The 129322-nt window shown below is 41.3% G+C and overlaps 1 protein-coding gene across 3 annotated transcripts; it reads left to right on the top strand.

Annotated features, from left to right (window-relative positions):
• The first annotated feature begins 31350 nt into the window (after nt 1-31350).
• Nucleotides 31351-128985, top strand: SYT14 (synaptotagmin 14). 3 transcript variants are annotated; one of them, XM_038761322.1, is made up of 10 exons: nt 31351-31371; nt 41398-41445; nt 50991-51155; nt 59114-59326; nt 101327-101598; nt 104034-104480; nt 124036-124222; nt 126137-126193; nt 127415-127695; nt 128517-128985. In XM_038761322.1, exons 1-10 carry the CDS (start codon nt 31359-31361, stop codon nt 128553-128555), a joined length of 1722 nt encoding a protein of 573 aa, XP_038617250.1. In that variant the 5' UTR covers nt 31351-31358; the 3' UTR covers nt 128556-128985. The 3 variants fall into 3 exon arrangements, with proteins under 3 accessions (XP_038617250.1, XP_038617251.1, XP_038617252.1); XM_038761323.1 differs by lacking the exon at nt 126137-126193; XM_038761324.1 differs by lacking the exons at nt 126137-126193; nt 128517-128985 and having other exon boundaries at nt 127415-128481.
• The last annotated feature ends 337 nt before the right edge of the window (nt 128986-129322 follow it).

The following is a 129322-nucleotide window of genomic DNA, read 5'->3' as shown; positions in this document are numbered from 1 at the left end:
TTCCATTCCTTCCTCCATTCAGGTGTTCTTTATTATTCAGAAGTATATCTAAATGTTGCAGGAGTGGTTCAGTAAGGACCAATTTCAAACATTTGGTTGCCCAGAGGTCGGGAAGAATTCGTTGCTTTCTCCCATTCCCTGTGACATCATGTGCTACATTTTATGGAAGTATTAATAATGATGATATTTATTAAGCACTTACTATTGCCTAAGCCGTGTGGTAAATATAAGACAATCAGATCAGACATCGTCCTGTCCCACCCACCTCACAGTCTATCCCTATTTCACAGGTGGGGAAAAGGAGGACGGGAGAGGTTAAGTGGTTTGCCGAAGGTCACACAGCTGGCTGGGGCACAGCTGGGATTAGAACTCAGGTCTCTATATGTTGCCAATTGGTACTTCCCAAGCGCTTAGTACAGTGCTCTGCACATAGTAAGAGCTCAATAAATACGATTGATGATGATGATGGGCCGCCACTACCCCTATGGCCGCTCTTTGAGCGGGCACTGTGAGCAGCTTGACTGATACTCTTGAGTTTTCCCCCAGCATCGTATCACTCTCTCAGTCCTGCTGCCACCGTCTTAGAGAGGGGCAGAGGCCCTCGATGAAGCCAACTCTGGACTTGAGGTCGTTTCTCCACCAAAAGGGTAGAAAATGGACTGAAATGATAGTATGTGTTGGTATGATGGCCAGGCTGGCAGATTTGCAACCTTATACGTTACACTGAATAAGCGCTTGGCCACAGTGAGATGGCTAACATTATAGTTTATATTAGTTATCTAAGATTTTATGTTGAAACAAATGAAAGAGGAGCCTTGGTGATCAGAAAATTGGCAGATTTGCAACCTTATACGTTACACTGAATAAGCGCTTGGCCACAGTGAGCTGGCTAACATTATAGTTTATATTAGTTATCTAAGATTTTATGTTGAAACAAATGAAAGAGGAGCCTTGGTGATCAGAAAATTGGCAGATTTGCAACCTGATACGTTACACTGAATAAGTGCTTGGCCACAGTGAGCTGGCTAACATAGTTCATATTAGTTATCTGAGATTTTATGTTGAAACAAATGAAAGAGGAGCCTTGGTGATCAGAAAATTGGCCCCCACCCTAGAGGAGAAGAGCACTTTTGATCCAATTTAAGTAGGGCGATCTGAGCTGGGTGATTGTGCCTCTTGCGAGTTCATTAAGGATGTTAATTCAGACGCCAGCCCAGGAGGAAGGTGGGATTTTCCACTACAGTTTGAGGACAAACTGGAAAGTGATGGGATATACCTGAAGGTTTCTTAGAGGGTGTGTCAACTGGAGTCGCAATATTAAGTCTCGTGGGTTTCATGGAAACCCACTAGCTTAAGCCGTGTATTTTTTCCAGGTTGGGGAACCCCCACTAACCTGTTTCACTCAATGTAGCCACTCTGGATTATTGTGGTCCTTTTCTTTGAGCTGCTTAAAGCTAGCATCTGGCCAACCCCTGCCTCTCCCTTTGCTTTGGTCTTCCTGGGTAATGCCGGGTGGCGAAGCACAGAAGCTGATGTCTCAGCACACTGAGCGTCGCGGGTTATTCCTCCTCGCCGGATGCGCTCGCTGATCACTGATGGAAAGCGAATACCTCCGAGTCCCATAAAGTAGGATAGCTGTTCGGGGAGCTGAAATGACGCAGTGCAGCGCCTGGGTAAGCCACTTTAAAGGGACTGAAGGAGCATTTCCTCTCCCGAATTATACATGCCTTTGCCTGGGGCCCCAACAAACCCCTTTGTTTTTCAATCCTTATTTTTGAGGGGTTCACTTAGTCGGGACTTGGCCCTGAACGGCTGAGAGAAGGGCGAATGATGGAGAACTACTACCTGCACCCTTAGAGAGAGCCCCAGCCACCTTTATAAGCTACCCTTTTCCCCTTAAAGACATTAATATTCACCCCTTCCCCAGCCCCACAGCACTTAAGTGCATATCTGTCTGCAGTTTATTTTAATGTCTCCCCCTCTAGTCAGTAAGCTCCTTGTGGGCGGAGTTCATCTGTACCCAGTCTTTTGTATTGTACTCTCCCATGTGCTTAGTGCAGTGCTCTGCAATCAATCAGTCGTATTTATTGAGCACTTACTAGGTGCAGATGACTGTACTAAGCGCTTGTGAGAATACACATAGCACTCGATATATACCATTGACTGAAATGCTACTACTAGAGAAGCAGCATGGCTCAGTGGAAAGAGCACAGGCTTGGGAGTGAGAGGTCATGGGTTCGAATTCTGACTCTGCCAATTGTCAGCTATGTGACCTTGGGCAAGTCACTTCTCTGAGCCTCACTTACCTCGTCTATAAAATGGGGATTAAGACTGTGAGCCCCACATGGGACAACCTGATCACCTTATATTCTCCCCAGCACTTAGTAAGTGCTTAACAAATGCCGTCATTATTATTACTAGTAATAAACTGTGGTATTCATTAAGCACTTACTATGTGCCAAGCCCTGTATTAAGCACTGGAATAGATACAATCAGGTCAGACACAGTCCCTGTTCCACATGGGGCTCACAGTCTACTGCTCCTACTACTATTACTGAACTGTACATCACCCTACCCTCTAGGCAGTAGCACATTCAACATGTGGCATCTGGGAACTGCTGATCACCATAATTCCTTGGCATTGCTGGGAAAACTACACTGCTGACTTGTTCCGTGCAGGTAAGCAAAATGGGTAAGAGAACCTGAACATTAGAGATCATTATCGGCAAGTAGCCACAGGGTACCCAGTGCTGTCCTTAGCTCTTATTCCTGTTGCAAATTCAGAGGCAAAGTCATTTTGCAGTGAGCGTGAAAGGAAATAATTTTGAGAGACTCTATCGTTATTTTTTTTTTTTTCAGCATGTCTGTCTCCTTTAGCAGCCCAAGGTCTGCTGGGTTTTCAGGATGGAACAATAGGAACAGCTTGGACATCTTTATCCCTGGAAACTTGATTCAAGTAAATGATGTGCCAAGGGGGCAGGGGTAATAAAGTACAGAGACATCCTCAGTTACACTCAGCTTTTCCGCCTCTTTGGAACTATACCAAGGAGCAGCAGCCTGCAAAAGTTAGAACAGCTGTGGCTGAAAACGCCAGGAGTCGGCTAACGTTGGGAATGTCACTTTGGGAGAGGGAAGAGTCATGTTCACCAGCCTTTTTCATCATCGTCAAAGGTATTTATTTAGTGCTTACTGTGTGCAGAGCACTGTACTAAGACCTTCAGGAGAGTACAGCAGAGTTGGTGGACACGTTCCCTGCCCACATCGAACTTAGTCTAGAGGGGGTCCTCTCCTGCTCCCACCTCTTGCCCGACTCTATTAGTAGGTCAACCATTAATTGGAAGTCTACTTGGAAAAGAGAACAATGGCTTTATAAAGCCACCTCTAAAATGATGGAATGTCAGTCAGTTAACTCAAGACAAGGATTGCTTTCAAGACAGCTCACCTGTCATGATACCCTCATTTGGTCCCCATTAAGTTGGATCCACTGTTAGTCTTGGCACTAGTGAGAAGCCAGGTGGCCCACGGAAGTCAGGACAGGGAGCAGCAGAAGGACTGGATAAACCACAGACTGTTTAATCCGTTTCTGAATAAATAGCTGAGTGAATGCCAATGATAGCATTATTGTCTTTCAGAGAAAGGGAAAGTAGCATGGGAACACAGTCCTGGGAACAAGGAGACATCGCTCCATTCCTCAAATCCCTTTGCTTTCCTTCTCAAAGTCTTGGATGGTAAACTCCAGTCACAACTGGCTGCACCTTAGGCAACACTCAAAACAAAGCGAAGCCTTAGGAACTAAAGCCTATGGTCCGGAAACAATGTCTAATTTAATGCAGATCTCCTGGCCTATGTGACAGAGGAGGCCTGGGTCTGCTGTTGTGTTAGCCTGGAGGGGAAGAGGTTAAAAAAAAACAGCGTTTCCAGGCTTAATTGCCACCTGAGGGGAGCTACAGTTGGAGCCTAGAGTGGCATCGTTGGCCACAGCTGAGTGGATTTCAGGGTTGATTGAAGTTCCCGGGAGACTTTCTCAGAGATTGCGAGTGGGGCAGGTGTTGATGTCTCTGTCTGAAGTTGCTCCTAATGCAGCCGAAACCTTGGGAAGGCCTGTAATCTGAGTTGCTTCTCTATGACTGGGTTAGGCTGAGAAGCAGGAAAGGAAATTCAAATGCAGAGTCCTCTAGCTTTGGAAACTTTGGGTTTCTGTAACCCCTCTACTGAGAAAAGGGATTGGTAAACCCCAGGCACTTGTGTCTGATTTTAGTAGTGAACAGATATTCTCATTTGCTTCCTGTTCTCCCTCCCCCTTAGAGTTTGAACCCCTGTGGGATGGGTATTCTGCCCAACCTGATTGCATTATATCTACTTCAGCACTTAGTACAGTGCTTGGCACCTAGTAAGCATTAAGCAAATACCACAATTATTACCTCAGGAAGGTTTGTGAAGAAAATGTGTTTCCAGAGAAGCTGCATAGCCTAGTAGAAAGAGCACAGGACAAGAAGGCAGGAGACCCGGATTTTAACTCTGGCTCCGTGACTTGCCTGCTTTGTGACCTTGGGCAAGTCACTGACCTCTTTCCCTCAGTTTCCTTATCTGTGAAATGGGGATTAAATAGCTCTTTCTCCCTCCCCTCTAGACCGAGCTCCATGTGGGACAAGGACTAGGTCTGACCTGATTGTATTGCATCTATCGTCGATGCTCGGCACATAGTAAGGGCTTGATACATGCCATTATTATTATTCCAGGGCTGGCTACAGACTGGGGCTTTCCAGCAGCTTCTCGCATCTCCATTAAAGACTGCTGCCTGTGGTTGTGGGAGAAAATCATGGTCTGAATAACTGGAATGCACAGATTCGTTGTTGCCCTGAAGTTTCTCCTGCAGCCTACCCTCCTGCCCCCAGAGATGCTTTCAGGGAGCAGTTACACAGAGGGGCTCAAGTTCTCCCTTCTCCCTGTCCCCAGTGTAGGAGCCAGTGTGGTCCTGCGGGAGAGGGGAGCAGCCCAGAGCGTAGCCAGGCCCTGAGCATTTGAAAGTGGGCTGTCCAATTGTTTAAGCTATTGTCTTCCCTGCTACACCCAACCTCTTTCCTCCTCAATACACTTGTCCCCTGGGCTTGTATTGAGTCTGTTTCCAAAATGAATATATGACTAAATATTCAACTTCCTGGAGAACTCAGGAGGAAGGCTCTCTGGAGGCATCTGGGAAAAATTGACATTTTTCTCCTCCAACATTTGGAGCCCCATAGAGGGTTTGGGGCTTTTTTTTTTTTTTTTTGCATTAGAAGGCTAGTTTGCAAAATTACCATTTCACTCTCTAATGAGTTTAGTTTTTGGACAGATCAGCTGCCCTTAATTCACTGGCAGAGAGTAAAATGTGAGGTCCCTAGACAGTTTCCATGTTCCTATTTCCTTTGGCTTTCTAGCCTGGGGTCCAAGCTGTTGGTGACATGTCAGGGTATGATACTCTTAGTATTCCTAACTGACCTCACAGGGTTGCGAGGCTATTCCTCTCTGAGCCTCCCAGCTGTGCCCATGCCCAGCGTTCTGTCCTGGGTTCACACTGTGAGGTAATTAGTGCTGTTTGGCTGAGTTGGAGCTTGAAATGAAGTGTTGAGCCATCTGTGTACCCAGCTGATAAAGAGCCTGTCAGAAGCTGCATTCTGCTTGTTCCAGGGAGGATCATCACTGTACAACCTTTGGGAAGTCTCAGGGAGCCCTGAGCCGTTTTGGCCTCCAGCTGCGAACCAAACTCACAGCGAAAAAGCATCGGGTGCCCACCTAGATTTCCACTATTCCAGGTTCCTTTTTGGCAGAGGGAACTAAACCTTGAGGTTGTTTTGGGGGATTTCTGTGGATTTCCGTGTGAGCGCATTTGATCATTTACTTTGGTTTCACTGTTTGTGCATATCTTTCTATCTGTCTCCCTCTTAGCATGTATCTTTTTGGGATGGGAAACACGCTTCCTGCTTCTGTTTCACCTTCCCAAGTGCTTAGTGTAATGCAGTGCATTCAGTGGGTGCTAAGAAATAAGTGGATGCTCAAATTACTACTACTAGTCCTATTACTATTCCATGGCACTTTTCTCTTGGAGATCAAAGCCCTTTCCTCACTGTTGTTCCACTGAATCCTCACCCTCTCCCTAGGATGGTTGGAGGGGCAGGAATGAACTTCCTTATGGTACGGATGGAGAGTTTTGGTCCGGAGAGGTCAAGGTCCCATGGCAAGTGAGTGACACAACCCAGATAAGGGATGATGACCAACAAAACCAAATTCTCCCCTTATCCAGTGCCTCCATTCCAGTCGGGCTTCCTGAATGGCCACACTCTTGGTATGAATGAGGGAAGTAGGAAGACAAAGGCTGAAAGTTTTCACAGGATTCCTCCCAACCCCTTCTCTTTCTAATAGTTCCTTAGCACTGATCAGAATGAGTGTGCAACCTTAAAGGTTTGGCTTGAGCTGTAGAGGGGGAGCATGGCGGGACAAGAGAAGAAGACTACAAAGTAACTGAACAGTGACCTGTAAGTCTTGGAAGGTTTTGTATCGGGCAGGGTGTTGGGGAAGAGGGAGGTTTGCTCAATTGTTCTCCAAGACAAAAAGAGGAAATAAGTTAGAGTTGCAGCAAGAGAAAGTTCAGTTATCATGCAGTTGTTCAGTAGAAAGTGTGCTATTTATTAAGAGAGGAATAATGGTGGTAGTAGGTGATAAAGTGAAATAGTAATATTATTAGTAATAGAAATATTTATTGAGGAATACTGCAGTAGCAGTAATCACATGTAATATGTTATTTTTTTTAATGGTATTTGTTAAGCACTTACTATGTGCCAGGCACAGCACTGAGCGCTGGAGTAGATATGAAGCAACGTGGCTCCATGGAAAGATGATGGGCTTGGGAGTCAGGTCACGGGTTCAAATCCTGCCTCCACCAATTGTCAGCTGTGTGACTTTGGGCAAGTCACTTAACTTCTCTGGGCCTCAGTTACCTCATCTGTAAAATGGGGATTAAGACTGTGAGCCCCACTTGGGGCAACCTGATCACCTTGTATCCTCCCCAGCGCTTAGAACAGTGCTTTGTACATAATAAGCGCTTAACAAATGCCATCATCATCATAAGGAAGAACTTCCTCATGGAGAGGAGCATTGCACTGGAACTGGAACTAAGAGATTGTATTTAAAAATATGGCTATCAGCCAACCTCCTTTAGGTGCCTTGGGTATTCAACCTACAATCGAGGCGGCACCAGATTTTGTTTGAGAACCTTCTTGACAGTGGTATTCTAGGGAGCCTAGCAAGTAGGAATGCTGTTTGGATTCTGTCTTTATAAAGGAGCTCAGAGTGGGCTTTGGGGCCACTTGCTTAATTAACCGCACATAGAACGAGTATACACGCCTGCCTCTGTTTAGGTACCTAAATGATTGATAATCTAGTCTATTCTCTAAATAGTCCTTTCCAGGGGGTTTGCCTTAAACCAGATCTATAGGAAGGGAAGGCTCTTTTAAACTGAAGCTGAAATTGAACTTGTGAAGTCTGTGCTGCCTTTCCCATGTGTTTTCTGCGTAACAGCTTAACTGCTGATTGGAACTATCCACGGTGTTTCAGAAGAAAAAGGCTTTCAAAACCACTCAAGACGGTGGCCAATCACAACAATAATGATGAATGTACTGATGAAAGCTACTTCTCCAGCATACTAATAAGCTTGAGGGCAAGGAATATAGGTAAGCAATTGCCGTTAGGCTAAGGGCACCAGTAATAATATTAACAATAGTATTTGTTAAGCACTTACTATGTGAGAAGCATTGTATTAAGCACTAAAGTAGTTCATCATCATCAATCATATTTATTGAGCGCTTACTGTGTGCAGAGCACTGTACTAAGCGCTTGGGAAGTACAAGTTGGCAACATATAGAGACAGTCCCTACCCAACAGTGGGCTCACAGTCTAAAAGGTAGTTACAAGATAATGTCAGACACAGCCCCCATTTCACATGGGGATCCTAGTTTAAATAGGAGGGAGAACAGCTATTTAATTCCCGTTTTACAGATGAGGAAACTGAGGCAGAGAAAAGTTAAGTAACTTGGCCAGGGTCCCTCACCTGGTAAGTAGCATGTAGCAAGTAGCAGAGAAGCAGCATGGCAGAGTGGATAGAGCATTGGCCTGGGAATCAGAAGATTATGGGTTCTAATCCTGGTTCTGCTACTTGTCTGCTGTGTGACCTTGGGGAAGTCACTTCACTTCTCTGGGCCTCAGTTACCTCATGTGTAAAATGGGGACTGAGACTGAGCCCCACGTGGGACAGGGACTGTGTCCAACCCCACTTGCTTGCATCCACCCCAGAGCTTGGAATAGTGCCTGTCACATAGTAAGCACTTAACAAATACCATTATTATTAGGTAGCAGAGTCATGGTTCAAATTCCTTCTACGTTCCTTTCTTTTGCTGTGGGAGCTGAAATAATAGTCACATCCCCCCAAATGGTGGAGGTCTTAGCTTTTCCGAGGTAGGGGGATGGGAAGTACTATGGAATAAATGTTTCCCTCCTGATAACCATTAACAGGAGTGGGGGAGTTCATTACTTTGTTCTGCCTATTAAGGAATTTAAGGCAGAAACTAAATTTGGCTGAATGGATTCAGGTGTCCTGGCAACAAGGTGGGGGGAGAAGTCTTGATTGGCACAGGATAAATTGAAACTGAACAATGTCCTGCAAGAGACTCAATCACGGAGCAGAGTGGCCGTGGATCGTGTGACTCAGAACAGGCTGGGAATTTTGGGTTCTCATGTTTTGGCCTGGAGGTGATGGTTGGAGTACCTGACCTCCGTGCCCCAAGGAGATGTGGGATCCCAGCTGTCCATGGGAGTGTTCACCCCAGTAAACCATCCCCTGCATCACCACCCTTGCCATTTTGCTTCTAGGGGTGCTTTGGGGAGAGGAAAGGGGTCATGGATATGTGTATGTGAGATGGTGCTAAACCATCACCATCACTCCCCACATCTGCTGCTCGACTGAGAGCTGCGGAGGTCTGTTGGTGAGGGGAGTGGAGCATGTGCCCAAGGGAAATAGTCACTGGAAAAGTACAAGTTGCCACTCCAATAGGCAACATCCTCTTTTTCAGCAACCCACCATTCCTCAAATGGCCAAAGGAGGCAAGGAATCTGAAGGGGGCTGGAGGTGTGGGGCAAGGAAATTGGTTGCCTGGGGTATATTTGGTAGGAAAAGCTGCTGCCACAGCATGAGCTTTTTCATGGTCTGTCCCGCTTCTGCAGGTCCTGACCCCTCCAACATGCAAGAGTTGGGACCAGGTGTCGAACGTTTCCCTTTCCTGTTCCAAGTGATGTGGCAGAACATAAATTGGGTGGAGAGAGGAGGCCCCTATTTAGGGAGTTTTCTTATGTCTTCTGCCTCCTGACATCTGTCTTTTGAATTGAGAGGGTAAAAGATGGTTTGCTGAAGATGTAAGATCCTTCAAGGGGCTATGGCCAGAAACTCAATGAACAGGGATGCTGAACAAGATGTGGACTTGATTGTAAATTGATCTATAAACTGGATTTGTATGGGTGATTTCCAAGGGAGGATTAAGGCAGTGGGATATGCAGCATTTTCTTTTTTTTCCTTTTCTCTCTCACTTTCTCTCTTGCTCTCTTATATTCAGGATTGAAAAAAAGGGATCAGCACTTCTCTCCATATGCCCAGGGAGCAGACTAAGGAAGGCAATAGGAAACATCAACTGAAGTCATTTCTCATGTCAGAGTCTCAAGTCTTTCTGATCCATTTATAAAAGGCAGCATCAAGACTGCTTCCATATTAACATGCCCTGGAGGTGTATTTAAAATCCAGGTAATCTATCAATTCTGTTGAAGGGAAATATAAAACAATCATCTCCAAATGTTCTGTGGGATTCTCCTGGATTCAAGGGATTCAAGATAGACCTATGGAAGAACTTCCTGGAAGTGAGGACTGTTAGATGTTAGAAGGGGGGGGTTGTGGATCTATGCCTTTCATGGCTTTTAATGTCAATAGGGATGCTCATCTTTTTGGGATGGAGGCATAGGGATGGAGTAGGTAACCAAATGCATTAGTTCATTCATTCAATTGTATTTATTGAGCGCTTATTGTGTGCAGGGCACTGTACTAAGCGCTTGGGAAGTACAAGTTGGCAACATATAGAGACGGTCCCTACCCAACAGTGGGTTCATAGTCTAGAAGGGGGAGACAGACAACAAAACAAAACATATTAACAAAATAAAATAAATAGAATAAATATGTACAAGTAAAATAAGTAGAGTAATGAATATGTAGAAACATATACATATATAGAGGTGCTGTGGGGAGGGGAAGGAGGGGGCTCAGTCTGGGAAGGCCTCCTGGAGGAGGTGAGTTCTCAGTAGGGCTTTGAAGGGAGGAAGAGAGCTAGCTTGGCGGATGTGCAGGGGGAGGGCATTCCAGGCCAGGGAGAGGACGTGGGCCGGGGGTTGACAGCGGGACAGGCGAGAACGAGGCACAGTGAGGAGGTTAGCGGCTGAGGAGCAGAGGGTGCAGGCTGGGCTGGAGAAGGAAAGAAGGGAGGTGAGGTAGGAGGGGGCGAGGGGATGGACAGCCTTGAAGCCGAGAGTGAGGAGTTTTTGCCTGATGCGTAGGTTGATTGGTAGCCACTGGAGATTTTTGAGGAGGGGAGTAACATGCTCAGAGCGTTTCTGCACAAAGATGATCTGGGCAGCAGCGTGAGGTATAGATTGAAGTGGGAAGAGACAGGAGGATGGGAGAGCAGAGATTAGTACCAAGGGCTGTGATCTTCCAGAGCAGAGAGGCCAGATGTCAAAATCCCTGCTTAGTTTCCACAAAGCTCCAACCTGGTTCCTTTCCCAGGTCCTAACCCCATACCCTCCCTCCAATCCCTTGGGCTGTCAGAGCCCCTCTGCTCCCTGGCAGTGTGAGGCTGGTGGGGCAGAAATGGGGCAGGATTTCCCGATCACATCCTGCCTCCCTAGAACTGCCAGGGAGGGAATGGGACAACATCGGGTGTCTGGGGAGGGAAGAGGATCCAGTATTCTTCTTGATCCCTGGCATTATTAAGGAGGGACAGGCTATGAGGTGCCAGGTCTGGGAGCTGGAGGGGTGAGGAGCAAGAAAATGGGCCAGTTACGGGGAGCCCCAACCCCAGCCATTTCCCAGATGCTGATCCCCAACCATCCCCGACTCATTCCCTTCCCCCACCTCAGCAAGCCCCAGCCTGGGAGCAGGAAGGAGGATTGGGGGTGGGAAAAGGGATGCGAAGGTTGGGACAGAGTTAGGGAGCTCTGGGGTGCAGGGGAAGAGGGGCACCCTCTGCTCCCTCCTCTCCCCAGTGCCCCTTGGACCAAACCCATTTCACTGCCTCTCCCAGCCCCACATACTGCTGGGGTTCTGTATACTGGCACTTCATCCCTTTTTACAACAGTCTGAACCCGAAGGGGGACTCCATCCCATCTACTCATTCATCAGTCATGGACTGCATGATTTATAAGCCCTGATGGCATGCTTCTGGGCCACTAGCTCCTGGAGCCCAGTGGGCTGGGAAGGATCCCATTTTAAAGATTACAAAATGATCTACGTTCCTCAGGGGCAAGTGCTAAGTACAGGATTGATCATTTAATGAACCAAAACAGGGAGCAGTTGTGGGCTGGATTTGTAATGATTCGTGCCCCAATTTGTAGACACTGCCTCCCTCATCATTCTTCCTTTATTATTCTGTTAAATCTAGAGAAGGTACAGCAAGATCTAGGTAGCCTGAGGCACCATGGCTAACTACATTTTGAAACATGGAGAAGATTTACAGAAAGGAAGAAAGCATTTCCTAGTTGGCAAAATTTGGAGTTAGATTATCCAGTGTGTGGCCCTCTGCTAGTCCTCCCCTCTCCTGGGGTCAGCCATTAGCTAATCCAGTCAGAGAGCAGAGGGAAATAGGAAAACTACTGGATGAAGCCCAGACAAAGCTCAGGGGTAAGAAAGGAGAGGCAGTATACCCAGCGTTACTTTATTTGTCCCGCTGCCTTATTTCCTTTAGCCCACACTCATTTCTTGTAGACTCTGAGCATGTGAACTCAATCTATGGTATTTATTGAGCACTTACTGTATGCAGAGTACTATGCTGAGTACTTGGGAGAGTACAATACACCAGAGTTGAGAGACATCATCCCTTCCCTCAAGTTTAGAGGCTGCTTGCCTAAAGCAATTAATTACTTCCCATAATGCTCAGCTTCAAATCGACTGAATCCCTCATCCCAGGTGCATCGACTGGCATGCTGTGTTGACAATAGACCGGGAACGGACAGCACCATGAATTCCTTTTTGCATAAATTGAAGCGTGTCTCTGCATTATTGAATCCACATAAATAAGCTCTCCTTTAGGAACAGAGAATTTGGAAGGATTTGCTATTCATCAAGGGGAGTAGCACTTGGAATAAGCTCACATGGACTCAGACACCAGAGGGTAAACAGGTTCTGCGATGTGACACACAAGATGGTAGATGGGGCGGCCCGCAGAGCCTACTTGATACCCAGTGAGGTAATCTGTCATTAACACCACCATTCCCGGTCTCGAAACCCACAACCTTGGTGTCATCCTCGACTCCTCACAACTTTTCCACTTGCTTATTCGATCTACTGCTAAATCCTACCAGTTCTTCCTATCTGATATTTCCTGACTATGGACATTGCTCTCTGCCTCAACTTCTACCACCTTGGTCCAAGTTCTGATCGTATTCTGACTGAACTATTGTATCCGCCTCTTCATCATCATCAATCGTATTTATTGAGCGCTTACTATGTGCAGAGCACTGTACTAAGCGCTTGGGAAGTACAAATTGGCAACATATAGAGACAGTCCCTACCCAACAGTGGGCTCACAGTCTCTTCACTGCCTCCAGTGCGATGAACTCTAAGCTCTCTTGAGAGAGACCTATAAACATTAAGGAAAAGGTGGCCCAACATGAACTGGCTGCAGTAATTGCTTTCAAATCGTAACCTATAAACACACTGAAATAGAGAACATGAGTTTCAACTACTTAAACCAGTTTGAATAAATCCAGGCCATTGGGCTACTTTATCTGAGACTTTACTTGTGTTGTGAGGGCTTTCAGGAAGTTAGTGTTTCATTGTGCATTGACAGTTGAACAGAGAAAACACAAATAGGGTCTCTACAGGCTCGGATGCTTCATGTTGGTATTTGCAGTAAATGTGGAAGAGTGGGGTTGTCAAAAAAACCTTTTTTTGCAAAATCTGGGCTGCTTCCTCCCAAACTGGAAGATAATGAAGGAAAGAGGGCATGCACTCAGAGGCCTCAGCACTGGGAATTGCAGGCCCCAGGAAGATTTCAGAATGTAGGCAGGGTTCTTCCACTATTACTTCCCACAGCATTTAGTCTAGTGTTTTGCATACCACAGTTGTTGATTACCAGCAGGGCCCGTGATTCAACCAGATTAAGTTCCTTGAAAATGCAGGAGTTTTGGGAATACTGATATTACGGTGCACGTTTTCCCAAAGCCTGTCTGTTCTAAATTAGACTCTGTTCCAGAACCGCTGGAAAAGTAATATGAAATTCATTTACATGCCCTACTCAGGACTGATACATGCCATTAAACTATTATTTAATCTTTGTTAGAGTAATTCAAAGCATTCCATCACAATATTAACTAAATGAGGACTTGAACTTGATTACGAGTCTGTGCAGGAGGCTGCAGAAGCATGTTCTGCTCACTACGGTAAGGGTTTTTCAGCTTTAGTGAAAATTGTTTAACTGAGGTTGAACTGGGTTCTTCATTTCTTTCCTCCGCCCTTCCCGCTTTTGTACTAGACTATACAATGCCCAGAATTTGATTTCAGCCTGGCTGCACCTGGAAGCCTCTCTTGCTTCCCCACCCCTTCCTACCATCTCTATTCTTACTGGCAGAGCCCTTATAGGAAGATAATCAGCCCTACTGCCACAGGCCCATTCACTCAGCCGAGGAAAGTAATCCCTGGGTAGTGGCAACACCAACTTTCTGCAGTCCTGGGCTAAAAGAGCTTGGCTGACTTCGTCACAGCCCCAAGCCAGAACAAACCAGACCAACATGGCACTGAGGGCCATGGGCCAAACAAGCCACGGCTCCAGGCAGGGATGGGGGAGACACACTTAGCCCGTGGGGATTAGAAGAGGGAGCAATCAGAGCCTGCTCTAGATCATCATCAATCGTATTTATTGAGCACTTACTGTGTGCAGAGCACTGTACTAAGCGCTTGGGAAGTACAAGCTGGCAACATATAGAGACAGTCCCTACCCAGGATGAGTGGAAGCTGAGCTAAATGAAGCTCTGGCAGAGGACACGATAAGCTCTTGCAGAGATTTGGGGGCTGGGTTGATACGTTTCAGCTGTGGATGCTATCACTGTCATCATCATCATCTATCGTATTTATTGAGCGCTTACTATGTTGCCTGGCCCACGGGAGGAAAGCCCCATTCCCATAGGGGTGGAAGTTGGGAGGAATCTGGGTCCCGTGAGGCCAAGTTTCTTTCCCAGTGGATGCTCCAGGGTCCTTGAGGAGTGGTTCACTGGCTGGAGCTGCTTCTTCCCTTTCTGCCTGACCCTGCGGCAGTGGAGCTTGGAACAAATGGTAGAACGCTGGGGAGGATGTCCTGGTTCCCCAGGGAGGACCTCGAGCACTGCCTTCCCCAAGCACTATTTTAGCTTCTTATTTTAATATTGCTAATTTGGATTGTTTAATGTTTAATTTGCTTTCATTGTTGTTTGCGGTCTACGTGTCTATCTTTCCCTATTCAGACTAGGACAACTCTATGGGGTAGAAACTGTTGGGCCTGATTATCCTGTATCTACTGTAGCGCTTAGCCCTGTACTTGGTGCATAATCATAACACGATATTATTACCGTTGTTGTATTTTTAAGTGTTTACTGTGTGCCAAGCCCTATACTGAGGGCTGGAGTAGATACAAGATAAACAGACTGGAAATAGTCCCTGTTCTACATGGGGCTCACAGTCTAAAGGATAAGAAGAACCGGGATTGAATCTCCATTTTACAGATGAGAAACTGAGGCACAGAGGAGTGAAGTGACTTGCCCAGAAAGTGGCAAAGCCCAGGATAGAACCCAGGTCCCCTGACTCTCTGCCTGGGATCTTTCCACTAGGCCATGCTGCCGTACAGTAAGCACTTACTACAGTAAATGATTATGATTAAATTAATGAATACCTCAGATAACTTTCAAAATGGCCTCCAAGACTCACCCATCCAGGTTCAAAGCTTGGGGAAGCCATTTCCTCAGAACTGGATACACTTTTTTTCTCTTCGCTGAGAGGCGGCAGCAGGAAGAAAGCACAAAGCAGCACACCCAGAAATTCTATTTCAAAAACTGCCTGAGCATCTGTCCTGACAGAGCTGATGGGAAAATTGCTCCTAATTAAATCACTTTATGAAAAAGGGAACGCTTTCCATTTGCGTACACTCTGCAGTCCTTGTGTTTGATCTTTTGTTATTTTAATAAGCTAGAGGGGGTGAATTCCAAGGTTGTCGCTGTCTTTGACAGAAAGGAAAGTATCATATTTGAAGTTGGTAAGAGCCGTGGCCACTTTGGCCACAAATGGGTCCTTCACCTGAGGAGAGAACCCAGGCAGAAATAGCAGGGAAGCTGTCAAAAGAATAGTGCACTGCGAGGGGTGAGGACTGACCTTGATTAGAAAGAAAGGAGATTTTCATATATTAAAGAATCAGCAATATTGGGTACAGTAAGAAGGCTGTGCTGAGGAGAAAACCAAAGAAACTTTTGTTAATTAGTCAGAAGTATTTATTAAATGTCTACTGTGTGCAGAGCACTGTAATAAATGCTTGGAAGAATACAGTAGAGGGAAAAGACAAAATCCTGCTCAAAGAGCTTACAATTCTAAAATGAGCCTGGGATGAAAAAGTGAAGATGTTTCATGACTTGTAATGAATGGAAAGTATAAAACTCAGAAGTTACATAGACAAAACATACCCAAGGATGGGGTGGGGGGTGAGGAGAACAAAACAAAAGAACATTTAATAACCAGGATGCCAAGTGGTAAAAGACAAGACAAGTGGACAATGTGGGTGAAAGAATTGGGGGTTCATAATTTATAAAGGAAGGCTATGATTTTTAAACACCAGTCCTGGGAACAGGAAAGAACAATTTCTACTAGCAATACGATTTTATAGAAAGTATTAATGTTTTTTAGGAGTTGCTTTCAGAAGACTGGAGAATAGGCTAAGTGGCCCTAGAGAAGGGTAAGAAGAAAGTAAGCATCTGAACCGTGGGGATATGGTGTGTCTGAATTTTAAAAGTTACATAAGTATGGAGTTTTACATGACCTAATTTTACAGGACTTTTGGTAATACCCACATAAAGAAGAGCTTTATTTGGGCCCCTCCTGGGGCTGGCCCTTCTGCTAATTTTTGGCTGCCTGTTGTTGTCCTCTGGTCTGCTTGTTGACTCTCTGGTTTTGCCTACCACCTGTCCTCTCTGTTGGACCAGCTAACTTGGGCGACAGACCAGTAGATCCCATAGGCCCTGACCTAGAGTAGTAAAGTTGCAGGGAGAAGGACAAGAGTCTACAGTTTTTCAGGAAAAATAATTGAAATTCAAAACTTTTATGTTACCAAAACAAAGTGTCCATACGCAGTTTTTCTATTGCAGTTTGTGCCTGACATTCTATGAGCACATTGCAGCGTAGTACCCAGTGGGGTGGGACACCTTATTCCACTGATTTGGAAGTGTTTGCCTCAGGATCAGTGTGTTCATAAGATGAGATCTTTAAAAAAAAATCCCAGCTTTTATTTAAACTGAAGGCCAGCAATAAGGTTAGTGCTTATGCACAGCAAAATGTCAAATCCACCATTGGTGCATCCTGTCCAGAACTTTTCCCGCCTGACCATATCAGTCTCTTCTTAGTCTGGGTGGCTTCCTGGATGGCTCTATTCTCCACCCTGGGTTCTGGGTTCCACCAAGCCTCACAGGCATCTCTGGAGTCAGGGCAGACAAGTTTCTTCCCAGGCCTACTTCCGACATCCTCATCATTTTTTGCTCCCTTTCTTCGACTCCTTTTTAATATGACAGTGACTACCGTGTGGCCTACAGAAGAGAGCACAGCCTGGAAGTCTGAGGACCTAAGTTCTGATGCCAACCCTGGCATTGTCTGCTGTGTGATCTTGGGCAAGTCGCTTAACTTCTCCATGCTGGTTGCCTCATTTGTAAAATGGGGATTAAATACTTGTTCTCCCTCCTACTCAGACTGAGCCCTCTGTGGGACAGGGACACTGTCTGACCTGAATATCTTGTATCTAATCCAGGGCTTTGCATACAGTAAGCTCTTAACAAATACTATTATTAGTATTATTAACAATACTTATAATTCCAGTCAATTCTATTCTCAAGATTGCAACATCACCCACCCTCTCCAATAACGCTGGATCTAATATAGGAGACAGCGCTTTACATGAATGAATCAATTTAAATTTGATAATGAGACAAAAGGCTCCCTAATGGCCTGGTTCATTAAAATTAATAACATATTTAACATTGTTAATTTCATCATCTAGGAAAACAAGCGGCACTATAGCATCAGGTTTAAATATATCCTGCCTGGAGGTCTGTAGGACAAGGATCTACCTAGACCAAAATGTAGAACGAAATGTACTACTAAAATTACCTCTCTGTAATGGACAGCTGGAAAGCACAAGGGAGGCTTCAAAGAAAGCACAGTTAGGATGTTTGGAAACCTGTTTAGGACATCTGAATGGAAGGTGAACAGATGGAAATATTCTTAAGGACTTCTACTGCCTCTGGCCCTCTAATTGCAGGTATCTTTCAAGGCTAATTTCTGGGTTCCCTTCTCTCCTCACTTTACCCTCTCTTCTTTGTGGGCACTCATTTATTCTCATGGCTTCAACTATTTACATTTGATGGAGCCTGTGTTCAACCATAGGGATGGAGTCCCCAGGTAGAAGATGCTCCACAGGGTGAGAGGCCGGGAACGCCATCGGCAATGGAATGCCATCGGCAAATCATAAACTCTTAGTCCAATGCCATCAGTTCAAATTCAGGCTCTGGAAAGGTCCTCACAAGGGCAATGGATATACTGATGTTGAGTCATCAGAAAGTCAGGATGTATGTGCCGGGGCTTCTGACGATGAACTAACATCCTTGTCATAGTAATATAGCAGATTGGTAATCACCTCGATTGACAGGAAATATGCCCAGTTTTTGATAACTAAAGCTGGGAACAGTGCTCAGAAAAATTAGCTCAGGAAGGATGAAATGATAACAGAAAAACTTATGGTCATTAGTTTTTCATTTGTGATAGCTAGAGATCCTTAGCTGCTCCCATTTTTCTTGAGTATTAGGAGTATCCTGGCTTCTTGCCCTCTCTGGGTATGAAACAAGACCTTGTTCTTTGCCAAAATTCTGAGCCACCCTGTAACAAGAGGTAGCCATTATATTGTTTCAGAATATTTTTATTTCTCTTTCTCTCTTCCTCTTTCCCCTCTCTTCTCCCATTTTTCTCCCTTTCTCTCCGCAACCATGAGGGACCCCGTTTAGCTATGCTCTGCACTCAGTAAGTGCTCAATAAATACGGCTGAATGAATGCTTCCTCAAATTTATGGAAGCTGGAATCGGGCAACAGCAGCGCTCTCCAGACTCATTTATCCAGGACCACCTCCCCTGTCATTCAGGCTCCAGGGCCTCCATCCACCCCACACTGCCCAGCTGGGGCCTTAATCACATGATAGGCCACTCTAATTGTATTTGTGCCTCTTTTCTTCTGCCTGATCAAGGATGATCAAATGTTGGACTGTTAAGCATTTTAAAATAGAAGCAGGTTCCCAATCTAAAGTTCTGTGAGATTCTGCCTGATATGCCCCAGGGTTCTGGCATTTTCTGTTCCTTAACCATGAAATTTCTGGAATCAGGAACAGGGCCTGGGCTCCTACTGGGGGCCTGAGCTGAAGCCAGTTACAGGGAGGGCAGGGGCAGAAATACCAGCACCCACTCCCATCCTCCAGCCTTCAGTTCCCTTCCTATACCAATGCCAGGAGCCTCTCAGATTTTTTTCCCCCTCTTTTTAGATCAGGGTGAGATTGGCCCTGGATCTATGGAGAGTTGAAATCCCCAAATAATTCAAGCCCTCATTTTTGTCCACTTTCTACCTTCTTTGACTTCAAACCTTTGACCAGGCTACCCACAAGTAACAATATTGATTACTCACAAGGAACAACACTGGCTGACTCAAATTATCTTTCCACTGCCAGCTCCTGACCACTTACAGTTGGAGTCGCTAATAAGCAATGAAACAGCCAAAAGGTCTGGAGCAGGGGGGAGAACAAGAAAATGCCTGGATAGTCCACTGTTGGGTAATCAAGATTTGCCTGTAATTACACTGATAAGTTGGGGCTTGGTTTTGATTGAGGTTGAGGGTAAGGAAGAATTTACAGGGGGTGTTGTGATATGCTGGAATGGGTTGCCATCTCAGAGGGGTGGTAGAATTTCCTTCCTTGGAGGCAATTAAACTTACGGGAGTAGGTGCTCCTTAGTGCAGCCTGTACAGTCGCAACAAGACTCAGAACATGGGGATTCACTTAGGATGGGTCTCTCAAAGAGTCACTTATTCTTTTTACACAGTGATGAAACCACTGAGCTTAGATTCTGGCTGCCAAGCTCACATTAGAGGCCTCACATAGGAAGGGATGGAGAACTCTGAAACCCAAGGTCTCCAGAACTCTGCCCTCATCCTCCTTCATCCCAATAATGAATCCAGAAAGACAGGAGGGAGGGAACCTAAACTGTCCGCTGGGCCAAGAGAGATTATCTGTTGCTCTGGGATGAATGAGGGGAGTCTTACCTGGAGTTTGGATAATGCTAGAGAGAGAAAACCATTTTCTTCCCTAATAGTTTGATGATTTTCGTTTGCTATGGTCTGGGCAATGCTGATCCTTTTTCTAATTCCTCATGATTTGCTTCTGATTGTCTGATTGCCAGTAAATGTGGTTCCGAAGAACAGCCTCTTAGTTACACTTTCCTTACCAAACCCAACCCAAGAATTAACTTTTGTTTTTTTTGGCATCTGAAATAACAAGACTCAATGGAGCTGCCATCCATCACTCTGTCAGGACACGGGTGATGCCCTGTTTAGTTGAAGACCAGAGCCCTGCAAATGGCCATTTCAATATTGGTTGTCTAGACTGGGCCAAATTTGTCCTCTCTAAGAGAACGCTGCTCTGTCTGTGTCAAAAAAGATCTCTCTCTCTCTCTCTATTACTCATGTAACTGGATATAATGAATTCTACTATTTGCTTTTGGCAGCAAATGGTTTTGCCAGCAATGCTGAGTAATAGAATTTGTCTATACCACATCAATGTCCGTGTATGAGTTTTTGAGGGCTTTTAAAAATATTTCTGCTAAAGCAACCTTAAGCCAAGGACTATTCCAGAGCGGGCTCCACTTTCCAGGAAGTTTTTTTCTAAGGGAATAAAAAATCCCCCAGTCTCAGTTTCCAAAGTACATTCCCTCAGTTGAAATTTCTTTGGGGAAAACTACTTAAAGGTAAGTGGAAGCCACAGCTTTATTTGAACCAAAGAACATTCCTGTAGGAAACCATCTTTTTTCAGAATGGCAAGTTATCCTGAGAGATTCGGTGGATTTTTTAAAATGACATACCTGGATAATTGATGGAAAATAATGTTTTTAGGATCTAAGCAGTGTGGCCTACCGGACAGAATATAGGCCTAGGTGTCAGAGGCCCTGGATTCAAATCCTGGCTCCATCTCTTGCTTGCTGTGTGACCTCAGACAAGTCACTTAGCCTCTCTGTGCTTCAATTTCCTCAACTGTAAAACTTGTTCTCCCTCCTGTTTAAACTGTGACTCTCATGTGGGACAAGGACTGTGCTCTATCCACTACACCATGCTTCTTCTCGACATGTTGTGCTATGTAATCATCATAATAAAAATTATATTTATTAAGCATATACCTTGTGCCAAGCACTGGTGTAGATACTGGATAATCAGATTGCTTAACAGATAGGAAGCACTTAAATGCCTTAAAAAATATCCAGGGACTATATGTATATAGCCTTATGTTCTGCGTGGAACAAAAGTTTCCCTCGTGTTGTAAACCTGGAATGGATGGAGAGATCTTCCCTCATCAGCAGCCTGGAAGGCTTTTCCACCACAGGCTGGATAGTTTTTTTGGATTCCTGGATAACACAATTCAGTGAGGAGGCAGGTACTGGCTCCAGGCACAAGATCAGGGAAATGTGTAGATGCCTTGAGGATGCTTTCCCCATCCCCTACAATATCATGGACCAACTGGTGTTTTAAGGATTGCCTAGGGGTGGACCCAGAGGAAAAGGAACCAAGATGTACTGAAAGCCAACCTCAGGGCGTGCTCCACTGAGCCTGGGGTTTGTGGGCTTGTGGCCCAGGACAGATCCTCTAGCCTTCATACCTGCCATCCGGTTATTCAGTCCTAATAATTGATAATTATTGATAAGGTAATTGATAATTGATAATTATTGATAAGACTGAGCCCCTTCCTTCCTCTCCTCCTCGTCCCCCTCTCCATCCTCCCCATCTTACTTCCTTCCCTTCCCCACAGCACCTGTATATATGTATATATGTTTGTACATATTTATTACTCTATTTTATTTGTGCATATCTATTCTATTTATTTTGTTAGTATGTTTGGTTTTTTTTTCCCTGTCTCCCCCTTTCAGACTGTGAGCCCACTGTTGGGTAGGGACTGTCTCTATATGTTGCCAACTTGTACTTCCCAAGCGCTTAGTACAGTGCTCTGCACACAGTAAGCGCTCAATAAATACGATTGACTGACTGATAATAATGACGGTATTCGTTAAGTGATTACAATGTGTCAAGCATTGTTCTAAACTCGGGATAGATAAAAATTAATCAGATTGGACACAGTCCCGCATGGGGCTCGCTGTCTAAGTCAGAGGGAGAACAGGTACTGAATCCTCATTTTACAGATGAGGAAGCTGAAGCAAAGAGAAGTGACCTACCCGAGGTCACAAAGCAGGCAAGTGATGGAGCCGGAATTAGAACTCAGGCCTGTGCTTTTTCTACTGGGCCATGCTGCTCCTCAACGAGTTTATCCTTTGAGATTAAACTTCTTGCTGCAGGGAGGGTGAAGAGTATGCTATGAAAGGTAGTTTCAGGTGCTGCAGAACAACCAGTCTTGACCCTCACATACACAGTCTACGATCAGCCAAGTGTTTCATTCCTTGCCTCCAGGCGTACCTCAAAACCTACATTTGAAGTGGCAGGGCCGAGGTGCATTTGTTTTTGATGGGTCAGTTTCAAAAATTATAAATTAATCTCATAGACACTCAACCTCCTTTGGCTTAAAGATCCATGCCTTGAAGGTTAGTTTGTGGCTAATTATTGAAGAGCAATGGAAATTCTCTCTCTTTTCAAATAATTGGGGATGGACCCTTAATGGACTGCAGAGGCTGGGGTGTCCTTTACACTTCAGGGGGCAAACAAACTGCCTTGGAGATAAGGAAACAATTATAAGACCAATGAAGGAAGTGAACGAAAACCCAATAGTGGCCAAATAGCACCTCCATATATAAACAGTTATTACAGGCTGAGGCAGCGCTTGATGAGATTTTCCTTACAGATGCTGAGTCAATTTCCTCCAGGGTGAAAGGATTTTATTATGATGTAAATGATTAAGCCAGTAGAAAGCTATAAGGAACTCTGCAGGCCCATACTTCTGTTTCCTTGTGATAATTCATTTTAATTGTTGATTTTTTTGTCCCCTGTGCACCCATCCTCCCTCCTCCCCTTTTAGACTGTGTGCCACCTGTGGGTCAGCGACTATGTCTGAAGAAACACACACATATTAGTATAGTGCTTTGCACATTGTTAGCTTTTAATCAATATTAAGGAAATTGGAGACTTAAGTTGCCGCTGTCCTTATCCTCCTCTACCATTGCCGTCCCCACCAGCCTTCACTGATGCCCCTTTGATCTAATCCTAACATTTCTGCCAAAGGTGCTGGGTGGCAATGGAGAGGGGCCTTTAGGAGACCTCGATGGGTGTTTCAGCTTGGTAAGGTGGCAAACAGGCCACTTCACTGGTGATAGCGCAGAAAAAGGAGTAGGGGAATAAGATGGAGGAGGAGCAAAAATAAAAAGTGGCAGCTCAATCTTCTCTACTTTTTCCTGCTACCCTCTAACCACTCTGATAACTCTCCTGTTACCTAGGCCCAAAGCAGGACCCTTATGGACCTCTCTTAGACTTTAAAGGTCATCTGGTGTCCTAATTCTAAAGTAGTATTACAGAGTGGGATATAGAATTAAAGCAACCTTCTCACGTGTCATTGTTGACCATGCCCAGGACTGGGTTGGCAACCAGACATGCCCTGCAGGTCTGTTATACCAGTCTGTTCCCCAATCAACATCACAGTGAGCCTGAGAAAATGGATCTTTTTATCTAGACTATGAGATCGCTGTGGGCAGGAAATGTGTCTGTTATATTGTTATACAGGACTCGCCCAAGCACTTAGTACAGTGCTCTGCACACATTAAGCACTTGAAAAATTCGATTGATTTGCTTCACAATCCTGCAGTGGCTCCTGGCCCCCTTTTGAGGTCAGGTAATCTGTGCATCTGGGCTTATTTAAACTCTGGGGTAGATATATTCCTTGTCTCACACCTAAGTCTCAGTCTGAGTAGGAGAGAGAAGGTATTTAATCCCCATTTTATTCATCCAGTCATTCATTCAATCAATCATATTGAGCACTTACTGTGTGCAGGGCACTATACTAAGCACTTGGGAAGTACAAATCGGCAACATTTTATGGATGAGGGAACTGAGGCAGAGGACATTTAAGTGACTTGACCAGGGTCACAATGCAGGCAAGTGGCAGAGCCAAGGAGTAGAACGCAGCTCTCTTAACTCCCAGGCCCAAATTCATTCATTCATTGATTCAATCGTATTTATTGAGTGCTTACTGTGTGCAGAGCACTGTACTAAGCGCTTGGGAAGTACAAGTTGGCAACATATAGAGACAGTCCCTACCCAACAACAGGCTCACAGTCTAGAAGGGGGAGACAGACAACAAAACAAAACATATTAACAAAATAAAATAAATAGAATAGTAAATATGTACAAGTAAAATAGAGTAATAGATCTGTACAAACATATATACAGGTGTTGTGGGGAGGGGAAGGAGGTAGGGCGGGGGGTTGGGGGGGGGAGAGGAAGGAGGGGGCTCAGTCTGGGAAGGCCTCCTGGAGGAGGTGAGCCCTCAGTAGGGCATGGAAGGGAGGAAGAGAGCTAACTTGGCGGATGTGCGGAAGGAGGGCATTCCAGGTCAGGGGGATGACTTGGGCCGGGGGTCGACGGCGGGACAGGCGAGAACGAGGCACGGTGTGGAGATTAGCGGCCGAGGAGCAGAGGGTGAGGGCTGGGCTGGAGAAGGAGAGAAGGGAGGTGAGGTAGGAGAGGGCGAGGTGATGGACAGCCTTGAAGCCGAGGGTGAGGAGTTTCTGCCTGATGCGTAGGTTGAGTGGTAGCCACTGGAGATTTTTGAGGAGGGGAGTAACATGCCCAGAGCGTTTCTGCACAGAGAAGATGCGGGCAGCAGCGTGAAGTATAGACTGAAGTGGGGAGAGACAGGAGGATGGGAGATCAGAGAAGAGGCTGATGCAGTAATCCAGTCGGGATAGGATGAGAGATTGAACCATCAGGGTAACCATTGACCCAAATCATCAAGTTGGCCTGAATCATCTAGTTGGGCATTCAGAAATGATATGCAATTGAAATGAAAACACTAGGCAAATCATCTGGGTCCCCTCAGTATTTCATATGTTGAACCAATAAATGAGCCCTTTGGACTGCCTGCTTAGAGAATACTGCTTGAAACCTAAAAAGTAAATCAATCTTCATTCATGTTTAATTGAGGCTGCAGGACCCAAACAGATCTACACTCCTAATTGACACTGAGTCCTAATTAGTCCAGCTAACCAAGCTTCTTAATGCCAGACTTCATATAGCTCAAATAACCTTTCTTATCTCTTCTAAACAAAACAGTCACAAGACTACCAGAGCTTTAAAATGAACAGGACACCAAAGTAATTTTCATGGATCAGTTAATGGTGTCTATTGAGAATATACTGAAAGCTAGGAGCTGTACTACGATCTTGGGAGAGTAAAACAGTAGCAAGACCAATGCTCCTTGCCCTCAAAGGGATTACGTTTTAATGGGAAAAACTGACAAATTATTTGCTGTTAGTTTAAGCAGGAAGCAGTAAAAACACATCAGGATGAAACAGGTGAACAAATAACTGCATGTACAGATGTATAAATATATACATATATTTAAGCAATATAAAAATACATGAAAATATACATATGTTTTCACATACTATGGATAGTTTTGGGGCTGACATGACTGATTTTTTTAATAGCTGATGAAGGCCCCAAGTATTTTGGTTCATTGCCGGAGCTATGTATCACATGAAGAGTATTTTTGCTGCTCTGTACTCATTTTTTAAATGCTACTTGTTAAGCACTTACTATAAGAAAATATTAATATGTCGAATCAGTTGTACCGGTTTTACATTCTTACTCATCCAATCTCCTCACCAAGAATTTAAATGTCATTGAAATTCATTAATTTAAATTTATTAAAATTTAAAACTACTATCAAAAGTGATATTTCCCATAATGTTAAGATTTCCCAAAACTTGTTAGGTATAACAGCACTGAGGAAGATACAGGACTATCAGATTGGCCACAGTTCCTGTCCCACGTGGGGCTCACAGTATTAATCCCCATTTTACAGAGCAGGTAACTGAGGCACAGAGATGTGAAGTGCCCAAGGTCACAAAGCAGACATGTGGCAGAGCCGGGGTTTAAAACCCACGGCCTTTGGACGCCTAGGCCCATGTTCTTTCCCCAAGTCACGCTGCTTGTCATTTTCACTTCTTCCAAGAATCATAACATGATTCCAATGACTGCAGATAGTCATTTAAAGATAGGAGAAATAATGGACCCAAAAAACAGTCTAAAGATCACTCTTTGGAATATTTACCTAACAGGTTTGGGGAAATCTTCACATTATGGGAAATATCACTTTTGAGAACAGTTTTAAATTTTAATAAATTTAAATAACGAATTTCAATGACATTTAAATTCTTGGTGAGGAGATTGGAGGAGTAAGACTATAAAACCAGGTACAACTGATTCAACATAGAGAAGCAGCGTGGCTCACTGGAAAGAGCACGGGCTTTGGAGTCAGAGGTCATGGGTTTGAATCCCGGCTCCACCACATGTCTGCTGTGTGACCTTGGGCAAGTCATTTAACTTCTCTGAGCCTCAGTGACCTCATCTGTAAAATGGGGATTAAGACTGTGAGCCCCACGTGGGACAACCCGATCACCTCGTATCCTTCCCCCAGCGCTTATGACAGTGCTTTGCACATAGTAAGCGCTTAACAAATGCCATCATCATCAACATATTAATATTTTCTTATTTAAAGACTTGTCAGAGCTGATTACTTTCATTTTAATCTCTAAAGATTTTCTAGTTCTGCTAAGGTACGGGGAGATGAGAATAAATCCTTAAATGATGTGATATGATTAGTCTGTATTGCAAACTACATCCAATCAGGAGAGGTGACAAGTCATTCATGCTGGTTGTTTTAAATGCTGAAGTCCTGAAAAAAACTGGGTTCACGGTTGTAGGTTTTACTCATGTTACTCCCTGTTGAACTCTTTCCAGGGACTGGGCATTCTTTGCCCAGAAACTGTGAGCCCCACGTGGGACAACCTGATAACCCTGTATCTACCCCAGCGCTTAGAACAATGCTTGGCACATAGGAAGCGCTTAAGAAATACCATTATTATTATTACTCAAGATCAAGGAGAAACTGTCAATATGATTGATGAGGACAGAGTCGGGTGTATGTGACTGCCTCTGGAGGAGAAACTCCTGTGTAAATGCAGTTTTATATGTAGCACTGACGAGTCAATCAATCGTATTTATTGAGCGCTTGCTGTGTGCAGAGCACTGTACTAAGCGCTTGGGAAGTCCAAGTTGGCAACATCTAGAGACAGTCCCTACCCAACAGTGGGCTCACAGTCTAAAAGGGGGAGAGTCATCCAGGAGCTGCTGTACCTCTGGCAGGAGGAGGCTGTAGAGTTCCCTGTCATTCTGGGATTTGTACAGGATGCTAAACCATGAGGGTCTCCAGACAGACGCAGCACCCTAGACCCTAGCTAAAGAAGTGCCATCCATTGACTAACTAATGTGAATTAGGAAATTTAAGGCCATTACCTGAATTATCCACATTATCTGCTTGGTTGAAATCTGCTTTTTTTTTTTTCTTTTTTGACCAAATGAGCTGAGGAATTGTCACTTAGACCTGGCCATTGGGAATCAGTTCCTCCACAAGTATCTTTAGTATTTTTAGACTGTGAGCCCACTGTTGGGTAGGGACTGTCTCTACAGGTTGCCAATTTGTACTTCCCAAGCGCTTAGTACAGTGCTCTGCACATAGTAAGCGCTCAATAAATACGATTGATGATGAAGTATCTACCGGAGCCCGTAGGGTGCACGGTACTCGACAACAGGCTTGGGTGCCAGGGTGTTCTTCTATTTGCCAATCATGACAGTCCCAGGATTGTCCAGGGAACAGTGGATCTCCCCCCCCGACCCCCCGCCCAAAAAAAAAACCCCAACTCTCCTACCTTCGAAGCAGCGTGGCTCAACAGAAACAGGTCAGGCTTGGGAGTCAGAGGTCATGGGTTCTAATCCCGGCTCCGCCACTTATCAGCCGTGTTGGGAAAGTCACTTCACTTCTTGAGCCTCAGTTCCCTCCTCTGTAAAATGGGGATGAAGACTGTGAGCACCATGTGGGACAACCTGATTACCTTGTATCTCCCCCAGCGCTTAGAACAGTGCCTGGCACATAGTAAGCACTTAACAAATACCATCATTATTATTAGTATTATTCTTCCATAACTGGAGCCCTTTCGTGCCCTCCTGTTCCTGGAGGAGGAGACAAAAATCCGTCAACGTGTGTGATCTGTGAATTTCAGCAGGCCCCATTCCCAGAGTGTCTAGGGGAGGGCAGAAGGAAACAGTCTGATGCCCACTCGGGGGGCCGAGTGGGAGCCCAAGCCCTCTCCCGCCTTCCCCTTTTCAGCATTTCAGTCACGAAAAACCCGCGACAGCCAGGACAAAAATCTAAGGCGACTAAAGAGGGTGATTCAAGGTGGGGGGAAGACAAGGAAACCAACAGAAAATCCCCCAAACGCTCTCGGTGTCAGCAGGATCTACCTTGTTATTTCTTTCCGAAGGCGGGCAGCTGCGAGGCGTCCTCCCCACGCCCCCTCCATCTTAAGCAGAGAAGCAGCGTGGCTCAGTGGAAAGAGCACGGGCTTGGGAGTCAGAGGTCATGGGTTCAAATTCCGCTCCGCCAGTGGTCAGCTGGGTGACTTTGGGCAAGTCACTTCTCTGCGCCTCAGTGACCTCATCTGTAAAATGGGGATGAAGACTGTGAGCCCCCCATGGGCAACCTGATCACCTTGTAACCTCCCCAGCACTGAGAACAGTGCTTTGCACGTAGTAAGCGCTTAATAAATGCCATCATTATTATTATCCCAGCTCCTCCAGTTGTCAGCTGTGTGACTTTGGGCCAGTCACTTATCTGCGCCTCAGTGACCTCATCTAAAATGGGGATGAAGACTGAGACCCCCCTGTGGGGCAACCTGACCACCTTGTAACATCCCCAGCAATTAGAACAGTGCTTCGCACATAGAAGCGCTCAATAAATGCCATCATTATTATTATTATCCCAACTCCTCCATTTGTCAGCTGTGTGACTTTGGGCCAGTCACTTATCTGCGCCTCAGTGACCTCATCTGTAAAATGAGGATTAAGACTGTGAGCCCCACGTGGGACAACCTGACCACCTTGTAACCTCCCCAGCGCTTAGAACAGTGCTTTGCACATCGTAAGCATCCACCAATTGTCAGCTGTGTGACTTTGGGCAAGTCACTTAACTTCACTGTGCCTCCGTTCCCTCATCTGTAAAATGGGGATGAAGACTGTGAGCCCCCCCCGTGGGACAACCTGATCACCTTGTAACCTCCCCAGCGCTTAGAACAGTGCTTTGCACATCGTAAACGTCCACCAATTGTCAGCCGTGTGACTTTGGGCAAGCCACTTAACTTCTCTGCCCCTCCGTTCCCTCATCTGCAAAATGGGGATGAAGACTGTGAGCCCCACGTGGGACAACCTGGTGGAACGAGCCCAGGCTTTGGAGTCAGAGGTCATGGGTTCAAATCCCCGTCCCACCACTTGTCAGCTGTGTGACTTTGGGCAAGTTACTTGACTTCTCTGTGCCTCAGTTCTCTCATCGGTAAAATGGGGATTAAGTCTGTGAGCCCCACGTGGGACAGCCTAATCACTTTGTATCCTCCCCAGCGCTTAGAACGGCGCTTTGCACAGAGTAAGCGCTTAATAAATGCCAACATTATTATTATCATCACCTTCTAACCTCCCCAGCGCTTAGAACGGTGCTTTGCGCATAGTAAGCGTATTATTATTATTATTATTATTATTATTATTATCACCTTGTAACCTCCCCAGCTCTCAGAACGGTGCTTTGCGCATAGTAAGCGTATTATTATTATTATCATTATCACCTTGTAACCTCCCCAGCACTTAGAACGGTGCTTTGCGCATAGTAAGCATTTTATTATTATCATTATCACCTTGTAACCTCCCCAGCGCTCAGAACGGTGCTTTGCACATAGTAAGCGTATTATTATTATTATCATTATCACCTTGTAACCTCCCCAGCGCTTAGAACGGTGCTTTGCACAGAGTAAGCCCTTAATAAATGCCAACATTATTATTATCATCACCTTGTAACCTCCCCAGCGCTCAGAACGGTGCTTTGCGCGTAGTAAGCATATTATTATTATTATCATTATCACCTTGTAACCTCCCCAGCACTTAGAACGGTGCTTTGCGCATAGTAAGCGTATTATTATTATTATCATTATCACCTTGTAACCTCCCCAGCGCTTAGAACGGTGCTTTGCGCAGAGTTCTACAGCACCTGTATATATGTATATATGTTTGTACATATTTATTACTCTATTTATTTATTTATCTTGTACATATCTATTCTATTTATTTTATTTTGTTAGTCTGTTTGGTTTTGTTCTCCATCTCCCCCTTTTAGACTGTGAGCCCACTGTTGGGTAGGGACCGTCTCTATGTGTTGCCAACTTGTCCTTCCCAAGCGCTCAGTACAGCGCTCTGCACATAGTGAGCGCTCAATAAATATGATTGATTGATTGATTGATTTTGTTCTCTGTCTCCCCCTTTTAGACTGTGAGCCCACTGTTGGGTAGGGACCGTCTCTATGTGTTGCCAACTTGTCCTTCCCAAGCGCTCAGTACAGTGCTCTGCACATAGTGAGCGCTCAATAAATATGATTGATTGATTGATTGATTTTGTTCTCTGTCTCCCCCTTTTAGACTGTGAGCCCACTGTTGGGTAGGGACCGTCTCTATGTGTTGCCAATTTGTCCTTCCCAAGCGCTCAGTACAGCGCTCTGCACATAGTAAGCGCTCTATAAATATGATTGATTGATTGATTGATTTTGTTCTCTGTCCCCCCCTTTTAGACTGTGAGCCCACTGTTGGGTAGGGACCGTCCCTATGTGTTGCCGATTTGTCCTTCCCAAGCGCTCAGTACAGCGCTCTGCACCTAGTGAGCGCTCAATAAATATGATTGATTGATTGATTAATAAATGCCATTATTTGTGATCTTGGGCAAGTCACTTCACTTCTCTGGGCCTCAGTTACCTCATCTGTAAAATGGGGATGAAGGCTGTGAGCCCCACGTGAGACAGCCTGATCACCCTGTATCCTCCCCAGCGCTTAGAACAGTGCTCTGCACATAGTAAGCGCTTAATAAATGCCGATTATTATTATTATTATTATTATTATTAATAAATGCCGTTATTATTATTAGGCCTCGCGCGGCCAACAGGCCAGGGGCGACGGTTGGGCCTGAGGCGGTGGGGGAGGGGCAGGCCGGAGCGGCTCTGCGCATGCTCAGTGCCTCGCGCCCCCCGTTTCGAATCTCGGCGCGTGCCGCGTGGCGGGGTGGGGGGGGTGGTCACGTGCCGTCGTGGACCTTGGACGATTCCATTCTCCCCCTCCCCCCCCCCGCCCCCCGCGTCGCTTTCGGTGGCCGATTCCCGCCAATCCTCCGTCCCGCCCCACCTCGCGCGCCCCCCCCCCCGCCCCGCCATCCAGTTGGTGCGGTCCATGGCCAGCGCATCATGGCGATCGAGGGTAAGTAGAGGAGGAGGAGGAGGAGGAGGAGGAGGAGGAGGAAGAAGAGGAAGAGCGGGGGTCGGTCGGTCCTTCCTTCCTTCCTTCCCGGGCCCAAGGGATGGACGAGCCGCCCCCGCCCCCTCTGAGGCCCAGCGGGGTCGCCTCCATCCACCCCGGGGCGACCAGGCGGCCGAGCCCGTTGCTAGGCAACGGTTACCTCAGGGAGAAGCCCCACCCCCGCTCCCCAAGAAGGGGGGTCTTCCTCTCTACTTCCGGGACCCCCCCCATGCCTACCCATCATCATCATCATCAATCGTATTTATTGAGCGCCTACTATGTGCGGAGCACTGGACTAAGCGCTTGGGAAGTCAAAATTGGCAACATAGAGAGACAGTCATCATCATCAATCGTATTTATTGAGCGCCTACTATGTGCAGAGCACTGGACTAAGCGCTTGGGAAGTCCAAATTGGCAACGTAGAGAGACAGTCCCTACCCAACAGTGGGCTCACAGTGCTTTGCACATAGTAAGCGCTGAATAAATGCCACCATCATCATTATTATTACTGAGAGCTCATCTCCTCCAGGATCAATCAATCAGTCAATGGGACCCTCCCCATGCCTCAGAGCCCTACCAATCAATCAATCAGTCGTATTGATGGAGCCCACTGTTGGGTAGGGGCTGTCTCTCGAGGTTGCCCACTTGGACTTCCCAAGCGCTCAGTACAGTGCCTTGCACACAGTGAGCGCTCAATAAATAGGATTGATGGATTGAGCTCTTGAGCTGCCTCTCTAGGTTGCCAACTTGGACTTCCCAAGCGCTCAGTACAGTGCCTTGCACACAGTGAGCGCTCAATAAATAGGATTGATGGATTGAGCGCTTACTGTGTGCAGAGCACTGGACTGAGCGCTTGGGAAGTCCAAGTTGGCAACATAGAGAGACGGTCCCTACCCAACAGTGGGCTCACAGTGCTTTGCACATAGTAAGCACTTGATAAATGCCATCATCATTATCATTATTATGACTGAGCTCACCTCCTCCAGGAGGCCTTCCCAGGCCGAGCCCCCTTTTTCCTCTCCCCTGCCCTTCCCCACAGCACCTGTGTAATCAATCAATCGTATTGATTGAGCGCTTACTGTGTGCAGAGCACTGTACTGAGCGCTTGGGAAGTCCAAGTTGGCAACATAGAGAGACGGTCCCTACCCGACAGTGCGCTCACAGTGCTTTGCACATAGTAAGCGCTTGATAAATGCCATCATCATTATTATTATTACTGAGAGCTCACCTCCTCCAGGAGGCCTTCCCAGGCCTAGCCCCATTTTCCCTCTCCCCCGCCCATCCCCACAGCACCTGTATATATAATCAATCAATCGTATTGAGCGCTTACTGTGTGCAGAGCACTGTACTGAGCGCTTGGAAAGTCCAAGTTGGCAACATAGAGAGACGGCCCCTACCCGACAGTGCGCTCACAGTGCTTTGCACATAGTAAGCACTTAATAAGTGCCATCATCATCATTATTATTACTGAGAGCTCACCTCCTCCAGGAGGCCTTCCCAGGCTGAGCCCCCTTTTTCCTCTCCCCCGCCCCTCCCCACAGCACCTGTATATATAATCAGTCAACCAATTGTACTGATTGAGCGCTTACTGTGTGCAGAGCACTGTACTAAAAGCTTGGGAAGTCCAAGTTGGCACCATATAGAGACAGTCCCTACCCAACAGTGGGCTCACAGTGCTTTACACATAGTAAGTGCTGAATAAATGCCATCATCATCATCATTATTATTATTATTACTGAGAGCTCACCTCCTCCAGGAGGCCTTCCCAGGCTGAGCCCCCTTTTTCCTTTCCCCTGCCCCTCCCCACAGCACCTGTATATATAATCAATCAATCAATCGTATTGATTGAGCCCTTACTGTGTGCAGAGCACTGTACTGAGCGCTTGGGAAGTCCAAGTTGGCACCATAGAGAGACGGTCCCTACCCAGCAGTGGGCTAACAGTGCTTTGCACATAGTAAGCGCTTGATAAATGCCATCATCATCATCATTATTATTACTGAGAGCTCACCTCCTCCAGGAGGACTTCCCAGGCTGAGCCCCCTTTTTCCTCTCCCCTGCCCCTCCCCACAGCACCTGTATATATAATCAATCAATCAATCATATTGAGCGCTTACTGTGTGCAGAGCACTATACTGAGTGCTTGGGAAGTCCAAGTTGGCAACATATAGAGATGGTCCCTACCCAACAGTGGGCTCACAGTCTAGAAGGGGGAGACAGAGAACAAAACAAAACACATTAACAAAATAAATAGAATAGATATGTACAAGTAAAAAAAAAATAATAATAATTGCATTTATTAAGCACTTACTACCCCGCCCCTCCCCACAGCTCCTGTACATATAATAATAATATTATTATTACTGAGAGCTCACCTCCTCCAGGAGGCCTTCCCAGGCTGAGCCCCCTTTTTCCTCTCCCCCGTCCCTCCCCACAGCACCTGTATATATAATAATAATAATAGCATTTATTAAGCACTTACTACCCCACCCCTCCCCACAGCACCTGTACATATAATAATAATAATAATATTATTATTACTGAAAGCTCATCTCTTCCACGAGGCCTTCCCAGGCTGAGCCCCCTTTTTCCTATCCCCATCCCCCCCGCCCCTCCCCATAGCACCTGTATATATAATAATAATAACAACAATAGCATTTATTAAGCGCTTACTACCCCTCCCCTCCCCCCAGCACCTGTATATATAATAATAATGATGGCATTTATTAAGCACTTACCATGTGCAAAGCACTGTTCTAAGCGCTGGGGAGGTTACAGGGTGGTCAGGTTGTCCCACAAGGGGCTCACAGCCTTCATCCCCATTTTACAGATGAGGTAACTGAGGCCCAGAGAAGTTAAGTGACTTGCCCAAAGCCACACGGCTGACAAGTGGTGGAGCCGGGATTTGAACCCATGACCTCTGACTCCCGGGCTCTTTCCACTGAGCCACGGTGCATATGTTTGTACAGATTTATTACTCTGTTTTACTTGTACATATTTACTACTCTATTTTGTCAATGATGTGCTTCCAGCTTTACTTCTATTTATTCTGATGACTCGACATCTGTCCACATGTTTTGTTGTCTGTTTCCCCCTTGTAGACCGTGAGCCCGTTGTTGGGTAGGGACCGTCTCTATATGTTGCCAACTTGTACTTCCCAAGCGCTTAGTACAGTGCTCTGCACACAGTAAGCGCTCAATAAATTGAATGAATGAATAGTATAATGATAACAATCATTGTGCATATAGCTTTCATTTGATTTGTTCGGACGATTTTGACACTTGTCTACATGTTTTGTTTTGTTGTCTGTCTCCCCCTTCTAGACTGTGAGCCCGTTGTTGGGTAGGGACCGTCTCTATCTGTTGCCGACTTGGACTTCCCAAGCGCTTAGTACAGTGCTCTGCACACAGTAAGCGCTCAATAAATACGATTGAATGAATGAACAATCGTGATGTGCCAGACTAGGTTGTTGGGTAGGGACCGTCTCTGTTGCCGACTCGTACTTCCCAAGCGCTTAGTCCAGTGCTCAGCACACAGTAAGTGCTCAATAGATACGATTGAATGGGTGAATTTGTTAAGTGCTTACTATGTGCCAAGCACTGTTCTAAGCACCGGGGGAGGTACAAGCAGCGTGGCTCAGTGGCAAGAGCCCGGGCTTGGGAGTCAGAGGTCACAGGTTCATATCCGGGCTCTGTCAATTGGGTGACTTGGGGCAAGTCATTTCACTTCTCTGTGCCTCAGTTACCTCACCTGTATTCATTCAGTCGTATTTGTTGAGCGCTTACAGTGTGCAGAGCACTGGACTAAGCGCTTGGGAAGGACAAATGGGCAACAGAGACGGTCCCTACCCAACAACGGGCTCACAGTCTAGAAGGGGGAGACAGACAACAAAACAAACTGTAAAATGGGGATGAGAACTGTGAGCACCCCCGTGGGACAACCTGATCACCTTGTATCCTCCCCCAGCGCTTAGAACAGTGCTTTGCACATAATAATGATGGCATTTGTTAAGCGCTTACAACGTGCAAAGCACCGTTCTAAGCGCTGGGGAGGATACAAGGTGATCAGGTTGTCCCACGGGGGGCTCACAGGCTTCATCCCCATTTTACAGATGAGGGAACTGAGGGACAGAGGAGTTAAGTGTCTTGCCCAAAGTCACACAGCTGAGAAGTGGCAGAGCCGGGATTAGGACCCATGACCTCTGACTCTCAAGCCCATGTGCTTTCCACTGAGCCATGCTTCTTCTCTGAAGCATAGTAAGCGCTTAACAAATGCCATCATTATTATCATCATCATCAGTCGTATTTATTGAGCGCTTACTATGTGCAGAGCACTGTACTAAGCGCTTGGGAAGTCCAAATTGGCAACACATAGAGACAGTCCCTACCCAACAGTGGGCTCACAGTCTAAAAGGGGGAGATTATTATTAGTAGTATTATACATGGTTGTCCCATGTGGGGCTCAGTCTTCACCCCCATTTTACAGGTGAGGTAACTGAGGCACAGAGAAGTGAAGTGACTGGCCCAAAGTCACCCAGCTGACAAGTGGGGGAGGTGGGATTAGAACCCATGACCCCTGACCCCCAAGCCTGGGCTCTTGCCACTAAACCAGGTATCACCCCACTTCTCCCCTCCTCGCCCTCGCACATTTGCACCGTGTTTGTGTGTGTATATGGGAGGGGGGAGATTTAGGGGATTTTACCCTCTTCACCTTGGGACAGAGGTAAAAACATGATTCTCTCTTTTTTTTTTTTAAACTCCCCCAGCCCCCTCCACCGGAAGGCTTATACCAATTAATTATTGTCCAAGCCAGGGGTGCAGTCCTTTCATCACCCTTCGTGAATGAAATGTTGAGTTGAATAAAAAAATGGAATACCTGGGTATCTCTCAGTTTGTTTTAGCAGCAAAGAAACCCAATTGGAAAATACTCTCCTTTATATTTTGTTTAAACTTCTTCATTTCAGCAGAAGTTGACATTCACCCTAGGAGTAGGCTAGTTGAAGAATAAGGTGGACTCCAACCCCCACCTCGTTCTTATGTAAACTGGTAACAAAGCATTTAGGGTAAAGTTTGTAATTGTATGTTGTCTTTTAGTTCATATAATTAAAGTGTGCAGTAACATCCCCAATTAATTGAAGAATATAATCAAATAATTTTAGCCAAACTCTTCAATCTCTCCATATCTTTCTCCAACAAGAAGTCTTTCATTTTTTTCCCCCTTTTTTCCTCTGTCCACCTACTGCTGCAAATGAGTAATGAAATGGTCAGAAGATGAATAGGCGATAATAGGACAAGGGGGTCAGAGACTTTGGAAATTGACCAGTGGCCTTCAGCCCCTGTATTTCTGTACTTATTTCTAAAATCTCCCGTTTCTCTTTTTTATCTGCCCTTTTTCTTCTTCTTGGTTATTAAGTGTGATGCCTTTCCACTGTAAATAAACCAAGCTCCATATCCGACTTCAGCGACTTCATATGATCGTATGCCACTTCTATCCCACCCTTCCTCCCTCCCCGCTTCTTTGTTTTCAAGTTTGAGAATCCGGGTTTCCAAACTCAATCTGGAGTTTGGAGGTTTAATGTCTTTGGTGATAATTGAGACATTTTCACTGATGTTTTCACAGTCATATCCATTTTGGAAGAATGACTTCATTGTATGAGAAGATTAAGGAACGTAATTACTTTATGTGAAATTAGGAATATGAATGTTTAGCCTTAAAACTCAAATGACAGGCCAAAACTAAATCTTAATTCTTTATGATAAATGTTTGTTGCAGTGCGGTTTCATAATCCAAATAAGCATTTTCATTTTCATTTAAATAGGGATCCTGTGAAAGCAATTTGAGAGGGTGGGGTGAGAAGTCCTGGTGAAATGCAATATTTGTAAGGTGAACATACTATTTTCAACTTGACATTGAGGAAACCAGCATTGTAAAAACTGGAGTTTCAAGGAGCATAGAGCAGTTTATTTAAAAGGGAAATTGTTTATTTAATTTAATCAATGAAAAGTTCTATTTTGGAAAATATTAGCATTAATTTTAGCTATTTAGAGTAGGGTGGCACCAGAAAAGAGTAGCAAAGTTTTATATTCCGAAAATGAACTTTTTTGTTTCTAGAATGAATTGTTAAGCAAATTATGCTTAATCCCTGGGGAAATTGTAGTAAAATATTCTTGAAAATGAATTGTTTGGCTGAAGCTCCTGGCAGTCACAAGGATGATGAATAATAAAAATTGGGTTTTTCGAAACAAATTTTGGCAGATGGGCAGTCTGGCACAGAGAACTAGGTGCTTGGGAATAGCCAAAGATAGTTGAAATAAGTTCTAAGATTGATTTACCCGTCTGATGTGAGATTCCTTCTGTAGTTCATTGGACAACCTGAAAAAGCAGTAGAATTGCAGTGTTAGTATTCTGATATTCACAGTGGTATTGTTTAATCTCAGTGATATAGAGTATTGCTCGTGGAAAGCAATTTGTTCAGTGTGGTAAGGGTAGCTGGTTATTAAGAAGCCTTTTTTCCGCTTCAGCTATATATGGGTAGTAACATCATGTTTCACTGGGAGGCACAACAATATATTTATAGAATGGCATATTCGATGCATTTTTTTCTTGGATTCATTTTCCACTTTGTAGTCTCCATTGTTGATATGGGGCGCTGCTTTTCAGTTTTCCCTTCTTTAAAAATTAGACGTGAATAAAGTTTACATTTGGGGTATTTTATCTGATTTTGTCTCTATCTAAATTGATTAGTGTTTTTAAAATTGGTATAACCCCCCCAAAAAATATAGATTTGCCTCTTTAACTCCCTGTAGCTCTGCCCTGATTCCAATTCTTGCTACTTCCCACTTCCTATTCCCTGTTTTTTCCTCTTCTTACCTTCATCTCTGGCAACTGTGCTCCCTTCTCTTTTTGTTCTCTGATCCTCCTTCCACTCACCATTCTCCTTGGCCCCTTGCTACCTTTCACATTCACTCTGCTGCTAAATCCTGCTGGTTCTTCCTAATAATAATAATAATTGTGATATTTGTTAAGTGCTTACTATGTACCAACCACTGTACTGAGCGCTGGGGTGGTACAAGATAATCAGGACAGACGCAGTCCCTGTTCTATATGGGGTTCATAGTCTCGGTGGGAGAACAGGTATTTCACCCCCATTTTAAAGAAGAAACCAAGGCACAGAAAAGGCACCGAATGTGCCCAAAGTCACCTTCATTCATTCAATCATATTTATTGTGTACAGAGCACTGTATTATAAGTGCTTGGATAGTATAATACAGCTATAAAGAGACATTCCCTACCCACAAGAACCCAAGTCCCCTGACTCCCACTGCTGTGCTCTTTCATGTTGCTTTTCTTTCACTCTCACACTGTTTTCTACACAACATTTTGTGGAGCCACCTGGTCCCCTCCACCCAAACAGCTACAAGCCTTGTCCAAGGTCCTGTCACACCATGGCTAGATTGTTCCACTTATCTCTGGTCTTCCTTCCACCTCTCCCCCTTCCAATCTGTATTACACAATGGAAGCTTCACTCAGGACACAGCCCTCCGTTGGCTTATTTTCCTTCATGATTGGCTTCTAGACTCTCAACTCTCCCCGTTTTTCATATCTGCTCCCTTCACCTGCCTGTCACTCCCCAGCTTGCTCTCTTTGTTTCTCCTAAGAAAATTGAGAAGCAGCATTGTCTAATGGCTGGAGCATGGGCCTAGGAGTTAGGACCTGGTTCTGATCCTGGCTCTGCTACCTGTCTGCTGGGTGACCTTGGGCACCAAACAGAAAAGGTGTAGAACTGTAGTTATCCAACCCTCTGAATGGCTGTAAATGGTTTAGGCATAGATGTCCAGTTTACAGAATATTTCCATATCATCCCCTGTTGTTAATATCAAATGGAAATACTGTAGACTGTAAGCTCATCTTCTAGATTGTAAGTTTATTGTGGGCAGGGACTGTGCCTATCAACTATATTGTACGCTTGAGAAACAGGTAAAAGTGTATACATTTTACTCTAGGTTATATCGTAAGTAGTCGATAGATATTTTTTAGTCTTTTTGACTCTTAAATCTGTACTGTGCCCCACAAACTGTGTTCCCTGTTCAAGGCTATGAGAATTCCACAAACATGAATGCATATATTTATGGGGAACTAGCCTGGATAGTTCAGGAAATGGGATTCAGGAATCTTGTACATTTCATTCTGATGGGTCATAAGAAATTAAATTTCACTTCATATTTAGCATAATTTTAAAATGAGCATTGTATTTCCTTTTTAAAAGTTTAACTCAAGGTTAATAATAGTAATGATGGCATTTATTAAGCGCTTACTATGTGCAAAGCACTGTTCTAAGCATCAGGTTGTCCCACGGGGGGCTCACAGTCTTAATCCCCATTTTACAGATGAGGTAACTGAGGCACAGAGAAGTGAAGTTGTTGTTGACTGGCTAACATCAAGTCAAACCAAGAAAAGTAATGGGGGCAGTTTAAGCAGTGAGAACCTCTGGAATGAATCGCCTTTAATGGTGGAAACAATTTTTGGACGGTTTTTTCGCAAGTCGTCAAAGTGACTTGATTTTCCAGGGTATGCCGTGCTTTTTGAGTTATTTAATTTCCATTACAGTCAAACATGCACTGTTTGTGAGAATTGACTGGCCCAAAGTCACACAGCTGACATTTGGCTTGCGGGTTTTGAACCCATGATCTCTGACTCCAAAGCCCAAGCTCTTTCCACTGAGCCACGGTTGATTTGTTACCGTCTGTTGTAACTTTTTTTCATTCCGGAACCTGGTTTGTAAATGGTTCCTATATATATTTTTTCTATTGCCTTTTTACTCCCTGAACTCTTTTAGGTAGTTTGTTAATTAAGCTTTACAGCTGGGACAACATGTATTAAAGGTAGTGAGGGCCATTTCCAAGTCATATTTTATTCCAGTTGCCTAAATACAAGACTTTTTCCAATTCAGGGACTAATACTTTTTCATCTGGGGTGTTTTAAAATTTGAAGTTCAGAAACCAAATTTATTTTTGCCTTTAATAAGTAGGAGCTGTTTGCAAACCAGCTCTGAAGATTGGAAGAAGAACTCCATGGGGAAGGTTGTGTTTTGTTTTTCAACATTATTAACTTCTCAGATCACCTGACCTTGTGAATTCCATGCCCAATATTATTTTACTTTGGGGGTGTTTGTAAGTAACGTGTATGCCATCAGCCATCATGAACACAATATCTTTGAAGCCCAGCTAAATTATATTTATATCTCAGGTATGCAGATGTTTCAGTCTGTAGTATAAAGTCCACAAAGAAAAGTAATGGGGCAGTTTAAGCAGTGAGAGCCTCTGGAATGAATCGCCTTTAATGGTAGAAACAATTTTTGGACATTTTTTCGCATGGCGTCAAAGTGACTTGATTTTCCAGGGTATGCCGTGCTTTTTGAGTTTTTAAATTTCCATTACAGTCAAACATGCACTGTTTGTGAGAATTGATGTAAATGTAATGATTCACATCCAGCTTCTATTCTAAACACAAAATGGCTAAAACGAATAAGACATTATTCATAATTCGTCTCTTATTACACAATGTTCTGAAATTGCATTCAGGGTACATTAAATTAAAAAAAAATAAGCAAAGGAACAATTAGTTCGAGTCGAGCAACCAATAAATACACACTATGGCTCTTTCAATGGAAAGATTAGAAATTGAAATAAAAAACCCATTTTTGTTATTAATATCTATGAACAGACTTTTTCTATTCTTCAGTTCTGGGAGGAAGTAAGAGACTGGGTTCTTTTCAAGTGGGAAATGAAAGAGAAAAGACGGGGGTGGTATCTCCAGGCCCTTCACACCTCTTTGTTCCTTTAGCTTTAGAACCACTGACAGCTTTTTGTGTCTGCAAAGGACCTGGGAAGTTTGGGTATGCAGTAGTGGTAGCTGTTTCTATATTCTGAATATTTTTAACTTTATAATATTGAAGCTTGAATATTTTCTAATTAATCGTTTTTGAACAGGTGGAGAACGAACCTGTGGAGTACATGAACTTATCTGTATTAGAAAAGGTAAGCAATGCATATTTTCGAATATTTTTTTAAAAGGTAATTTTGGATTTCTTAAATTTCTCAACTGTGAAATTCATTAATTAAAAAAAGCCTTATTTGTATTATGTGCTCAACTAACCAGAATTTTTTTCTTTTGGTCTGTGTGAGGTTACTAACAATTGTTATAACAAGGAGCGTGATGGATTAAATTGAATGAAACGTAGTCTTAATCCAAATCCTAGCAGTTTTGTTATATGGTATCTCATTTGGCCACTTCAGCAACAATCTTAACATACGTGAATACAAGTTTCCCTTACCAACCATAGGGTTTTAAGTTCTTGAAAATTGCCTTTTATGGATTAAAGGAAGTTTGGGAAAGAAAAGGGACTGCGTGACTTGTCACACCAGTGAAATTCAAGAAGATTTGTGGAAAACAAACAAAAAAGCATTGTAAACTGTGTTCTGAGGATCTTACTGTTTCTTTGTGTTGTATCAGCCATTTATTGGCACTACAGAGGGAATTTAGGAAGTACAGTTAAGTTCCCTGTAATTATTAATGCACTACTAAGATGCATTAGTAGATACTACTACTTTGCTCTATGCCTAAGATCTCAATCTTGGCTGGCTTGAAATTCATTCATTTATTGTGTTTTTATTAAGTTGCTGCTTGTGACTGACCACCAAAACCACGAGAGTGGCTTGGGCAGGGGAGGTCTCCTGGGAGGAGACTACCCATCATGGTTCTGACCTGGTTTGGGGTGTATCCAGGATCGGTGTGTGGGGTGGGGAAGAAATAATGAGGGACTTGGCCTTTTCTGATCACTAGCTTAGGACAACAGGGAGGCATGCCAAATAAATCTGACTTCCCCCCAAAGCCAAATTCATTAGTCTGTAGAGTATCTGCTTGGTGAAGCTAAAGGAATCTGGTTTTTCAGTCAGGGGAATGAAGTTGGCACTGGGCAATTATGTGGTTAATTTAATTATTAGTATGAGCAGCCAAACCTACCAACCCCACGGGGTGCCCACTTTTCTGAGGCTCCAGAGCTGTGACACCACCCCCCCGGCACCCCCATATCCCATGCTGAATGGATTCCCCAGGTTGCCAAGGCAGGTGGATGAATTTTCTTGACTGGGTTTCAGGGTGGGGACAAGAAGAACGCACGTGGGTCTGGTGATGACTGAATAATAAGCGAGAGCAGTGGCCATGTCCTCTTTCTCGTTCTTACCCTGCTGATAGCAGACAAGGCTGGTGCTGCCATTTCAGCTACAGCCCTGCTGCCTCTCTGGTTTCGTGGGGTGGCAAGGAGGTGCCCAGCTACAGCTAACTACTCTGTCCGAAAATCACCTCAATCACCCAGTGGCGTCCCTGTGGTTTTGGGTTTGTTGCTTAGACTTCTCTCTTAAAATTATATGCTGTCATTTCTGCTGTGATATGTATCATCAGCTGATTTAGAGAGAACTCTATGGAAGAGTATGTCAGTCAATCGTATTTATTGAGCACTTACTGTGTGCAGTGCGCTGAACTAAGTGTTTAGGACAGTACAACTTACCATACCTTGGTCCCATCTATCTTGCCACCGACCTCTCGCCCACATCTTGCCTCTGGCCCGTAGCATGCTCCCTTTTCATATCCAGAGACAATGACTCGCCTCACCTTCAAAGCTTTATTGTTGGCAAATCTCCAAAAGGCCTTCCCTGACTAAGCCCTCGTTTCCACTTCTCCCACTCCTTTCTGTTCACTCTGACTTGCTGCCTTTACTCACTGCCCCATGGCACTTAGGTGCATATCCATAATTTGCTTATTTATATTTAACGCCTTTCTCCCACTCTGTAAGCTCATTGTGGGCAGGGAATGTCTGGTGTATTGTGTGCCATCTCCCAAGCGCTTAGTACAGTGCTCTACACACAGTAAGCGCTCAGTAAATTCGATTGCTTCAATGCTGGTGAGCTGACAGCATTCTAGGACCTTATTGTTCTGCGTTGAGAATAATTCAAAGATGGTGCTGGCAGAACTGCTCTAGAAGTTGGATGTGTATTCTAAAGAAGGCCCAGGCCTCCAGGCAAGAGATTGGGCACCATATAGTGCAGAAAGTAAAAATAAAAATAAAAAAAAAATGGCACACTGGTGGCCTGCCTCGCCCCAAGGCAAGCAGGAGCAGGCTCTCATTCATTCATTCAATTGTATTTATTGAGCGCTTACTGTATGCAGAGCACTGTACCAAACGCTTGGGAAGTCCAAGTTGGCGACATATAGAGATGGTCCCTACCCAACAACGGGCTCACAGGCTAGAAGGGGGGAGACGGACAACAAAACAAAACATGTGGACAGGTGTCAAGTCGTCAGAATAAATAGAATTAAGGCTAAATGCACATCATTAACAAGCTAAATAGAACAGTAAATATGTACAAGTAAAATAAATAGAGTAATAAATTTGTACAAACATATATAGAGCAGTGACCCCTCCTCACCCCCAAACTCACCAGCCTCAGGGTCATTGCCACTGCTACCCTCCCAACCTCAGAAGGCCTCTTGCCTGCCCCTGGATGTGGAATTTACTGGGGTAATCACCTTGGGGCAACCACCTATAATTCTTTCTGTGGCTTAGTATTATTTTCTTATTTTGCATCACTTTCGTTCACTGATGGAAAAAAAAAAACTCGGGACGTTTTCTCATGAAATTCCACCTTTCTGAAGGAATTATTGATGGCACTGGGGGCTACTGTTTTGTTCTTCTATAGCACACACTATGGTAATAGCTGCTAGCTATGACAAGTGCACATAGAGTGCTCCAGCCTCCCTGTAGTGATGTGGGTAATGAATTGGTGGGCTGAGCTGGTATAGTTTCTGATAATCAGGCTAGAAGCAGTGAACTGAGTGTCAGAAAGTTTTTTTTGCCATTATTCCCCATGAAGGAATAAGGTATTATGATTATTTTCCTCATCTTGTTGGTTAAATACTTCGCTCACTGTATCTTTAAACTGGACCTTCTGGTATTTTGATGAACGCATGAAACAGATGTTTTTGTCTGTTGTACCCACAACATTGAACAAGTCTTTGCTGAAACACCACTAGTAATCCCAATTGATTTGTCCTTTGCCTATTGTAACAAAACAGAAGACAAGATGTCCCTTTTTATCATACAAAAGTAGGGAAAAATAGCAACATTATAGAGGTTGGCTGAATTAGAGTGTTAGATGTAGTATTAATAATTACATCTAATGTAAGCTAATTAATATGACTAATGTAATATTAGCTTAAGATCCCTCTAGACTGTAAGGTTCTTGTGGGGAGAGGACATGTCTATTGGCACCTTATTATTTAATATTAATAACAACAACAACAATAATAATAATGATGGCATTTGTCAAGCACTTACTATGTGCCAAGCACTGTTCTAAGCACTAGGGAGGATACAAGGTGATCAGGTTGTCCCACTTGGGGCTCACAATCTTAATCCCCATGTTACAGATGAGGGAACTGAGGCACAGAGAAGTTAAGTAACTTGCTCCAAGTCACCCAGCTGACAAGTGGTGGAGCCGGGATTAGAACCCATGACCTCTGACTCCCAACCCGTGCTTGTTCCACTGAGCCATACTGCTCCTGGAAGCGCAACTCCCTAGCGCTTAGCACGGTGCTCTGCACAGAGTAAGCACCCAGTAAATGTGATTGATTATTCCTGATTTCAGATTTCATTTTAGTGAAGGCTTTTTTAAATGACCTTTTCATTACTGTATTGTAAAATGCATATTCACTTCAATCATTGACTTACTGAGTGCAATATAATACAATACAGTTGGTAAACACCATCTCTGCCGACAATGAGCTTGCAATCCACACGTTTTGATCCAAGGAAGAGTAAACCTAGGAAATCTCTTACCTAAGTCAATATGGGGATTGGGTGCTAATATGAAAATCATATATAAGGTAGTACAGTGAGGCCTGTTAGTGAGGTCTTTTAAACAGGAAAATTAAAACATATATGAGTTTTTAGACTAGTTTTGGAGAAACACATTAAGTCAATATGGGGATTAAGTGCTAATATGAAAATCATTTATAAGGTGGTATTAGTGAGGCCTGTTAGTGAGGTCTTCTAAACAGGAAAATTAATTTAAAACATATACGAGTTTTTAGACCAGGTTTGGAAAAACACATAACTATCCCTCCATTTATCAAACTGTTGCCAACACTGTCACAACCTTAATGACCACTTCATATAATATGGGATTGTTATTTATCTTTGTATTTATTGATAGCATGTATTTATGGGCGCTTCTTCTCTGGGTAATGGTAAGGCAGGTCTTAAAGTGTGTTTTTGCTTGAAATTCTTTTGTGTGTGTGTGTGTAAGCGGGTGGACTTGCTGTCATTTGGCCCTCTCACTGCCTACAACTCCTTGAAACTTGAGTTCCTTTTAGAGAGCAAATGAACGTGACTGGACCCGATTTCTGACAACTGCTGCTGAAATTGTTTTGGAAGATACTGCTGGCTGGGGAGTCCTTGGCTTGCCAAAGAATCTCATTTGCTTCTGGTTAAGCAGTGTTAATGTGAAATATAAAAGATACATGAGAATGATAATGCGGCCTCCTTCTCTCTGGAGTTGTCTGTTTTACTTTTCTCCAGTATGTATGTGAGTAAATGTCCTTTGTCTGTGTAATATGTTCTTAATTCATGCTTTATAAATTCTCCAAGTTTCACCATAGCCCCATCTCATATATGTGATTTTCATTTCTGACCAATTTGTCAAAATTGTTTGTCCCTGTGTTCTTCCTTTGATTTGGGACTATCAGCCACCCTTAGTTCTCAAGGTATTTTCAGTTAATTTTTTTCACTTATGTCTTTTGTTAGCAGCTTTATCTGTTTTCCTTTGTACTCCCATTGTGTGTATCCTGCCTGACTCTGCCTGCTTTCTTGTTAGATTGTCAGTTTTCTCAGATCAGGGACATGTTTTCTACTTTTATTGCATGCCCCCAAGTTCACAATAAGTCCTCAGGAAATAATAACAATAATGATGATAATAATAATGATGGCATTTATTAAGTGCTTACTATGTGCAAAGCACTGTTCTAAGTGCTGGGGAGGTTATAAGGTGATAAGGTTGTCCCACAGGGGGCTCACAGTCTTAATCCCCATTTTACAGATGAGGTAACTGAGGCACAGAGAAGTTAAGTGACTTGTCCAAAGTCACACAGCTGACAGTTGTCGGAACCGGAATTTGAACCCATGACATCTGACTCCAAAGCCCGTGCTCTTACCACTGAGCCACACTGCTTCTCTACCCACCCATGATAGCACTAAATCACCATTATTAATAAAGTAAATTGCATTTTTGTATTGAGAATACAACATTCCATAATATATTACATGCATTTAAAATGTCCTGTGTTTTTTGGGTTTAAGGTTTTTTCATTTAGATTATTAATTTATCAAATCAGGTTCTGTACAAGAGTAGGGTTTTGGTTTTCAAAATTAATGACACTTTCGTTTGTAATTTAACATAAAATCAAAACCATGGACACGTATTCTCTGATTCATTCTCAGTTTCTTTAATGGATTTAGTAATCGGGTCAATGTTTTTTTCATGGGCTTTTGTTTTTCCTCTCTTAGAGTAGTTTCACCGTTAGCCCATAAGCTTACACAAGGTTTATATAAATATGTTAAGAAACAGGAAACAAAAATCGTATTGAAAACCTTAAAGTATAAAGTCCTAGGAAACTCATGACCCAAATAGACAAGCATAACCTTGCTGACTGATGCATTCATTCAGCATAGCTTTGGAAATTCCCAGAGCAGATGGATATTTACAAGTTAAAAAGGAATGAATTGTCTGGCCACTAATTGAGTGGAAGCTTGCTTTTATTGGAAGGTGCAGTATCCTTGAATAAGGAAGACACAAGGGAAAATCAGGAGAATGGAATGGGCAGAAGTTTAGGTGCAAATAAAGATCAATCAATGGTATTTATTGAGTGCTTACTGTGTGCGGAGCACTGTACCAAATGGTAGACATGTTCCCTGCCTACAACGAGGTTTCGGTCTCTTAATGTGCCCTTTCCTCTTCTCTCCTTATCTTCACTTACTGTTCCTTTTCTCCTCCTTGTCCCTATTCCCCCAAGCCCTAATCCTCCCCATTTCCCCCTTCCGTGGTCTCCTTCTCCTAAGAACTGTGTCCTTTCCTCCTTCCCCTGACCATCACAAATCTGTCTCTCCTCTCAGAGCCCTAGTCCTTCTTTTTGCCCCAATACCCATGAACATTTCCCTGACTTCTTTGAGTCCCGACCCATCTCTGACCTTCATAACCCTAAACATCTTCCCCGTCCCATTACCCTTATAAATTCCAACTCTCATTTCTACCCTTCAATCTCTGGGAACCCCATGAGGTATGTGGTGGCTTTTTTGCTGCTGTTGCTCTTTCCCAAGTACTTAGTACAATGCTTTGCACCCTAGGGCTCAGCTTGTAGGCAGGGAATGTGTCTGTTTATTGTTGTACTGTACTATCCTAAGTGCTTAGTACAGTGCATACAGTAAGCACTCAGTAAATATGATTGATTGAATACAATTCTTTTGGTGATTGTTTCATTCAATAATGTCATGAAGAATGGGTGCGGGCTCAGCGGAGTCTACTACTAAGGGTGTAAGCATGGTACAGCGGGGAACATGATTGCTAATTCTGTTGTATTTTTACTCTCCCAAGTGCATAGTAAAAGTACTCCGCACTGTAATGTCACTGTAAATATTTTGAAAAAACGAAAAGTAATGTAAATCAACATCCCTTTTTTCTCCTGCAGATTGGATTCTTTTAAACTATTCCCGCAACTTGAATTTGAACTGGCACTTTTTCCTATTCAGATGGCCTCTCACAAAGTTGCTTGATTGGTGAAGGAGGTAGATAGAATTGGATCTGTAATCTGAATAATTTATAGTATCATTGACAAGAAGTTAGAAAACAAAATGGTTTCATATTGGATTGGCCTAGAGAGCGGGGAAATACTGGGCATTATCTCCCGGAAAGCACAGCTTTATATTGCAAGTAGTAAGTTTATTATGCTTCAGATGTTCTGTTTTGACTCTATTGGTTTTAGCCTTTTTTTCACATATTTATAAAATGTCTGTGTGTTGAATTTTAGGGTCATTCTTTTATGTCTTAGGACTTTAATTGTGCCTTTAAAAGGAAAATCTATCTAAGAAGAAAGCAAATTATTTTTGAAGTGAGTGGGCATTAATGCAATCAAGCCAGTATATGTTTCTTTAAATTGATGCTTTAAAAAGTTTTAATTACAAAAGACACGTAGTATACATATTTTTTTTAGTGAAATATATGTATATTTTAGTTTGGGAAAAGGATTAAAGTTGTTACCCATGCTTCAACTTCTACAACATGTTTCGTCTTCTGAAGAAGTTTGGAATGAGTGACAAATAAACAGTAAAACTCAACTGAATGAAATTAAAATTCATAATTATATTCCCTCTTCATTTGATCCTTTGATTTTGTTAGGCTTTGGTTTTCAATCATTCTTTCCACACTAGAAATATCTAACTTTTTTCTCACAGTTTTAAAGTGAAAGTTATAGTGCTTTTATTCTTTGTTTATGATTTGTGAAGTTTGAACTTTTATCTCCAATATAATGTGCTCTAAGTGAAAAGACATGAAGCATGATAAACAAATGTTACTGTTTTAACTTTTGACATGATTGGCAATACAGAAATGTTTGTTAAAATTGTTGGATGCTCTTAGATTAAGTAATAAGCTAAGTATCTTCAACAACACCAAGTGGCATGAATAATTTCCTAATAGTTCCTAGTATTTCCTGAACTTCGAATTCACAGCCATAAAATTGAATATTTCTCTTAAGTAATGATGTTCATATTTGTAAAAAAAATACTTTAAGATTCTTATAGCTACACAATTGATAGGTCAAAGACAGTTCCCTAAACGCCATATTGGAACATGTCACATAAATAATCAATTAGCCTAGTTGAAGCTAAAGTTTCAGACTAACCATTGTTCTCTTTTTTACTTTGGTATGTTGTCATTTCTAGAGAAAGGTACAGTTCATATAGTACTTTACATTATTCTTATTTAGGTACTATCTTAATGGCAGCCTTGTATTTATGAACAAAATGTATTTTAGATAGTAGATTCAAGTTTTCAGATATGCTAAAATATATAACAACCCTCAGTTACCAAACCAGATAAAGAATTATGAGCAGTTTATTCCACAATGTTATAAGCTCCTTAGCTGTTATATGTCTTTTAAACAGGAAGATTCATTTAAAACATTTGTGAGTTTTTAGACTAGGTTTGGAAAAAAGCATAAATATTCCCCCATTTATCAAATTGCTGCCATCGCTGTCACAACCTAAATGATCACGTCATATGATATGGGTTGTTATTTGTATGTTTTTGTGTTTGTTGATAGCATGTATTTATGCGCCCTTCTCTGGGTAGTGCTAAGGCAGATTTTGAAGTATGTTTTTCCACAAAAGTTTTTTCTTCCTGGGTAAATCATCGCTAACATCAGTGAGATTCAGAGTGTGAGACTAGCTCTGGGCAGAAACAGGATAAAACCAGTTATTCATTGGTACTAATCAAGTGCTTATTGTATGCGGAGCACTGTACAAAGTGCTTCGGAGAGTGCAGTACATTTGGGTTGCTGGACATCATCCCTGCCTGCAAGTAGTTTATGGTCTAGAGCAGGAGACAGACATTAAAATCAATTACAGATTGGGGAAATGGGAGACTGTAAGAATATAAGTGATATGGGACTGAGAGATTTTCTCTAAAAAACATGCTTTACCTGGCAGTCATATCCAGTGTTATACTTAGGTTGGTCAGTGAATTCGTTTATCTTTAGAACCTATGAAAAAGGTTTACATTTCCAAAGTTAACATACCAATTTTACTTTTCACGTTATTTTATTAACAAGATCTCAAACTTTTTTGATAGTCATCAAAATAAACTTTTATAGCATGAGTGGACAACTGACATGCAATTTTATACCAAATTTTATTTCAAAAGTCATATTCACCTGAAAATTTTAGATTGATTGTGATTGAACAGAAGCACATGCAGAATTTAAAGATATAATTCCATAAAGGTAATAACTTACAAATATGATATTTGATAATTGCTTATATTTAGTAACTGTTACATTGTACCTCTTCCAAGAGCTTAGTACAATGCTCTGCACACAATAAGTGCTCAGTAAATATGATTGATTGAAATGTTTACTATGTGCCAAGCATTGTATAAGCTCTGAGGTACAGACAAGATAATCAGATCAAACCCAGTCCCAGGGCATGTAAGGCTCAAATCTAAGCGGGAGAAAGAACAGGCATTTTATCCCCATTTTACAAATGAGGAAACTTTGGCACAAAGAGGTCAAATGACTTGCCCATAGTCACTCAGCAGGTAAGTGGTGGAGCCAGATCTCTTAACGCCGAGTCCCATGCTTTTCCTACTAGACCATGTTGCCTCCCTATATATGGTATTTCCCTGTTTGTTATTATATTATTCTGTAGCTATTGCTTTATTTAATCAATATTTGCAATGGTGATTTTTTTTTCTTACAGTATCTCCAGAAGCAGTTGGATTCCTGTCAGCAGTTGGAGTGTTTATTATTCTGATGCTACTCCTTTTTTTATATATTAATAAGAAGTTGTGTTTTGAAAATGCTGGAGAATTTCCTGATCTTGATTCAGAGTACAATGTGAAGAAGAACTCACAAGATAAACTTTGTAAGTATCTGCACTATGTTTTACACTGTTTAAAATGTAATGTAAAATCTGCCCAATTTGCTCTAAAAACTGAGGAATTGAAGGCCTGGTCTCAGCAATAGCTGAGGTGAGTAACTTTTTCACTGAGAGCAAACCAATCACCTGTTTGCAGTATCATTTAATGAACTTTTCCTTTTGAATGGGAATCATCACAATTTGTCATCACCAGTGCTTGTAGAGAGCTTGCTCAAAGCAAAGCACTATCAGTTGTATTTATTGAGGGCTTACCAAGTGCAAATGGGTGTACTAAGTAAGACATGCTTCCTGCCCTCAAGGAACTCAATTTAAAAAGGGAGACAGACAAAATCTGTTTGCAAATTCTGTGCATGGGACAATATGGCAGAAAGTAGTTCAGGCATATTAGGATAAAGTAGCTGAATAAGTCAACATACAAATGAAAATACATGTACCTGGTGCCAAGGAAGTCTTTATCGACCTCCGATAAAATGAGAAACATACTCTCAGTGAAAGGGATTGTCACCTTGACTGTTTGGAGGTTCATGTTTTTTATTTGGGCATTGCATATCAGGTTATTGCTTAAGTGAAAGGGAGTTTCCGTAAAGCAAATATCAAAACGGGATTATTGCCTACTGGAGATTTGGAGCTTATATTGAGAGTAAGCAATTTGGACTAAGAAGCCCTCAAGATCTGTTGCTGTTGATTCTAGAGGATTTCAGAATATTCATTTCCCCTCACTCCCCTCGTTTCCTTTTCTATTCGTTGAAGATATTTTAAGCTTATTCTCCACTCAGAAGTGTGAGAGAGCTCTGTTTAGAAGATGAAGATTTGGTGTATCTCACTTGTCAAAACTTAAAGAATGGTCCCTGCTTTGAGGAGCCATCCTTTTTTGCCCCTCTACCCCCAACATAAGTACAATGTGACTTTATTATTATTAATCTATGAGCAAAAGTAGGTTAGGACTGCTAGCAGAGAGTGGTGCTGGGTACACCTTCTTTCAGAGGGATCTTCCATATAGCTCCTAGTATCTATACAGAGGCTTAAAGGATCAGCTGTTGACTCTATACCTGCCACTACTAAGCCAAAATCATCTTGCTACCATCTTCCAGATGTGCTCCAACATTGACGAAGGGCATCCAAGAGAAAGAAAAACTATTTAAGATTCAAAAACTCTCAAAATTCTTCAACATGGGAGATTTCAGTGTGAGGTTAGGTACTGCAAAATTGAGGGGAGTTAAAAAAAAGGAATAAAGCCATCAGAGAGCAAGTTTTGCATCAGACCTCCTGGGATTGGAACATTTAGTAGCTAACGATGGTGCCTCTGAACATGTAGCTAAAACCTGCTCCTTCGCTTAACTTCCTCATCCGTATCGCTAACACCACCATGTTCCCCATCCCAGCAGTTTCCTACCTTGGTGTCATTTTTGAGTCTTTTCAACTTACCTATTTTGCTGAATCCTGCCAATTTTTCCCTCACAACATTTCCCAGATCCACAGCTTCCTGTCCTCCCAAATGGCATCCACCCTAGCTCAATTTGTAACGATTTCCTGATTAGACTACCATATCAGTTTCCTTCCTGTTGACCCTGTCTCAAATCTTCCTCCTCTTCAACCTTTCCTACACTCTCTTGCCTGGATCATGTTTCTAAAGAATTGATCTGCACGTGTCCCAACATCCTACTAGATTGCAAACCCCCAGTGGGCAGAGATCATTTCTATCAACTCTGTTGTACCCTCACAAGGAATTAGTGCACTGCTTGGCACAGAATAAGCGCCCAGTAAATACTAGACTGTAACCTCGTTGTGGGCGGGGAATGTCTATTTATTTTTGTAATGTACTCTCCCAAGCGCTTAGTACAATACACAGTAAGTACTCAATAAGTGCAATTGACTGACTTTCCATTGACTGATTCCGCAAAAACTTTCAATCAATCAGTAGTATGTTTTGAGCACCTACTGTTTTCAGAGTACTCTACTAAGCCCCTCTGGAGAGTACAATAGAGTTAGAACCCATAGTCTCTGCTCTCAAGGAGAATACATTCTAGTGAGGGTGACAGATACTAAAATAATTTACAGATAGGAAAAAGAAATTGGGCATGTCTAAGTGAGTTAGTGCTTAAACAATAGGATATGTAATATATATACAAAAATGCTATGGAAAGTTGTGAGTTCACAATTGTTCAGGAGGCTAACATGGCAGTTGAGGTAATATAGCCAAGGGAGAGTAGAAATTAATTTGGGGAAGGCTTATTGTAGGAGATCTGATTGCAAGAGGTTTTGGAGATGGAAAGATCTACAGCATGTTGGATTTGAAGGGGGAAAGAGTTTCAAGGTTGCCGGTGGGGGAGATGAAAATGAGGCATAGTGAGTTGGAGAGAAACAATGTAGGCAAGATGGATTGTAGTGGGAAAAGAGAGTGGATAAGTAGGAGGGAGAGAGCTGATTATTATTAATAATAATAGTAATAATGATAATGATGGTGTTTGTTAAGCGCTTATTATGTGCCGAGCACTGTTCTAAGCACTGTGTTAGATACAAGGTTATCAGATTGTCCCATGTGGGGCTCAAAGTCTTAATCCCCATTTTACTGACGAGGGAACTGAGGCCCAGAGAAGTGAAGTGACTTGCCCAAAGTCACACAGCTGACAAGTGGCGGAGCCAGAATTAGAACCCACGACCTCTGACTCCTATACCTAAAAGCCAATAGTTAGAAATTCCTGCTTGTTGTGGAGAGGAATGGTTAACCATTGACGGTTTTTGAGGCTTGTAGAAATGTGCAGAATGATGTATTAGAAAAATGATGTGGGCTCCCCATTTTCCTCTGCATCCATCACTTCTGGTAGCTGGGTGAGGTGATAGTGGTGGTGGATGTCATGGGGAGCGAGGTTCAAGGGTTCAGGATCTCATCCTCTCTAGTTCCCAACTCCCCTTCTTTGGTCCCCTCCCCGTGGTGCCTTGAGCCTCTGTTGTTAATTCAAAGGGCATTTCCTTTTGTGGTCATGCTGTTTTTCAGGCAGCATGTGAAAGAAGAGCTGTAGTGGGAATGAATGGACTAAAAGTACATAATAAAATTACTTTGGACCTTTCTTCCTTACGGATATGGAGTAAAAATTCAGTAGGATTGGGGGAAAAATTGTCTTCCCGTTCTAGTAATAGTTGTAAATTGGGTAAAAACATCCAGGCACTATAACTCAAGTGGTCTGCCTCCCTTTGAAAGGTTCTTTAATTCAAGGTGTTACCATTTTCAAAACATAAAGACCTCCCAAGAAGATTAAAGCTAAAAAGTGCTGCACCAGCACCAACCCTCATTTGAATAAACGTAAAAGTCAGAATTTTACCAAGGTGGTGGTAATTGCATTTAACATGCAAAAACATTTTGTTCCCAGGTTGTACTCCTAAGAAAGAAGACCAAAAAAATGGCATTTTTCAAAAATCTGAGCCTGCCTTCAATGTCTTCTGTCGTTGATACTCTTAGTAATGCTGTAGGTGATCTGTCTAGTGCTGTAGATGATCTGACCAGTGCTGTCGGGGAGGCCAGCTATACCTTAACTGATTCAGTTGCTGAACAAGTAGCAAATATGATAAACGGCTTTCGCACACAAGATGAAAGCCTTCCGATACAGGAAGATACCCCTCTCCTAGGGAAACGGGAAAATGCACCATCACCAGAAATCTCTAAAGATACTAATTTCCAGAATACAGAATCCACTTTAGAAGATAGCATGAAACAGGCAAATTGTTATCCTTTTCATTCTCCAAAGCAAGATATGCATCAAGAAGAAGGGTTGGACTACATCAGCACGAAGCAGCAAAACCCACAAAACCATCAAGAAGGTAGTCATGCTTACAATTCCCATTTGAGAGCAGAACCTGGGGATACCATGATGTTAGGACTCCACCAGGAGTCTCATGCTGTATTTGCTTATCAAGAAACTGTAGTTATTGATAAAAATAAAGTTGGGCTAAAATTTTCCAAGAACAGTAAGGAAGATGTAAAGGAGGTAGAAGAAGCAGAAATGAAAGGAAATCAGAAGGATAGGGTAAGCTCTGTTGAAAAAATGTTAATGCATGAGCAGACAACTGTTACCACAAATAGCCATAAAGATGAGGAAGACAGAACTTTGAAACAAATGTCTTCGGGAAGAAATGCAGGTAATAAAAATGCTTCTCCCTTTCAAGAGAAAAAGCTCAGTTTGAACAAAAATAAACATTTTCATGGTTTGGAGATAACTGATAATTTGAAGAAAACCGAAAAACATATTAAAAGCAAAGGAATGACAGGAAATGAGCATTCAGGAAATGGAAAATATTTAATAGATAGCTTGAACAGCAAGTCCGTTATTAAGGAACCAAACGTTTGTGCAGTGTCAAGCAATTCACAAGATTATTTTCATGGAAAAGTCAAATGCCGGGAATCAGTGATTGAATTTAAGGACCTGAAAGAACTACATCAAACACATGCCTCAAAATATTCTAGAATAAAAGTAGGTGAAGAAAAAATAAAGGAAAGGAAAGGACAAGTCACAAATAAAGGGGAACAAAACACTAAGAAAGCACCAGGAAAAGGTGAGGTCTTAACACCGGTTTTGATGATTGAAGTGTCAATTGATTTCTCAACTTTTCTGCACTTTACCTCTGAATTTACCTTGAAATAAATTCATTTGGTTCAAAGACATGTTGCAAAGCATTCTGTTTCGTCTCAGACTCATTCCAAATGTATTCCTAATGGTATTATTACTCAAAAGTTATTTTTCCTATTTCCTTTGGCTGATTTTTGAGTGGAGATCGCTTGCCTTAATTTTATTTTCTTTACCTCTTCGAAACTTCTTACCACTTTATTTTAAATCTGTGTGCTTTATTGTGTGCTGTGACCTTGAATATGCATTTCCTTGTTATGAAATATGTAGATATGTGATCTAGGAGTCCTAGAAAAACAGTCTGTTGTAATATTGCATGATAAATTGTATACTTGCCATTTCAGGAGTGTACAGTAATTCCATGATTGTCATGGGTTATAAGTGGGTTAGAGTTATTTTAGAAGAGCGTGTTTGATCAATGTATTATAAATCATCAATTTTCTGGTCTTAATGTCCACATTAACTGAAACCTCTGTCAGCCTTAGTGATAATGTACAAAAATGATTAGGCTACTGGATTTGCACTGTAAAATTTGCTCTTAGCTCTGTTCTCATTTACCAGTGCTATTCCCATTCCCACCTAACAATTCCCACCTCCTCCTCCTTCGCTAAATTGCTAACCCAAGTGAACACAAGCATCTGCTTATGGCAGATTCATTTAGCTTTCTCATGCAATCCAAACAACAAGGGAAGAGAAATGTGAAGTTGAGTATATAAAATCTATTTTATATATAGACCCATCTTGATTGTTTTAGACCCAGGGCATATGGGGCTGTACTTTTTTCCATGTCTGCTTAAAATTCGTGCCAGAATTGAAACAGTTAACGATGTCACAAACTCCCTTGTTCAGGTAGTATCTCTTATTATTTGGGTAGAATTATCAATTGTATATGTCTTCAATTATGCCTTGGAGGGTAAGCAAACCGAACTTAGTCAAACCCAGATGGAATACAGTTCTAGAGAAATAGATCTGTTTGGAAAATGTGCTGCCATCAGTCCCCTGAAATTCAAGATGGGAGATATTTAGTCTGAGGAGCTATAACTGATCTCAGCTGCTTGATGGGATACAAGGAAAAAGATGTTCTCCTAAGATAACCAGGAATTAAGCTATTTAGGGCTTCTTATTACGAGGTCAGTCCTTTGAGGAGAAGAAGAGGTACTGTGATTACCTCTATTTCTTGTGAATAATAACTAATAACTTAATATGAATATTAAGGGCCATCAAATGCTGAACAAAATAGCTCTGTAAGCAAATTGGGATTCTACTGTAGACTGTGGATTGGAAACAGATCATGCTGTCCGGTCCGTTAACATAATTTTTGTTGAAACTACCAAGCATTCCCTTTAAGGTGTCCCAGTTAGATAATAATAATAATGATGATGGCATATGTTAAGCGCTTACACTGTATTAGCAGAATCTGGAAATCCTATGGACTTTGATCGAATCTTCCCAGCCCTTCGACTTTTCTTGAAGACTCCACCTTACAAGACCAACAATTGGGAAGCAGGTGGATTGGGACCCAAAACCCGGGTGTTGGAAGTAATTTTGAGATGGATGGGGTACCATAGGAAGGCCATTGCACGATGGCTGATTGAAGCCACAAAACTTGGTCATACTTAGGTAGCCCCCAACATGCCCAGGAATATGGTAGGGTATGTTGGTGACCATTAAATAAGAGCTTATTTCAGGAGTGTCATTAGCCACATGCAGCTCTCCTTCACTTGGTCTGTAACTTGCTGTGCAAAGTTAGGTGACACATGGTTTTTTATTTCACATGGTGGGGGCTGTAGCACACCACTGTTCCAACTTTTTTGACGGTGGCCTTGGGGGTGACAGCATGGGGCTGGGACAGGGGAAATGTCATACCCAGCTCTGTCCCAGGCCCTACTCCTGTCTGATTTGCTCACCACCATCTCTACGACACCAACCACTCTGATAATGCCCACTTCTTGCCACACCCCACCTTTCTCTCCTTTGGAATGTCTGCTTTTCACTGGGAGCCCAATGTGAGATAAGGACCGTCTCCAACCAGTTTGCCTTTATCCACCCCAGCCCTTAGTACAGTGCCTGCCACACAGTAAGTTCCTAACAAATAACACAATTATTATTATTCACCACTTGTCACTACCACCCAACCTGTCGTTCCTCCCCCGGCGTAGCTGCATGCTGTTCTGGTTTATTTTATTTTTTTATCTGTGGTTTTCCATCTCATTATGATTTTGGCTTGCAGCTTTTCAGTTCATAAATCTAGGCCACTCCTGGTTTATTTCATAGGAGAGCAAGTATTGCATTTTGGGGGGCTTTAATGGTTTTTTGGTTGTTGTTTTTTTTTTGGCAAGAGATTTTGAATGGAAAGATTCTTAAGTAAATCTTGAGAAAGTTTTTGAATAAGGACCAGTCAATTTAATTAGTAGTAAGAGAGGAAGAGCATGAAAGGAGGAAACAAAAATGACATGATTAGTCAGTCTGAAATTAATATAGAGGAAAAAATGATTTCAAATGAGAAAGTAGTATTAAGCTATTCCCCTTTAAAGCCTGTTTTTATTACATGAACTACTTTGATTGCAAATGGAATTTCTGATGATTTAGTTGGGGAAAAAATGGTCAGGAGAAGCCAAAGGGCAGAGAAGGTAGGTCTTTTTCCAGTTCCTCTACTTCTCTCTCGTGTTCCCTTGGTAAGTGGTCCTGGAAAGGAATTGTTAGCTTGTTAATTTTTAGAGAAGCAGTGTGGCCTAATGGATAGAGCATGGGCCTGGGGGGTAGAAGCACCTGGGTTCGAAATCTGGCTCTACCACTTTCTGCTGTGTGACCTTGGGCAAATCTCTTCTCTTCTCTGGCCCTCAGTTCCCTGAAAAAATGGGGATTAAGATTGTGAGCCCCATGTGAGACATAGACTGTATCCAACCTGATTAGCTTGTATCCCCAGTGCTTAGTACAGTGCCTGGCACATAGTAAGTGCTTAACAAATACCATAAAAAAAATATGTTGTTTCAGAGCTTGGGTAAACTTGATTTAAATGAATGAAGGGGTATCATTTCGGGAAGAATTGAGCAGAGCCAAAATCCAAAGTGTAGATTCCTGCCTGTCTTGCTTAGGCTGTTGGGGAAAGCCGAGACATCTAGAAAATAAAAACAAAACTTTTTGACAAAACTCCTGGAGCCCTAATCTTGTGGCAGCCCTCTCTCACATTCATACTTTGCCAATTTTGCCATAATTTGTTCTGCAAGTGAAGAGACCAGACTCTTCTTCTCTTAAAATCAGAGTATATTAAAATGAGATTCCTGCATCATCCTTTCATTTATTGTCTCTGTTTGTTCTAAATAGATAACTCATACATGGATAAAGATCAACATGGCTCATCATCTGAAAGTGAAGATGAAGCACTTGGTAAATACCATGAGGCCTTATCCAGAGCACACAATTTCAGATCACCAGCAGCAGAGAGGCAAAAAAACTACATTTGGGAAACAAGGCAAAAATATAGTCCTCTCTCTGCAGAGTATGATGGCTACAGTAGTGAAGCCTCAATAGATGAAGGTAAGACATGACTTTTAGAATTTATCATTCCTATTTCAGTTGTGATACAATATATTGTATTCAGTTGTGATACAATATACAATATATTGTTCTAGCTTACAGTATACTTCGTAGAAATACTTATTAGATGTCTGATTTCTAGGAGCCCATAGATATTTAGTTTAATAGTTTGATATATTTTGTTATTTTCCCTAACAGGGATTGTCAGAAATTAGTTTTTTGGGGGAAATAATGCCTTTAGCCTAAACACTTCACTGAATCTACCAAATAGCTCTTCCTAGCTCATATGTATGAATATATTATTGTGACAGACAGTGATCTCTCCTCCTTTCCCTGGAGCCCAACATTCCAAGTCAGGGGAAGAGGTGAAAATTATTGCCTTTCTCTGGATTCAGTGCTGTAGGGAAAGGACTTCCATTCCTGACCTTTGGCTGAAGCCCAATGGGAAACACCTGGACTTTAGGATTGGATCAAAAATGAAGTCCATATTTTCTCTGCAGCCACAGAATCTGAGCAAGGCGTAGCCTGGACCCTACTTTGGATCAGAAGTACGAATGGGGCATCCCCGAACTCCCAGGCACCGGGAAAAAAATCAATTATCCAGGGGAGGTCCCAATTCCTGTGTCTTTGTGATTAGTCTGCTAATGAAAGTATATGTATGTAAAATAGGCATGATCCTTATTTTTTATTAAGGAGCATGATAGGCAGTTAATTTGATCACATATCATTTTCAGGTTGAAAATCTCATAGTGTAATAGTCTAAAAGAAAGAAAATATACAATGGCATGTTTGCTGATCATGCTTTTCTCCTCTAGGTGGCCATATTAATCTTCTATTTCTTAACCTTGAAATGTAGAAATGGGTTGGGCATCTTAAAAAATGTGTATTTCTACAAAAATAATAAATAAGCATTAAAATAATTCATTAGATTCTTTTGGGGCTCTTTTGCAGTTTTCTTTAAGCATTTTATTCTGATATTTAGGGTCCCATTCTGATTATGTTTTATTTGTTATTCCCTAAGGACTTTCAAGTTGAAATATATATTGAAATGTAGCCTATCTTGAAAAATCTGGAAAGTTTCCATTTTCCTATTTGATGGGTGGGTCAAATAAAATTTATGTGAACAAAGCAAATTTATTATAGAATTATCAAGTGATTCACTGCTACGTTTCTAGTTTGTAATGATCAGAATTCTTGATGGATATTACCTGTCTTACTGTTGAATTCTGCCATTTCTAGAGTGGATTTGAGGGAGTTAATGCCAGATACCATCAACAAAAATAATTTTCACATCACATATGCCTCAGTGTATGTAGTGTATATATAGCCACACCTGTCGGTTTCTTTTCCTTATGGCTAAAATAGTAGTTCTTTTCTGATTAGTATTTTTCACTTTTAAAAACCAGGCCATTAAAATCATCTCCTTTATCCAAATGTTTTTGTTTTATTGCGAAGTTTAAGATTTTAAAAGTAATTTTTTTATACTTCTTCTGGAACCATTTTTGTTCCAGTAATTCATAGTACATTATAGATAATGACTCATTAGCTCCCAATTCCTTTTGTGTGTAAATATTTCTATTTTTTAACTTTCCCAACATGCAAAAACTGACTTGTCACAGGTGACAGGAGTGGGACAGCAAATTACAGTGCCTTTTGAGTAGCAAGATTGTTGGACTCATGTAGATTCTGTAAATCTTATGGTCATCCTTTACTTTTTGCTTACTAACCACGTTCTGTGGAGTGAAGACATTGTTTCTGCATATGATACCAACTGCATAGGAAAACTTAATCCTGAAGAGCATTTTTCTGCATTTTTTTATATTCTAGTCCCTTATTTGGTTTGATTTGAAATGGACTGCTGCCAGGAGGCCTGTTTCTTTAGGACTACGGGTACACTGTTTCATACTTTCATTGGTATTTACCGTACACCTCCCGTGTGTAGAACACTGTACCAGATAATGGGGAGAGGTAGAAAGTTGATAACTTAGATATGGATTCTGGCCCACAAAGGGACTCAAGAGTCTCAAGTTCTTCTGTAGTTGCCTCAGTCTGCAGTGGTGATTAGTAAATTTGTGTGTGTATGTGTGTGTATGTGAGAGAGAGAGAGAGAGAGAGAGAGAGAGAGAGAAAGAGAGAGAGAGTAAGTACTTAATAATGATAATCTGTGTGCAGAGCACTGTACTAAACTGTTGGGAGAGTGCAATACAGAGTTGGTAGACACGTTCCCTGCCCAGACAAGCTTACAGTTTATATCTATATATTTGTAGTAATAGTTACCTATACATATATAAGTGTGCACATCTCCTCCAAGAGGTCTTCTATGTCTAAGCCCCCCTTTCCTCTTCTGTCACTCCCTTCTGCATCCCCCTGACCTGCTCCCTTTGTTCACCCCCCAGCCCAGCCCCGCAGTACTTACTTGCATATCTGTAATTTATTTATATTAATTATTTTCTCTCTCCCTCCTCCCGTCGCTGAGACTGTAAGTTCCTTGTGGGCAGGAAATGTGTCTGTTTATTGTTGTTATTATTGCTGTTATTATTACTCTCCCAAGTGCTTAGTACAGTTCTCTGTACACGGTAAGTGCTCAATAAATACAATTGAATGGAATGAATGAATTTAAGATCCCTACTAGTCCCTCTTACCACTGGACTCTATGGACGAACTTTGTCTTTTATTTCGTTTTTAGGTAGTGAGCCTCTGGAGGGCAAAGAACCGTGTCTAATTTTAAGCTATGTATTTTTCCCCCAGAGCTTAGTACAATGCTCTGCACAGAATAGTCATTAAAGAAATATTACTTCATTGTATACTTGTTAAAGATAGATCCATGGTATGCTAATAGATCTATCCCAACATGGCCAGCTACTTTTCAGCCTATTTTTTTGGTCGTCTTGATCTTTGCCAAGCTTCTGCTTGAATAGACCAAACCTTCTTTTATTGCTGCCTGCACAAACATCTAAAGAAAAAAAAAGTTCAGCTGAGATATTTAGAGGGAGATGCATATCCAGAGTTAAATATGTTAGTTAATAGATTCAAAGAATGAAAATCTAGGGTGGTGACACTTCCTCCAGGGCCTTTTCTAACTTTCTCCTTGTGATGGGGCCTTGGATCCCTACTTTTGGAAATTCAGTGGGTGTCAGGTCACCAATTACCGATTCTGGCCTGGATGGATTTAGAGATTGGGAATAGAATCAATTCAGGCTACAATTCAGAGGTAGACCTTCACCTCTGAAGGCCTAGTGGACCTGGGTTCTAATCCCGGTTCTGCCACTTGCCTCCTGTGTGACCGTAGGGAAGTCACTTAACTTCTCTGTGCCCCAGTTTCCTAGTCTGTAAAATGGGGATTTAACACCTGTTCTCCCTCCTACTTAGAATGTAAACCCTTGCTGGGGCAGGGACTGTGTCTGACCTGAAACCTTGCATCTACCCCAGTACTTAGTTCAGTTCTTGTCATATTGTAAGCACTTAACAAATACCACAATTATTATTATTACTTGGTATGAAACTTGTCTTGCAGTGTTTGGCTCTCTCACTTAGTCTTACAGTCTTCCAAAAGCCATGCTGACTTTTTATTTGTGTTTTCTACCTCATTGTCTATTCCGACATTTTAGGATAGAATACTACCTAGTTAACCAAATTTGGTGACAATAAATTCTCTATTTTCAGGTTTAGACTGCTACATAACTTTGGTTTTCTTCTGGTATATTGTCATCCATATCACTGAGGTGATTCCACAAAGATACTAATTATTATTTGTATGTCTTCCATGTTCGTCAAGAAGCAGTCATACGCATACAGCAGTGTCAAAACTGCTGTCTCACATACTTTTGATGAAGATCATACTCTATTGATCTGGAAGTTTCCTGGTGAATGGGAAGCATATTCAGACTCCAGTTTCCAGTTCTCTCATTGCATCCTCAAATAGAGTTCCACCCCTCTCCCTCACAGACCTTTTTCACAGAGAAAGTATTCAAGTGGGTAATAATTGGAGTTAAGCATGTATTATGTTCTAGGCATTGGAGTGGATACAAATAATCAGGATGGATACAGTCCTTATCTGTCCCACATGTGGCTCACCCTGTTTTTTGTATTTTAAGATGATGCTACTGATGGTGAAGTTCTATCTACTCACATGGATATTGCTGAGGAAACCTTTTACGAAGGCTGCTGCCAAGTAGCAAAAGTGATGGCTCCTTCTCTATTTACAGAGCATATTGTTGTTTTCAAAACACCTGTACCTTTGGTATTTCGTTAGACAATATCCCTGTGAGGTAGATGGGAGGAGAAGTTGAATGCATTGCTAATCTGTGATGAAACTAGGAGTAGAACCCAGGCTTTCTGAGTCCCAGTCCAGTTATATTTCCACTATTTCATTCTCTCTTCTGCAATGAAAATGAGTAATCTACAGACTAAACACCCCTTGACTATTTGAGACTTGTCTACAGAGATCTCTTTTATTATACCAATTATGACCTGAATCAGTTTCTTGACTCTTTTTATGAAGGAACAATTACCCATTGTGATTAAACATAGGCTGTTCATTTAGTTTTGTGGATCTGATTTTTTTGTGTACGTGAGGGGTGGGGAGAAAGGTGATTTAGTGGTGACAATGAAGTTTGGTTCCCAAATAATTGTGGAATCACATAGATTTGGTGTCTATTCTTTTTGAAATAGGGTCCTATGACTAACTTATTCTTCGTCTAATGAGTCAGTGCTACAAAAAATCCTTTGTTTCCATTTTGCTGTTTATCAGGGTGTTTCTTCCAATAAGTGACAAATCTGTTACTTTAGGGATTTATTACTTATGACACCAGCTTATTATAGTATGGGTATCTTTACTTAAAAACTCTTCCATCTATGAAGTTCTTCCTCTCTTGAATGTCTTTATTCAACAGGTATCTATAACATCTTTCCAGGAACATGTATTAAAAGAATGAATCTCAATATTTTGCACATTTTCATTGGCAAATGTACAACTGAATGAAAATTTGGAAAGTTAAAATCTTCAACTGCAAAATTCAGAAACAATAAAACCAGATTAAGCAAATATATTTTATTTCAAAATAACTTGATTCAAAGTAAGTCTGGTTGCTGAGCATATAAAATAAGTCTCTCAATCTTTAATTAAAATACTGTATAATCTGGACCCACTTAATTCAAAGAAAGGCCTTTCTTGAGGTAGAAATCTGATAGGGTGAGGTGGTTTTCAAGAGTATTTCACACGAATAATGTAAATGCATTGAAATAGGAAAGCCCTGCCAGCATATGAAGTCTTTGAGGGAATACCCTTTGCCATGATGTAAAGACTTTGAAGAAAACCACCTTTAGCGATGTGTTGTTAGTGAAATAGTAGTAGTGGGCAAACATTAATAAAACAGGAGTGTTTCCCTCTAAATGAAATTCCTATTAGAGTGTCCCATGTACTTGTTTGGATTTAGAATCAAATTTAAAAATCAAAAGCAGAGTCAGCCTCTCTTCTTACCTGGTAAATACCCAGCCACACTCTGTTTCTTTATAAAAAAGAAAACTTACATGGTGAATCAATTTGGTATGTGTTGTACCTAATCATTGCCCAATTTAGGTGCTTTTGGGAACCAGGACTATATAATCTAGGTTGAATATTTCCAGGTTTTGTAACCTTTTGTTGCATCAATCAATTATATTTATTGAGCACTTACTATGTGTAGAACATTGTAGTAAGTGCTTGGGAGAGAACAATGCAGCAGAAGTAACAGATTTGTTCCCTGCCCATAATGAGCGTACAGTCTAGAGAATAATTGTGGTATTTAGGTGCTTACTATGTGCTAAGCATTGTTCTAAACACTGGGGTAGATACAAGCTACTCAGGTTGGACACAGTCCCTGTCCCATATGGAGCTCACAGTCTTAATGTCCATTTTACAGATGAGATTACTGAGGCACAGAGAAGTAAAGTGACTTGCCCAAGCTCACACAGCAAACATGTGGTGGGGCCAGGATTAGAACTCAAGTTCTCTAACTCCCAGGAAAGTGCTCTTTCCAAATTTAAACAGTCAGTGGGACATTCAGGTAGAGGTGTCTTGAAGACAGGAGGAGATGCGGGACTGCGGATGGAGGTGGAGATGGAGATTTGGGAATTATCTACGTAGGGATGGTAGTTGAAACTATGGGAGCGAGTGAGTTCTCCCAAGGAGTGGGTGTAGATGTAGAAGAGAAGAGGATGCAGAACTGAGCCTTGAGGGACTCCCACATTTAGAGGGTGGGAGGCAGAGGAAAAACTTGTGAAAGAGGCTGAGAAGGAGTGGCGATAGAGATAGGAGGAGAACCAGGACAGGACAGTATCAGTGAAATAGTAATAATCGTAATAATAATTGTATTTAAGTGCTTACTGTGTGCCAAGCACTTTTCTAAGCACTGGGGTAGATACAAGGTAATGAGGTTGTCCCATGTGGGGCTCACAGTCTTAATCCCCGTTTTACAGAAGAAGTAACTGGGGTACAGAGAAGTTAAGTGAAACCAAGGCTAGATAATGGTAGGGATTGCTGGAAAGTTTCTTGAACATTTATTTTACAAAATAGTTTGCTGAGTATCCTGCTCTAGGATAACTGAATTGTATAGGATGGTGGGGTTCATTCTTCACTGTTGCCTCATTGTTTTTTTGGGTTTGAGAGGTTCTCATCTAACACAAATTTTCAAGAGGCCCCTGATTTAGGGATACCAAGAAGTCAGTAGTGCTTCTGTTGAATAAACACCTTGAGCTAAATCTTGGAAAGACCATTCTAGGAATCACAGAATGTAGCATTTAATAAATAATGTGCCATGTAGTTTTTTTAACTGTTAGATACAGTTCGCACTTAAGTCTATTGCTTGGTAGTAGAGTCTTAATGTTAGAAAAACGGCAGAGGTTTATTGAAATTGTGTTTGTGCTCTATATTGTTATTTTCTATTTGTTAGTGTCTAATCTGTTAGATCTTCAGTTGTTTCTAACAGATAATTGTGCATCTCTATTGCAAAATAAAAGCTACTTGTATTATCTTGGCTACCTTATGCATGGGAGCTGGCCCAATACTCTTAACCCATTGAATTAAAATTAAGCAGGGGGCACTCTATTTTTAAATAAGTTGTTAACAATGACTTATTGAAGTCTTCTAGAAGCTCCTGACTGTTAAATGACTCTTTTAAAGCAATTTATTTGAACTGTAATTACAGCATTTTATAGGATATTCAGCCTTCTGATTTTTTTCAGAGTAAACTATTTGAAACCAGCTTTCAAATGTAAAAGCTTTCCGAGCAGATAACAATGCCATTCTAAAATGATTTAATACAAATAATATTCAGAGCTGACAAAAAACCAGGTGCCATTATAAATGGCTAGGGGCTAATCCAACAAGTAGTTAAAAAGAAATTAAATAGTCCGGTTCAGTGTTTTACGTTTATTGCTTTATGTGAGGAATTAGATATTGAGATAAAATTTTAGTACACTAAACATTTCAGCTTACTTCAATTAGGCTACGTTGCAGAATAGTAGCCATCCAAATATAATAAATCCTTATGTTTCTTCACACTCAGATCCCCCAGAATTGCAATCTGACTTTGCTATTCATAATGCAGGTGAAAATGTCTGCCTATTGTGGCCTCTATTCAGATTTTTCCCTAGACGTATAAAAAAAAACCAGTTCAAAACGAAGTCTTGGCAACAACCTACTCTTCTCCCCTGGAAAAGAAACAAAACCAGTCTGGTGGTAGTTAGGGGCTGCTATTTCTTGGGGCAACCAACACGGGGCTTGGAGAGTAATCCAGGAAGTCTACCTGAACTATGGAAACACTAAATATGGATAGCCGAGAAATGGGGGAAAGGTAGAAAGCATGGGGCCTCGTGGAGATTGAACTTTTTTATTTTAGGAGTTTTTTCCTCTATCCTAAATTGGGTCAGGAAACAGGAGGTGAGGCATTTTTAGGCAAGTGTGAGCCTTAGTGACTTCACATCTGTGATGTTACAGGGGCTGGTATCAGAGAAGTGGTAAAGCTGCTAAAGTAGCTCAAACCTTCCTGCTGCTCTCTGTGTTTTCCGCAGTGGCTCTTTTTGCACTTGGACATTCTCCAGGGAGAAGGAACTGAAGCAGTGGCCTAATAGGAAGAGCATGGCCCTGGGTGTCAGAGGACCTTTTTTAAAAAATAGTATTTATTAAGCACTTACTACATGCTAGGCACTGTACTAACGGCTGAATTAGATACAAGTGTATCAGGTTGGATATAGTCCCTGTCCCACATGGGGCTTAGAGTCTTATTCCCCATTTTACAGATGAGATAACTGAGGCACAGAGAAGTGAGGTGACTTATCCAAGGTCACCACAGCAGACAAGTGGCCAAGTCAGGATTAGAACCTAGGGCCTTCTGACTCCCAGCCCTGTGCCCTACCCACTAGGCCACACTGGGTTCTAATTCCGGCTCTGCCCCTTGTCTGCTGTGCAATCTTGGGCAAGTCACATAACTTCCCTGGGCCTCAGTTACCTCATCTGGAAAGTGGAGATTAAAACCATGAGCCCCATGTGAGACAAGAACAATGTCCAAGCTGATTAGCTTGTATCTATGCTAGGGCTTAGTATAGTGCCTGGCAATCAATCAATCAATCATATTTATTGAGCGCTTACTGTGTGAAGAGCACTGTACTAAGCGCTTGGGAAGTACAAGTTGCAACATATAGAGACAGTCCCTACCCAACAGTGGGCTTACAGTCTGGCACATAGTAAGCTCTTAAGAAATACAGTTTTTTAAAAAAGGTTTTCAAAGGAAAGGTTGCATGGTGGTCCTATGTGTTCTCTGGGAAGTTTGGTCAGGAATACACACTTTGGAGAGTTACAGGTTAAGGGTAAAATAATGCAATCAATTGTATTTCTTGAATGCTTTCTGTGTGCAGAGCACTCTACTAAATGGTTTGGAGAGTACAGTATAATATAGTTTGTAGACATACTCCCTGCCTACAAGGAGCTTACAGTCTAGAGAGGGAGACAGATATTAAAATAAATTCTGGATAAGTACATAAGCGGCATGGGGCTGAGGTGGAGTGAATAAAGGGTACAAATTCAGCGCTAGGGCAGTGCAGAAGGGAGAGAGAGTAGGAGAAATGAGAGCTTATTTGGGGAAGGCCTTTGGGAGGAGATGTGATTTTAATAAGGCTTTGAAGGTGGGGAGAGTTCCAGGTCAGAAGCAGGACAATGGGCAAGGGGTTTGCGGTGAGATAGATGAGATAGAGGTCCAATGAGTAGATTGGCCTTAGAGGAGCGAACGGAATATTCTGGGTTGTAGTAGGAAATCATCAAGGTAAGATAGGAGGGAACGAGCTTATTTAGTGTTTTAAAGGAGTTTCTATTTGATGAGGAGCTGGATGGGCAACCACTGGAGGTTCTTGAAGGAATGGGGAGACATGGACTGAACGGTTTTGTAGAAAAATGATCCAGGCAGCAGAGTGAAGTATAGACTGGAGTGGGGAGAGACAAGAGGCAGGTCAGCAAGGAGAGTGATGCAGCAGTCAAGTTGGGATAGGATAAGTGTTCGGATCAGAGGAGTAGTAGTAGTAGTAGTAGTAGCCCCTTCCTTCCTCTCCCCCTCGTCCCCCTCTCCATCCCCCCCATCTTACCTCCTTCCCTTCCCCACAGCACCTGTATATATGTATATATGTTTGTGCATATTTATTACTCTATTTATTTATTTATTTTACTTGTACATATCTATTCTATTTATTTTATTTTGTTAGTATGTTTGGTTTTGTTCTCTGTCTCCCCCTTTTAGACTGTGAGCCCACTGTTGGGTAGGGACTGTCTCTATATGTTGCCAATTTGTACTTCCCAAGCGCTTAGTACAGTGCTCTGCACATAGTAAGCGCTCAATAAATACGATTGATGATAGTAGTAGTAGTAGTAGTAGTAGTAGTAGTAGTGAGAGGAAGGGGCAGATTCTAGTGATATTTTGTAAGTAGAACTGACAGGATTTAGTGACAGATTGAATAGGTTGAATGAGAGAGATGAGTCAATAATGTCAAGGTTACAGACTTGAAATTTCCTTTTCCAAACAAAAAGGGATTTTTTTATAATGCCAAGCACTTGAATATACTTATATATTGTATACCACTATATTTAGTTAAAATTGGAAATATTCATTAGGATTCCTTTCGGAAGATTGAATTGACAGAATTAAATGGTACTATGAGTAGTTGAGTCTAAAACCAGTGGAAAAATGCAGAAATTATTCATCATTTCTCTATTTTAAACCATGCCAGGTATACTTTGAAGAGTATTTTTTATAACTGAAGATAGACAAATTTTTAGGTCTCAGATCTCAAACAGAGCTTGCATTAGATTTAAAAGATCAAGTGTTCCACAATGTGCTCACAAATTTAGCAAACATATTGGTCTGTTAAAGCCAAAATGTAAATTTGTGTTTTTTGTGTATTTTTTAATTGGCAGATGCAAACTTTGGCTTACGGAAAGCCTTAAAAAAAAAAATCCCAGATCAGATTCCTCTTCATTTAATTATAAAAACGTACGTTCTTGGATTATACTATTTTTGCTGCTTCTGTCACACAACTTCTTGCTAATATTGTTGTTGTTTGTAGGTTTTTAATGGTATTTGTTAAGCACTTACTGTGTACGGGGCACTGTAATAAGGACTGGTAGAAGCTAATCAGGTCGGTCCCAGTCCATGTCCCACATGGGTATCACAGCTTTAATCCCCATTTCATAGATGAAGGAACTGAGGTGCAGAGAAGTGATGTGACTTGCCCAAGGTCACACAGCAGATAAGTGGCAGAGCTGGGATTAGAACCCAGGTCCCCTGAATCCCAGGCCCGGTCGCTCTCCACTAGGCAGCACTGCTTCCCTGTGGTCTATGTCTCTTTAAAGCTAATTAAATTCAAAACCCCTTTGAAATCACTTCTGTTCTGAAATACAAAAAAAAATCCACGAAGTACGGATCTATGTGGGAAATAGTTTCAGAATCTAAAGACTCCAAGAAATACCACTCTTTTCTATGATTTACATTTAATGATTTTTTGGGAAAACTGATAACTTAAGTTTTGTCTGATGTGTCTTCCGTGGATTCTGCTAATGTTTTAAGGCCTTATACTTTATTGAAATAAAAGCAATAATGCTTACCTCTATTGAGTATGTAATAGCAACTGATATTCTCTCCACGTATATTATTATATGGCCAGGGTTTAAACTGGGACCAGATATTGGATCTGGGACATACTTGATTGTGGTTGGGGAACAAGAAACTGGGAAATAAACCCATCATTAACCTGAGGGGGAAAGGAATTTAGTATCTTTTCATTTCCATTAGAACTCTAATGACTTCATTTACCTTTTGTTCTGTAGAGAAGGTTATGTTATGATCTTACTGCAGAAAACACTTGTGATGCACACAAGTTAACTTTCATGTATTTTGATGTTTTCCATTAAGGGAGGTACAAAGGTGTATGGTTTGTGTTTCTTTAGTGCCCATAATCATCCTTTCTTTTGTATTCTTTAACTCGTTACATTTTTCCTGTTTTGTCCCTAGGTTTCATATCAAAATGCACAACAGGTATTTGAATATAAAATTATCATTTGAACTTATAATTATTCTCTGAACAAGATTTGTTATTATTTAATAAAGCATTAAACCAACATTTGAAATTCTAAACGAATAACTTCTGTGTTCTTGCTGAGATTTAAAATACATCATTTGACAACCTAGAACTGTGGGTTAGGGATGTGGAAATTGAAGGGGATGAAATGTTTTCCTGAAATAAGAGGTAGTATATTTAATGTGTTTTAGAGCCATATTTCTAAATTCGGTGATGTACCTGAAAGTTAATTCTCATTTTGAAGAGTATTTTTCTAATCTTGGGCTATTCCTGTTTACATAGTATAAAAAAAAAAAATAACCAAGCAATGTGGTCATTTAAGCATGTAGAAATACACTTTAGTTAAAATTGAAGGATTCACTAATAAATGTCACCCAAGTTTTGCCACTTTTTTCTTTTTAGTGTATTACGATAGTTATTTTGCATCTAAACATCGTTGTTCTGGATCAAGTATATTTTTGTGATTTAAGAGGACTTTCATCTTTCTAGATCCTTTTTCTTTCCAAACTGCTAGCTCCTTTTGGGCAGGGACCATGTCTACCATCTCTGTATTGTACTCTCCCAAGTGCTCAGTACAGTGCTGTGCACACTGTAAGGACTCAGTAAGTACCACTGATGTATTGACTGATTCTCTCAGAAAGCTGCTGTTGAAAGGCTGTGGGTTAACCTGAGAAGTCCGGTAACACGATCTAAATTAAATCAGTTGTTTTGCAGTTTAACGATTCGGAGACCTAGGAATCCAAAAAAGATCAAGTAATTCCGTAGATTTCTTAGCGGACTCCAAAGGTACTCAAGCTGGATCTGCCCAACCTAAATGGAGAACCTAGGAGGGATACAGTTGATTTGCCCCAGACAGGCAGCCCAGCTGACTAATTCAGGCCGCAAAGTGGATGTCTCTAGCCTAAACTATCCATTTATGCTCCCTACATAGAGCAAATCAAAAGGCTCATCAGTTGCTCAATCTTCCCTCCTTGGGCTGTGCAGATTTAGCCACTGTGGACCTGAACTGGATTCTCTACTTCAGATGGAAAGATTGAAAGGTTCTCTCCCTTCAATTGAATGCCTTTTTTTCCTTCACTGAATTTCCCAGGGGCCCGCCATTTAATAGTTCATTATCTCAGATGCCAAGGAATCCTTTTTCTCTATCCCATTAATTCCGCCCTTCAAATTAATGCATCTTGACATTAATACATAGGTAAAGGACTGTCCCTGTAGAAGATATTATCTACTTGAATGACTTCAAAGTTGGATAAACCAATGCTGAAGCTCTTAAAGGAAAAAATGTTCATAATATCTTAATTTCTTCTTGGTTCTAGGCATGATGGGCAATTCTGGGAAATTAAGTGAAACATTTCAAATCTGGAACTGTTTGTGCTTTTGCAAATCGCCAAGTCTTCACACAATGCAACTCATTTATTTTTCCTTTTTTGTTTTTTAAAAGCAAATTGTATCCACCAAGAAGGTGAGAGACTGGAGTCTGGCATAGTGGGAATGAAATGTAAGATTCCCGCCAATGCACCTCAGTTTTAATTTGCAAGACTCAAGTTATTCTAGTCTCTGACCATTTCCAGATAGACTGATAGTTATGGAAAATTCAGTAGGGGGCATTTAGTTGTGCAAAATAAAATGAGGCTATTCAACGTATTTCATTACTTTTTTTTCCTCCCAAATCCTTGCTCTGAACTTGGTGTACAGAATTTTAAACCATTTATTTTTTGAGCAATGAATACTTGAAGTTCTAGGATGTACGTTTCAATACTTTCTTGTAATTCTCTGTGCTCTTATGATCTTCAACAACTTAAATTACTCTCCTCCTCACAACTCATTCTCTGAGTATTTTATTGACCTTTTTAATGTTTTCAATTAGTTGTCATTTATCCTCTTTTCCAGCAGTTTACAAATGTGTTATCATACAGTTGCTGCATATTTATGGCATTCCATTGCAAAATGTATCAATTTGTAGGATAAAAGAAAAAATTAGACATACTTTATTCATGTTAAAGTCACACCCCAGCTTATTTAAAGGCAGCTTTGACTTAGCGTTGCAAGCCTGAGGATATTGATTTGAATTATGCATGACTGTCTGGTGTGCAGTTCCATTAGCCTGCTGGATGGATAATGTAAACATGTTCTGAATTTTAAGTACATGACAGTATATGAGCGGCAGGTTAAAAATAGAACTAATAACTGAGTGAGTATTTGGAAATTTCATCCTTGCAGTGTGAAACTATTCAGAAACGATCTTTGCAATTGGTTGACTGCAGGTTTGGTTCTAGCATGTGTCATTCAAATGAAACAGATACTCCTTTAATCAGATGGACTAGGCTAATGGTATTAACAATTTTTAGACCCTTTAATATTATGCAGTAAAATAGGTAATTTTTGTGGGATCCTTCGCACAATGACACTTAAGAAACCACCAGTATTTTTCTTGTGAACACTTACATTGCTATGTTTTAACTAAACATTAAAAAAAAAACCCTTGTTAATAATTTTAGCATGACAGTTCTCAGGCATCCTCAACTTTTACCCCTCAAAAACAGGTCAGTTGTGTCTTACCTTTTCAAAAATAAGTGGCTATTAAATGCATTTTCTATTCCTTTAGCAAGAACATGTAATTTTCCTCTATTTTGCCTTCAGCTGGAATCAAATGAAAGGCATTGTATTTTATTTTGAATAGGTCATTTTTCTAATAGTTATATATTTCATCCCAGATGGTAAGTTATGTATATCACTATATGAGTGAATAGATATAGGGAGAGCATGAGAGAGAGATGTGATGTATATGCATGTACAAGCACATCTTCTAGACTGTAAGCCCAGTGTGGGCAGGGATTGTCTCTATTGATGAATTGTACTTTCCAAGCGCTTAGTTCAGTGCCCTGCACAAAGTAAGTGCTCAGTAAATACAATTGAATGAATGAATATCTATATTCAGTGGCACAGAGAGGTTGTGTTGGGGAAGGACAGTAGGGGCTTAGACTGGGAAGGGCAGAAAGCTGGTGGTAGCAGAAACTTCCTAGGCTGTGAGAAACAGAAGAGAATTTCGGGTGCAAAACTCTCCCAATAATTTTTTTTCAGCTCCAGAATCATGTAATGGGGAAAAATGAGGGCTGAAAAGCACGGGAGTTAGAACTCTCCTCCAGTAACCTTTTATTCCATGATTCTACACGTCCTTACTTTTTTCCTACCAACCTTTCTGTTGCTAAGGAGTTGAGTGGCTTGTGGTAATTATGCTACCTCTGCTTTTACTTTAGATATTGATCAGCTTAAAAATGGTCAAGGTATGGTAGGAGAAGTGGCATTTATTAAGTGCTTACTGGATTCAAGGTACTGTAATAAATGCTTGGAAATGTACAAAAGAGGTAACATGAACTGCCTGCCCACAAGGAGCTTGCAGTCGAATGGGGGAGACCGACATTTAAAACATTCACAAATGGTGGAAGCAGTAGGAAGAACAGGAAACATGCCAGGATGAACCATCAGCATAAACTGTTGAGTGTACACACGTGCATAAATGCAATGGATGGGCTCAAGTACATTAGTGCTAGGATGGCTGTTGTGTGGACACCGTTTGTAGTATTGGAAGCTAATTGGGATTTTAGGAGGGCTTCAAAGGCATGAAAGGCTGAGGCCTGGTAGAGTTGGGATAGGACAGTTCCAGGCAGGAGGAACAGAATGAACACTTTATATTCCCCTCACCTGAGCCCCACAGAATCAATCAATCAATCAATCAATCAATCATATTTATGGAGCGCTTTCTATGTGCAGAGCACAGCACTTCTGTTCATATCTGTACTTTATTTATATTAATGTCGGCGTCCCCCTCTAGGCTGTAAACTTCTTGGGGGCAGAGAATGTGTCTCCCAACTCTGTTGTACTGAACTCTCCCAAGCACTAAGTACAGTGCTCTGCACCCAGAAAATGCTCCATAAATACCAATGATTGATTGACTAAAATCTATAAATTTAGTAGAGAGTTTGGTGAGTTAGGCTAAAGGGTAGGGAAGACATGAAGGGAGAGGTCCTTTAAATAAGAGGAGAGGACCAGATCATTGATAGTGTTATGGTGATTGATTTCTTTTTAGTCTTATCAGGAAGGCTGACTAGTCAGGAAAGGAAATGAGTGAAGGAGATAGATGTGCATAAATGTACAGGAGTCTTCCACTTTAATGCCCTTTATTCAGTCTTCTTTTGCATTAGCTGGGGTCAGATTAATTCTCCAGAGGGCCTTAACACCGTACTAAATTTGCCTTCTCATGAACATTAAGCCATTCTGTAGCTACAATTCAGTCTTAAAACATATGGAGTGTAGTTATAATTTAAAATAGCCTTCTAAGAATAACTGTTTCATATACCTAAAATCATAGATCATACATTTTAAATATAGCTATTGTGATATACCTAAAGATACACATTTACAGTGTACCCATGTAAAGATAATCCCTTTCCACGCTAATATGCTTGATGCTTACAGCACCTGTTGCTATGTTCAGATCTGCCTCAGTTTTCCAGAGCACCTACTCTGAGAGCAACCCCCGCTCCTGATGACCATGTGCCAAGTTGGTCTGTCTGCTGCAGTTCTCTCCCAGTAACCCGCAAATATCCCGTTGGAGACCACGGTTCGTTATGTCTCTAATCAGTCACTGGTATTTAGTGTTAGCCCCTACTGAGTGCAGGGGACTGTACTGAGTGTTTGGGATTATGGTGGAGTCACCTGTTTGAGAAAAATGCAAGAGTCTTAATCCAGAGACTTCAGGATCAAAAGCTTGTTTGAAGAAACGGATTATAGTGAGAATGGTTGGCAATTGCATCCTCTCATTTCTGCCAGCCATGTTCCCACTGAGGCATGAAGCGCAACAAATGAGTTGACCAAGGGTACAGCACGTTGTGAAGAGCACACATGGGTTTCTTATGTGCATGCAAAGATTTTTTTTCTTATTAATAACAGTAATAATAACAATGGTATTTAAGCGCTTATGATGTGCCAAGCACTGTACTAAGCGCTGGTGTAGATACAAGGTAATCAGGCTGTCCCACACGGTGCTGACAGTCTTAATCCCCATTTTACAGATGAGGTAACTGAGGCACAGAGGAGTCAAGTGACTTGCCCAAAGTCACAGAGCTGATAAGTGGCGGAGCAGGGATTAGAACCCACGACCTCTCACTTCCAAGCCTGTGCTCTTTCCACTAAGCCACACTGCTCCTTAACCCATTTATGGTTGAAGGGAACCACAGCAGGGTGCCGATGCTCTGCCGTGGCACCATAACCCAGCAGACGATTGCTTTGATCATTATTGTAGTTTTTGCCTTCCACATTAACCAGCTATTTTTTAGGATTTCTGCTGGGTCAGTCCACCTCGTGGAATACCCTAGTTAGTTTGAGCAAGGGCAAGATTAAGAGTATTGTACCTTGGCGGGGAATAGTTTCAGAGCTACGGTATGTATACCATATGTATTCAGGAAAGAGAACCCATAGTTATTACTGACTATTCTCTTAAAACATTGTTTCAGTGAACAGCAAAATGCTAACAAGATAGAAAGTTAAAGAAAAAGCTTAGTTTTGCAACTTCATAAAGCCATGGAACACTTTCACATGGGCTACCGAATGTAGGTCTGATTGTCAATTTCAGGCAAGATATGAAAGAGCTAGAGAAGGTACTTAGAAGGACAAACAAGACGATCAAGAGAATGGAAAGGTTTCCTTCTGAGAATAAACTGAAAATATTAAGACTCTTCAATATACAGTGATGAAGACGGAGAGGGGACGTGATCAAAGACAACAAGATCCTTTAATGAGGACAGGGTGAGCACAGAATTGTTGCACACCAAATTCTACAAGAGGATAAAAAGATACTTCTTTAAATGGGAAAGTGTTGGTTCAGACACAATAAAACATTTTTTTTCAATGCAAATTCATTACCATCGTTATGTGGGTTGATGCTATCATTATGTTTGAATATTTTTGAGAGATTGGGATAAATTCATGGCTGAGTTTCCTTAGACATATTAAGATGAGAAGTTAGGGAGGTTAAGCAGCTATAGGTAGGATAAACTGAAAATGGAAGAGAAACTTGGGACAGGGAAACTAGTGGAAAGAGGAGCAGCGTGGCCCAGTGGAAAGAGCAAAGGCTCAGGAGTCAGAGGACCTGGGTTTTAATCCCAGCTCCACCACTTCTCTGCTCTGTGACCTTGGACAAGTCACTTAACTTCTCTGTGCCACTGTTACCTCATCTGTAAAATGAGTATTAAGACTGTGAGCCCCATTTAGGACATGAACTATGTCCAACCTTATTATTGTTTATCTACCCCAGCACTTAACAAATACAATTTTTTAAAGAAAAAAGACTGTGAGTAATCTAGTAGGGAAGTGACAGGCCGAGGCAGTAGTCATAAGGATGGAAGTTGGAGCCGGAGAGCAATCCATAAAACAAATCAGCAGGGTTTAGAGAAGTGTAATTGTGGAAGGAAAAACACAGACAGGAGTCAAAGCTGACACATTTGTGACAAGGTTTTGGAACCACAAAGACAAGCGCGGTGTTTTGCAATGAGTGATGAAAAAAGTAGGAGGAGCTGGTTTATTTTTATTTTTTATTATTTTGTGCTTACTCCGTGACAGTGTTGTAAGCATTAGGGTTGATGCAAGTTAATCAGGACAGATATAGTGTCTGTCCCAGTTGGATCTTACAGTTTAAGCAGGAGGGAAAACAGTCATTGAATCCCCATTTTGCAGTTGAGGAAAGTGAGGTAGAGAGAAATCAAGTTACTTGCCCAAGGTCACACAGGAGGAAGTGGCAGGGTCAGGATTAGAACCTGGGTCCTCCGACTCTCAGGCCATGCTTTATTCACTAGGCCATGCTGCTCATCTGTAGGAGCAAAGATGAAAAGTTCAATATTTGGCATTTTCAATTCAAGGTGCCCGCACACCACCACGTTGGAGATGAAGAAGCAAGTCCCTTAACTATTCATCTGTAAAACAGGGATGAAGACTGTGAGCCCCAGGAGGGATAAGGGACTGTGTCCAGTCCAGTTTGCTTGTATCCACCCCAGTGCTTAGTGCAGTGTCTGAAACATAGTAAGCGCTTAACAAGTGCCATTAAAAAAAAAAAAACAGGTGAGTGATGAGCTCTGTAGGAGGAGGGAGTAAATAGTAGGGATTCTATCACAGACCCTGTAGAACACCCATTAAAGTTATGGGAGAGAAGAGAAATGGGTGGTGAGAAGGGAGGGAGGAAAGAGAGAAGGGTTAGAAGAAACATTAGAGAAAGGAAGAGGAGAAAGAGGAATAGAGACAAGCAGAGAGGAAGCAGGTGAGGAAAGGGAACATGAAATTTCTGTATAAGGGATCTACTCTGTACAAGAAAAATCACCTTTTTTGCAGATAATTGAATCTTTCAGGGCACCGGGGCTTTATAAATTAATAGTATCCTAACTGGTATTCAAGTGCCCTGCCAGATTCTTTCTATTGCCTTTTTTTCAGTAAGGACATAACCTGTAAAGTAAATTATTTTAAAAAATGAACATTTCAGAATTAAAATAACCTTTGGGATCTCCTATCCATTACGGAACAAGAGTTTACACTTAATGTCAAAAATGTGATTTGAGACCAGCACTCCTCTTCATTCATCTTAGAGCTGTTCCGTGTAAAACTTTCCTGTGACATGATAAGAATAGCCAAAAAAGAAAAAGTAAATGTCTGAGAAATAGTGATCTAAAAGAAACAAATTAAAGGGACCAGAGGACTTTTTTTAAAATCGGGGTTTTAAATACTAAATCTTTCTTCCATTCACAAACGTTAAGAGAGGAGAAAGTAGGTCAATGATTTTCTCTCATAAAAATATGAAATTAAAAGAGCTTTTAAACTCTGTGTAGAGCAGTCTTCATTGATAGACTAGACTGTAAACTCCTTGTGGGCAGGGATTACATCTGTCAACTCAGTTGTATTGTACTTTTCCAAGCACTTAGTACGGTGCTCTGCGCACAGTAAGCCCTCAGTGAATAGCATTGATTGATTAAGAGTCTTTAACTGTACCAGATGAACAAACTCCTGCCTTTTGCTACTGTGAGCATAAAATACTTAATATTCTAATGATATGCAAAACTTTACAAAGTGCAAAATATGGGCATCTAGTAATACAAAAAATGACTAGTGTCGCCTCAGATTCACATTGCAATGTTTTAAGGGGATTTAAAATTGGCTTTAAGGTATTCAGTCCGCTCTCTCCATCCCATATCTGGCTGAGCTCAGCCAATCAATGGTATTTATTGAGCGCTTACTCTGTACAGAGCACTGTACTACTATCACAAGGAGCTTAAAGTCTATACGGGGAGACAGACATAAATATAAATAAATATGACGACAACCCAGACCACACACTTGGCCCCTCTAATGCCACCCTACTCACTTCACCTCAACCTCATCTATATTTCCACTGGTCTCCTGCCCACATTCTCCCTTTGTCCTAGAATTCCTCCTCCCTTCATATCCTACAGTCCACCACTCTTCTCACCTTCAAAGCCTTATTAAAATCACATCTCCTCAAAGAGGCCTTCCCAACTAAGGCCTGTGTCTGTTATTGTTGTGTTGTGCTCTCCCAAGTGCGTAGTACAGTGCTCTGCACCCAGCAAGTGCTCAATAAGTACAATTGATTGATTGATTAAGCCCTCATTCCCCATACCTGTTCTCTCTTCTGCACAGCCTAAGCACTTGGGTCTATACCCTTCAGGCATTTGTTATCCACCCCATCCTCAGCCCCACAGCACTTATGTACTTTTCCTTATATCCTGCTATTACCCCTATCTGAAATTTGTTTTAATGTATGTCTTCTCATGTAGACTATAAGCCTCCTGTGGGCAGGGATTGTGTCTACTAACCCTACTGTACCATTCTCTCCCAAGTGTTTAGTACAGTGCTGTGCACACAGTAAGCACTCAGTAGATACTGTTGAGTGATTTATTACCTTATCTAATATATATATTTATTTATATATATGTGCACTTACTCTATGCAGAGCACTGTACTAAGCACTTGGGGCCCAAACCTTGTCTTTCCCATCTGTGTGGGTAACACCACTATATAGCTATATCTATATATATATATACCTGCCCCTAGAAACCATTGTCCTCCTCTCAGTGTTGTTAGCAGCATCAATATGGCTAGAGATCCACGGTTGTGCTGAGACCCAGGTACCACTGAATTTTTTGTAACCTTATCTGAGGATGCATTGTGTTTTTTGCTTTGTATTTAGAATAATTATTTTCAAACTAATGTGCTTTCTGCCCCCAAAATCATATCTTCCAAGTAGAAACCAAACTGCTGGTTTGCTTTATGAAAAATAGGGGCATTTACAGAATTGTCTTGTTTTTGAAAAACATGCGAATTGCCACCAGGAGATTCGAAATTTGTGCTGTATAGATGGCTCAGATTCCTACTGTGTCAGTTTTCTGGTGTTTGATAAGACACAGAAAGCAGTTGTAGGAGAAGGCATGTCACTGGTATCCATGGTAACTCCAAAGATACTTTGGAACTCAGAGGGATGGAGTAAGCTTCAATAATAGGTCTCATTATTAGGGCAAAATACATAAAAGGTTCAGGCATAGGCTTTTAATTAGTTGCCAGAAATAGCTAGTACTAGAGAAGATGCATTGAAATGATATTTCAGACTATTAGAAGTACTGTGGGCAGTATTTAAAATTTAAAGATATGTTGAACCAATAGCTGTTATCCTGATAACCTAGGAGGTATCCAGACAGTGAATATTGGTAGATTGTCCTTTCTTAATCAGACTTAGGACATGAAAGATTGCCCTAGTAAAAGCATTGCCATGTCTCCTCTGACTACAAGGTTTAAAATGCACATCAGTGTTAATTTCCATACTTTTGGTACCTTCATTTGAGACTAGCACCTAGAAAGCCTTCTTTTATATTTTACAAAAATATCCAGGAAAGTATATTTTATGAGTGCAGCTCTGCCAGAGTAATTCGAGCATTGGGGTTTAAAATGCAAATCAGCCAACAGTCAAAAGTCTTATTTTAGATGGTTATGATTTTCATTTCTTTTGGGAAAATGGAACATTTGAGGGAGTTCGAGTAGAATGCAAGATGAACAGGGTAGCATACCAAGATTTTCGGATATGGAATTGTAATCAGATAAGACAACTGAATAGCATTCTGAGGGAATATTTTTAAGGCAGTAGTATTTTAAGGAAATGTGTTTTAAAAGGAAAGTCTTTAAAGTTTTCTCTTTGAATTACTGTTTGCAAGGAATAATCTTGTATTGCATTGCAATTCACCACATTATTTCTTTGTTGCTATAGAAACTGATTCTGGTGCAGCTGTGATTGCTAATCAAAATTCTAACATACCACCATCCTTTTTCTTACAGTTTCATTTTATTTTTAGTTACTAATGCACAAATTTCATCAATGGTAAGCTGATGACAATGGTCAGAGCACTAACGCAGAGGTACTTTGAGCTTTGAACCTTTCTGAGCTCTAAAAAGGCGTTATGAGTGAGAGCTTCGATTGATTGAATTGCCTGAAAACAAAGCCTTTTTTTTACCGAATTGCTATGGTTTGTAATTGCTCTGTGACATCAACATGGTGTAGCAGTTACTGCTTCATAATCACCAATTGCCAGTGTAAAGATCCATTCCTAAAGCTTTTGGTTATGGAAGGTATAAATAATTATAATTCTAGAGTACCTAAATTTAGCTCTATGTGGAATTCAACGTTTATTGGGACAACAATACAAATACATAGAAATTGTAATTTGAACTAAAATTAAACAGTAAAAGAAAAAGGACTGGTGCCCTCATGTTGTATTCATATTAAACTAAAATCACGTCCCTCGTGTATGTCCATACATAAAGATGAATTAAGTGATGTTGTACATGTTTCAGATAACCAAACCTTGGCTCTAATTTTCTAGATATGCAATGCTTTAGTAAGCCAGCACTGAACTGTATCTTTTAATCATGTGAAGAACTTGCTGTGTCTAACTGCTCAGTGGAAAGAGCACGGGCTTTGGAGTCAGAGGTAGTGGGTTCGAATCCTGGCTCTGCCATGTGTCTGCTGTGTGACCTTGGGCAAGTCACTTAACTTCTCTGAGCCTCAGTTACCTCATCTGTAAAATAGGGATTAAGACTGTGAGCTCCACATGGGAGAACTTGATCACCTTGTATCTAACCCCCAGCGCTTAGAACAATGCTTTGCACATAGTAAGCGCTTATTAAATGCCATCATTATTATTATTACTGATCTTAGGCAATTGTTTATGACTCTTGTAAACAGGTTCTTCCTCAGCTAGTGAAATTTAAAAAGCCCTCAAAAGGATTTTATAACACATTTGTGACAGGTTGGTAGGTGTTTCAAAACAAATTTTAAATAATCAGTAGAGTGCAAGTTTAACTCTTCAACAAAATGAGCTTCGTTGCCCACTACTACCTTTTAACTTAAATAAAAATGAATATATATGTGGAGTGATTTGAAATGTAGGAGAAACCTTAAAATTGAAAAAAAAACAGGGGGCAAAAAATTAAATTACTATTACTGTTTTACTCATGCATCATCGAATGGGGCTGTCCCAAATTCTAGCTTGACTAACATGGCAGAAAGTAGCATTTCTGAATTTGCGTAGTTTCATATTGGACCGTTAAGTTTTCCGCTGGCCTGTCTCCAGTCTGGAACTGTTTTGACACTGGACATCTTTACATCTGCTTTTTTAATTTAAAAGCCGATTCTTGCTGTGCTTCAGTTCCTATTGCCGAGCCCCACGGCTCAGAAGTGGGGTCCATATTCACAGGGACTTAGGACGGGACATAATGGCTCTGGAATAAGGGAGGAGGTGGTGACACTCTCTAGGTTCTTGAAGACTTACACAAAACATTCCATATGACCTCATTTACATTACTTCGCATAACCTGCATAATGCACATTATGCCTCTGTTCCTTCCAAATTGGTGAAGGAGAGTATGGTATCCTTAAGTGCTGTCAAACGTCACAGTACACAGAATGGAAATGATGTTTAGGGTTATGAAGTCATCACCATCAAAGAGTTGTAATACAGTTGAGCAAAACAAAAGAAATCCTATTGACCTGTTCTTGGGCTAAATAACTCCTGGAAGTTTTGAAGTTAATAGAAGAAGGTATTCAATTGTGGGTTCCTAATAAGACGATATTTCATATGACAACTTTTGGTTATCTTAGGCAAATCAAGGAGATTCTAACCTGCAGTTTTCATCCCTATGAGTGCCGTGTTTATGGTATTTTTTTATTGTATTTAGGTGCTTTCTATGTGGTAAATACTGTTCTAAGCTGCTGGGGTAAGTACAAGTGAAGTTGTTCACAGTCCCTGTCCCACATGGGGCTCACAGTCTAAGTAGGACTTAGTAGGTATCCCCATTTTACAGTTGAGGAAACTGAGGCACAGAGAAGTGACATGATTTTCCCACAGTCATGCAGCAAGCATTTTGCCCAGCCAGGTTTAGGACGTAGGTCCTCTGATTCCTAGGCCCGTTCTCTTTCCACTAGGCCACACTGGTTCTCAAAAAGAAAATGTTTAGTATTTTTCCTATTTGGAATTTTAAAATATCTTGAATGACTGATTCTCAAACCCCCAAATTTTACCAATCCTAAAGCCACCTGTAGCATTTACATATTTATTTCTATTCATCCTTTGGATTTTTATCTCTATATGTGTATTTTATCAAATTTAGGAGAGAACAGTGAAAGCAAAAGTGAAGCCCTTGGGACTTACAGTCGAATCGGGGAGACTGGCAGGCCTATATATATATATATATTTTTTTAAATAATTGGAACAGAAATTTCTTGAAGTTTTTTTCTCTTCTAAGTGGGCTAGAACTGGGGGTTAAGGGGAGGGTGAGAAAATCATTCTTAAAAAAAAATAAAAACAAAACCCACCACACTTGGTGGATATTTTTGAAGACAGCCTGATCTGAACCACTAGTGACTTCAACAGCAACTAAACTGAAAAAGTTGAAGGCAAACCAAACTCTAGAAAGATGATGAAGTTAAACTTTCTTGGAGTAATTTTTGAAAGGGATATAAAATTTACAATTCATGTCCCACAAAACAAGTCTCCAAAGCACATAGACTTCCTTGGATTCTTAAAAACATTTTTTTTTTTAAAAAAAACTTCTGCCGATCTAGTCTGTAAGCTCGTTATAGGTAGGGAGTGTGCTAAGTCTGTTGTAATCTCTCAAGCTCTTAGTTCAGTGCTCTGGGCATAGCGCTCAGTAAATGCCATTGACTGATTGATCTAGGTGAAAGAGGACATTAAACAAAATCCAAGAGGAACAAAGTAGTTCTGAACGATGATCCATTACCTTTGTTTCTGGAAAATGTCTCTTTCCCCATTCCACAACCTCTTCCTCTTGCAGCCACTTGAACTGTAGGAATCATCGCTTCCTTTTATCTTCCTACCCAAACCGTGTCCTCCCCATGATTTTCCCATCAGTCTAGACCACACCACCATCCTTCTTGTCTCACAAGCCTGTAACCTTGGCATTGTCCTTGATTCATCTCTCTTTCAACCTACATAGTCAATCTGTCACCAAGTCTTGTCAGTTCAACCTTCACAACATCGCTAAAATCCACCCTTTCCTCTCTGTCTGAATTCCTACCGTGTTAATCCAAGCACTTGTCATATCGCGCCTTGATTACTGTATCAGCCTCCTGTCTCTCCCTACTCCAGTCCATACTTCACTCTGCTTCCCAGACCATTTTTCTACAAAAACATTCAGTCCATGTTTCCCCACTCCTCAAGAACCTCCAGGGGTTTGCCCATTCACCTCTGCATCAGACAGAAACTCTTTACCATCAGCTTTAAAGCATGCAGTCACGTTGCCCTTTCCTACTTTACTTTGCTGCTCTCCTGTTATAAGCCTCCCTACTCGTTGTGCCTCCATCTCTCTATCTTGCCGCCGATCTCTCACCCACATCCTGCCTCTGGCCTGGAATACTCTCCCTCTTCATATCCGACAGACAGTTACTCTTCCCACCTTCAAAGCCTTATTGAAGGCACAGCTCGTCTAAGAAGCCTTCCGTGACTGAGCCCTCATTTCCTCTTCTCCCACTCCCTTCCGTGTCATCCTTGCACTGGGATTTGCTCCCTATATATACCGCTCCCACAGCACTTATGTATGTAACCATAATTTATTTATACTAATGTGTGTCTCCCCTTCTAGACTGTAAGCTTGTTCATTCATTCATTCATTGTCGTATTTATTGAGCGCCTACTGTGTGCAGAGCACTATACTAAGTGCTTGGGAAGTACAAGTTGTGGGCAGGGAATGTATCTGCCAACTCTGTTATAATGTACTTTCCTAAGCTCTTAGTACAGTGCTCTGCAATAAATACAATTGATTGATTCACCTCATCCAGCTCCCAGCCTTGTGAGTTTGATTTGTTGTGTTGTCAAGCCTGAGTGCGTTTTTTTTTTTCTTCCAGGTCTGACAAGACAGGGAATAAGAGCCGCATAGTAATACTTTAATATGTATAAAAACAAATGAATAGTTAGCACGTAGCTTTCAAAAGCAAAATAAAATTCTGATTGTTGAACAATCAGCGTTATGAAGAAAGGAAAGAAATTCATAAAAACCGATGTAGATAAATGTCAGTAGTTTTCAAATGCAGAGAAAGTATAGGCACTCAGTTTGGCCACTCAGTACAGCCAAATTTGTTCAAAAGAATAGGGTCTCTTAGCATTTTTTATTTCACAGCATTATCAAAGTCTTTAGTAGATGGTAAATTCTGCTATAGTGCATAGTTATGTTCTTTAAAGATTCCCATTTTGGGAAATTTACATTATTGATACAGTTGATTCCATGGAAATCAATGTGTTAAGGGGCAGATGACTTGAAGATAACACCAAGGCTGACATTTTTCAATAGAAATTCCTTCATTACTGTTGCATCCCCAACTAGCTGAATGCTTTTACATCCTTGTCTCTCATGGTTATTGAGCACTGAAAACTGCAAAGATACAAGGAAACACAAACACAGACAATACAGCAAGGCTGAGGCAAAGGTTGGAAAGTATAACAGCATTATGCCTGGACCCACCTAATGTGCATGTGTACCATTATTTCTTCCTCACCAATACACTTGCACAGAACAGACTCATGTTGTGTGAAGAATTTTCCCCAATGTAGGCATTCTCGTATTACCGGTAGCCTCCAGGTAGTCTGGGGATCCTCTAGGCCAAACGTGGCCAGTGATGGTGAGAGGAAGAAATGGACTTTGAGACCCATGTGGCATCACATCTGCTGCACCAGCGTGCGGTGTGACAGTAATGTCATACAGGTGTCATTTGGCCAGAATCAGCCTCACAGAGCTTTTCTTGGGGGGATCCTGAACCCTCCCCTCTCTCCCTCCGCCCCAGTTGCTTCACAGCCATTGTATCCCCTTCCCATGACCAGACCATCTCTAGGCACCATGTCCAAGCCACAGGACTAGCGCTTAGTACAGTGCTCTGCACATAGTAAGCGCTCAATAAATATGATTGATTGATTAACTGACTAAGTGACAGGAGCCGCAACAATCATAAAACTAATCAATCAGTAGCATTTATTGAATGCCCACAGCATGCAGAGAACCTGCGCTCTTGTACATATTTACTATTCTATTTATTTTGTTAATGATGTGCATCTAGCTTTACTTCTATTTTTTCTGATGACTTGACACCTGTCCACATGTTTTGTTTTGTTGTCTGTCTCCCCCTTCTAGACTATGAGCCCGTTGTTGGGTAGGGACCGTCTCTATGTTTCCAACTTGTACTTCCCAAGCGCTGAGTACAGTGCTCTGCACACAGTAAGTGCTCAATAAATATGAATGAATGTGCTCAAACCATTTCTTTTGGCACCTTGGTGTGCTCTGTCGAAGCAGGCTTTTGTTGTTGGATGAAGGTTCTGTTATTCCTTAACAGCATTCTAACCAAGATTTGGTGAAAGCACATTATGACAGAACTGGCAGGCGCTTAATGTTTACAGGACTTTATTCATTAGTTATGTAGGAGGACAAAGAACTGATACGCGTATTAAAAGAGGAAATGAGAAACATGAAGTTTGTGGTATATAAACAGGCAGTAGAAGGACAGCAAACAACTCAGCCACGGAAAAGTAATTTGAGGGAAGTGATTTTTCAAAGAATTTCCCTCTGTTTGCCACCTCTGTCTCTCTCCTAACATCACAATCAGTACTCTACCTAGAAGATGAGATTCTGGACCCTTTTTGTTGTTGTTGTTTCATTGGGAAAAGCACTGATTACTGTAATAATAGGGTGGAGAACTTCTAGAATTGGAACTTGAGGTATATGACAGTGAAACACCTGGAAAGCTGCTTGATTGAAGATGGGGCGTGTGGATTCATCAGGAGAGAATTCGTGCTGAGTTGAATTACTGAAATTCTCTGATGCTATTTCTATAATGATCAGGAAAATTAATGTTATATGTTTAGATTTTCAGTTGGCATGTGACAGCATCAGTGTGGCTGAAGAGAAATGAGTGAGCAAAAGTGCTGGAAGCTAATCTAGGTAGAAGATTAAAGAACAAGAATGTTTTTCATTCCAGAAAATAATTAATCTTTAGTTATTTGAGTTCAGTTTTGGCACTTATGCTATTTATTTTGTAAATGATATAATTTGAATATGAGAATTTAAAACAATAGCTACAAGTTAGAAATTGATTTGGTAGTGGGGAGGAAAGAGGAAAAAATGCCATGCAAACTAACATTTACCATTTTGACAGTTCAGTGAACTCTAGACTGGAGATAGGGATACAATAAAATCACCACGGCAACATTCTAGGAACAAGGAACCTTTTTCCAAATTCAAACAGCAAATAGTCCTTTCCGGGAGACACTGTCCACCAGGCAGCCGTCAAGATTTTGGCCAAAGTCGGAATGATTGGTTTGATGAAAGTTATTTAGAGATTAAAAAACTACCAACACTCTCACCACTTTCAAAGCCTTATTAAAAATCTCATCTTCTCCAAGAGGCCTCCCCCAATTAAACCCTCTTTTTCCCCTGCTCCCTCTCCCTTCTGCATCACCTTTGCATCTGCACCCTCTAAGCACTTACGTACATAGCCATAATTTAATCATTTATAATAATGTCTGATAATGTCCGCTGCTAAACTGTAAACTCCTTGTGGGCAATGAATGAGTCTGCCACCTCCTAAGCACTTGGTTCAGTGCTCTGTGCGCATCACACAGTAAGTGCTCGGTAAATACGTCAGTAAATACCACTGATGTATGAAAGCCCAGAAATTTCTTTAAAGGGAATGACTATAGTCTGTACATATAATATGCTTCCATAAATGTAGGCGCACCACTAAAGGTAATTATCTCAGAATCCTCAAGCTCAATAAGGCCTGATTGTATTCTACACTACTCAATCAAGTACTCACCACCCCTGCTATCCACAGCCACCACCATGACCACTGTCATCTGGTCTGTAAATCACTTTAACTTCATTTATTGGAGGGTGAAATGAAGGTATATGAATGTGTTGGTGTTTATAAATATAAGTCTGTACCTGGGACTTAAGTACCATCACTGTATAAAACATGCATGTGTGTGTGTGTATGTATTTTTATAATGTAGAAAGGTAGTTATTCTGAGTTCTTTGGAAAGATCAGGATATAACTTAAGGAGTTTAAGACGCACACTTTTAAGGAAGTTTTTCTTAGCACCCCCCCCAAAAGGTTGTATGTGTTTTTCTACATCGCATCCTTAGATAGTTGATTTTTGCATTAATTCCCAGGTCTCTATTGTCCTGGTAAACTTTAAAATGCCATGAGGCTCTGGTGCACACTGTAAAATAACATTTTCCATATACATTTACGTAATCTTTTCATTTTTAAAGAGTTCAGAGCCTCAAGCTTTCATTATATATAATATTTTTACATTACGTTCTCTTTGTAATACGGGGTTATTCTTTCTGCTGGACTTTTCTTCAATTCAAAATGCCGAAGCTTGAAAATTCCATTTGCATTTCCTAAGCAGCTTACCCAAACCTCTAAGGGTATTTAGTCATTTGAAATGAAAAAAATATATTTCTTGCATTTTTAAACATGTATTCCATTTTATGTTTTATTTAAATATTTTTTAATGTTTTCACAGAATCCCTGTAGGTTAAAATTAAAACTTAGACTGAATTAAAAAGTGAAGAGGTAAATTATATAAGAAACTGCAAAGGACTGGTCATCAGGCATAGAGGCAGCTTGCAAATATAATAGCTTTATGCGGTACGTGTTTCAAAGATGGCCTAGTGAATAGGCCTGGACATCAGAAGGACCTGGGTTCTAATTCCAGCTCCACCACTTGTCTGCTGTTTGACTTTGGGAAAGTCACATTGCTGTTCTGTGCCTCAGTTACATCATCTGTAAAATGGGGATTAAGACTGTGAGCATGGGAAGCAGCGTGGCGCAGTGGAAAGAGCCCAGGCTTTGGAGTCAGAGGTCATGGGTTCAAATCCTGGCTCAACCAGTTGTCAGCTGTGTGACTTTGGGCAAGTTACTTAACTTCTCTGTGCCTCAGTTCCCTCATCTGTAAAATGGGGATTAAGACTGTGAGCCCCACGTGGGACAACCTGATCACCTTGTAACCTTCCCAGCGCTTAGAACAGTGCTTTGCACACAGTAAGCGCTTAATAAATGCCATTATTGTTATTATTAAGACTGTAAACGCCACGTGGGACAGGGACTGTGTCCAAACTGATTAGCTTGTATCTACCCCAGCGCTTCAGTATCTGGCACACATTAGGTGTGTCACAAATACCATAAAAAAGCTTTATAGTCATTAAACAAATCATTAATAAACAAAATACCTAAAGATGCGATCATCCAAAAATCATCATCTACTTTTTAATTAATTCATCAATGGTATTTATTGTTTAAGCCGTCTTCAAGACAGATAGCTACAAAATCAGTAACACCAAACCTGGGTCCTGATTTCAGTTTGCATTAAAGTACAGGCCTTCTAATACAGATCCCTGACAAGGGTGACCAATTCATCTGTTTCCATTTTGGATAGTCCGGTTTTCAGATGATCCCATACTGATGTGATGCCAGACAGCTTTCGGGATCCATATTTTCAGAGTCTCTCCTCCCTCAGCCTTGGCCCCTGTTGCCTTGTTCCACCACCCAGGAGCCATGCCCACATCCATGTGGACCTGGGAAGGGAATTTAATCGCTTCGGGACATGCCCCCCACAAGACACCACTTTGTATAGCGCTCTGCACATAGAAAGGGATCAGTAAATACCATTGATGGATTAAGTTTGGTTCAGGTGGCTCCTTGCGCACTTCCACAAAATGGTAAGTAAGCTGTCAGGTGTTGGGCCAGTTGCCTGGCATAACGTGGGTCACATCACACCAGCTTCCTTGTCCAGTTTTGGCAAGGGCCTTTAATGGCCACCCTGTCCCCGACAGCCGCTCAGAAAAATAGCAGTCTGAAACTTTGCACTCGTTAGAAAGCAGTGACGTCTAGGGAAGCCACAGCTTTCCATACTTCTTTTAGTGAAGTGGAAGTTAATAGCTCAGGAAATTCCCAGTGGAACCGCCATCCTGGGAAACTCTGCAGGGGAAAAAGTCTCTGAGAATTGACTTGAACTTCATCCCCCCAAATGCAGAGAGCCACCTGGGTGATAGTGTGCCCTTGATTTGGAAGAGGAGAGTCAGAAAGCCAACTGGAGTGTGATTTGGGAATTGTTTTTGAAGCTTGAAAATCACAGCCAGGTGTTCGAAACTGCATTTCTAGGTATAAGTGAAAAAGGCATGAGACCTGGAGTGTAGGAATAAGTCACTTGGGATTGTAGAGCCAAGATGGTCCTGCAAAACTAAGTGTGGGCCCAACTCTGTAGAACGCTAGTCAGAGCCAAATGCCAGAAATAGAGTAGTTGGGACTAGTTTGAAGGAGTAAGTCTCAAAATTAACTAAAAATCTAAAAAGCTGCTGTACCACCCAGTTTTGGAAGCTTACCTTAATACTGTACTCTAAACTCTGGGCCTGATTCTGAGGCACGACTGAATTACCTCATTTGAGGAGGCGAGCTTCTTTCCCAGCCACAATGACTGCCTGCTGAATTTGGAAGGTAGCCCGCACTGCTGCTGATATTGTCTTAGAATGAGCTCTCGAACAACTAAAGGAAAAGCTCCTAGGAATAAATGAAAGCATCCTTATGGCAGAATGAATTTTAAAACACTTTTTTTCTTCCGACTGCACTTTGCTAGAAGCGTTTCACATGCTGTGACTCGTGATTGTACCAACCAGACAAAATGTACTACTGCTTGTTTATTAACTAAGTTTGGCACCGAATCAGAAAATCCATCGGTGTTATCTTTGCTCGGAAACTCGAAGGTATTCCTCCGGAATACACACACACACACACACACAAATCTGTTTTGTCAAAACACCAATGGAAATGTTACAGATACCGAATCTTTTACTAGAGTGAAAATTTATTTGGGGGATTTTCACTAGGAAGTTACTTTTCAGGATAAATGCCCTTCCTAAACGTTTTTGGTTAGCTTCTTTAGTGGTTCAGTTAGTATTTAGCCATAGCCTACGTTGGTGGGGAACTTAGTGGACAGGTGGGCAACTATCTGAGCCCAAGGGAAGGAAGGAATGTATAGATTGCCTCAAGCCACCCTTCAATCGGTCAGTGGTATTTTATTGAGCATTTGCTATGTGAAGAGCACTGCACTAAGCACTTGGAGAGGATAATAAAGGAACCTTTTTAATATCTCCATCATGCCTTCCCTCTGGTTGCGACATGGTAGTGCCCTTGCTTCCTCCACCACCACCTCTTTCCACTGGGTATGTCTTCCTGCTCATCATCCCAGCTCCCTTCCTGTACAGAAGCAGAGAAAATGGAGTGTGGTCTCCTGTTTCACCTTACCCCCGACTTGAGTCCTTGAACCGCTAGAGACCAAGTCGCCGTGGCCCAGCTTGGCGCTGTGTCAGTCAATCTATCAATCATCATCATCAATCGTATTTATTGAGCGCTTACTATGTGCAGAGCACTGTACTAAGCGCTTGGGAAGTACAAATTGGCAACATATAGAGACAGTCCCTACCCAACAGTGGGCTCACAGTCTAAAAGGGCAGGGGGGTGGGGGTGGGGGGCGAACAATCATATTTATTGAGCGCTTACTGTGTGCAGAACACTGCACTAAGCCCTTGGGAGAGTACAACACAACTATATAAGAGACACATTACCTGCCCACAGCACACTTACGGTCTAGAGCATACCTTGACTAAGCAGCCGGGTTGCCCAGGATTCAGCATAAGACTGGACAGTTGTGTCCCACTGACTGCAGTGCCTCTGAATCCTCTGGAGAAGCAACGCGACCTTAGAGAATAGAGCATGAGTGTGGGAGGCCGAAGGACTTGGGTTCTAATCCAGGCTCTGCCGCCTGTCTGCTGTGTAACCTTGGGCAAGTCGCTTCGCTTTTCTGCGCCTCAGTTACCCCATCTGAAAAAAGGGGGTGATGACTGTGAGCACCATGTGGGACAGGGACTGTGTCCTACCTGATTAGGTTGCGTCTACCTCCTTGCTTAGTACAATGCCTGGCACATAGTAAGTGCTTAACAAATCCTCCTTAGCTAGATGACCCACTCCCAGATGCCGAAGGGCAAGGAAAACTGCCATACTAAAGGCCTCTCCCTTCTCTTTCCCCACCTGCCTCAGGGACAGGGGTTAAGGCAGGGGCTGTTATGCCATTGTGGCAGCGAGGTTGGCAATGCAAAACTGCTGTGTTTGCCTCAGCCAGGAAATGAGGTTTTTCTCTTTCTCGCCTTTTGTGCCATTCACCAACCTTTATAGAAGGTCTCTTAGCAGTATTGGTTGGTGAACAGGACAAAATTAGTAGCAGAAAAAAAAAATAATGCAAATTAGTAGAGGTCTAAAGACATGAAAAAAAATGAGTTGGCTTAAGAAATCAAGCTGTGGACAAATAAGAATTTTAATAAAAATGAAATCTACCGCTTACGCTATAAGGTTGGAATACATTATCAATTGCATTCTCAGGTGTTAGTGAAACATGGCTATGTTGTCTTAATTGTGTGTGCAATAATGTCTGAATCTTAGGGGAATAGATTATTCCCCTTATATCTATTATTGCCTCTATTTGACAGACTATAATGGGGTCCCAGTGAGATGAAGACCGTGACTGTGAGCCCACTGCTGGGTAGGGACTGTCTCTATATGGTGCCAACTTGTACTTCCCAAGCGCTTAGTACAGTGCTCTGCACACAGTAAGCGCTCAATAAATACGATTGATGATGATGATGAAGACCCTTGTGAGACCCTTAGTATCGGAGCAACCAAGAATCATTCAAATGTATCCTACAGATGGGTTTGTATATTTTGAATAATAAATTTGAAATGGCATATTGGCCAAAGGGCAGGATTTCCAGTTATGAAACATGTATTTTATTTTTCTGGGCATGTTAAAAGTGGTACTGCCCTTCTGCCAATTAGAAAGTAGTTTGCCCAAGACAAGGGGAGGAGGAGAAGGACTTATTGCAGCTAGAGGATAATTATGCAGATGAAGTAAATATATGAAGAACGCCATAGAAACAGTGTCTGCATTTACCATTCCTCTAAGGAAAACTTTACTGTGCAGCATTCATTCCAGTTCTATATTGAAACATGTAGAAACAAATCTGAAGAGAGCTTGAAAATATTACTCAATTCTCACTGTTGGGAAGAGGCAACATTTACTGTGGAAAGTGATTTATTCTGAAGACTATTTTTCTGTTGGAAATAATTTATTTAAAAGCTTTGTTGTATATGTTGATTAAGGTTTAATTTTGGAGAAATTTCCGACAGTGATTATACTAATGTACGTCATTGATTTAGCATCCATGTTCAAATGCATCATAATAGTTTATTTTTCTTTTGAAGGTTAGCATTCAAAAAGTACACAGTGACAAACCTACCCCGTTGTTTCCGCTTTTCTGACATTTATGAATCACTCTCATTGGTTAATAGAAATTATTTCCTTATCTTCACTTTTATTCCACCTACGTTAAGAGCACCTTTTCTTTCACACAGCCCTTTAAACACTTTTCCCAGGGGGACATATAATGGAGTTCATTAAAGTGATAAAAATGAGTCACGAAGTCTTTTTATTTATCCAGTTTAGAAAATAAAGATGTTCATCGCTTTCCAGATATTTTTTCACATTATGAATTGAATAAAACTTTTTAGGGATAGTTTTTAATTATATATCTCTATATATGCATACACATGTATGGTCATGGGTTCGAATGCCGACTCCACCACATGTCTGCTGTGTGACCTTGGGCAAGTCACTTCTCTGAGCCTGGGTTACCTCAACTGTAAAATGGGGATTACGACTGTGAGCCCCACGTGGGACAACCTGATCACCTTGTATCCCCCCAGCGCTTAGAACAGTGCTTTGCACATAGTAAGCGCTTAACAAATGCCATCATCATCATTATTATTATTATTATTACACACACACACACACACACACACACACACACACACACGAACTAAGTTGTAGAAAGAAAGGAGCTACTCTCGTTCATTAGATGATGGGTCATTTTTACCAGACGGTAGTTTTTCTCAGTGCATCTGTGATTGCACAAGAGGCAGCATATTAAAAAATATTAGCCTCATTTTCTTCCTGTTACTTTTATGATTGGGGTTCCCTTAGACGTGGAGATGCAGAATGCCGGGTTGGGAGCTGGAGTTATGGAAAAATGAAAAGAGCAAGACCAAGTGGGATGGGAAGAGCTGATGGTTAGGAAGAACACTCCCGAATTTCAGACCCTGCTCTGAAAAATGACTAACGGGCCTCCTCAAATTCCCATTTTCAGCCGTGGGAGCAACTGAAAGCCCAACATGGGACAGAGCATCAGTTAAGTAGAGAGAAGTGTGTCTGCTGCTGCAGCAGAAGTTGGTGCTTTAGCACTGAAAACCTCCAGGGAACAGGTTGCGGCAGCTGCATAGACCTGAAGCAGGGTGACCACTTTGGCTAACATTCATTCTCTCAATTTACTAGCTGCTTCTGTTTCATGTGGAAGGTATCGGGGTGAGCGTGTTGGTCATCTTTCTCTTACTGTCTCCCCCCCCCCACCTACCCCCATGTTGTGTATCTTTCTCTAAATCTGTTTTTCTCAGTCTACTTGCCTTATTCAGGGGTTCTTTCCTGCCTTTTTTTGAACTCCCCTCTCCCTGGAGTCCAATTGAAGTCTCCCTCTCTAGAAATCCCACCCCTGGAAGCTTTTGCCAATCCCACTTGCAACTCCAACAAACACGATCACCGTTACACCGTTCCAGGAAAAGATAATTTAGGAGGTGGCAGGAGCCCACTATCGGGTAGGGACTGTCTCTATGTGATGCCAATTTGTACTTCCCAAGCGCTTAGTACAGTGCTCTGCACATAGTAAGCGCTCAATAAATACGATTGATTGATTGATTGAATATTAGCTATATTAAAGGGGAAACTCCAAAAGGAAGGTAGTTTTAGGGTGGTCGTAATAATTATGGTATTTGTTAAGCACTTGCTGTGCACCAGGTACTGTACTAAGTGCTGGGGAGGATGCAAGCAAATTGGGTTGGACATAGTCCCTGTCCCACGTGAGGCTCACAGTCTCAATAGGTTCCAGAGTGGCTAATGAGGTTGTTGAGAGGGCAGAAATTCTCCAAGCAAAGCAGTTCATTGAGAGAAGAGCACACCCAGGCCATTTATCAGAGTCTGATTATTTTAATAGAGAGAGAATGTTGAAGTTCTAACTCTCTTGCTTGAGAGAAAGTAAATTTTACCAGAGCCTTTACTTCTAGAGAAGGACTGTAGAGGAAAGGGGAATGAGTGTCAGAGAGGTTCCTGGATTTAGTAGAGTCAGATTAGAAGGAATCAAGATTTTTTTTTAAATTATGTGTTTTAGTTTTGTTCCACTTGAAATTGGGATTAATGTGAACTTTTAAGGTGTAGCACATAAGGATTCCTTATTTCATAGCAACGTATCTTAATACTATTTTTTTGAAAGACTTCCTAATGTCTTTTGAAAAATAAAACACAGCTTTCTTCTTAGGATTAATCTGCCTCTCCTGTGGTGGCTAAAGGCCTTGTGCTGGCCAACTTTGGAGATCCCTGAATCCTTTTTTCTGCCCCTAATATACAGGACAATTAATGACGTGTGGAAGCTGAAATAAAAGAAGCCACTGGAAACAAGGATATGTGGTTGAAGAAAGCCATTCATCCTTAAGGAAAACCATGTCTTTACTGTTCTCTGTATGATTTGCATGTCCTCCATCTTGTGCGTTGCATAGTCTTGTATTTTCTGCATGTCAGTAGTTCGTAGATTCTATACACATCATCAGTATCCCACACCCAAAGTGGAAATATTCAGCAGTCAGTAAGCCGATGCAGACCAGATGCTTGATCCACTTTTGATTCGAATTTGAGACCTGAATACTACAACACAAATTGGTTTTAGCGCAGGGTTCCACAGGAACACAACCCCCACATCATAGGAGAACTGAAGGTACAACAACACTGCACCCTGACCCTCATCTTTCAGAATATGTTTAAAGTAGAATCTTTCTCTATGGCAGTTCTGTTCAATTAGATAAATCGGGCAGAACTCCTGACTTTCCCCCATCAGATTTGTCACCAACAAGATGAACCAGTATTGTTAAGGGAAACTTGTCGGGAGTGCATGTGTTTCTGCCAATGTTAGGTGTATATGCACAACTATTTCTTCCAACATCCAATCCAGGTAGACCAGTGTGATTAGAAGAACATTCCATAATTCCCAAACATTATTATTTCTCATATGTGGAGTGAAAATTCACAGTATGGAAAAACTGAAAGTATCTCTTTTGAGGGGCTCATGTTTTCTCAGCTATGTCACCCATTGTTTTAAGGTTTTCTTCCATGTTTCTACCAAATAATAACAGCTTAAAGCCTATTTAAAATGTTATCAAAAAACCTTTTTTTAATATTTAAAAACCTAAAAGCTAATTTCAGTTATGCTCTCTGCATAAAAAACACAGAGATCAAGAACCAGATTTGCTTGGATTCCCTACACCAGATACATGTTAATGATCATCTAAATTTTGTTGCCTCCACTTCCCAGTAAACACTACTTGGGAATTATTGAAGTGCTCATTATTGTAACTCTGCAAAATTTCATATCTTCTTCCAGGAAGAAACAATAATCTCAGGTGGTTTTCATATAGGCTTGATATTTACAGTTCAGTTTAACATCTTTAATAGAAATTCTATCCCCAGGTGCTTTTAATTTAAACAAAGGTGTTTGAGTGAATTTAAAAAAATGAATTAATTGTTGGCAAAAGGATCTGACATGGTTTTGCTGACACAGTTTTCTCCTGGTTCTCAGCCTACCCCTTGGGTGACTCTTTTCTCAGTTGTATTCGCTGGCTGTTCTTCCGTGTCTCACCCCCCAAATATGGGTGGTCTTCAAGGGACTGTTCTGGCACAAATGTTCTATGTAAGGCTTGGGTGGGGTTCCCACCCTTGAGGGCTTGCCAGCCAGTCCTGCACAGTGGATTTTAATTTGGGGGCCTGGGTATGAGTGAAACTGTAGATCAGATTTTATATATATACTCACCCTGAGGCTGTGGTTGACTGTAACTCTATTGTATTTTGCTCTTTTTTTTTTAATGGCATTTATTAAGCGCTTACTATGTGCAAAGCACTGTTCTAAGCTCTTCAAAGCACTTAGTACAATGCTCTGCACACAACCAATCAATCAATGGTATTTATCCTAATAATAATAATTACAGTACTTGATAAGCACTTACTATGTCCCAAACACTGTTCTAAGCACTGGGGTAGGTACAAGTTAATCACGTTGGACAAAGTCCCTGTCCCACATGGGGCTCACACCCTTAGTTTCCATTTTGCAGATGAGGTAACTGAGGCCCAGAGAAGTGAAATGACTTGCCCAAAGTCACATAGCAGAGAAGTGATTAGAATCCAGGTCCTTCTGACCCCAAGGCTCATGCTCTATCTACTAAACCACGCTGCTCTTACTGTGTGCAGAGTGTTCTTCTGAACACTTGAGAGAGTACAACATGACAGAGTTGGTAGACACGTTCCCTGACCACAAGGAACTCAGCGTCTAGAGGGGGACATCAACATCAAAATGCATTACAGATATGTACCCAAGTGCTGTAGGGCTGAGAGTAGGGTGAGTAAAAAGTGTAAATCCAAGTGTAAGGAAGATGTAGACGGGAGAGAGAGTAGGGGAAATGAGAGCTTATTCCGGGAAGGCCTCTTGGAGGAGATGTGATTTTAGTCAGGCTTTGAAAGTGGTGAGTGTGATGGCCAGTCAGATATGAAGGGGGGGGAATGCTCAATAAATACCAATGATTAACTGTTGGGTAAGAGGACGGATCTGGCTACCAATGGCTACCAATCAATCTGCGCATCAGGCAGAAACTCCTCACCCTGGGCTTCAAGGCTGTCCATCACCTCGCCCCCTCCTACCTCACGAGCTCCCTTCTCTCCTTCTCCAGCCCAGCCCGCACCCTCCGCTCCTCTGCCACTAATCTCCTCACCGTACCTCGTTCTCGCCTGTCCCGCCATCGACCCCCGGCCCACGTCATTCCCCGGGCCTGGAATGCCCTCCCTCCGCCCATCCGCCAAGCTACCTCTCTTCCTCCCTTCAAGGCCCTACTGAGAGCTCACCTCCTCCAGGAGGCCTTCCCATACTGAGCCCCTTCCTTCCTCTCCCCCTCGTCCCCTTCTCCATCCCCCCAACCTTACCTTCTTCCCTTCCCCACAGCACCTGTATATATGTATATATGTTTGTACATATTTATTACTCTATTTATTTTACTTGTACAGATCTATTCTATTTATTTTATTTTGTTAGTATGTTTGGTTTTGTTCTCTGACTCCCCCTTCTAGACTGTGAGCCCACTGTTGAGTAGGGACTGTCTGTATATGTTGCCAACTTGTACTTCCCAAGCACTTAGTACAGTGCTCTGCACACAGTAAGTGCTCAATAAATACGATTGATTGATTGATTGATTGATCTGGCTGCATAAGAGCTTTAGCAGTAGGGCTGTGTTGCCAGCTTTCTCTCAGCAACCCACCTGGAGAGCCGTTCACTTTGAAATAGCTTCTACTGGGAATGACCATACCAGCACACGTTGTTTCACCTGTGTGGTGTTTTGGATTACTTTCACCTCTGGTACAAATATAAAATGTTTTTAGATAATCTTTTACACCAATTTTGTCCAGATTGACTTTCTGTCACCCTTTAGTATCAATAGTAATTGTTAAACATTTACGTTGTGTGTAATGAGCAACATGGCCTAGTGGAAAGAGCGCCAGCCTGAAAGTCAAGGGATCAGGGTCTTTATCCCAGCTATGCCATTTCCTTGCTGTAACCTTGGGCAAGTCACTGAATATCTCTTATCCGCAGTTTCCTCATATGTAAGAAGGGGATTAAAATACCTGTTTGCCCTCTTCCTTAGACTCTTGAGCCCCAAGTGGGTCAGTGACTTTGTTCAAACGATTATCTTGTGCCTACTCCAGTGATTAGTACAGTGCTTGCTTGGCACTTAGAAAGCACTTAGTAAATACCACAATTATTCAGCAGCTGGGAGAACCCATAGACATTGATTCAGAACTGGTTCTGAACCCACAAGGGGCTCACAGGGGAAAAAAATTTAAAACGCTAAAATTAACAGTCAAAATCAAGCAGCAGTAAAATAACATAGCAGTTCACTACTCAGGTCAGGACCTCCCTGTACAGTCCATCACAACCTTCCCAACATTGTAAATTCCTTAGGCCATCTTCCTGAGATGTTGGCTAGTGGGATAGTGTCTGGGGACACATTCCCTGGTGTTCCTGATCATCTGTGAAAAGTGAATCTTGTCTTATGCCCTAGCCTCACATTGTATTTACACAAGACTTGGACATATTGGTCGAGCCCCAAAGCAGAATTGAGCCCTAGGCATTGGCTCTCGTGGTTTGTAGCTGTTATAAAATAGCCTTGCCTGAGGGCAGCAAGTGATTTTTATTTTGGGAAGACTGTTGGTAGTCTCGGTGGTGCAGTGCCTGGTGCATGGTGATCAGTGAAGAGGAAAAAGAAGTCTGGTGAAGGAAAGGGAAATGACTTGGTGGGAGGGAGGTGGGGAAGAAGGGAATATAATGAGGTTTCATAGGAAGGAAGCAGTGGGGTGCCCCAGAGAGAAAGTGATGGTAAGAGGGAAATTGCAGAAAGGTGACATTTAGGAGACCATGCTATAGGGAAGGGAGGATCATGCTCTGACTGTGAAACTGGGCTTCTCATGATCTTTGAGTGGTCTTTTATTTCCTGTGCTGCTAGGTATTTTCTTCAACCTTGAAAAGCAAGGCTGCAGTAAAAAATGGGTCACAGCAAATCAGGATCTAGGCAATTGCTTTTCATTCTTAGGCTTCCCTGCCTCCCTAGTTTGCTTACCAGCCAGGTCTTACATCTGTGTCTGTCACTTTGGAATTTAATCATCTTGGTGTAAAGAGAAGTCTTTTTTTTTTTGTATGTCATGCCCCGAATCTAATTGCAGTAGATGCACTAATTAAACTAATTCAATTTTACATATTTGGAGTTAGGGCCTCCCCAATTGAAATACGCAAATGTGTGTAAAGAATAAAAAATATATATTTTACTTTTGAGTCAGGGACCCTCCTACTTTTTTAAAAATTGAGATTGTAACATTCGAATAGGTGGAGTTTGAACTTCTGAACCTACTACTGATATAAAACTACAGCACTGTAACCTCTAACTCCAAGGTTATTTTTTTTGTTGTTACCAAACAGAATTTGCTCTAAGATTTGAGATATTTTACCCTTGAAAAGAGCATGATTATGAATGAGCCCCGTGGCCTGATGACATCTCATTATTACAGGATCAGCCGCTTCCTGTCGGCTGTCCCATAAAAGAGGCAGCAGTTCACGTAGGGGCTCAGATTTCACAGGGTTTTGTAAAGTTCAGGGAGGACGGGGTGGCAGTTTTTCCCAGTTAATAGTTGTCCTTTCTTCCCCTACACTGCCTCAGCCTCCTCCCTGACCCGCAGAAGCCCTGAGAAGCTAGGATTCCTACCTGAACTACTATTGTCAGAGGAATAGCATTGGCTGTATAAAATGAATATTCAGCATCCAGAGAGCAAATTTCTGAAGGATCATCTTGGTCCACTGAAATATAAAGAAAAAAACCCCAAACCTGCTTTGATTTTTATCAAAGTATTGGAACTCAGGGACGGTTTATAGGTGTTGACATTTAGTAAGAGGGTCAAAATAGCTTGGACATTCTTCATTACTGACTTTTGACTGAAATTAAGCGTATGTTAAAACTGCATGGAAAGAATAAGCAAAGTTATCACTCATCCACAGCAAACTGCATTCAAAGAATGAGAAGAACACCTCCACTGGATGAATTGCAGCCACCACCATATCAGGATGACAGTGGCTCTCCACATCTCTCTTGCACACCTTCAGAAATTGGTGACAGTAAATGTGAATTTTCTCACTGCAGTAACAGCCCACGCTGTTCGTATACCAAGTGCCCAAGTGAAGGAAGCACCGGGCATGAAATAGAAAGTTTTCACAATAAAGGCTATGAAGAGGATGTGCCCAGTGATAGCACTGCTGTCCTTAGTCCAGAAGTAAGTACAAGTACATGTGATTTAGCCTGTATATACATATATATAAAGAATGCAAAGTTTATATAAAGAATGCAAAGAATCCTATTGGGTCCATAATGATGGAAGCGCCCTGAGGACAGGTCTTTGGCTTCTATTGCGGGTTCTTAAGTACCTAAGACATTGCTGTACATAGTAGTTTCTCGGTAAATGTTGCTGCAGTGGCTGATTTCTTAATTTCAAAAAGGAAACACTAGGCTACCCAGTTCTAAATTGTGGGATAGCGTTCTTGGAGAACTCCATCTTAAAGAGAGCTCATGCTGTATAGTAGTTACCCCATGTTCAACCCCACATCTACGTACACATATGGGTTAGAAAATAACCTTAGTTTCTTCTGACCCCATATCCCTCTAATTCAGACACATTGTCAGAAAAACCTTCTCTCATTCTGCTTTTGCATCATAGCCTAAATTAGTATAGGTCAGAACTGAGTGTACCAAGTAATACCAAAATGCAAGGAAGGGTACTTTGGATATTGTCCTTTGTGATCTTTCATTCTGAAATAGATTCCCCAGGAAAGAGGATGAAATGTTGAACAGATAAAGATACCATAATCAAATTAAATTTAAAAAAGGGGGAAAACAATCTATAATGAGTTTATCAGCTTTCTCAAATACAACATAAAGATCTTATAGTTAACTGTATTTTAAGAGTTAATTTTGTTTGCATTTCTCTCAGTTTTTGTTTTTGTTTTATCTTTTTGATAATTATAAAATGATTAGAAAAATCTAACCATTCTTATTGCTCAAAATTTCTCTCTGACAAGTTCATTACCATATATAGTGCTTGAAACAATAGTTTCTCATAAGTGCATACATAGTGTATCCTAAATTCAGTCATACATTCCGTAAGTGCAGTGGATGGGGAAACACAGTTGTATGAAAGTAACTAATTAAATATTTTTAACGGGTAAAAAATTGGCGGGGGCGGGTAAAATGTTTTTAAACTTTCGAGAAAATTGTGGTTTGTCTTTAAGACACTTCACAATTCCCCCACGTTCAGGCCGCGCATTCAGTTTGGCTTGAACCACTGCGATAATTTGGGTAAAGAAGAAGAAAAGAGAGGTAACTTCATTCCTTCTCTTGCATCTTGACAAAGGTGACCAAACCAACAGTGGAGTAGAGTTCTGTGGGGGGCAGAAATCTGGGCTGGGCCTACCAAGTTCAGCTTGTAACCTCCCAAATCCAGTACCAGGTCTGGTGTGCAGCATGCCAAATAAGTCATCATCATCATCATCATCAATCGTATTTATTGAGCACTTACTGTGTGCAGAGCACTGTACTAAGTGCTTGGGAAGTACAAATTGGCAACATATAGAGACAGTCCCTGCCCACCAGTGGGCTCACAGTCTAAAAGGGGGAGACAGAGAACAAAACCAAACATACTAACAAAATAAAATAAATAGAATAGATATGTACAAGTAAAATAAATAAATAAATAAATAGAGTAATAAATATGTACAAACATATATACATATATACAGGTACTGTGGGGAAGGGAAGGAGGTAAGATGGGGGGGATGGAGACATCTCACATCTAGGTAGTATCACCTCCTATGTGCCTGTACTTTCTGGAAATTATCCCAGTGGACAACCATGCATGTGCAGTAGCCCCCCAGCTACTCCACTGCCACCTCCATGTCCTGAATCCCATAAAGCAAAGGAGCAAGGCTGGGAAGAAATACTCTAGACTGTAAGCTCACTGTGGGCAGAGAATGCGTCTGTTCTATTGCACTCACCCAAGCGCTCAATAAATACTATCGACTGACTGATTGGAATAAGGAGGTGAGCACCAAACTCCAGCCCAATCCCAATGTTAAACATCTTAATCTTAGCAGTACAAAAAAATTAGATCACAGTTATCTTTGCTAATGACGCATATTTTTCTACTTCTCCAAAACTGAAGTTGAAAAATATGGAAACCAAATGCAACTCCATTGGAGTCCAATGTTTCGTTGCCTTTTTTTTCTTTCAGTGGTACATGTTAAGCACTTACTTTGTGCCAACCAACGTACTAAATTCTGGAGTAAATGCAAGATCATCAGGTCGGAGGCATGGAGCTCACAGTCTAAATGGGAAGGAGTAGGGTTTAATTCCCATTTAACAGATGAGGTATCTGAGGCACAGAAGAGTTAAGTGGCCTGCCCAAGGCCATACAGCAGACAGTTATGCAGAGCTGGGATTAGTACCGAGTTCTTCTCATTCCCAGGCTCATGCTTTATCCACCTTCTTGTTTGGGTAGATTGCATTGGCCTGTGATTGAAACTGACTGTTAGAGTTTGCTTCTTCATTTCAATGAGTCAGAGGATCATGTTCCATGTCATTCGATCTTTAAGGAAAGTCAGGTATTTAAGAAAAAAATGTTGAAAATCTAGAAACATTGAAATTTGTTTTCCTTAGGATATCTCAGCTCGAGGATCGTCTTCACAGCTTCCTAAACCTTTTGATCCTGAGCCAGAAGCTAAATTTGGCACACTGGATGTGACTTTTGACTATGACTCACAAGAACAGAAGCTTCTGGTAACAGTGACAGCTGTCACAGACATACCCACATATAACAGGACAGGTGGCAACTCATGGCAAGTACACCTTGTTCTTCTACCTATAAAGAAACAAAGAGCAAAAACCAGCATCCAGCGGGGTCCGTGCCCTGTCTTTACCGAGACATTCAAGTTTAATCATGTCGAATCTGAGATGATTGGGAACTACGCAGTTCGGTTCAGACTGTACGGTGTGCGTCGGATGAAGAAGGAAAAGATTGTGGGAGAAAAAATTTTTTATTTAACCAAGTTGAATCTTCAAGGGAAGATGTCATTACCAGTTATATTGGAACCTTCTTATCTGTCCGTGAGTATCTCATAAAGTATCGTCAGAATACAATGTGATAAATAACTGGGTAGTTCTAGAAGTATTTTGAAATATATACATGCATGTGCATTTATGTGTAGGCAAACCCATGGGCTAAATGTAAAAGTGTCCTCATTTCCTCAGCTATAGGTGAAATTGGACATTTTAGTTTGTCTCTGGGAGCGAATATGTTTGTGTGTAACAATAAGAATAATTAATATACTTGTTAAACACTTTTTATGTGCTCAGAGCTGGGGAGATACAAGATAATCAGATCCCCATTTGACAGGAGGCAAACAGACACACAGAGGAAGTAAAGTGACTTGCCCAAGGTCACACAGCAGGCAAGTGGTGGAACCAGGATTGGAACCCAATCCCCTGTCTCCCAGGCCCCTTTTTTTCCTCTTAACCAAATCAGCTTTCATAATCTACTTTCCTCATGACAGTGTATCTTAACAAAATATAGTGATCTATATCAATCAATCAATCGTATTTATTGAGTGCTTACTGTGTGCAGAGCACTGTACTAAGCGCTTGGGAAGTACAAGTTGGCAACATATAGAGACAGTCCCTACTCAACAGTGGGCTCACAATCTAGAAATTTTGAAGTTCCAGGTAGGTAAGTACAGTTATTTGTGTGCACAAGCTGCTCCTGCCTTTTTCTTTTTGGTTCTGACTGTACTGTGGGCAGGGTTGAAATTAAGCCTATTTTCTTAGTGGAATGGCCACGCATTTAAAACCACTGCTGCAGCACGTGGCTTCACCAGGGATGTGGAGGGAAGGCAAATGGGCATTGTATGTGCGTGGGGGGCGGGTGGGAGGATGGAGGGTGGGGCACAGTGGCGAGCAAGCAATCAATCAAGCAATCGTATTTATTGAGCGCTTACTGTGTGCAGAGCACTGTACTAAGCGCTTGGGAAGTCCAAGTTGGCAACATATAGAGACAGTCCCTACCCAACAGTGGGCTCACAGTCTAAAAGCAATGCACAGGGTAGGGAGATGAAGCTCCCTTGACGGCGGGAGGGTGGGGCAAAGCATTTGAAACCATGGGCTCCTGCGGTCGGTGGAGGTGGCGAGTGGGCATTGCGTGGCGGGAGAGGGTGGGCGACGATTGCTCCAGCTTGCCCTGCGGCCCCAGAGATCCCCGAACTGAGGCCCACGTCTTATTGGCCATAGAACTGAAGCAGCAGGTACGTGGGCCTGCCTTTCCTTCACCCACTCGCCCTAGCGGCCCCCGAGCTCGGCCTCCTCCCCGAGTCATGATGCGCTCGCTGCCAAAGGAAAAGAAAAGAGGGTCCACTTGGAAGTAACTCCTACCAGAATGGTTACGCTGGCATTTAAATCTATTTCGGTCATTGAGTAATAACAGTTTTTTTGGGTTGATGTGAGGAGGTGGTGGCTATTTTTTTTTCCTTTATAATCGGGAACCAGGTTTCCCTATATGGATTAATTCTGTTTATGACATTCTAAGATATTACATGTTTTAAATGCCTTTTTATGGAGGCTGATTTACCTCGATTGTAGAGAAGCAATTCTGATTTTTCCCTTTGACTCCCTGAGAGGTTGAAAATGTTGATCTTGGAAAGATTTGGTCACCATCTGCTCGTTAAAAAAACAAACCCAAAAACCGGGTTGGTTATGCACGGCTAGTGTACACATACACTGTGTATATGCAAAGATTAACTTTTGCAGAGGTTGTTGCATTTGCTTTTTGCAGTACCTAGTGCTGCTTTTTAATTAGGAGTCATAGTAATAGTAATAGTAGTTATTGAGCACCTACTGAATGTAATGCATTGTCGTAATCACCTGGGAAGTAAACAGAAGCAAAAGAGAGGTTCCTTGCCCAAAAGGAGTAATTCTGCTACCGTGCTCTTCTTCTAACCTGTACTGAACAAGTGCTACTGGTTGCTGATCGCCACACACTGGGTTGGTATAGCTGCTCATGTCTCCACCCTTCCACACTTAGGCTACTTCATATTTCACTTTGCCGCCCCAGCTCTTTTTCTGAAATCTGTTCGGTCCATGTCTCCCCATTCCTCGAAAACCTCCAACGGTTTCCCATCTCTGTGTGCATCAAGCCAAAACTTCTCACCATCAGCTTTAAGGCACTTAAATAATTTCTCCTTCTCCTACCAAACCTCGCTCCTCTCCCAGTACAATCCAGCCTGCACACTTTATTTCTGTAGCAATTGGGTCCTCACCCGGAAGCACTTAGGAACTCACCTCACCCCTTCTCCCCACAGCATTAATAAACTTGTCTTTCGGCTCAGTTTTTTCTCTTACCTCTTATTTATTTTAGTGTCTGTCTCCCCTGCTCAGAATCTTGAGGTTAGGGATCATTTCTGTTACCTCTGTTGTATCCACTCAAGTGTTTAGTACAGGGCTCGGCTGAGTAAGTGCTCACTCAGTAAACATGCTTACTACAACTAAATATGGCAACAGTATGTTTTAATTGCCGCTTTCCATGGTAATACTTGAATTAATTCAGAGGCTCTTGAACTAATAGGGGATTGCCACTTAGATTAATAAGCAAGGTGGAAGACACTTAATCCAAATGTGTTTATTTGATTATGAAATTCTTCCAACTTCTTCACAGTGTGTAAAATATTAGTTACTTTAATTAAAAGCATCTGAAGATACGCCAAACATAAGCCATTAAATGTATTTCAGAAATTGCTTCAAAACAATTCATCCTTTTTCAGATATGGACCATGAAACCTGCCGGGGTCATATCTAATCATCTCATCACTTGGCTGTTTTAGCTTTCACTACGTTCATTTGTAAGTTCAATTGTATTTATTGAGCCCTTACTGTGCGCAGGGCACTGTACTAAGTGCTTGGGAGAGTACAATGCAACAACAGACAGATACATTCCCTGATCACAATGAGTTTACAGTCTAGAATGGGGGAGACAGACATTAATATAAATTAAAAAATTACAGATATGTACATAAGTGCTGTGGGGCTGGAAGGGGGAATAAAAAAAGGGAGCAAGTCAGGGTGACAAGTGAATGGCAGAACAGGGATGGGGGCTTAGGGAAGGCCTTTTCATTCAATCGTATTTATTGAGTGCTTACTGTGTGCAGAGCATTGTACTAAGCACTTTTGGAGGAGAGTTGAAAAATGTATGAGAGAAGACTATCCTTGGTTTACTACTTTGAGTCAGTTCTTCTTTGACCGTTTTCCTGTCTTCATTTAAGAACTGGGTACTCCCATCCTCTCTTTTTTATGCCTGAGAGAATCACTAGACAGAATTTCTGCGCTGTTTTCTTCAGCAAGGGACACTGTGCTACTTTTGGGTTGAAATTATGGAGCAAACCATGATATGCCATAGGTATAAAATATGCCAGATTTGACTAGCACCCAGGAATTACAGTTACTCCTTTCTGCTAAAATGATTACATAGCATTTTTAAACAGTGTACGTTGGGTTTCAAAGCTTTAAAAAAAATTACAGATTCAAATACGATTTTAAATTTTAAGGTTTTTCCGAGAGAAGGTGAATCCAAGGTTGGATTTTCAGTGAATTGATATCATTCTGCATTTGGCCCCTAGAGACCTATAGTCACAGTGGACTTGGCCCCATTTTAGCTAGTTGACTTTAACATCTTTTCATATCAGAAACTGATGAAATTTGTATGACTTTATAGAGTAATTTGAAGAACTCAAGGAAAAAAATGTAAAACTGGTGCCTTAGATTGAAAGTCTTGGTGGTTTAGTGTCTTTCGGGGATGCCACTGACAAATTAACAGGAAAAAAAATCCCTAAAGGAGAACCTGGACAAAGGGAAGCATGGCCTAGTGGATAGAGCACGTGTCTGGGAGTCAGAAATTGCTGTACTACTATACTAATTACTAGTATAATTACTAATACTATTACTAATACTATACTATAGATTGTAAACTGTAGATGGATGCAAAAACTTGCCGGTGCTACTACTGAGGATTAGCCTCCCCATACTCAAGGCGGAGTCATCTGCATTGATTCTTCCTGACAACGACAGAAGTGACCCCTTTTAGTTCCCAGAAGGAACAGTGTTTTTTTGTTTGTCTTTTATAGTATTTGTTAAGTGTTTACTCTGTGGCAGGCACCATACTAAGCACTCGCCATTTTACAGAGGATGGAACTAAGGCACAGAGAAGTTAAGTGACTTGCCCAGGGTCACACAGCAGACAAGTGGAGGACCCGGGATTAGAACTCAGATCCTTCTGACACCCAGGCCCGTGCTCCATCCACTAGGCCATGCTGCTTCTCAGTGGTCTGAGTTGATGGCAGAGGTGAGGAGTGGGTGTGCACAATTGTGTTGGTGTCTCTTTCCTGCTGTTGCCAAGGCCAAGTTCAAGGGAAGGATCATTCGTTATTCAATCGCATTTATTGCGTGCTTACTGTGTGCAAAGCACTGTACTAAGCTTGGGAGAGGACAGTGTAACAGCAAACAGACATATTCCTGCCCACAACGAGCTCACAGTCTAGAGGGGAAGATGGACATTAATATAAATAAATAAGTACATAAATAAATTACGGATATATACTTATGTACTGAGGGGATCATCTGGGTGAGAGTCCTTGACACTGTGTGAGGTGTGGTTGTGTGTGTATCTAAGATGCATACATGTGCCTGAGTCTGTTAACCTCTCTATTTGTCTCATTCTATCTATTCCTGCCTGTTTCTTTGTGTCTCTCTATGTCCTTGATACTATGTTTCTCTATTTCTGCTTGTCCTCTCTTTCCCTGTTTTCTGTTCTGTTTGTGTAGTAATAATGATGACAACTGTGGTATCTGTTAGGTATTTACTGTATTCCAAGAACTGAACGAAGCTTGGGGTAGGTACAGGATAATCTGGTTGAACACAATATATCCCACAGAGGACACACCAGTCTAAGGGGGAGGGACAACAGGTATTGAATCCTTTTTGAACAGATAAGGAAATTGAGGCACAGATATGTTAAGTGATTTGCCAAGGTCACACAGCTGATAAATGGCAAAGCTGAGATTCAAACCCAGGCCCCCCGACTCCCAAACCTGCGCACTTTCCACAAGCCTGCATTTTCTGTTTCTCACTTTCTGCGTCTTTGTTTCTCTGTTTTTTCATGCATCTCTCTGACAGATGTGGCAGTTTGCAGTTACATTGTACTCTCCCAAGCATTTAGTACAGTGCTTTGCACACAGTAAGCGCTCCATAAATACATTTGAACAAACGAATGAATCAATGAATCAAAGTTAGGTGGGCAGGCAGCATGTTGGGAAGCCCATGCAAAAGCTGTATTTCTGACTACATATGGACCAAGTGATCGCAGTCAAGGCCCGATGGTGTGCCATGCTGCCATAGTCCAGAAGGCAGTTGTGTTGGTAATAAGGTATTTGGGGAGAGAAAGAAGCTTCTGGATGAGAATACAGTGGACAGCCATTGTATAAGGAGAGACTGTCTGAGCTCTTCAGTCTTTGAACTCAAAGGCTTAGAGATGATTGAAGTTTACAAAATCATGAAGGATGTGGACTGGGCAAATGTGGGCTCACTATTTTACTGAACCCCACTCACACTAGGACAAAGGGGGGAATTTGCTGTTGGTGGATCCCAGGCAAATACGAAAAATGGCATAATGTAGGGTAAACATAAGGAATTTATCATCATAAGAAGTTGGCCTCAAATACTGGTAGGTTGATGAGACATTTGGATAAATTTGTGGACATGAGATGCATAATGAATACCGAGGGGAAAAATTACAGAGGAAGAAGGAACTCGAGAGGGTTAGAAGGATTAGGGATGTTACACCAGTTCCGCCAGGTATCCTATTGTGACTCTTGAACTATGGTCTCCTGTAGTCATGACCTTTCTGATATTGTATTTTGGTCTTATAAGGAAGGCTTCTATATAATAATGTTGGTATTTGTTAAGCGCTTACTATGTGCAAAGCACTGTTCTAACCGCTGGAATAATAATAATGGCATTTATTAAGCGCTTACTATGTACAAAGCACTGTTCTAAGCACTGGGGAGGTTACAAGGTGATCAGATTGTCCCACGGGGGGCTCACAGTCTACATCCCATTTTACAGATGAGGGAACTGAGGCCCAGAGAAGTGAAGCATCTTGCCCAAAGTCACACAGCTGACAATTGGCAGAGCCGGGATTTGAACACATGACCTCTGACTCCAAAGCCCGGGCTCTTGCCACTGAGCCATGCTTGTTCTCAGTGTGTCTTGGACAGAATCACAAAGAACTCCAAGGTGCTGATGACAAGTTGTTTGGTTTGCTTCAAATAGTTCGGTGATTTCAGAATTATTTTCATCAAACCAGTTACGATTATGTGGGCAAACAGGCCCCAGTCTGAAATGTACACAGCGTCTCATAGGCTCCCATTCACTGCTCACATTTCTAGCAGCAGATGGTGTTCCTTGATCCAATAGAACGGATGTGATGTTGTCACAAGGCCCCTTGAAGATATCTTCATTCTCCAGGAGTTTGATGTTAAGCCATCTGGTGGGTTTAGATGCCACACTGCAATACGTTGGTGTCACTAGTGAAAGCTTGGATCATGTCAAGCGATAATTAGCTAAACATTCGGTACTGAGTATGTCAGCGGTAAATTGAATTATTTGGGATGATTAATCAAAAAGGTGTCTCTAGATCTTGGTAACATCTATGGTGTCTTTCTCTTATTAAGTAAGTGTTAGGTTTTCCTGATGACTACAGGTTGATATTAGCACACTTGCCGAATGAGAGTAGACCATTGCTATTAGGTTTTCAAAGCCCATGTGACCAGTCAGTCAGTCAGTGGTATTTATTGAGTGCTTACTGTGTGCAAAGCACTGTAATAAGTGCTTGGGAGAGCACAATATGACATGTGCCCTGACCACAAGAAGCTTACAGTTTAGAGGGGAGCAGACCTAATGATTTCATTTTTCATAATTCAGGATAATTGCCTAGCCAGGTTTGGAAATTTTCCAAGACAATTAACCAGTCATATATGGACAAAGTTGAGACCTCTCTGTCCAGATCCCTGCAGAATTGCAGAATTTTACTTTCTTACCGGACTCAGTCACATTGGAGGCATAGGTGCTAATGCAAGTAACAGCATTTTTCTTTTCTACAGGAAAGGGAGGGTGTATTACATAAAGGAAAATGCAATTTTCTGGTCAAATTTGGAAAACACGAGACCAGTGCCATCATGAATGGGAATCCTACCTTTGGCTCCTCACTCAGGAAAGAGAACATCTCCAGAAGGCTATCCAATTCCTATCAGCGGGGCTCTTGTTTTTCTTAATTAAAGAATGTTTAGTCCATGTCTTTTCAGGTGCTGTTGTTCATTCTAGACAACTGCTGATCTCATTTTGTAGCATCCTGATTTTTCATGGCCCAGTGCTTAGTTTCTTTATATTTGCTAGTTTTTCTATTGATTATTGACCTTCAAGATTAAAACCCACCAGCCACATTCCACATTTTGCCTAGCCTTTTCCTTATTCGGGGTAAAGTATCTTTCTAAATAGGCCTACAGAGGAAGCTGTAGTAAAAAAAAACCCTCTTCAGCATCTATATTTTCTGATCACTACAACAGGAAACATGGCACCTTTTAATATAAAATGAAACCATTATAGATCTTAATAGAGACAGTTATTTAGCAAAACTACAAGCACACACTCCAGCTAGGGAGATAAGAACAGCTAACAATTGGGGAGCTATTTTCAAGGATAGAGATTAATCGAGGCAGAGGTACAGGCAACCTTTGTGTAAATTAGATTTGTATTTTAAATCCAACAGGTTAGAAAGGGATTAAAAAACAGGAAGTCAGATTTAGATTTCAGGTCAGAAGAAGATTTTTAATATGCTGGAAGCTTGTGTATCAAATGTGAAATTTATGGGAGGCCAAAATGGACTTTTAAAAATAGTGTACTAGAAGATATCTGAGATTTTCATGGATAAATTAGATATAAACTTGGAGCTCAAGAACTAAAATATTCAACATACACAGAAATAAATGAAAAATACCATACTCTTTTCCTTAAGTTTCACATTTTCCTTTATGTAATTCAGTTTTCCAAGTTATTAATTTCAGCAGTTCACATTTTCACTAGGAAAAGTGAATAAATAGAAAGAGTAAGATTAGTTGGTAATTTGGGGTTGGGGTGGAAGATGGTGACAGGGATAAATTTGGGTCTGAATGAGCAGTACACCCTGTAATTAGGGACAGTTGAGAAGCGTGAAACAAGGGGAGAAGAGAAAAGTAATGCCCTTCTCTGCATACAGAAGAAGAGAAAACGACTAGGGAGAACTCTAACATTCAAGTTCAAAATCCTACCTCCAGGCTTTTAAAAATATTCTGTTTAGGGATATCAAGATGGTGGGCATCTTGAGTATATGTTTTCGCAGTCAATACTAGCAGCTGTGAAATTAGAAATGTGTCTTTTTAAAATAGAGCTTTCTTTCTTTTACTGGTACTGATGCCCTTTTCCCTTGTTTGTTACACAGTGCTAGCATTGTTCCATCTGCTATTCTCCTTGTCTGTTTCCTGACCACCGAGGGGATGGATGGTCATGAAGGAGTAGTATTTTTCCTCTGGGCCTTTCTTGAGGTCTAGCCCTAACAGAAAAAATGAAGGAAATAGGAAACTGCTAAGCATCCACAATAGGACTTCCCTTAGAAATTTCACTGAAAATGTATCCTAAATGGCAGCCCAATCAGAGCAAATGTCTCTAAAGACCAAGTATGTCCGGGAGCCAAAATGGGCACCCTGCTTTTAGGATATATAACTTAAGAGCTTGAAATATTTAATTCAGCGGTGTGCTGTATAGTGGGCTTTTCTCAGGAAGGGTATAAAAATGGCATTTATTCTGACCTGTTTTTACATATAGAGGATAGCCTGGGTTACAAGCACCTCACAATATGTGCAATCCAGAGGTATATCTGCAGTTTCTGGCTTACCGAAGCCTTATAATGCCCCACCCCAGTGTGACATCTAGTTACTGCAGATGAGAGAAACAGCGTGGCGCAGTGGATAGAGCACAGGCTTGGAAGTCCGAAGGTCGTGGGTTCAAGCGCTTAATAAATGCCTTCATTATTAAATCCTGGCTCCGCCACTTGTCTGCTGTGTGACCTCGGCCAAGTCATTTCATCATCATCATCATCAACAATCGTATTTATTGAGCGCTTACTATGTGCAGAGCACTGTACTAAGCGCTTGGGAAGTACAAATTGGCAACATATAGAGACAGTCCCTACCCAACAGTGGGCACTTCTCTGGACCTCCATCTGGAAAATGGGGATTGAGTCTGTGAGCCCCACGTGGGACGGGGACTGTGCCCAACCTGATTTGCTTGTATCCTCCTCCTCAGTGTTTAGGACGGTGCCTGGCACTTAGTAAGCGCTTAACAAATACCGTAATAATAATAACTATTATTATTATTATTATTATGCCCTGACCCTTTGCAACCAATCCCTGTCAGCAAGTGTTCTGCTCCCCTACCGAACCCCAGACTCGACCCCGTCCACCTCTGCCTCCTGTCCTGCTGCCTGCTTTCCAGTACTTTTTCCTCTTTTTCCTCTGTTTGAACGTTCATCATTCCCACCACAGGCCGTGCTTGTCTGCACTTTGGCAGCTGTGGCTGGGGTAGAGAGGTAGGGCTACAAGCCAGGAAGTAGAAGGAGAAGGACCAGGCTCTCAGGAACGGCCGTGGCTGTGATTCAAGTTCCAGCAAAGAAAATAATATCGGAGCACATTGCAAGGGGCTGGGGAGACAGAAGAAGAGGGGATGCAGTTCAGAGCGTGAGGAGAGGAGCAGAAAAGCCACGGAAAACAGGGAAAGAATGAGTAGGGGACCCAGGGAAGGATTTGCAGGAACACTTACTTCCAGGGCCCGGTTACCATGTCGGAGCTAGTTCTTCCTAGCTATTTGCTTGAAAGTATATGGGAAAACATATCTCACTACACAGCCATGTTTTTGAGGAATATAGCCCAGTTTGTCATGGGATACACCTTCCCATACTTTATCTAAATTAACTGATCAAATAAGCAAGGACAATTTATGTTATTGTCCTCCTTACCTTCAAAAATGCTGCTGCCGGCCATAGTGGAACCTCACCAGGCCTGACTGGTTACCCGGTGAGATTTGTTGGGGCTGAGAGAGTTGATGTTCGCGTACCTTCGGCTTCTTTCCCAGTCAGGGGTGACCAATGAAGACTCACCTAGAACTGGAAGATGATAAACATTCTTTTTAAATAGATGAGATCCAGGAAAATGAGTCTAAAATTTGATTCCTTGATTTAAATAAGTCTGGGAAGAGTTGCTAATTGCAGATCTGAGATGATGTAACTCCTTTTATACATTAAATTGAAGAGATTTTTTGTTTCCACGATCGGTTTCCCATTCTGGTATTCCCACTTCTGTTTAAAAAAATAAAATAAAAATGAAAAAAAAATCTGTTGGCACTTGTAGTGAGCCAGAAAACTGCTGTCTATTGATAGTTACATTCAACTTTATGCAAGACAGGGAGCAGTTTGGCCCAAATGTGATTCTACTTGGTAAGCATATGTACATGTTCCTGAATGCTATTTGTATCATCCAGTAGAAATTGAGTTACGACTTCTGATATGGAAGAGTACATTTCACCTGTTGGCCTTGCAACTGTTGTGTATTTCCCACAGGTTTGGGAGTTTTTTTAGATTCTGAGCATTCAAATACAAATCTTAGTCCAAAGGTTATTGTTATTGATTATTATTATATTGTACTCTCCCAAGTGCTTAATATAGTGCTCTGTACATAGTTAGCACTCAGTAAACCCCAAAGATAATTATAGGAAGATTTAATGAGGTCTCAAATGCAGCTTTGACAAGGATTCTTGCTTCAAACTATTTCCATCAATATTTTTTTCTTATTTTGTACGTGTTTTCAAGGTATCCTGTGTTCTCGGAAACACATAATGACTGTTGACTTTTCTAACTTAGCCCTCGATAGACTTTCAGCCTGCATCATGGCTGTATTGTTTCCTTCTTCCAGTCTGCTTGGGACAAGTAATCGTAGAATGCTTCTAACAGGAACTCTTTTCTTTCTGATGTACACTAAGGCATGATAGGCTTGTGCCCATTTTTGTTTTGGTTTTCTTTTGGAGTTTCTCTCATAGTTTTATATATTTGTTGGCGATAATTAATCTTTTTATCAAAACAGCATTTAAAAATGATCAGAGACCTCAGTGGATTAGACCATCTCAGTTAGCCCATTTGGGAAGGCATTTCCGTTTTAACTTGCTTGACTTGTGGAATTGAATTTCAATATTATCTGTTCTAATGCCGAAGATGAGGCCACACAAAACATAGAAAATATACCATCGTGCCCATGCCTCAGCTATTGAGGAAGTCACCAGAGCAGTCAGAGCCATGAAGAATGTACATCTACACATATTGGCAAAGGGTACATTGGTTAAACAACTAAACAAGCTTTTCCTCAATATACAGGCGTTCCTCCTACAATACAGTGGTGGCCTTACAGTACCCCCCCCCCCCCCCCCCATTATCAACAAAAATATGTTAGGTCAAAGGTAAATAAGGGAATAAAGGGAAGGTAGTTTGAAAACATTTGCAACAGTACACGGCTTCTTTCACACTAGTGAAATTCAAGAAGGCTGTGGAACACAAAAAAACTTGTTTCAAGCAGACTGCGTTGTCTTAAACATTCTCTGATATTGTAGGCCATTAGCACTGCACAGGTAACTGCTTAGTTGCAACTATTTAGCCCCAAATTTCCTGGGTCCAGTAAGTGATGGAGTGCGTTTTAAGCAGTTGCAAATTAGTTCCCTGTGCAGCGCTTATGAATTACTGGTACATGATCCTGTGATTCTGATTGATGTAAGCTTTAAGAGTATACCTGTACAAAGGTGCGTGTCGCAGCCAAGTCATTGTGGTGGTAGGGTGACTTTATTCCCCTATTGTTCTGTCAAGGACTAGCCAAACTGGTGCTCTAAAACATTGCTGCTAGAATACAAAGATGCCACGATTATCAGAAGAAAGGTGGAGTATCAATCATGCTATCAACTATCAAAGCATCTCACTACTCTCCGTTACTTGCAAGATTGTAGCCCGTAGTGCTTCTGGGCTGATTACCGAAGAATATGTTGACGCACACTACCAGAATCACAGTGTGGCTTCAGACCACAGCAGGCCACACTGGACATGATTCAACCTGAGACCTGGATGCCGGTGTTAGAATATGATGCTATTCCTCTGGGAAACCCAAATCAACAAGCCGTGAAGTCTGGTGAGATAGAAAAGGACGGTAGCCAGCTGGCCTACTCAGTCCTTTTCTGGCTTCTAGGGCCAGGATGGGCAAGCTTGGAGGAGCGGGGAGATGGGTGCGGTGTAATGGAGCCCAATCTCCCTTAATACGGCGATACCAAATCCAAAACTTACTCAGTTCATGTGCTATTAGAGCTGTTCATCATACAAACTGACTCTTCATCATCCCAAAAGCATCCCGATATTCCAGACTGCAGCGATTATTTTATTCATTTCCGGTATTATTTTTGCCCCACAAGGGTAGAACTTGCCAGGAAGGAATACACTTTTTAGAAACACTTTTTCCAGTTTCCTTTCCTTTTCAGGGTTCGCCGTTCCTTCCTAAATAAATATTCCAAGCAGCGCTTCTAAATGGAGCTCTCTTTTGCCTGATGTACGCTAGAGTCCCATACACGTTTTTGTTTTGGTTGTGTTTGGAGTTTCTCTTATTCATTCATTCATTTAATTGTATTTATTGAGCGCTTACTGTGTGAAAAGCACTGTACTAAGCGCTTGGGAGTTTCTCTTATTCATTCATTCAATTGTATTTATTGAGCGCTTACTGTGCGCAGAAGTACAAGTTGGCAACGTATAGAGACGGTCCCTACCCAACAGCGGGCTCACAGTCTAGAAGGGGGAGACAGACAACAAAACAAAACATATTAACAAAATAAAATAAATAGAATAAATATGTACAAGTAAAATAGAGTAATAAATATGTACAAACATATATATATATATATATATATATATATATATATATATATATGTACAGGTGCTGTGGGGAGGGGAAGGAGGTAGGGCAGGGGGGATGGGGAGGAGGGGGAGAGGAAGGAGGGGGCTGAGTGTGGGAAGGCCTCCTGGAGGAGGTGAGCTTTCAGTAGGGCTGAGAAGGGAGGAAGAGAGCTAGCTTGGTGGATGGGCGGAGGGAGGGCATTCCAGGCCAGGGGGAGGACATGGGCCGGGGTCGACGGCGAGAACGAGGCATGGTAAGGAGGTTAGCGGCAGAGGAGCAGAGGGTGCGGGCTGGGCTGGAGAAGGAAAGAAGGGAGGTGAGGTAGGAGGGGATGAGGTGATGGACAGCCTTGAAGCCGAGTGTGAGGAGTTTTTGCCTGATGCGTAGGTTGATTGGTAGCCACTGGAGCTAACCTCATTCTTGTCCCTCTTGCTTCAAGTCTTCTTGCTCATTCCCTTTCTCCCAACTTGGAACCCCTCCCTTTCGTATTTGACAGTTCTCAGCACTTTCCCCACCTTCAAAGGCCTTCTAATATCACATCTCCTCCTGAAGGTCTCCCTGAAATAATTTCTAATCTCCCCAGTTTATATCCACCAATTACCGCTTCAGCACTCTCAAACTTCTGTAGCGTAAGGTATGCCTTTCCTTCTTCCTTTGTGGAATTTATTTTCGGGACTGCCTCCCACCAGAGAGCAAGCTCTCTGAACGAAGGACTCATGCCTGTTAATTCTACTGTACTCTCCTAACTGCTCTGCACAAGTAGGTGCTCAATAAATGATATCGACTGATTAATCCACTAGCCCTGTTCATTCCCATTTAATGTGATTTTAGCATAGTTACACTGCCACCGTTTTCATACAGACCAGGTAAAGGAAAGCACTCTGACTTGAGCAATAGAGAGCAAAGAAAGGCTGAAGAAACCAGGTCGTCATTTTAAAATGCAGATTTTCTTAGTTAACAAAGAACCGGTGATGAGAAATATTCAAAATAATATATAAGCAAAAATGTTTAAATATTTTTCAGAGTTTTCCCACAAGGTGTCAGCATCTCTTTAAACCATAGTGAACTTGGCAAGGTAGCAATTATTTAGAATTAGAGGTCTGAATTTACCCAAAATTCCAAATTTACTAGTAAATAAATATGCTGGTATTTGGAATGAATTATTTAACTTATTTGTTTCCTGGGTCATCTAGTATTCTGAAGTGGTGTCTTTTTAAATATTTTCTGGCAAGACATTCTCATATTAGGCATTGTAGACATTTTTATCTAATGTAGGTTTTTGATTTGGGAGTTTTGACCTTTCAGAAAAATCATCCCAGGCGGAAATTAGTTATAGCAGGGGGCAGCACCGTCATTCAAAGCTTGAAAACGATGGCAATAATAAATAAATCATCAGTGGTATTTACTGAGTGCTTACTATGCGCAGAGCAGTGTATTAAGCACTTGGAAGAGTACAGTACGATAGAGTTGACAGACATGTTCCCTGCCCACAGTGAGATCATGTTAATAAAGAGAGGATTTTGTCATAGTCAGTTGGGTTCACAGTAGTGTCTGAACAAAAGCTTTTAAGATATTTTAGCAATTGCTTAGTACCTTAATTTTCTGAATCCTATTCTGTTACTGTTCCTAAGCAAAAGTTTCTTCTAGCTGTATGCTTTAGTTTTTGTTGTCCCTCTTTTCCTAAGTAAAAGTTTCTTCTAGCTCTGTTTTGGTTTTTGTTGTCCCTCTTCCCCGTTCTCTTTCAGATTCTATCATTTGTTTGTTGTTGCTATTGAATTATTGGGGTTTTTTTTAATGTACCCCATGCTACATTCCTTCTTCAACCCCTCCTCCCCTCTCCACCTCCAGTTTAGACCCTTAACCTAAGGTACCTTGAGCAGGCCAAGAGTATTCTGAATTAATATTTTGTATCTTTCCTCTTGGCTTATCACAGTGCTTCACTCACTTAGCATTTAATAAATATAAATATTTTTATTATTGAGTTTGGAAGGAGAAAACGGGGAAAAAAAGTTTTAAAGTCAGGGTTGTAGGAGGAAGCAAGTTGGCAGAGAAAGTCTGAGGGAAGATCAGTCATATTTATTGAGCGGTTACTTTGTGCAGAGGACTGTACCAAATACTTGGGAGACTACTATATAACAGAGTTGGTAGTTAGGTTCCCTGCCCACAGAAAGATTATGAGCAGCATAGAAAAGGCTACTGAAAGGAAATTGGAAAAGTGGGCAGGGGAGAAATGGTTGTAGGAAAAGATGATGATAATAATAGTGATAATCTCACGATTATCTTTGTTAAGGGCTTACTAGGTGCCAAGTAGCAGTGTTTATTTAGTATTTACTTTGTTCAGAGTACTGTACTAAGTGCTTGGGAAAGCACAATACAGCATAATTGGTAGACACGACCCCTGCCCACAAGGAGTTTGCGGTCTACAGGGGGAGATTAGAAATTTAAAAAGATTGGCAGTAGGGAAAATAGTAGACTATAAGAATATTTACATAAGAGAATCAAGTCAGACCCAGTCCCTGCCCGACATGGGGCTCAGACTCTAAATTAAGGAATTGATGGTTCAAGTTAGAAATTGTTTACTCCACAAATGGTATAAGATTGCTGTGGGAAATCAAAGACTACAGCAGGTTTTAGGGTTGAAGGAACATTGAGATGTCACTTAGTCCATCCTTCTGCCTTGAGACAGGACTTCACATACACCCACCTTGACAGCATAATATCTAGTGTTTAAAGACCCCCCCACCCCGTAAAAGAAATTTCAAAATCTCACTCCATTGTTTAACGTGCCTCTTGGGCCTACCAAGTCCTTCATTCTGTAATTCCAACCCATTTTCTTTGTCTCCTCTTCTGATTTTAAAAATATACATTGAATACTAAATTGGACATGAAAGGAGAGAAATTTCAATAACTAAGAACAGATGATAGGAATAAGACCAGTAGGAGTAAGAAGAAAATGCATTTACTTTAGCTGTTTGCTGTGACCACTTAGGCTTTTGTGGAGTGGAGCTTTTCCATATTTGATAGTATATTAGCCCAAAGCCAACATTCATGTATGACTCAAAATAATTAAAAGATTTGTTCCAGCCACAGTGAAAATACATTTCTTAACAGCAGACAGTTCAAATGCGTGAATTTGTCAGCATGCACTTTTCGTCTTTCACAAAGATACAGTTGCATGTAAGTGGTTCGTGGGCAAGTTGACGTCGATTTATGCGTTGGCAGAGAACAACAGGAGTAACACATCATGATTCATACTGGCGAAGCTTTATTATTTTTGTAATATTCAATCCCACTGTATGTTCATGTAGTATTCCTACTTTTGGTGTTACATTTTGTAGAAGTTACCACTTAATTTTTGACATATTTGCATCACTGAGGAAACACGATCAATCTATCAGTGGGATTTGTTAAATGCCCGATTGCAGAGCAGGGGGAATAGGGGAGTGCAACAGAAGTGAGACATCATAATAATCATTGTGGCATTTGTTAAGCGCTTACTATGTGTCAAGCACTGTACTAAGTACTGGGGTAGATATAAGATAATCAGGTCCCCCTTGGAGCTCACAGTCTAAATAGGGGGGAGAACAGGCATTGATTCCCCCCCTTTGCAGATGAGAGAACCAAGGCACAGAGAAGTGAAGTGGCTTGCCCAAGGTCTCACGGAGGTATGTGGTGAAGCGGGGATTACAACCCAGGTCCTCTTACTCCCAGTCCCATGCTCTTCCCACTAGACCATCCTACGCTACCAAGGAACTTAAAGTTTAACAGGGAAGACAGACACAGGTGATTTTCAAAAGGTGAGAACAGGAAGAACAACAAGGCTAGAACAGGGAGTAGTGCAAAACATAGGAGGAAAAAACTGATTAAATAATCGACTTTATAAGTAAATATAAATCCATTCATTCATTCGGTCGTATTTATTGAGCACTTACTGTGTGCAGAGTACTGTACTAAGTGCTTGGGAAGTACAAGTTGGCAACATATAGAGATGGTCCCTACCCAATAACGGGCTCACAGTCTAGAAGGGGGAGACAGACAACAAAACAATGTAATCTCCTTGTGGGCAGGAAATGTATTTTCTGTTGTACTTCCCAGGTTCATAGTTCAAGGCATCACATTTGGTAAGTGCTCAATAAGCACCATTGCTACTACTGCTAATTCATCAAAAATCTGGCAAAATACCATATACCATTTCTTAGCCCTCTCCCTAAAAAACTGCATTTTTTTTTTTTATGTTCCGCGAACCAGTAGTAACTTTTCACTGGGGGAAAAATGAAACGAGAATAAAAAGGTACCTTGGTGAAGCTGTTATTGTTTGATGCCCAGTAGGCTCAGGAATCTACTCCTTTAGCAGGCCTAATAATTACTGAGTTAGCATCAGTAATCCCCATTTTACAGATGAGGTAACTGAGGCATAGAGAAGTGAAGTGACTTGCCTAAAGTCACACAGCTGACAGGTGGTGGAGCTGGGATTTGAACCCGTGACCTCTGACTCCAAAGCCCGGGCTCTTTCTACTGAGCCACACTGCTTCTCTGCGCCTCAGCTCAGCTGTAAAATGGGGATTGAGACTGTGAGCTATATGGGACAGGGACTGTGTCCAACTGGATTTACTTGTATCCACCCCAGCGCTTAGCACTTAGTGAGAGCTTAACAAATACCATTATTATTATTATTATTACGGGGTTTTGTTCAATTTGGGTTTATTTACCAACAGTCACTGCTATGAAGGTGAGTTCCATTTATAAATTAATGATGGAATATGGAGAGAGAGTGGGTGGAGAGCTCTGAGAATCTGCTGAACCGAGCCGCATACCGCGGGGAATAAATAGTCTGAGGAGAAGGAACCACTTGAGTATACTGTATCCATATTGAATATCTTTTTACCACACTCATTCTATTTCTTGAACTATTTCTGCATGGTTTTCATTGCAGTTGAGACTTCTGCAAATGATGAACTGTGACAGCGTTGTAACAAGCTTTGTAGCCTGAAATCTATTTCTTTGTCTATGGGATAATCAGTGCGATTAAGGAGATGGCGGAGCTGTTTAGATTTTCATTTTTGTAGTACTATAAGGACTTGCTTAAATTGGATGGGTTGTCAGTAACCCTAGATCTGGTCCTTTTTTAACTGTTTATTTTTTGTAGGAGTTGGGGGAAGGAACTGGAGAATACTCCTTTAACTGTTACAATGAGGGAAATGACCAGATAGCAAAGGTGTGGGGCATTCTGTGCACTGAGTGGTGCCTGAGGCAATTTATGATGGTAACCTACCTCTCCTTGTCATACTGAGATATTTATTTTCACTTTTTTTAACTCCCAATTCTATCCTCTTGGTTCCTCATTCTAGCCTCCTCCTTGTTCCTTTTCCTTTTTTCTCATTTTTTCCCTTCTCCATCTGCCTGTTCCTGTTCCTTTTTGGCATTTTCATGAATACTGCTTCACCCCTTTAGTAGGATTCAGGACTAAAGAGGCTGCTAAACCTTGCTTTGATCTTTTTCCTACTGAGGAAGCCTTGTAGATCATTGTTGCACTTGGATTTGATCCTTTTATTCACCCCTCCCTCAGCCCCACAGCACTTATGTACCTATCTGTAATTTATTTACTTATATTAATATATTTCCTTCTCTAGATTGTAAGCTCTTTGTGGACAGGGAACGTGTCTACCAACTCTGTTATATTGTATTCTCCCAAGCGCTTAGTACGGTGCCTTGCACAGAGCAAGTGCTCAATAAATATGATTGATTAGATTATTATATTTCTCAAACCTGCATTGTACTGTGCATTTTTGAGGAACGATACTATTCATTCATTCAGTCATATTTATTGAGCGCTTACTGTGTGCAGAGCACTGTACTAAGTGCTTGGGAAGTACAGATCAGCAACATATAGAGATGGTCCCTCCCCAACAACGGGCTCACTATATGTTGCCAATTTGTACTTCCCAAGCACTTAGTACAGTGCTCTGCACACAGTAAGTGCTCAATAAATATGACTGAATGAATAAGCGATACTAGACATTATACAGTGAGGTGTAAAATCCAAAAAGGTCCTGGTTAATTGAAGCTTTGTGGTGGGCTTTTTTTGTTGTTGTTTGATTTGTTTGTGTGGTTTTGATTTTTTTTTCAACACCTGAGTACCTGAGTGTTATATTTTACTCCAGTGAGATGCTGGAAATTAGGAAATTTGTAACCTAGAGAACAAATTGGACAAAGGGCATGAAAGTCCCCAAATGTTATTACCAGTATATTTTGTGTAGTGTTTTTCACAATGACAGAATCAGCAGTTTTCTAGGCATCTAGAAATAGTTTTGTAGATTTCTAATTGCTGATGTGTGGGGGGCCTTAAAATTCCCTTTTATCTTCTTTTTAATTACCTAGAAGACTATTACTAATACATATTAAGGAACAATAATACCCTAATCTGGTGCTTGGGGAATTAGGCCGGCTAAGAATCCTGTTAGAGGGTTACCCATTTAATTCCGTAAATCTCACATTAACAGTGCATCCCTTAATAACCTTCTTCTGAAAAATATCTCTAAAAGTTTCATGTCTTCTTCCAGGGCTGTGACTCCCAAATGAGCATGTCAGAAATATCCTATGAAAGCACCTCCTCATGTCAGTCCTTAGAACATGGCTCAGTTCCAGAAATCCTCATTGGCCTGCTCTATAATGCCACAACTGGAAGACTCTCAGCTGAAGTGATAAAAGGAAGCCACTTCAAAAATCTGGCCGCAAACAGACCACCCAGTGAGTGAAAATCTTTTTTTTTTTTTTTTTTTGGTAATATTGCCTCATGCTCTTGTGGGGCTCTCTGGGCTGGAAACTTCAGTCTTATTATTTAATCTGATCCAATCAAAATAAAATAAGGCGATCATCAATTAATCTGTTTCATGTTTTCTATTTCCAGTCATTTGGGAAGTAGCAAAATCTGAAATTCAAAATCGAAAATACTTTTAATTTTTCATGGTGATGAATAAATTACCTTTACCATAAAGTTTAACTGGTAAGATATTAATCCCAAGAATAAAATGCTACAGGGTCCAAAAAAATGTATGTTATTAAACCAAGCAGCGTGGCCTAGTGGAAAGAACATGGGCCTTAGAAGACCTGAGTTCTAATCCTGCCTCCACCAGGTCCCTGCTGTGTGATCTTAGGCAAGTCACTTGACTTCGCTTTGCCTCAGTTCCATCATCTGCAAAGTGGGGATTCCAATACCTGTTTTCCCTCCTACTTAGACTGTGAGATTCGTGTAGAACCTGGTTATTTTGTATCAAGCCCAGTGCTTATCAAAGAGCTTGACACATAGTAGATACATAACAAATACCACAATTAGTATTATCATTATTAATAATAATGACAACTAAGGCTAATACTACAGCTCTGATGTTTGTATGTGGTGCTAAGAATTGCAATTGCAATACAGTAATTCCACAGTAATATATGTTGGTATAGAACTGGCTAAATGAAATCTACACAATCCAAAATGATCATTTTAGTAATCAGTAGTATTTACTGAGTGCCTACTGTGTGTAAAGCACTAAATGAAGTTCTCGAGAAGAGCACAGTAGCCACCAAAACATTCCAGCCCTCAAGGAATTTGCAGCCTAATAGTTTATATTTCCAAAATTACTTTTTACCAAAGGTTGAACAAAATAGACAAATGGACTGGTTAGTGTTTCACCTCCTGTCCTTTCTTATTTACCTCTAAGTAGGGGCACTCATGAGCTCTGAAATGACCCAAAGCTATGCAAGCAAGAGGGAAATGAGGTGGAGCCGAGGATCTGTATAACTACAAAAAAAGAGGATTTCAATCCTTGAATAATTATCTAGTTTAAAACATGCCCCTGTTTTCACTATCTTGCAGTGACTTAGGAAATTAAGGAGCATTACATGCCAGATGTAGCATTTTAGTATCTGTTCTTTGGAAACAAGAGCATCTAGTGATGGATTGGAGGAGACTAATAAGTTAACTGGCTAGCGACCATTTTAAACATAATACACCTATGGGACGTCAGCTGTTTTATTTATAAATGAGCTGTGATTTTGTGTGTTCTCTACCAAGTCTGGCCCCTTTGGGCCATTCAGTAAATGCTATTTACAGTCTGAATGATCTGATATTCAAAATAATTGAACTTGAATAAAAGTATTAGTATCAGCCCATCAGAAGCATTTTTTGTAGTATTAATAGTTCGTTTTTAGCAGCTTCCATTTAAAATATTTGTATTGCAATAGATCTTACCTGTTAATATTATTTTTTATGCTAGAAATTGCATGGATAAGCTTATGGTTGATTTCTTTAAAAAAAAATTACACTTTAAAATGACTTTAGTCTTTTATAGCCTGATCATTTGCATGACTCTTTCTATGTTCAATGTGCTTTAGTCCAAGTGGATATCATTACAAAGATGTCCCATTATTAAGACAGTGTAATTTTGGGTAAAGATTACACAATGACTTGAAAAATCAAAAACACTCATTCCATGAGATTTACCCCACAACCCCTTTGTTCTACCCTCTATCTAAACTAAACTGCTACGGTTGTGTGTTCTTCCACTCCAGTGAACAGTGTTTCCTCTCTAACTGTAACCTTTAACCCTCTCTCACCCAACAATTGACATCTGGTCATTATTTCTTTTACTGCTTTCCACCCCCTGTTGTCAGATGGACTGTTCTGTTGTCTAAAACACTTGATAGGTGGACAGGTTTATATAATCCGAGGTGAGTTCCTATAGAGGCTAATTGGATGTTGTCTTTTCATGCAAAATACCCCACCAAACTAAAATTCGCCAGCAGCGAAGCTGTCCACCATGTTGGTTTCCAAATAAACACACATTTAGTATCTGTGGTAGTCTAAACAAAACTATAGAATTTATCTCTGATTATGGATGATGGTATTCAGAGTGTCGACAAAACATGCAAAGAATGTGTTTATTAAAAAGTTCATAAACTCTTTTAGTGTTCCAATCATTTCATTTCAGTGCATTCAGTGGGAATGAAGTAAAACAGTTATCTTAAGAAATCAGTTGATTTTCACAAAATCAGTGGACATTCTGGTGCGAAATACATACGATGGAGCAATATGTTCTGTAGTGTTTGCATGGACACTTAGCTCTAGAGACAGTAGAAAATGTAGTATGTTTTTGAAGAGAGGGTTTATCACCCAATTACTAGAAGCAATGCACTATGTAAAATTCATTGTCTACACCTGGCATCAAAGTTTTATGTATTTCATAAAGCATTAGACAAGACATCTTGAAAATGCAAATAATTATGCAAAAAAACTTAAAAAGCACATTAAATGTACTGTTGCATGAAAATAAAGAAGAGGAAAAAAACCTATTTGGTTTTTGGAAATTTGAGCACTTTAATGCATTTGGCTTCATTTGATCTTAAAAAAAATATATAAAACCACATCCATGCAGAGATTTTTTTGACATTTCATCCTGAGCTGTTTTGTTGTCATCTTTGAACTTCCATATTCCTTTCCGTTTTTTTGTCATAGCCACTTGTTTGTTTATTCTTATTCTCTGAAAACACAGTGGAATGCTTTACAGTGTTGTGGCTAATTGAAGCTTGCTAAGTGTTTAATAATGCTTTTAAGTCCTGCTTAATGAAGTTTCTTGCGGGAGGGAAGTGTGGTGGTGGGAAGGGGGTGGACAAAGGATCAAGCAGTACATCCTTAAATACGATTATTTAGGAAGAATAATAAAACAGAACTCCTGAGATTGTCTTTGTTGACCTGAAAATATTTACTGCTTACAAAGCATTCTTTTAAAATTACATTGTACAGTACTTACCAAAGAGCTGAATTGATTGAGCTTTCTTTAGTTAACATGGTATATACTGTATCCATATAGAATAGTATTACTTAATCGTGTTAACAAAATTTTAAGAAAGTCCTGGTTTTAGTTATCTGTTCTTCAATTTTTTTTTTTTTAGATACATATGTCAAGTTAACTCTGCTGAATTCCATGGGCCAAGAGATGTCCAAATGCAAAACATCCATCCGGCGAGGGCAACCAAATCCAATATACAAGGAAACCTTTGTCTTTCAAGTGGCCCTTTTTCAGCTCTCTGATGTGACACTCATCCTTTCTGTGTATAATAAACGCAGCATGAAACGAAAAGAAATGATAGGCTGGATTTCTTTAGGTCTCAATAGCTCTGGGGAAGAGGAGCTCAATCACTGGACTGAAATGAAAGAGTCAAAAGGACAACAAGTATGTAGATGGCACTCATTATTAGAGTCCTAATGGAGAGTATAAGGGGTTATAATGGCCCCAAAGTGTTATTTCTGGTTTCAGTTAAACCATTCTTAACCATCACTAGGAGAGCTATTTGCAGAAGGAATCGATTTAAAACATTCCACCTTATTAAAGGATGCATTAAATGTTAAGGAACAATCTCATCCGTCATCCACTTCATTTGAATCTGTATCATTGTGGGAAATAGTGTCATGGGATTGGGAGAAGTTTCTGTAAACAGTAAAGCTCCAGGGGCAAAATGATGGCATTTTCTTTAAAAGTCAAAATTATCAGTTTCTTAATTTGCTTTTGCGACCATAAAGTTATTGTCACTACTCTAGAGGTTATTTCCCAACCAGTGTCAATATCCAGTGTTAGTGACCTAGCCTTTAGGGTGAGAAATTTTGATGAAGCAGACATGTAGAGTGACTTTAATGGAAAAAAGCTGAATTATAAATTATTGCAAATTATTTTCCTGGGTGCCCCAGTACCTCATGCTTCTGTTTTTGTTAAACATCTCAGTAGCATGAAGTCCAAGTTGAAGCAGGTTCACATTGATGTGAAGAAAATTCTTCGTAAAGCACGTGAAGAGCTCAGTCAGTCTCACATTGAGACCAAATGCTTTTTTTTTTTACCCCAAGGAAGCCATGTCACTGTCCTGGTCCTCTGCAAGTCTTTTAAGGCAGAGTGTACTGAACATTTATGCACCTTTCTATTGAAAGCACTTCCTTTATTTGTGTATTTCAATATAGAAGTCTTCTATAGCAGGACTTAAATGTTATTTTTAAAATTGTTAGTTTCTTCTAGGAGGCTATTGTGATGGAAAAGCTCCTTAATGTAAAAATGAAGTGGTCGAAGACAGAAAAACAGCTCAACAAGGTGAAAAAAACAATTTTATCTGCCACTAGCGTATTAAATTATCGAAGGTGCACATTCTGTTTAAGAAAGCAGTTGCTTTACTCTAAATGTCTTCAGTATTAACTTCATGCAGTATTTTGGGTAAAATGACTGTTGAAGCCTCAACTTCAGTCCTGTTATGTGAAAGACCATTCTGAGATTTTTCGGATATTTTTAGTGACTTTGTGACAAGTCTTTATGGAATTTCTAGATAAATTTGTCAGCATGATGTCAACCGTGCCTTTCCTATCAGTTAAACTTGCCAATACAACTTGAAAGTTGTATTTGCAGAATTAGGCCTTCAATTTTTATAAACTTAAAGATTTCTCAGAACGTTATTGGAAGATTTTCGTTTTCTCTGAAGATGTGCAAAGCTATGTAACTATTAGGGTTTTTTTAATGGCAAAAACAATTTTGTTCAAAAAACTCTGTCCTCTTTGATTTTTCAAAAATGATATGTAGGGTACTTTTCTTCTAATTTTTTTTGCTTCTTATCCAATTTGTTAATAGTAATTTTGCTCATAAATTTATTGAATATAGTCCATTTTTATATATGCAAAGAATTCTACTCCCTTTCTCTTTCTTCTTTTGTTCTAGGATACTTAAAAAGGAATTTATTTTCCAAGGATTGAAGAGAAGCATATGGTATTTTATTGCAATTCCTAGGTATTGTGCATTCCTCTGAGATGCCTCTTATTTAACACAA

Source organism: Tachyglossus aculeatus, chromosome 19, assembly GCF_015852505.1.
Source record: "Tachyglossus aculeatus isolate mTacAcu1 chromosome 19, mTacAcu1.pri, whole genome shotgun sequence".
Lineage (NCBI taxonomy): Eukaryota > Metazoa > Chordata > Mammalia > Monotremata > Tachyglossidae > Tachyglossus > Tachyglossus aculeatus.
The sequence above is the reverse complement of the archived record's forward strand: the minus strand, read 5'-3'. Positions and strand labels throughout refer to the sequence as shown.

Coding starts and splice junctions, on each gene's coding strand:
- SYT14 (XM_038761322.1), top strand. Junction 124,223..126,136: donor GGCCGCAAACAGACCACCCA/GTGAGTGAAAAT, acceptor CCCTGTTGTCAG/ATGGACTGTTCTGTTGTCTA. Junction 127,696..128,516: donor AAGAGTCAAAAGGACAACAA/GTATGTAGATGG, acceptor TAAAATTGTTAG/TTTCTTCTAGGAGGCTATTG.